This window comes from Pinus tabuliformis, chromosome 4_2 (assembly GCF_031772625.1).
Source record: "Pinus tabuliformis cultivar Carrire ecotype Pingquan chromosome 4_2, CPIR1, whole genome shotgun sequence".
Lineage (NCBI taxonomy): Eukaryota > Viridiplantae > Streptophyta > Pinopsida > Pinales > Pinaceae > Pinus > Pinus tabuliformis.
In genome coordinates, this window is record NC_142304.1 from 574,328,603 (window position 1) to 574,472,781 (window position 144,179).

Genomic DNA, 144,179 nt, shown 5'->3' on the forward strand with positions numbered 1-144,179 from the left:
TGGGCCGAATCATAGTTAGTTAAAGAGTCAATAAAACTCGTATTAATAATTGTAAGTGGTTGACCCACATTTAAGAAAGGGACCATAGTTAGTTGCAAACGGGCCATAATTAATAAATAAAGTGGTCAACCCAAGTTATGCAAAGGACCACTAGTCATTAGGTTGTTGGAGGTCATTTAGCTATAAATAGTCGTAGTTAGAAAGGAAAGATCATTGAGTCTTATTTGTAATCGAGCTCTGCTCTGTTGGAGGTTGCCCCCTCGAAGAGGCAAGTGAACATTGCATCTATTTTTGAATAATAAAATACTTGTTGTTTGTTCTCATTTTATTCTTTGTTCTGGGTTGTATTTCTTCACATATTTCGTATTCTGGAATTTCTCACAGGTCAAGAGCATAACAGATTCTGCCCTGGCCGCTGGCCTAATTTCTGGTGTCTCTTGTCTCATTGATTTATTGTAATCTGTATGGCTCTATATAGTTAATGGTTGTAATTTTTCATGTGTAACTGATTGATGATGATTGGAATAATCTAAAAGTCAAATTCAATGCTCTAAAGAAGTTTGTTGTATTATTGGAAGAAGTTACAAGATTTGAAAAAATTATACTAGTCTGAATTGCACTTGAAAGTGTCAATTGCAACACTTATATATCTTTGTGAAGTCTGAATTCATCCAAACCGTGGTTGATTAAAAGTATATAAGGAGACTGAATCATTCATTGTAGAAGTCCAATATTCCTCACCTCTGTGGATTGAACTAATTGAAGCACCTTTATGGAAAAGTATCTAGTTCGAGCTTATAAAGGAAGAAAATTTGAAGGCATATAGTCCAAATCTATGTTCATTATAAGAAGTAATTAGAGATCCTTATCTCCCTTGATCAAGCGATGTTTTGGACGCTTTGTTCTATGGTTATGAGAGCTCCTAAAGCAGCCTATTATTGTAGATCATACAGTCCTAAAACTGAAGAAAAGAGATCAAGTTCTATCTGCCTTGTCTAAGGTCTCCCTCTGATGTAAGATCTGAATTATCCCTGTGACAAATCCAAAGTAGTCAAGACCGAACCATCTTATGAAAGCTTCGAGTCTGAATCTCTAACAAGCGCAACCTGAGGCATTATGAGGAACCATGATATGCGGGTATGGGATCTATATCACCCTATGAAACTTTCCCTACAATGTGAATTCTTGTGGCTCAATCCGAGGATGCATGTCAGGTTATAAATTCAAGAAAGTCACTCTTGCGAATTCTGACAGACTGAAGCATAATATTGAGGTATGTATTATTTTCTTTTGTTTTGGATATCAAGTACAGGAATGGGTATCTTTCAAAAGTTTTCAAGACTCATCCATGCCAAAAATCCAGGTATGATGAAGACCTCTCATCACTATTGATAGCCCTCATGGAAGATATTGTTGATAAGTAACAGGAAAATTGTCTTGAGATGACGATGAATATCTGAAATTAAATTTTTATACCTCATTGGATATGAGGTATGCATATCTATTGTCTAGAATCTTTTTGAAAATTAGAGGGGCACTATCGAAAGGGATGAAATTTGAATGTGAGTTCTGCATCCTAATATTCCAACATGCTTCATCCTAAAGATTGTCTTACAAAGGGCAATTGTGATTATGAGTGGTATGAGACACTCAATGGGTTGTTTTTTAATAAGTTCGCATGTAAAATATTGAATTCACCAAGTCTGAAACTGAAGGATTGCTATCAACAATTATGAAGTCTCTTTATTGTTTATGACATAAGAAATGGTCTTGGACATCGAGCTATCTTAAGATGTTACTTAAGAGAAGGTCGAGTGCCTATCCAATGTTAAAGCTGAGTTGGAGCAATCCATACTTGATTGAGAATCTAGATTGCCGAAATAAAAGGAATAGTGTGACTTTTACTTGAAGGCAGAACATTACTTTGGAATCTTGAGCAAGAAGATGCCAAGTTGTTATGTCATTGAAAACTAAGTCTCCTTATTGAACTCTATTAAATCTGAAGATGTAACTTGTGTAAAGCCTCTTTTCAAGCCATGAAGACCAAAGTCTCTCTCTTGACAATGTTAAATGCTTAGATAATTTTTCATTTTTTATATAAGGCTTGGACCTGTGTGTTGGAGCTTATTAATGTTGTTATGAAAGAAGGGTTTCTTAATCAGAATCATCATTGAAAAACTTAGGATGTTTGGGTCGAAAACCACAAGAAGGATTGAACAAGGAAGCCCTAGGATTTGTGGACAAAACCCTAGGACTGGTCAATCATAATACTGATATTGAATGATGAAGTTGGAAACTAACGAGTGTTGCTCATTTAGGCTAATATTAGGGTTTGGAGTCAAAACCCTAGCTGAACAATTATCTAGACAAAAAGGGTTGAAGAAGAAAGCCTAGGGCTTATGGATTGATTGCTTCTATCTGAAAGAAGAAACCCTAGCTCTTGCAAGGAAGATATGGCTTCATAATGATGACGTGGACCAGGTTGATCTGCAAGAAGGCTGAAGATCAAGAGGGAGCAGACATGTTCTCAAAAGATAAGTATTTTATATCTCTCTTATTTTAAATTATTACTAGTGTTGTTATTCTTCTTGTCCTTGTATATTTTTTGCTTGGTTGTATTTGTTCTTCCTTGGCCTCCTAGTGAGGATTGCAAGTACATGATGAAGCCTGCCAAGGTTGTGGCAATAGATGAAAAGGTTGGAAGAACAAAGCTTGTGATAAGAAGACTTGTGTTGAGAGATATTATATTAGATGAGCCCTGGATTCAGAGGGAGAAGACCAATCAACCAAGATTGAAGCTTGTTTTGATCCATGATGATGAATATGGCTAGAAGTACCAAGCAAAATATTACCTCAGTAAGAGGGAGAATATTATGAAGATACATTTGCTCATGTTCCCAACCTCAAGGCTTTGAGGTCCATGATAGAGTGATTCATGTTTGTAAATTGAAGAAATCCTTGTATGGGCTTAAGTTGGCTCCTCGTGCATGGTACTCTCGTAGTGATGATTATCTGTTGAGTCTTGGTTTTACCAAGAGTGATGTTGATTTGTACTTCAAAGTTGTTGAAGGTGAGCCCTTGATTTTGTTGCTATCTCATTGACTAGTGTAAGAGGGAGTTGATTGAAGAATCTTAAAAGATTGAAAGCATGACATGAGTCTGGCATGATGGATTGTGAGTCCATTAACACTTCCATGATTTGAAGTTGTGAAATTGACTTTGATTGTTTGGCTCGACCTGATGTCCTATGATGTGAACTCATTGAGCTGATTCATGGTTGAGCATGGACATGTGCATTAGGTTATCTCCATGGCACCATTGATTATGGTTTGAGATATGTTTCCGATGGAGAATGGCAGTTGTATGGTCTTACTAATGCACCAAAGAGCACCTCTAGCTTCTATTTTTGGCTTGGACTCTGTTATGATAACATGGTGGCCTCAAAAGTTGGTTGTTAGTTTGTTTGGACATGTTGGAATCAACCATTGTATATTGTGATAATCAAAGTTGTGTGAAGCTTTCTGAGAATCCAGTTTTTCAGGACAGGTCAAAGCACATTAAGATCATATTGTTCTTGTCTTGGTGACATATGTTTGCCTTTGTAGTAGATGATGTTTCTATCATGGTGGCAGATGCCTACCTTGGTAGCAAATGATGTTCCTCCCATGGTGACAGATACCTGCCTTGGTATCAGATGATGTTCCTGTCATGGTGACAGATGCCTGCCTTCATAGCAGATGGTGTTCCTGTCCTGATGACAAATGTTTGCAGATGAAGTTTTCTTGCTTTTTGTGTAGCCTAAAATGGCTGAGAATTCCTCTTGGAGAAAGGGAGCACTGATTATATAGCATCATTGATAGTCTTCCTAAAGCATTGGTTGGGAGACCTTGGTTATGGTAGGGAAGATTGTCCTGGATACTCCCTTAAGTCATGGACTAGGAGACTTGTGTTGTCAGGGAGTTTGGTTCTGAAGCCTGAAGTGATCCCTTAGTTTTTTACCGGGAGACCAATGAGGTTGGTCGGGGACACTGATTTTGCAATCTCTCCCTTAGGTTATTACTAGGAGACCTGTGTGGTCGAGGAGATTGATCTTGAGATTCCTCCCTTACGTTGTTGAATGGGAGACATATGAGATTCATTGGGAAGGTTGAGTGTTGATTTTCCTTCCTTAGGTCATTGATTTGGAGACATAAGATTGGTCGGGAAGGTTGAGAGTTGACTCATCTCTTTTGGGTCATAAGGTTTGACCAGGAGACAAGTGGGATGGTCAGAGAGATGGACTGTGATTAATCTCTTAAGTCATGTTCACTGGGAGACCATTGAATATGGTCGGAGAGTATGGCCTCATGAACATTTTTTATTGATCCCATGATCAGTAGGGCAACGATCATTGTAGCCATAGGGTTGTGGCTTGTGGGATGAGTTTGATGTTATGTATCTTTCCTTATGATGAGACTTGTACATTTGATCACTCCCTTAGGTATTTACTGGGAGACATATGTTTTGGTCGAGGAGATTGATCCTGAGAGAGAATTAAAACTATCTCCTTAGCTAAGAGGAAGTGTTGAAAAATAGTAGCTTTGGTTGGTATTTTCACCGGCAAAGTAATAGAGAAAATATTAATTTTTCTTGTTGACCAAGTCAGCCTCATTTTGCTTAAGTCAACCCCTCCTAGAACATGTCGCCTGCCCAAAAGACACGTCTATTCACATGGACAAACAACTATAAATAGAGCCTATTTTCTCTCCTCCAACACACTCCATATCACCTATCTTTGAGGCTTATGCGAAGGTATGAAGCTAGGTAAGTGTGTGTCTAAGGCAGATGTATCTTTGTGGAACAACAAAGGTCATAGGCTAATTTGTGGTCTATGATATGTGAACCTTTGTGCCAGTGTCTTCTATAATATGTGATCTTTTGTGACATTATTATATGCAAACTTTTGTGGCACTATCTTCTATTATATGCAAGCTTTTGTGGCACTTCCTCTGTGGCTCATGCGAAAGTTTTGTAGTACTTATTTTTGTGGCTCATGTGAGGATTTGTAACACTATTATTTGTGGCATCCCCTGTGTTCTAAGGATGAGGAATAGGCAAAATTTCGGCCCTCTTAAAGACGTGCAAACCTAGTTACAAACTTGTATATGGACAAAATTGAAGGAATTCTTGTGGACAGATTTGGAGGACTTGACATTGATGGGAGGCTATCATGATGGTCAATTTTGTTTATTTGTTTTTGTTGAAGAATCTTGTGAATGGCATGCTATTATGGTTGATGTACAAATTGATGAATTGAACACTCTCTCATAAGGAAAGATTGGTTGGGTTTTCCCCTTGTGGGCTTTGCCCTAGCCATTGGCCTAATTTTTGGTGTCTCTTGTCTCATTGATTTATTGTGATCTCTACTACTCTATATTGTTAATGGTTGTAATTTTTCATGTGTAACTGCTTGATGATGATTGGAATAATATAAAATTCAAATTCAATGCTCTAAAGAAGTTTGTTGTATCATTGGAAGTAGTTACCAAATTTGAAAAAAAAAATACTAGTCTACATTGCACTAGAAAAGCAATAATTACCTAGCTCCTTGACATCTACTTCATGTGGCTTGCTTGATGATATGAGGCTATTTGATGATGGCACCTTGTGGAGGGAACCTTTTCTTGTTGATTGGACACCTTTTGATGAGGAGATGTGGCTTTGGAAAGAGCACCTTCTTCAGCCATTCATGGCCTATTTTGATGAAATATGCACATTTAGAGGATGATGTAACCTTGAAGACAATTTTGGCTCACACAGATGAGCTAGTTGAGGCTTGTTTTTATGTTTTATCACAGGGATAGCTATCTTTGGGGGTATGTTTGTGACCTAGCAAACATGTAATCACATTTTATATAAATTTTTAGGGTTTTTAGTCTAAAATAAGGATAATTCAACTTGTACGCACTCATATAAATAGAGGGAGGTCAAATAGTTCTTGGATTATTGTCACACTCACACTTGGAAGAGTGCACACTAGCTTGTCTCTTTTATCTTGGTCGTTATGGAGCATTAAATGAGCAAATTGTCTTGGGGAGGATACTGTGATTGGATGGATTTTTCTCTTGGATGATGAATGGTGATTCTATAGTGATTTTGTGCAAATTTATTGTAACTATCTTCTTCCATCCTGTATTTGTTGTAGAATTAGGGTTTCACTAAAAATTTCAACAAATTGTTGAATCTTTTATGGCTCTAACATCTCCTTAAAAAGATTATCATCAAGTCCCTATATTGAGGAATATATTTAGACCATCCTTCAATTTATCTCCACATGATTGAAAGTTACTAGGGTTTGAGGAGTTGAGAGACACCATTGTAGCTTTCTCTGCTTCCCTTAAATCACTCCCATTGGTCCTCTTCCGTGGATTTTTTCCTTGACACTCCATTAGCCCTTGATTGAGAAAGGCACTGGTCCACTATTCTGTCAATCTTTTAAAACATCAAAAAAGTAAAACATTAAATTTTATTTCTTTTATGTTTTCTAGGGGAAAGAAGTGTTAGGTTATGGAACATTTTGGTTTTTTTAAGTTCTGGGGTGTAAAGTAGGGATAGGTTATGACTGAATCTGAAATTTTCAGTGTTAATTACATTGGACCTTACAGCCCTAGGGTTAGACCATGCTCTACATCAAAAAAGTATAAATATCATTTTTTATACATCTTTAGCCATTAATTAGGGCTGATGTCTAGGGGTTTTCTTGCTATTTTATGTGTTTTCAACTATTGAAAATTGTTGTAATCTTTTTTTCTAATTTAATCATTAAATAGGCTTTAGTTTCTCACTTGTTTATTATTAATTTTGGCCTGTTTGCTATTGATTTTATAATATTTGAATGTAGTAGTTGTGATAATTAAAACCCTAGCTTATAATCACAAGTCGTAATTTAAAGATAACGTGTCTTTTGGAACCTATTTGAACCTCTCATGGACTTGCTAAGCCCTCTAGATTTAGCCATAAGGTCCTTTGAATTTGTTGTCTTTGAATTACATATTGTCTCACCTGGAAACCTAATTATTGAACATTTATCCTTGGGTGTGGTTTATAGTAGAACCCTTCCGGATTATTTAGACTAGAAGCACTTGGGCTATCTAAACCTTGGGGAAACCTCCTTTGTGGGGATAGTATCCAACCACAAAATAGCAAGGGAACAGTTGCTAAGGTGACAGTGATAGCTGATCTCATTGACGCTCTTAATCTAGAATGCTTAGTGAGACTTTGCACTAAGGTGCCCAAGTTTGCAGTAACACAAAGGCATTACAATATTTGAATCAGTGCTCTTCAATTTTTGTATCAATGGGAACAATTCCACCTTGCCATTATTGATTGCATTTGGGGAAATCCCACAATAAATAGGTATGACTCTTAGAATTTGTTGTTTTTCTTGTAACCATGTATGGAATCCTATAGAATGTATGCATGAAAAATGTTGGTGGATTGTACACATGTAATATTATGATTCTAGCACAATTAAACCTATTCCTGAAATTTATACACATGATAAACCTTCAAAAAGGCCTTTAACCATTAATTTGGTAAGCTCATAACCTAGCAATTAGTTGTTTCAAGCAAGTAGTCAAAAATACAAGCACTACTCTATTGCATTGGCCCTTAATAGTAAAATGATATAAAGCTCTGTACACAGTTTTAATCTGATTGAACATCTCTTGACAACCATGCACAGATACACATGGCAAAATTACAGTGTAGAGTTGCATGTAAGATATGCTATTGCCTATGATGTCACTCTTTCGTAGAGCAATGAAGAAATTTTCTGTTGTTAAAGGCTCCATCTCTTTTGACTAAAGACACATTTCCCTCTCTTTAATGCATAAGTTCCAATTCTATTATCTTGACAGGAAAAGAGATGCACGATTTAGAAATGTTCTCCTTACAAACATTAGATCACCATTTTTACACATCCAGGCTGGTCACTGATTTCGACATCCCATATTTCTCTCTATCATATTCCATCAAGAGAATCCCTGATGCAATCATTACAAAATGAAAATCCTTTTATACTTGGAACCACAGTCTCTTTTTAAACAAACAAGGCATTTAATCCAACACTCCAACAAGGTATGACATATACCTCACTTTTTTTGTGGGGGAAACAATGCTTAATGTAACTTTCACGTGTTCCTTTGTGTACCTTACATTTGTCAACAGCTATCCCTTACAAAGATACACAACACTAAAGATAACTCCCTCTCTACTGCAGATGATGACTAAAAATAAAGATAAGTACTGTATCTCATCTGACTACAAAGGAAGACACATTCTAAAGCAAATAAACATTCAACGTGTTGAAACTTGAATATTATAATCCTGATGAGGATATGGCTGTCCACAGCACTTCAAATATTTAGATAATGATAAACTGCAGAAAAAAGATGAACAGACTTTACCTTCTAGAAAAAATTTACAGGTTCCTCACATAATGATCAAGTGTCGTGTTGAACAGGTCACACCTTAAAATAACAAACCAAAGAAATTGCTGTTAGGCAAAGTAGGAAAATAGGATCATTGAATTAAATACCAGCAAAATCAAAATAAAACACTCATACATGCAGGCTACAAATCTCACTTGAATCTGGAAATGAAATGAGATTATATTAATGTCCACAAGTGACCAACGTGGGTCAAATGGACTCGTATAAGCATTAATAGCAAGAGTGTCTGGGGAATCTCCAAAGACAAGAAAGAAAGAAAAATCAAACCATAATACTAATAATGGATGAAGCCATACAGGTAAGCATTAAACCATGTCAAAGATAAGATAAATTTATTAATGTCCAACAAATGGCCAAAAGTAGGTCAATGAGATTCTTCAGTATGTGGACATAAAAAGTTCAGTATGTTCATCATTATATATTCTTGGTTCTGGTTGATCCCACTTGAGTGCACTAGGGTATGAGTAGATCCTTTTTGTGATCTACATTAAGAGCTGTTATAAATCTTCTAGGTTCAATTACTTTATTAGGATTTGTTGAATTGTCAGCTGTAGATCTATTATTTCCTTAACTCAATGGGTTAGCTTGAGTGGTTGAGTGTTGTGAATTACAAGCAAGAGGTCACAGGGTCAGGTCCCTAGGCTAGCTGCCTATATAAGTATTATTGGGGCGCACTCCATGTCCCCATTGTGTTAGGTTGCCAAAAATGCAACCAACTGGTGTACGCCAGGTACAATCCTCGAAATGAGGGCAAGTGCCATGAGTGTTTCCCCGGGAAGCATATACCATCAGGAGAAAAAGGATTTATTGTTTCCTTATGATATCAACATAGTATAATAACTAATGTGAACTCTTCCTACTCTATCCAACCCTGTTCTAAATCCATTTTAGGTCTGACAGATAGGGTTTTACAGTGCTATTTTCAGGACCGCAATCTGATCTTAGGACTTTCAACCCTCTTATCATCAACCGCCCTCCCATTTTTGGCATTTTTTTTCTTTTTCAGCAAGTGTAAGGGAAGTATTTGTCCAAGATGGTGCCCTTCTAGGGTGGAACACCCTTCCCTTCTTTCAGCCAGAAATTTAGCACCAGTATCACGACTCAATAACTCTGTACATAAATTTAGCAGGGCTTAATGGACCCTCACAGTGCATATTGGTCCTCCACCTCTTCAAAAGAATGGGTTGCCAATTTTGGATCCACTAGGAACTTACTCTCCAAATATCAACAAAAATAAAAAGGAGAGGAAGTTGCTATTGGTGATGACTCACCCCTACTAGGTTCAGAATTTGGCAATGCCCAGTTTGGAGAAGCCCTTCCTGTTCTAGGAATAGGAACAAATCTACTTTCTATATAATTTATCACCCACACCAACACAAAGATGGAGATTTGACCAGATCAATGGGTTATCAAACATGAATGAGGTTTCAAAGTGGTTTCTTCCAGCTAGTGTGAAGGACCCAATCATACGCATAAGTTGGGGAAATATTTATCTCCTTCAAACAAGTGGATATATTGTAAAAGTTGTCAATGCCAACAACACCAACAAAATAGTAACCACACCAACAAACTATGGTATCAATGGTTGGGTCATACTAACTTTGGGACCTTGCATCATAAGAGCCATCTAAGGATGGCGAATGACTTTCCCAATATTAAACCACCTAATGGTGTCCATGAAGAATGTTGTTAGGAGAACATCATAATCAGTCCTTTTCTAAGGATTAATGGGGCAAGCCCCCCATCCTCTTGAAGTAAGTCATAGTGATATATGTGGACAAATGACTAGTTCTTCACTTGATGGGGCTACATATCTCCTCACCTTCATTCACCATTTCTCACTTGCTTTGGATATATACTATTCCATCCAAAGATGAAGCCCTCGAGAAATTCAAAGAATTTAAATCATTGGTGGAAAATCACAGTAATCACGTGATCAGATCCACCAAAACTGATCCGAGGGAACATTTTAGTGATTTCTTTCACTCATTTCTCACAAATCATGGCAATGTTTGGAAGAAGTTGGTCCCTCACCAATATGAAGTAGCATATAGGGTCACCTCCACTACGGTCCCTGTGATGCTCCTTGTTGGTTTCCTATGATTTTAGTTTTCTCCCCCCTCATTGGATAGTCCTTAGTTCAATGTTCCTTGTCCCCAAATTCAAAAAAATCACCAATTTCATTTTTTTCAGGATGCTTCTGTTGAAGAATGTAACTAGTGTCGGTATTCATAATTGTACTTGAGTCATAATCAAATGTATTTATCAAAAGAATGAAAAAGAAATTTTATAAATTGACTTATTAAAGGATGGGTTTCATGCTTAGGTCAATTGTTTTTAGGTCAAAGCCTCCATTGAAGGCTTCTAGGGCTTATGTCAAATGTCCTTGTCCATGTCATATTGCAAAGAACCCTTCTTGGGATTTATTTTTCAAAGAAGAAATTTATTTTATTGTAAAATAGGTCAATTAGGCCTCCTCCACCAAGTCGGCCTCAAACTAGACAAGTCAACCTAAACTGGGCAGCAGAATCACTATATAAAGGCAACAACTCGACCTCATTTGTCATTGGCTCAACAAGTTCGACCTACAACTTCTGTGACCAGAAAAACTGTGAATGTCAAGGAAGAAGAAGAAGAAGGATAGCAAAGGAGTAGGTCTCTCACAAATATAAGAAGTCGAAATTCTCTCTCTTTTTCCCACACGTGTGAAGTTGTGAAGCTGTTGGAGGGGCCGAAATTTTGTAGTTGTTGGGGAGGTCGAAATTCTGAAGCTGGACCGAAATTTTGAAGCTTAGCCGAAATTCTAGTGAAGCTGGGGCCGAAATTTCTGAGTTGATGCTGGAGCGCTATTGGACAAGAAAATACTATTGAAGGTTGTTGTATCTCTTTGGAAGGTTGACTTGGTGGAGGAGGAAGGTCTGTTGGTCTAGGGTCTTGGACTATCTCATTTGAATTAGCCGCATGTGATCCTCCTTCTAAAAGGAGACCTTCATGGCTTCGTGACACTCTTCAAAATGTTGATAAACATGTTGCCCCCAGAGGAACTTTCAGAGAAAGCAAGAAACCTTGCCAGTTCCAAGGATATGTTGTAGCTATGAGCAACATTATTCAAGCTAAACCGTGCACTTTTGAACAAGTTGTAAAGGCCCAGGTGTGGAAAGATGCAAAGGCTAAAGAATATGAATCCATCATTCATAATGATGTATGGGAAATGGTTCCAAGGGCCCATGGTAAATCTGTTGTATCTTCTAAATGGTTGTATAAAATTAAACATGGTGTTGATGGCAGTATTGAAAAATATAAAGCTAGATTTGTGGCTAGAGGTTTCTCTCAGAAAGAGGGAATAGACTATGACGAAATTTTTGCACCTGTTGCCCGTTACACCACCATCTAATCTATTGTAGCTCTAGTTGCTAGCCAAGGATGGTCTCTTCACCAAATGGATGTGAAGACTACTTTTCTGCATGGCTTCCTTAAAGAAAAAGTATTTGTGGAGCAACCACAAGGCTTTGAAGTACATGATCCAAAAACTCATGTGTGTAGGTTGAAGAAATCCCTCTATGGTTTGAAGCAAGCTCCAAGAGCTTGGTATGCTCGCATAGATAGCTTCTTGATGAAGCTTGGTTTTACCAGAAGCAATGCAGATCCAAATCTTTACTTTAAGACAGTCCAAGGTATGCCTTTGATTTTGGTATTGTATGTTGATGATTTATTTCTGACCGATAGTGAACCTCTTATTCTCCAGTGTAAGAGGGAGTTAGCTTTTGAATTTGAAATGAAAGATCTTGGTTTGATGCACTACTTTTAGGGCCTGGAGGTATGGCAAAAATCTGGTGAGATTTTCCTTTCTCAAGGAAAATATGTTGTCAAACTACTAGAAAGGTTTGGCATGACTGAGTGTAAGTCCATGAATACTCCAATGGAAATGAATTTCAAGAAGCTTTGTGGTAAAGTTGTAGGACCTTATTTGTCTAATCCTTCTGAGTACCGTCAATTGATTGGGGCACTGATGTTCTTAGTGGACACTAGACCAGATATATGCTTTGCAGTCAATACATGATTAAGCTTGCTCATGCACACTGGGTTTATGCAAAACATGTATTGAGGTACCTGCATGGGACCATCAATCTTGTATTGAGATATATCGTTGAAGATGTAAGGCTACATGGATACTTTGATGTTGATTGGGTCGGTAACTCTACTTACTGAAAGAGCACATCAGGGTGCTAATTCAACTTAGGATCTCCCATGAGAAAAGTTTGTTGCCCTTATCACGGCTAAAGCAGAATACATTGTTGTTAGCATGGCTAGCTATGAGGCAGTATAGCTAAGTAAGCTCTTTGGAGAGCTATTTGAGCAAGTATTGGATACTACAATAATTTACTGCGACGATAAGAATGGGATTCGACTTGCTGAAAATCATGTGTTCCATGACAAGTCCAAACACATTGAGATCAAATATCACTATATCCGGGATATGGTGCAAAGAGGAGCAGTAAGACTTCATCATATATCGACTGATGACCAGATCATTGACATTCTTACCAAGCCTTTGCCAAAAGGAAAGTTCTTGGTTTTCAAAGAGCAACTTGGACTGATAGATGTGACCCTTCCTAGAGAGGGTGGTCATGGATGATAAGCCTTGGATGTGTGAGATCCTTGTCATGTGTTGACAAGTGGATCCCCCCAAGTAGTGATGAGCCTTGGATGAGCGAGATCCTTGTCATGTATTGACAAGTGGATACCCCCAAGCAGTGATGAACCTTGGATGAGCGAGATCCTTGTCATGTGTTGACAAGTGGATCCCCCCAAGCAATGATGACCCTTGAATGTGTGAGATCCTTGTCATGTGTTGACAAGTGGATCCCCCCAAGTTGTGATGAGCCTTGGATGAGCGAGATCCTTGTCATGTGTTGACAGGTGGACCCCCCAAGCAGTGATGAGCCATGGATGTGAGAGATCCTTGTCATGTGTTGACAAGTGGATCCCCCCAAGTGTGGATAGGGTGATGGATGTATCTCCTCTATGATGATTCTTTCTCAATAGATTGTAACATCATTGTTCCAAAGCAAAGATAGCAGAGATCCTTGTATCAAAAAGAAATTCCTCCCTAGCTAAGAGGGAATGCTGAAAATTCACAGCTATGGGATGAATTTCCTTGAATAAAATTTCATTTCCAACCTTTCTAAAGTGACTTTCAAAAAATAAAAAGTCATGTCTATCTTTGCAACCATGACTTTCCAAAAATAGTAAATCACTTTCCATCAATTCATAATCATATATATACGATGGAAAATCACTTAACTTGTCCTTAATCAATCTCGATTGTTTAATTTTTAACTTAATCATCAATATTATTATTATTATTACTATTATCCTCTTTATGATATTATTATATTATAATTAAAACAAATTCAAGTCTCTCAATCATGAAACCCAATCATGTCATATGTAACTCCCCTCAATTAATGCTCTCTTTCTTATTTAATGGATTCATTCCTCTCTCTCTTTAATGCTCTTACGCACCCCTTACACTCTCTTACACACTTTAATGACTCGTCATAAACCAAAAAAAAAAAATCCTCTTACACCTCTTTAATGCATAAGTTACACTCTTATTTTGGCATATGCAAGTCCTCAAGGAATAGGAGTTACTCCCTCATGAATTCGACCTCCTTGATCTTTCTATATATTTGTGCCTCTCATCCTCATTTGACACACTTACTTGTGCTTGTGAAAGGAGAATTCAAACTTGAGAAAGAGAGAGTTTGAGAGTCTAGAGGAAGATTGAGAGAGAGAGAGAGAGTCTTCAAGAGCAAGAGCAGATCTTGGAGAGCTAAAGTAATTTAGTGTTTGCATCAGCTACTGCTATCAGAGATCTTCAAATTTGGGTGAACTTCTTCATTCTCTCATTGTACTTTGTATCTCTGCTGAACAATTGATTTCTAATAGAAAAAGAATCTGGTTGGGTTTTCCCCTTGTGGGTTTTGCCCCAATCATTGACATAACTTCTTTGTGTCTCATTGAGTTCTTGACTGTCTTCCATTGTGCATATGATTTATATGGTTTATGTTCTATCTACAATTACTTAACATATTTTGCAGCGTAAAGAAGTTCTGGATTTAAGTGATTGTAACAACATACAACATCAGAGTTTCGACAATTTCTTGCTTATAAAGGGAATGAAACCATTGAAGTTGCATTTCACCAAAAGGAGACAAAGTCATTGACATGACAAGATAGGGTGACAATTTCAACAATTTCTTGCTTATAAAGGGAATGAAACCATTGAAGTTGCATTTCACCCAAAGGAGACATAGTCATTGACATGACAAGATAGGGTGACATATCCCATGTGTTGACAGCATGACAATGGAAGTGAAATAGTGGATGTGGCATTGTAGACGAGAGGATGAAAGGGAAATATTTGTACGTCCTCTGACGTCTAACAAAGGAATCAAGTCCTTCAGACTCATGTACAAAACAACAAACAATTGCATGTCTAAGTCCCATTTTGTCTAATCAAGGAATTGATCAATTCAACTTATGAAGAAAGAGCAATGATTGAATACGTGAAAAATTTCTAGGTCCCATTTGGTCTCGTAAAGGGACTTATTCCATACACTTGAAAGGCTGGAAGTTCAAAAAAAATTGTTTCTTGCTCTAAAGTAGAGTTTTATTTCATCTAGTGAAGGGATTGAAGAACTCAAATTAGGATAAGTTTCATTCCATCTACTCAAGAAACTTTTCATTATCTAAAGGGAAAAATGGAGTCATCAAGACCAAAATAGAAAAAACTATTCAGTGTCATTTCGTCTAATACATGAAGGCTTAATAAATTAGAGTTGAAATAAAAAATTACCTTGATCCATCTAGAGCACAAAATGACTAATTCATATAGTGAACATGGTCATCATCAAGGATCAAGGATAAAAAGAGAGTAACATTTTATCTAAAATAGAAGTGGATTTCCCTATAAGCTAGGAAGAATCAGACCTCTTGTCCAGCAAGAAGGCTAGCAAGGGATGTTTGGCTATTGCATAAATTAGCAAGTCACCCAGCTAATTGTTGCAGTTGTTACTTCCTATGTATGCTTCAAGAGGTTGTGCTTTCCCATGACTAGCATGAAGGCTAGCATATTGTTGTTGAGAGTAGTGGATTTTTGTGGAGAAATGCTGTGAGGTTATGTTTGTGACTGGATTTCCCTTGCTCTTGACACTTCATACTCTCAGCACAGAGTAGGCATTCACAGTGAACACCTATGGCTGGTGGAAAACTGTTCCTCCATGGCCACTCTATATGTTCAAGACTTTAGTATTATTTCTGTTGTGTTTGCAGCAATAAATTGTGACAGAATCTGTGTGATATGTTAGTGGCTAGAATCCTAGATCTGAATGCTTGATTTTTTAGCATTCATGCTGAAATGTGTGTAGTTTGGTTGTTGCATCAGTAGTCAAATTATTAAAGCTGTAATAGACTAATAGTCCACTAAGCATGCCAGCATAGTGTGAATCTGGCATTTTGTATTCATGTTTGAGATTCACACCAATAGCATATGTCATCCAACGTGGAGACTGGGCTCTTATTGTGCATTTGTTTTTATCATTTATGAGAAAAGATTTATGCTGTCAATTAGTTTTCAGAGTTGAGTTACAACTCTGCATCAGAACCTTTCAGAGGATGTATGGTGAAAGGTTAAGATAGTATACCCTGCTCCCACAAATGAGCAAAGAGGGAGCAAGGTACACCACCTCTAGTTGTTTTCATCATAGTGGCTATACAGTTGTATGGTAAGAAGTAAAAGATACATGAACTTTCGTATGTGTGTGTCCATAATAAAGCTATACTCGAAGCATTCATTTATCCATCTATTCTCTAATCTCGAATTAAATCCTTTTTAAATCTCATCTAAACACTCCAAGAACAAACTGGTAAGAGCTATCAATCTGAAATTTAACAATAAATATTCGTTCATATCCTTGTTTTTCCATCCATCAGTAATTTTGTCCACAAATAAGAAAATAAAATACAACCACATGATGCCATACTTATTACAAAAGAGGAAGTTGTAAGGGCTACAATCAATCCCAACGGATGAATATCTGAATTATCCTCCCTTGCAAGCATACAATTTAGAATACCATCCTTGGTAATAACAAAGATTTCCATATTTTCAAATCAAATATAATATGTATTATTGCAGAAAACTTCACTATGTGTTATCAGTCACTTCTCAGTGTTTAAAAAGATATTTGCAAAGGTGCAGAGAAAGAACAAAATATTGGCCTAAGGTTGAAAATCAGATGGAATATTGAGTACCAACCTAAATGGTTGACCTGGAGTGTAAAGGGGATTCTTGGCAACATATTCCACATATATGTTGTAAATATATTTCAAAGCCTCCCGAAGGTCCCCCATTCTTGGGTCTGTGATCAAGATCATCTGCAAAGGTTTTAGATGGAAGTTAGAACAAAGCAAAATACAAACATTAGCAAAATCATTATCCAGTGAAAAAGGAGAGCCATGTTTTGTATGTTTTTTTTATTTATTGAAAAATCATTACAAAAGAAATGCAGTACCATCATCCATACTCACATTTTTTTCTAACGAAAACCTTGTTGGGGTACTGTTAACCCTAAGTAGCGCTTCTTGCTACTGATAAATTGGTCACATGTATTGCCTGACCCAAGTACATACAACAAAATGACCGATCTGATCTTCAACAAACAACCACTCTCCTTATTCTATCTGAAATCATCTCAGTATGGACAATGTGCTCATGCATTGATGAAATATTCAGAACATTGATTCCTAATCAATGCTTTCTATATATATGTCCATATTTGCAATGAAGTTCTTGCTAGGTTGTTATCAAACTTTAGTCTGCTTCTTGCTATAAATCAATGAGTCTTGTATGGACCCTTATCACATATAAATTTCAATTCATAAGAAGATAGAGTACCATAGATTGACAAACCATACCTTTGATTGCAACACTTCTAAATGCTATTGATGATACCATTATTTGATTCTGATTTCATTGAGAGATTTGCCCTTTAATAGCTTGTTCAATAGGTTCAAAGATAAACTTTACCTCTGCTTCAAATTACACTTGCCTTGAGTGTTGAGAAATCAATGCTAGTAGAATTAGGGTTTGATTCCTCTTTCTTGATAGTTACTTGTGAATTATGTTGGCCTCCTTTACTTCTTTATTAGATTATCTTTCATCAAACAATTACCAATTATATGTGTATGATGATCACAAGAACAAGAGACACAGATATAGGCATACAGCGAGGGAAAAACCCCAATGAGGGGAAAACCCAGTCAGAACTATTCCTTCAGTAGATTCATAAGACAAGATGAGATGATCCAAAACATTTTTACCTTGACACAAACTTCCTCCAACCACCAAGGCAGCCCTTCCTTCTTCTCCAGGTGATAACTTCCCAATAGCAACTTCGACCTAGAATTTCGAACTTGCAGCAACAAAATTTCGGCCTCCCCTGCAACAGAACTTCGGCCTGCAGTGAATTTCATATTTTCGACCCCCTGCAATTGCCCAGTAACTTCGCACGTGCAACCCAATACTTCAATATTGTCTTTCCTTGCAATCCTCTTCCTTCTCTTGCAACTTCGCATTTTTTTGCCTCTCTTTCTTGTGTATCGAATTTGTTGAGTGAGTGTGGTGCAAATGAATCGAACTGCTCTTTTATATATAGCCTCTTATGTGGGTCGAATTGCCCTATTGTAGGCCGACTTCAACAGGTAAGGACCGACTTGGTGTGGAGGTGTCAAATGACCTACTTTACTCAAAAATAATTATTTTTACATGATAAAAAAGCCCAAGAAGGGTCTAATAAATTATAAAATGGACAATGACTCAAAACAAAACCTAGAAGTCCTCAATGAGGACTTTGACCTAGAAAACATTGACCCAAGCATGAAACCCATGCTTTAATAAGTCATTTTATTAATAATAAAATTTCTTTTGACAAATATATTACATTATACAATTATGAAGACCAAACCTAGCTACATTCTTCAACACTCCCTCTTAACTAGGGAGGTATTTATAATTACATATATATACAAGTAATGGACGATCTCAAAGCACATGAACTACGAAGAGTTCAGTCACACTCAGTGCCACAGACTAGATTCCTGACCAAGGTAATCTATTTGGGTGGGACTAAGATGGACTAAAGCTTTCAGCCAGTCTAGGTAGCATCTGACTTACTTACTAACCATCAACCCGGAGATCTGGGTGCGTATCCAAGGTCAGAGATCTATGACCAACGCCACCCTCCCTCTTTGGGATCTAGACATCAGATCCATGTAGATGTCCTCCCAAGCATCAAACACATGTAGATGCCTCAACACTTCCTATCAACTAAATCAGTAATGTCAACCAAACCAAGCATGCTTCTAAGATATTCAAACTTCTTATTTGGAAGAGACTTTGTCAACACATCAGCTACCTATTTGTCAAACAGAATATTCTATAGATTTACGATCCCATCTTGTACCAAAATTCTAATGTAATGGTACTTGTTGTTGACATGCTTCGTTCTTGCATGGAACACAAGATCTTCAGACATCTTGACGTTGCTTTGATTATCACAATTTATCACAATAGGATCTATAGGCTTCCCAAACAAATTTGATAGAAGTTTCCTCAACCATACAGCTTCCTTTCCTACTTCACATGCAACAACATATTCTGCTTCAACACTACTTAATGCAACAGAATCTTATTTTCTACTTATCCATGAAACCATGGCAGATCCTAAACTAAAACATCCACTTATAGTGCTCCTTCCATCAGTCTCACTGCCACCCCAATCTGAATCTGTAAAACCTGTTAACTTGATTTCCTTACTCTCGTACTTTAGGCAATGATGTATAGTGCCACATAGATATCTTAATATATGTTTGGCAGTTATCCAATGGTCATGGCGAGGCTCCAACTGAAATTGATTAAGGATGTTTACAGCAAAACATATATCAGGTCTAGTATTTACTAGATACATCAGAGAACCCACCAACTTACGATAGTTAGTAGGATCGGCAAGACTAGAGTTGAAGCTTCTTAACTTCTTGAGATTAGTGATCATGGGAGTAGTCATAGGCTTGAAATCCATCGTACCGAATTTCTGCAATAACTTCATTATGTATTTTCCTTGCCCCAGATATATCTCCTCAGGTTTTTGCCAAACTTCCAAACCTAAGTAATAACGCACAAGTCTCAGATACTTCATCTCCAATTCGGCTGCCAACATCTTCTTGCATTCTTGTATTCTTTGCTCCACACCTATAATAAATAAATCATCCACATATAGTAGAATAATGATTGGTTCATGGTCCACCACTTTGATGTAGAGGTTTGGATCTGCGGTACTTTTGACAAACCCAATTCTTAAGAGATATGCATCCATTCGTGCATATCATGCCCGAGGAGCTTGCTTCAAGCCATATAGGGCTTTCTTGAGTATGCAAACATGAGTGTTCTTGTTATTTATTTCAAAGCCTTCAGGTTTTTTAATGTATACTTCTTCATCGATGGTTTCATTTAGAAATGTTGTTTTTACGTCCATTTGATGGATATTCCATCTTATTGTTGCAGCCAACAAAACCAGAGATCTTATAGTAGTATATCTTACAGTAGGTGCAAAGGTTTCTTCATAGTCTATGCCTTCCTTTTGTGAGAAACCCCTTTCAATGAATCTAGCTTTATATTTGTCTATGCATCCATCAATAGCATGTTTGATTTTGTAAATCCATTTTGAAGTGACAACCGATTTGTCACTTGGTCTAGGAACAAATTCCCAAACCCCATTCTTCATAATGGATTGATATTCTTCCTGCATTGCCTTCTTCCATTCTTCTTGATGAGCAGCTTCTTCAAATGTAGTTGGTTCAGCTTCTATTAGTTTTGTCATATATGTTGCATATCCTAAATATCTTTTTGGTCTTTTGCTTTCTCTAAAAGTTCCTTTCGTAGCTCCATGTCCTTCGACATCCTCAAAATTTGCTTTTAACCAATTTGGCCTTTTCCTTGTTTCAGGTATTGTCACGGGTTGAATAGGCTCACTTGGTCCTTATTCTTCTTCTTCTTGGATTGTAGTAGTTTTATCATGGTGCTCTTCTTCTTCAAATAGTGGTATATCTTCGTCATCGGAATCAATAGGACTATCCTTGGATCTTTTGTAGGCATGATTTTCATCAAATATAACGTCCCTACTTACTTCGATTTGTCTTCCTTGATTCTATATGCTTTTGAAGAAAGACTGTAGCCAACGAAGATCCCTTTAATGCTTGTAGAATCTAACTTCTTTCACTTGTCCTTTGGAACGTGGATATATGCGGGAAACACGAAGATTCGAAGATGGCACACACATGGCTTCTTTCCTGTAAATGCTTCTTCGAGTATCATATTCTCAAGGATTCTATGAGGACTTCTATTTTGTATATATACTACAGTCATTGCTGCTCTACCCCAAAGAAATTTTGGTAGATCTTGATCAAAAATCAATGTTTGTATATATTCTTCAAGTGTTCTATTTTTCCTTTCTACAACTCCATTCTGCTCGAGATTGTAGGGAACTATGAGCTCCCTCTTAATTCCTGCTTCTTTGCAATATGCAATTATTTCTTTTGAAGTGTATTCCCCACCATTGTCAGATCTCAAAGTCTTTATTCTTCTTTTAGTTAAGGTCTCTTTATTCTTCTTTCGATTAAGGTCTCCACTTCAGATCTAAATTCCTTTAACTTTTCAAATACTTCATCCTTTGTCTTGAGAAGGTAGAGCCATGTCTTTCTAGAGTGATCATCAATGAAGGTCACATAATAAAGATGACCTCCAAGTGATTTGTCAGACATAGGCCCACATACATCTGAATGAATGAGGTCCAATATTTCTTTAGACCCTGTTCCACTGCTTGTAAAGGGTTTCCTTGTATTCTTCCGTAAAGCATATCCCTTACATATTCCTTCATGATCTTCTTTGATATTGGGGATGCCATTTACGATTTGATTAAGAGAGGGTATGACCTTATAATGTATATGTCCATATCTTCTATTCCATAGTTCGATGGGATTGATCTCCATGTGAACTAGGGCTTGAAGAGATGGTGTTATGACTCTATATAACCTTCCTTCATGTACTCCAACAACTCTTGCATTATCAATGCTTCAATCTTTTCCACAAACCAGAACTTTACCATCTGCAAAAGCAACCCAATCTCCTTTGTCTTCTAAAAAAGAAATTGAAAGCAAATTCTTTTTCAAACCTGGAACATAGAGTATATTGTTGAGATGTAGCTTTGCTCCATTTTCCAACTTCAATGAAGTTGATCCTAGGCCCTTGACTACATAATTGTTCTTGTCTCCTAGCTCCACAGAATGAGAAGATGGTTCCTTTGATAGAGTGTGAAGTTGTCTACTTTCTCCCGTCATATGTCTTGATGCTCCACTATCAATGATCCATGTGTTGTCATCATCAAGTGTACCTGTGAGTTCAACCAAGAACCCTTCGCTTTTGACCTTATTAGATAAGTTGTAGATGATTCTTTTAATCCAACTCCCTGTAATTCTTATAATATTGAATCCCATCTTCAATTAACTTATCATAGAGGGAGTAACATTTCCTTTCAAGCCAACAAAGTGATCTTCAATCTTTCTTGACCTTAGCTCTTATACCATGTTGAGAAATCAATGTTAGTAGAATTAGGGTTTTATTCCTATTTCTTGATAATTACTTGTGAATTATGTTGGCCTCTTTTACTTCTTTATTAGAATATCTTTCATCAAGCAATTACATAATTATATGTGTATGAAGATCACAAGAACAAGAGACAAAAGATATAAGCACACAGCTAGGGCAAAACCCCAATGAGGGGAAAATCTAGTCATAACTCTTCAGTAGATTCATAAGACAAGATGAGAAGATCGAAGACTTTTTGACCTAGGCACAGACTTCCTCCAACCACCAAGTCAACCCTTCCTTCTTCTCTAGATGATAACTTCCCAATAGCAACTTTGACCTAGAATATTGACCTTGCAGTAGCAAAATTTTGGCCTCCCTTGCAATAGAACTTTGACTTGCAGTGAATTTCAGATTTACGACCCCTGCAATTTCCCAATAACTTCGCACGTGTAAGATAGATGACCCAATACTTCGATCTTGTATTTCCCTGCAATCTTCTTCCTTCTCTTGCAACTTCGCACTTTTTTGCCTCTCTTTCTTGTGTATCGAACTTGTTGAGTGAGTGTGATGCAAATGAATTGAACTGCTCTTCTATATATAGCCTCTTATGTGGGTCGAATTGCCCTAATGTAGGTCGACTTCATCAGGTAAGGGTCAACTTGGTGTGGAGGTGTCAAATGACCTATTTGACTCAAAATTAATTCTTTTTACATGATACAAAAGCCCAAGAAGGGTCTAATAAAATGGACAATGACTCTAATGACTCGAGACAAAACCTAAAAGTCCTCAATGGGAACTTTGACCTAGAAAACATTGACCCAGGCATGAAACCCATACTTTAATAAGTCATTTTATTAATAATAAATTTTCTTTAGAGAAATATATTACATTATACAATTATGAAGACCGAACCTAGTTACATTCTTCAACATTTAGATGATCAAAACAAGCTTCAACAAGTCAGGGACACTGCTCCTTAAGTTTGGCATGTATAACTCTCTTCTGTGGATAAATGTGATTGACTTTGCTACTGATAAACATGAGTTTCCCGAATTTTGTGGATTCAACTTGACCCTTGTCATTCACAAGCCCTAATTATGGTCTCATGCTTTTCCTGAAGATATCTATGTATCCAAACAGACTTTAATGCGCCCCTTTTTAACACACCTTCAAAACCCTTCGAATATGCCACAAATAAGTTTGGAAGCGAGCTAAAGAAGTCTTTAAGATGCATAGACGAAATTCGCATTAGTACCAGGCCTTAGACAGGCTGAGACTCATCATTGAACCTCAGACAGTTAGAAGACCAAGATGTGACTCAGGTCTGGGCAAATCTGTCCATAGATGGTGCAAAATATGATCCACGAACAGTCCAAAATTATGTGAAAAAGGTGCCACTAATTGCTCCAAATTAACCCATAGATATGGAATAGAATCAGTGCAGAAACTACCTTAGAGCCAAAATCAAGCCTCAAAACCAGGTCTGAATTAGCCCACAAAATAGTATAGAATGAGCCACAAATCTGGCCTCAAGAAGGCTAAAAAAAACAAACTTGAAAGCCTCTGTTTAGACCTCAAAGAGGGGGCCAAAATTTGTCGCAGAGCACCACAAAACAGAGTCGCAATAGCTCTAGATTGCCTCATAAGTGTGCCTCAGAAGGTCCAAAATAGCCTCAGGAAACTTACCACAGAAGATCTGAAATAGCCTCAAGAGCCTTGCTTTTGACCCAACATAAACCACCAACCAAAATAAAAACATGCAAGCATTGAAATAATAAATTAAAAAAACGACCTTCTCCTTGAGATGTTCATTCTATCCTGGCCTCAATCAAATGCATGAAAATTGCTTGGTCAATTTGTATTAATTGGTGGCTAACCCAGGTCCTAACATATACTAAATGACAGAGGTCTTCTAGAGGGGTCAACTAGCCCAACAAGCCATGGAGTTGACCAGTCATATTAATTAAAAATAAATTTCATTCACTGAACTGAACTGACTTGACCTTCAAGATGAAAAAAATTCATAAATAAAATTCCCTTTTTGGGGGTCGATTAGATCCTCATTTGGAAGTTGATTTCTGAATATAAAAATCTTCTTTTGACCTTGTTGACCACTACGAGTGCCACCTAAAAAAAATTGAGGACTCCACGCTCGAGGATATGTCAGAGGCTTCATGTACCATCAGAGTTCAAATATCATCAGAGTTTTTTAACTCTAACTTCTTCTTCTCATCTTCTTCTATGTTGTACTCAGATTCCACAAGCCCTACGGGGATGATGTAAAGTGATGTTAGTGTGATGAATTGAGTCATGTAACAGGCCTAGGTAACTTAGGACATTGTCATCAAGTGAGTTTACTCTGAGAGGATTTTTTTACTTGATTAATTATTAGGTACTTTCTAGCACTTGATAATTAATTAAGTTTTTTCCTCCAAGCGTAACCCCAAAGCCGGAATGCGGCTTGATGGCAAGGCCTTGGGTGAGTCCTAGTGTCTAGATTCATTGTATATCACCATACTAGATCACTCGTAAAATTTCACGGAATTTGATTAAGTCTAGGGGTCAGTTTTTTAATTTTTTTAAATTTCTCGCAAGACGGAATTTTTAATCAAATTTGAATGTAAATTGTAATAAGTATAGTCTAGAGAAGTTGTATGGGGTGTGTGTGCTCAAAATTACACCTCTCCTCACCAACTTTCTACTAAGACATACTTTGAGGGGTAAAAAATAAGTTCTAGACCCTCAAAACCCACTTTTCCTAAGTTTAATGGAAAATGTGGCAATAAATTAGCCCAGAAATAAATTAAATGGAGAAAAATAAATAACTCCATGTGACAAAATGACATGGAAATGACTTGGAAATTATCTCAAGTCAAGAGTTAAGTCAAAGGACAAGTGGAAGATGATTTGGCACGTGACATCATAAAAGCAATGAGCACATGGAGAAATCGAATTCCCAGCTACAATTGAGGAAATCAATTTGCTGACTTGGAAAATCGAATTCTTTGGGATTAAATGCATGTGGGGGAATATTTGATGGGATATTTGATTGAGATTTTGTTGGAGGCTTGTCTCCACCTTAAATCTACTAGCTCCTACACTTGGCATCTGCACTTGGCACGAGGATTAAGGAATTCCCAAGGAGGCTCAACGCATTTCTTCAAGGAGGCTCAACGCATGGCATAGAGGAGATGTGTCACTTCATGAGTTGATGGTTGAGATTGGATGGGAGTTAAGTCCCTCTTGATTTACACTTGGCATTTCTTGGCTTCACACATGGAGAGCTCAAGTTACTTGATGAAGAATTCAATGGCCAACTCAAGAGTTCAAATTGATTGGAGCTCCACATGTCTCATGTCAACTCTCCACTTGGAATTCAACTTCTCTTCTTGGGATCTTCTCCAACTCCACTTGTCACAAGGATGTCTCATTGGGATTTGCTCTCATTTCTCTATGTAATGGAGCTTTGTGCTCTCATTTTATATTCATGTTATTAGCTATTGGGCTTGAGGAAACTCTGTCAATTTGTACACTTGTTTTTGCTAATAAAACAAAGACTTTGGGGTACCATTGGTGGTGTTACCTTGTCTATCTTGAGGTGATTTCTTTCCATGCTATATTTTTATGCTTCAATTTCTTATGCATTTGGTTTGTATTAACTTTCTATTGCCATTTTTTGTGGATCTTTATGTGCAAGCTATCTTGCATATATCTTTGATTTGGAGTAGTATTCTAGGAGTGAAATTACTAATTGATTTTAGAAGGAATCTTTAGTTTATTCCACCCAGTGTATTGCTCTATATCCTTTATGTAAGTTAATATTTGTCTCCAAATGTGTAGAAAGTCTTTTGGAATTGTGTGTAGGATCTTTTTGGGCGTGGGAGGAGTCTCAAATAGATCAACTCACTCCCGGATTCAAGATACGAAAGACCCATCAATTTCAACTTGAAAGCCTTCATCTAAAAAAAAGCAAGAGGGGAGTTCTCTTTCCCATAGTCTACTTGAATCGCTTATAATTTAAATTTCATATTTCCTTTGATCTAAATCTAGAGCCCCAAAAGATTATATTAGCTAATCAGAGCAATTTCCTAGACTAGACAAGTATGGAGTCTCACTCCCATCACTTGGTTTAGTTGCTTGTATACTAGTTCTTTATTATAATTTGTCTTTCTTGCATGCTCTCTCACTAACATTCCTCTTGTCTTGCAGCCCATTTGTTGGAAGTATTTGCTAACTCATTGTTGTGACAGATTTTGAGGAGCAATTTCTTGAAACATCTCATAAGTTTTTACAGGACCTTTGGCACACGTTGGGATCGAATTTCAAGAAGGCTGTGAACACTTAAGATCTCATATTTTCTGCAAGGCCGAGCTTTCTTGAGGGCAGCATCAAAAGTGGCTAAGCCGTGAGTTCCTTGAGGCTTTTTCTTCCCTTGTTCAAGTGCAAATTCTCACACTCTTTGAAGCTGATTTTTGCTGCAATAAAAGTCCTTGTAATTTTCAGATTTTGAAGAAGTTCCATTGCCTATTGTGATTGCCAAGTTTCACATTGTCTTAGGAGGAGACTTTAGCTCTCATAGTTCATATTTTGTAAGGCTTCTCCTCCATTTTTTTTGGCAGCCTTTGAGAGGCTTTCTCCTTATTGTAACTCAATTCTAATATATTAACAAAAAACAAAAAAATGGCTTGACGGAGCTTGGGATTTATCCCATGGTATCCCACCTCTTCATTTAGAAGAACTCATTTGGGTGGATGGATTTGCATACTCTAGTCTAGTTTACTTGCATGCACATTTGAGTCTCTAATCCAATTTACATGTAGTTTGGTTTATTTTTTAAACACAACATGATATTTCATTTCATTTGCTAGATCAAGTTTGCTATTCCATTACTTGAGCTCTTGCATTGTTTAATTTATTTGTTGCTTTGAGTTACAAGATTTGCAATTTATTTCGGAGCAACCCACTTTATATGCAAGCACTATACAATTTCTTGGCAAACTTTGATTTGCTTTACTAATCCATTTTTACTCAACTTGGCGAATTGTTTCAGCATTCAAATTGGGGCACTATGGGGCTCCAACTTTGACGAGGAATATCTCTTCACCCATGAGGAGTTACGTGACATGCCACATACCGTTAGAATCAGCACGACTAGGGGAATCAAATGAAAATGGTCTTGAGAGCAAAAATGTTGATTTTCCTATCCAAATTCTTCATCGAAGGCAGGGCATCATGACCACCCCCGCAAGATCTTCTCATCCTTCCATGGCTTTTAAACACAACATCATATTTCATTTCATTTGCTAGATCAAGTTTGTGATTCCATTACTTGAGCTCTTGCATTGTTTAATTTATTTGTTGCTTTGAGTTACAAGATTTGCAATTTATTTTGGAGCAACCCATTTTATATGCAAGCACTTTACATTTTCTTGGCAAACTTCGATTTGCTTTACTAATCCATTTTTACTCAACTTAGTGAATTGTTTCAGCATTCAAATTGGGGTACTATGGGGCTCCAACTTTGACGTGGAATATCTCTTCAACCATCAGGAGTTACGTGACATGCCACATACCGTTAGAATCGGCACGACTAGGGGAATCAAATGAAAATGGTCTTGAGAGCAAAAACGTTTATTTTCTTATCCAAATTCTTCATCAAAGGCGGCGCATCATAACCACCCCCGCAAGAGATTCTCATCCTTCCATGGCTTCTTGACCAATGGAGCTACCAATCAACGCAATCCGTAGACAAATATTAAGAGCGTTCAAAGACCAACGTTGGCATCAATGACAACAGCATTCAACAATTTCATCACATGTGTCTCCAAATGACACTTTGTATGAATCAAAATGATGTCTCCAAGTAAGTTCCCATGTATTATGTCCTTGAACTCATAAGTTATAGGGTGGTTGATTTATTCAAGCGTGTGTTTAATTTATTTGATCACATATAAACAAGGTCAAATTACTTTAATGAGAATTGGGAGCTTTTGCTAAAATTGTCATGAATAGAGCTAGCAAAATGACAAGATGCTTCCATGATCCAAAAAGAGCAGAATTAACTATTTTCACAATTTAATCAAATATTAACTAAGGTTGTTTTTTAAGTGAATTAATAAGATAAATTGATATTTATGTGCCTTTAACTTGAAAACTTGAAATCTGAAATCAACCATGAACTGCAAAAAATAAGAAGCAAAAACAAAAAATTTGATGATGGGGTTCGTCCCTCCTGGACTAGCATCTCTGGGTCTGCTTCCAATCGGCGTCCGATGTATTGAAAATGCTCATAAAGTCTCTTTACATTAAAATTCTCCATTCTGGAATCTGCTCACAAGCTACAATGCCCATAGTTCGCTGAAAGGTCTCCGCCTCAGCTTTCCAACGCAACTTTCATATTACAAAAAGGCCCAAAAATGGTTGAGTTATGCCTCAAAAGACATTTACAGGCAACATAAAACGCTTTCAAAACCCACACCTTACATCTCTTTACCCGATGGCGCTCTGGTTAAGTCTTTTATAAGGTTGTCAGGAGGTTCCGGGGTCAAACCCGCGGGCCTCCCGTGATTTGTTTGATTATATATGGCATATCATATATTCGATATAGTTAAACATATAATGTTGGCGCACACCATTTGGCATACAATATAACATATGGTAAAATATGGTATGGTTTGTTGTAAAGCGTATCACCCCGCGCACTAGACTTGGAGTCTGGTTTGGCGACGGTTGTATATAGCCTTGGTTTGGTAGGCCGCCAATCCTTTTATTACCAACCCAATATAACAAACATTCAAATATAACATTGCACCATTGTTATAATAAGTCAAGTCGTGATTTGTTGGTAGAATTTTGGGCCACCAGTTCGGAGATCGCGGGTCGACCCACGAACTTCTCGGTGTTGGTTTGGACCTTGGGGTGTGTCACCCTGCCGCCACGTGTCCTGCTCTAATGTTGCCACTTGTCCTGCTCTGGCGTTGCCACATGGCCATTACGTAACCACACTTTTTACCACGTCAGCATTTGTGGGTCCCACACTACTGACTGTGCATTTTTTTTTGCCTATTTCGATAAAACTTCAAAATGCCTTATCTTCCTCATATGGAACCCATTTTGAAAACCGAACATACCACCGAAATCAACGAGACGAACTCTTTAACTTGAGTTGTTTTCACGATCATCTGAGACTGTTAAATTTTGAGCATTTTGAGGATCCCGCTGGATCATTCTATTGGAGATATGAGCTATGAAAAGCAATTTTTCTGCTTTTGTTAAAACAATTAAGCCAAGATAACCCTTTCGACCTCGTTCTTTGAGGATTTCATTATTCTTTTGGCAATATAATTATGATGAGTAAGTGGAGAGAAGCACATAACTAAAAGACATACAAGTCATCTAGGCCATAGTTCAGCCATAGAAAAGAGGACAAAGGCATAGTACAGGGTTATGATCAATGTTCTCCACAAGGACCAGCTTAGTGGATACAAGAATGAAGGCAACACGCTAATAAGATCAATGTGAGGAGACATGGAAGATCAATCTATTCGGATTAACATATTTGTTGAAAGGCTCAAGGTGGTTCTGGACTGCTTCTTTGCCATTTGGTTTGATTGTCATAAATGTGTGGATTTTTGGGGGGACACTCATCTTCTAATAAGGCTCCAGAATTGTTCAGGTTGCACATTGCATTTCTTACATTTAACTAAATAGGTTATGCCATCCCTGTTTATGAGTGGTTGTCATTGATGTCAACCCAAACAGCGCCAGGGGCTACCCCAATCTTGCATGGGCATTTTGACTTCACAACTCCTATTATTTTGTGTCAAAGATCTTCTCGATGGATTCTACTTGTCATGATGTTTTCGTTGATATATGGTACGCCTCCCAATTCTTCACAGTTTGAGAGTTATTTGTGTTTGAAGTCAGAACCCCCATTAGTGGGCTAAAACCCCAGGGATTGAGACATCACCTTATTCCCCAACGATTGTCAATATTTGACAGGGATTCTCACCGTAATCTCACCATGTATAAGTTGAATATATTGAAAATCCAAAGGCAGTGAACCAATCATTGACTTAATACACTCATGTGTCACCTACAACCACACCAAAAAGGGTTAGTGTACAAATTCCTTAGAGCTTAAACAAGCAATTTGCCAATAACTATTAAATTAAGTTAATTTTATTATATAAAAAAAATAGAAAATTAAAAAGTGTTCCTCTCCAAAACACTATAACACATTCTAAACACAGTCAACATGTAATTTGTTTGCCTAAGGCTTAAGGTGATATATCATTTAGTTAAATAAATAAATAAAAATTAGCTCCAACATAAAAATTAAAACATCAAGTTCATTTGTCCTCCAACGGTCATTATTGAAAGCCCCCTCTATTCATAGAGATTATTTATAAAAGGAAACTTTGATATATCCTAATGTATGGAATGTAACGAATGATCTTGTGAAAAGGGCTCTCAAAATCTTCATCCAACCCTTAGGTAGTCAACGCAGAAAATTCAGAGGGTTAGGGATCAATTTTATTTGTGTTTGGTGATTCGTTGGGCAAGCGTATGACTGTTCTTTTGCAGCGTATGACTGATATGGCAACGTGAGAAATTTTGGGATATGAAGCACTGGTAGCATAACTTTTGTGGCAGCGAGAGGGTTTTATGAGGCAGTAAATTGTGGCTGCGTAAGGATTTTATCTTTGTGATGCTGGCTGTGGCAGCGTGTCATTTCTGAGGCCCTCCGAGGCTTAGTGTGTGGCAAAACGTGGTCTGGTGTTGAAATGAGCCAGCGAAGGATGATCATCTAGGGCACTTATCTCTAACACAACCTCTCTTTCATACGACCATATATCCCTGCGGTTAGGGCATCAAAATACATGTGAAGACCTAGTTGTATCTGCCTGCATTAAAACTCTTATTACAACTCAGAATTGACATGTTTTGAAATTCGTTGGAGGCACGGATTAGGACTGACAGCAGTTATCTGAACAGCGATCAAAGCAAGTAAGACAGTGCCTCTATACCAATGTTTTAAAACTCCGACTCCAACTCCGAATCCGCCGAGGGTCGACTCCGACTCGGTATCGACTTGGCCGGCTCGATTTCAATGACTCGGTCATTGTAAAAAATACATTAAATATTTATTTTTTATAAAAACACATAATTTTAAAGATTTTCATTCATGTTTCCGAACACACAGCATTAGAATATAGATAGAAGACAACATATGATCAAAGTAGGCTCATGAATATATCCATTATATCAAAATGGCACCCAATGCACTGTCTAATACATACACGATGATGATATAGAGATCAAAACAAAAACACATAACCAAGGAGGCTATAAATGGCCTCTACAACAAAAGTTTGTGACCAATATTACTGGCTACTGCTAGAGTTGCCAACATCATCTGGCTTAGTGTTACTTGGGAGCGGGAGCGAAAGTGGGGAGCGAGAGTGAAAACGGGAGCGAGAGTGACATTTTCAAAAGCTCCTGGTTTGGGAGCGAATCCCAAAGGAGTTCGACAACCAATGTCACTAACATCAAGGTACATAGAGGGATTGGTGCTCTTGATTAAATACGAGTTCCATACCCTAATACATGACAAAATTCAATGGAAACATTGCAATCCTCCAATCCTAAAATCCTGAAAAAACTGATAAGTCTGTTGGATTTTGAATGAAATCTAAAATTCTACTTTCTCCATATGAAATCCAATGAGGCCGGAACCACTCTCAAACATCCTGAATCATTTCATGGTAATGTTAAAAATTTAAGTAAAATGATGAAAATGAAAATTAAAGGAAATGTCATTTAACATTACCATGAAATTTGAATAGCATATCAATACTAGGAGAGGGGAATGGACCCCAAATAGCATTTAACTAATTTAGAAAACACCTTGGAGTCCCCAACACTCAGCTAACAGTTAAATTTTTTTTTTTTTAAATATGAAAAATCGCATTTTTTTGGGGGTTACAGGCCGCATTCATTGACTCGGCCGAGTTATTGCAGAACCGGCCGGGTTGACCGAGTCATGACTGACTCGGCCGAGTCATGCAATAACTCGGCCGAGTCAGTCATGACTCGGCCTCCCGTTCCGTTTTTTCTGCCGGGTCACAAAAAATCCCAACGACTTGGATCAACTCGGCCATTTCGGATTCGATTCGGCCGTTTTTTAAAACATTTCTCTATACCAAGGTTTTTGCGGCAATGTTAAGCCCTCATTAAGGTCTCCCTGCAATCAGTTACAAGAGGATAATTGCGAAGGGTATCCTGGTCAAGACTGTCAAAGATCTTGCAACAGCAAGGTAGTTTGGTTAGTTCACATGGTGTTGAAATCAGGTAGGCCCATAACCCATCTAAAGTCACCCAAGGATTCTAAACTATATTATTGAACAGTACTGAAGTATGTAAATATGTCAAGGTTTATAGAACTATGATGACTGTCTAGTATATGTATTGAAGGTGTATGTACAGTCTACTAGGTTTATGTAAGGTTGTGTCTAGCAATGTTTTAAAACTCCGACTCCGACTCCAACTCGGCCGAGGGTCGACTCCGACTCCAACTCCGACTTGGTATCGACTCGGCCGGCGCGATTTCAATGACTCGGTTGTTGTAGAAAATACATTAAATATTTATTTTTTATAAAAACACATAATTTTAAAGATTTTCATTCATGTTTACAAACACATAGCATTAGAATATAGATAGAAGACAACATATGATCAAAGTAGGCTCATGAATATATCCATTATATCAAAATGGCACCCAATGCACTGTCCAATACATACACGATGATGATATAGAGATCAAAACAAAAACACATAACCAAAGAGGCTATAAATGGCCTCTACAACAAAAGTCTGTGACCAGTACTACTGGCTACTGCTAGAGTTGCCAACATCATCTGGCTCAGTGTTACTTGGGAGCGGGAGCGAAAGTGGGGAGCGAGAGCAAAAACGGGAGTGAGAGTGACATTTTCAGAAGTTCCTGGTTTGGGAGCGAATCCCAGAGGAGTTCGACAACCAATGTCACTAGCATCAAGGTACATAGAGGAATTGGTGCTCTTGATTAAATACGAGTTCCATACCCTAATACATGACAAAATTCAATGGAAACATTGCAATCCTCCAATCCTGAAATCCTAAAAAACTGATAAGTCTGCTGGATTTTGAATGAAATCTAAAATTCTACTTTCTCCATATGAAATCCAATGAGGCCGGAACCACTCTCAAACATCTTGAGTCATTTCATGGTAATGTTAAAAATTTAAGTAAAAGGATGAAAATGAAAATTAAAGGAAATGTAAAGTTGCAAAAGAGTCATTTGTAAAAGTGTTATCACTAGAAGGGTCATTATTGTAAAAGAGTCAATCTGCCTAGAGTCGAAAAGGCATTGTTGAGAGGTATAGGAGTCTATGTTGGGATGATGTCATGGTCAAGTTGCAAGTCATAGTGTGATTGGGTGTACGGTCAAAATCATTGTAAATCATATTGTATCGTGGATCGTTGTCCTTTGTACGAGAATCCACACTCTTGTCTCATTTCAGTCATTATAGGGTGGCAGGGAGGTGTGAGGCAGGTGGATGAAGTTGCCTATAGATTGGAGCCTGTGAACACTTCAAGGTGGTAGATCGGTCTAGGATGTTGGGGCTCCATTCAGTTGACTACTAAAGAAACCAGAGCGTTGGGGTGTCCTTCCAGTGGGAGCTGGAGAAGAATTCTTTTCTAGAATTCTAGGAAGTTGTAAGTTTCATTTCAGTTGGCGCTGGAGATTAAAGAATTTATTAGAAAAGTGTTTGGTGGTTTTTGACCCGGAGGGGGTTTTCCACCTAAAATTCTTGTGCCTACTGTGTTCTATTGTTTACTATTTTTACTACATAAACATTAATAATAATTGAAGATTAACTAATGCTCTGAAAGATTTTAAAAGTGCTAATTGCTAAGGAATACTGATTCACCCCCCCCAGTATTTCCAACAATTGGTATCAGAGCTTGGTTCCTTCAATAGTAGTCAAACAACTGGAAGGATATCATGGAGTATACTAAGAATAGAGTTCATTTGTTCAATGGAAATAACCATGCACTTTGTGGAGTGGAAGAATGCAAGTTCATTTGCTAGCGCAAGGATACGAAGTATGGGAAATCGTTGACAAAGGCTTCACACCGACCCAGGATGAACAAGGTAAGAAAAATATGGTATATGATACAAAGGCTAAAGATCTTATTATCAATGGGCTTTTCGAATCTGTTTATCTTAAGGTATTGAGTTGCAAAACTTCTAAAGAGGTATGGGTCAAGCTTGAAAATATATATGCAGGTGACTCAAAGGTGAAAGAAGCAAACTTCAAATTTTCAGTGCAAAATTTGAGCAACTCGAAATGAGGGTAGATGAAGATATTGCTACATACTTTTAGCGTGTTGATGAAACAACAAATACATTGGAAGGTTTGAGAGAACCTATTAAAACAAAAATTGTTGTCTAAAAGATCCTCTGAACCTTGCCAGCAAAGATTTAACCCTAAGGTATCTGTCTTGGAAGATAGATCGAATCTGACCAATCTCAACATATATGAATTGCATGGAATTCTTACGGCATATGAAATGCAGATTGAAGAAGAGGATGGCACATCTCACTTAAAAACAACATTTGCCGCATCCAAGACGAATAGTAAGGACAAGTAGATTCTAAAAGCAAAAACTTGCAATTGTAAGGATGAGGAAAAGGAAGAAGATGAAGAAGAATTTTCAAATAAAGAATTTGCCTACTTCACCCAGAAAATGAGAACAGGTACGATAAAATTCAAAGGTAAACTTCCATGAATATGTTTTGATTGTGGTGAGGTTGGGCATTTTGCAACCAAATGTCCTCACAAAAATGAGGTTGTTACGAAAGGAAAGAAAAGTCCTAGGAAGTTCAACAAGCAAGGCAAGAAGAAATGGTTTAAGAAAAGTTTCTTCTCCAAAGAAGATAGCTCCTCATCCGAAGAAGACAGTGATAACAAAGAAGAATTCAACGAAAGAGTATTGTTTATGGCCAAGCACAATAAGCAAGAGGCACCTGACAAAGAAGGAGACGAAGAAGAATAAATGACTGAGGTTGAATTTCAAAACGAAGTGATCTGGGTTCTCAAAGAGCTCAAGGCTGAGAAGAAGCACGTCAACACTCTTGAAGAGTTATTAAAGACAGAAAGGGAACAGGGCCTAAATCTTAAAATCAAAGTTGAAGAATACAAACGAATTGAAGAATCGCTCATGAAAGAATTAAAGGAAAGCAACAAGAAAAGAGAAACATTGGAAGCTGAAATCGTTTCTTTACAAAAGGAAGTAAAAAATGGAAAAACTCTTCAAAACTACGCCAACGATTCAAAGACTTTGGACGAACTCATCAGTAACCAGCAATCATGCAGCGACAAGACTAGTCTTGGTTACAAAGAAAAATTTGAAAAGGAGTCAAGTCCTTCTATGACAACTAAAGAAGATGGATATGCAAAATCTACCAAGCAGGTAGATCTCCCAGCTAGATCAAGAGATCAAGACTCACAGGAAGAACCTTGGAAGACAATTCCTCGAAGAAGATTTCCTCCCAGGTATCAACCTATCTTTTATGGTCATTGTTATTCATGTGGAAGGTTTGGACATAGAGCTGCAGAATGTCGCATGTATGTTTGGAATGAATATAATTCCAGGAGATCTCTCAAAAATGGATATTCCAAAACTCAGCAGAATATCAACAGATTTGATCATTTGAGAGATGATGTTGAATGTTACAAATGTAACAATTTTGGACACCTGGCCAAAGATTGCAGACTTGGAATTTCTTCAAAGGAATTCTCGCAAAATCAGAATGAACAAGTATGGAAAAGGAAGACTGAAAGGTGTGCTCTCGCTCTCAAGGCTCAAAGCAACAGAAACGTATGGTATGTTGACAGTGGTTGCTCAACGCATATGACTGGAGATAGAAATAAGTTCATATCCTTGAAAGAAAAGAAGGATGGAACAATGTCTTTTGGAAATGATGAGTCTTCAAACGTCATAGGAGCAGGTACAGTCACTCTTGGATTAGCAAAGGATGTGTTGTTGGTTGAAATATGAATCATAATCTACTCAGCGTTGGACAAATGTGCGATCAAGGACACACGATGTTATTCAACTCGAAGAAATGTGAAATCAGGAAAGACAAGTTTGGTAAAATTGTGGCTACAGCAAGCAGAGCTCCAAATGAAATATATATTTTAGATGAGACACCTAAAGGGTGTTTCTTAGCAAAAGAAGACGAGAGTTGGTTATGGCACAAACGAATGGGACATTTAAATTTCGACAATTTGGTCAAGATCAACAAAAAGAAGCAGTTAAAAAAATGCCGAAAATCTCAAAACCTACCAATACGATATGTGAATCTTGTCGGCACAACAAAAGTCGAGTTCAAGACAAAGGAACATTTTGCATCACATCCATTGGAATTAATACATACTGATCTATGTGGTCCTATGAGTACAAAAGGTTTAGACGGTGAGTTATACTTTATGTTAATGATAAATGATTACACCAGAATGACAGCCATCAATTTCCTGAAGAAAAAGTCTGAGGCATTCGAATGTTTCAAAATCTGCAAGGAATTGATTGAAAATGAAACCGATTTGAAAATCAAATGTCTAAGATCAGATAATGGCGGAGAAGTCACGTCCAAAGCATTTCAGCAATATTGAGACGAAAATGGAAATAGCTTGACAGCCAGAACACCACAGCAGAATGGAGTAGCTGAAAGAAAAAACATAACCATATAGGAAATGGCTAGCACCATGTTAAAAGACTTAAACTTAGAGGATAAATTATGGGTTCAAGCAATTGATACTTCCGTATTCATTATAAACAGAGGCCTGCTCAGGAAAAAATTTAACATGACTCCGTATGAACCATGGAAAGGAAGACCGACATCACATACACATTTATAGACATAGATCACTCCATCCTAAAGTAGGCAATATGAGTCCTTGCATGTCTATAAATATAGATCACTCTATCCTGGAGTAGGCAATGTGAGTAACATGTGCCATTTATCCCTGGCCAAATTAGCATGGCTTCTCAAGTAAATGTATCCATCTGCCCTAATCAAATCAGCATGGGTTCTCAAGAGAAAGTCTGCCCATGGACCATTCACCCTTGACCAAATCAACATGGCTACTCAGGTGAATGTATTAATCTCTCCCGGCCAAATCAACATGACCCAACCAAATGAGCATGGCCTCTCAGGAGAGAGTGTACCCGACCCTGCAAAGACATCAAAACTCCCTCTCAACAAGGGAGACATTTTTCATCATGCCAAGCATGTCTCTTGAGTATACAAACTTCGCTTTAGACAGAGGCTTGGTGAGAATGTATGCAATCTACTCGCCTATGGATATGTATTGGAGCTTCATTGCTCCTCTCTAGACCATGTCTCAGATGAAGTGATATTTGATCTCACTATGCTTTGACCTGTCATGAAAAATTGCACTCTGAAAGCTTGACACAGTTATGATTATCACAAAATATCAAGGTCAGCTCAAACTCATGATCAAATAGCCCTACAAGTAGCTTCAAAAGCCACACTGCTTCTTGACTTGTTGCGCTAGTTGCGATATATTCTGCCTCTATTGTATTGAGTATGACAGAAGTATGCTTCCTACTAAAATAGGATATCATAGTTGATCCCAAGCTGAAGTGGCACCTTGAGATGCTCTTTCTATCCTCTGCACTTCCAACCCAATTCAAATATGTATATCCCTACAACCTCACTTCACCACCTGAGACATATCTCGAACCATATCCAATTGTACCACGCAAGTACATCAACACATGCTTTGTTGCAACCCAATGCATCTACTTCAGCTCAATCATATACCAGCTCAAGGTGTTCACTACAAAGCAAATATCAGGCGTGGTATTAACCAAGAACATCAAGGATCCAATCAACTTCCTATACATCATTGGATCTACCAAATCTGAATCTAAAGCGGAATCACTTAGCTTTTTTAGATTTCTTGTCATAGGTGTAGCAATCGACTTGTAGTCCATCATGTCGAAATTGCTCAATCAGAACAACGTACTACCCTTCTACAAGGAAGATCTCATATGATCTTTACCACACCTCCAATCCCAAGAAATAGTGCATCGAACCAAGATCCTTCATTGAATCCATCACCACAGTTGCTTTCTGGTCACCCTGACTGGATGCTCCCTTTGACACTGAAGCAAATCCTCTTGTGGCAATCCTAGTTGCTCCCATTGTCACGGGAGCAAATACTCCTATCATTGTTGCTCCCTCTGTCACTAAAGCATACCCTGTTGTCTGGCATGGTCCCCTCACAAAGGGCATATTGCTCCTAGAGGCCTCCCGTCTCTGAGTATCTTGTCTGACAATCTCAATCCATGACATCCTCTTGGAAGGTTGCTCCTTCCATTAGGCCTAACTATCTGCCTCCTCTAAACTAAAAGCTCTTCTGTTCATCTAGCATGGTCCTGGATGTCCTTACAATCTGTACAATCCTCCCTCTTGAATAACAATCACTCATCATGAGTTTATGCTCGATCCCTTAGGCCATTCAAAGAACCTGACCATCTAGCGACTAGAGCAAAAATCTCCTCATAGTCCACTCCTTTCTGGGAACACCCTCTTGCCACAAACCTCACTTGGTATTTCTCGATGTTGCCATTTGTTGCATCAATCATCACCTCGGTAGTCTCCACAATGGACTCGTTTTTCCTTTCCGCAAATGTCATTTAGGAGGCTGTGGAAAAAGGAAAAATCATAACCAAGCAATCATTTTCTGGTATCTAAAACATACAATATAAAAAGACACGAGGCTAACCAAAAAATCAAAGCATAAAAAATACGATTTGAAGCACTTATCTCTTAATCAAGGAAGAAATTGTTGAAAGTTGTAGGGAATTTTCCTCCTTGCAAAGAATCACTGAAGTCCTCAGAAGTATACTCTCTTCCATTATCTGACCTCAAGACTTGTATCTTCTTCTTATCAAGTTCTCTACCCGAGTCCTAAACTCCTGGAAACTATTGAAGACCTCATCCTAGGCATGCAAGGAAAAAATCATCCACGAATGTTAAAATAAGTAATCTTTCCGAAGTCCATTTGTAATCTCATAAGGTTTAGATTCCTTTGCCTTCTTTGGTGGTGGATGCTCATCACCGTCATCATCAACATCAGTTGTTGATGCATGCTTCTTTCCCTTCCTTTTCCTCTAAGGACACTAGGATGCATAGTGTCCAAAATCATGGCAATTGAAGCACATGATCTTTGACATATCCTTCTTATGTTGATCCAAAACTAGAGTAGGTATTCTACCTATATTCTTCTTATCAAACTTCCCAAAAAAATATTTTTCCTTTTCTTTTCCTTGCATGAGCTGCAAGAGTTTGAGTTTCTTCATCCTGTGGATTTTACAAGTTGGTCTTGGACAATAGTCTAGCCTTCTCTTTGACAAAATGAGTCCATAGCCTATCAAGCTTGGGAAGATTTTCTTGTGCACAAATTCCTTGAACAAATGGAACCCATGAGGAAGGGAATCCATTGAGAGTCACTATAACAAGTCTTGTATCATTAATGTTATCTCCAATGGCTCTAAGTTCATCTCCCAACTGAGCGAATCATAAAATAAGAGACAACAAAATCCGATCTAATCATCATAACACTACAGAGTTTATTCTTCAAGAGGAAGGGAATCCATTAAGAGCCACTATAACAAGTCTTGTATCATCAATGTTATCTCCAACGGCTCTAAGTTCATCTCCCAACTGAGAGACTCATAAAATAAGAGACAACAAAACCGATCAAATCATCATGATACTACGGAGTTTATTCTTCAAGGTTAGTTTCCTACTAGCATTGCTACTCTAAAACAAACCCACCAAAGCATCTACACTTCTTTGGCAGTCTTCAACTCTGCAACGTGTGAAATAAAGTGATCCTTTATAGAATCTATTAAGATTCTCTTAGACTTGACTTCATTCTTCTGATGATTGTCTTTGTCCGCAACTCCCTCCAGCTTTGGAATAACTTCATTCACATGATTCTAAATGCCTTTCTCTTCCAAGATAAGGAGTATCCTACTCTTCCAAGATCTGAAGTTGATGGCACCGTCTAACCTGTCTTCAACTTTGAGACTTGGTGCCATTTTTACAAGAGATCCAAAATCCAATCAAGTTGTTGAATAATGTCTCTTAGGCTGATTTCAATGGCTAATGTTTCAACCTGGCTCTGATACCATGTTGAATTTCCTACAAGATGCATAATAGAATACAATTTTCTGCCAAATAATTGCTTCCTAATGATTTTTCACACAGTATTCATACGCCACTAATATCATTGAGCAATTACACTTTAGAAAATATCAACAATAAATGCAGCGAAAACAATAAAGATCATAGAAAGGCAACCATGCACAATATCAGCAATATTTTTACCCTGGGAAACCAAAAAACCCAGCAACTTTTCTTTTTGTTCTTCAACACATTAGTTATTAAAACCCAACAACTAATTTAATGAAATTTCATAAATGAAGGTGTTGAACCTGAATATTCAAAAGCATTCATCAAATATACTAAGTTTCCTAACTGAATACTGTAGTGGAAAACAAACTTGAAGACACGAGCACACCATAAAAGCAATACACCAGAAATTTACCCAGGAAACCCCAACTGGGGGAAGCTTGCAAACTTGTGTGTTCTTATTATGCTTTAGCGAAATATTCAAACAAACAAAACAAAAAAAATACGAAGAGGGAAGACTTCCCTTCACTCAGCAAATCCCTCAACACAAACTGATCTGCACCCTTCTCTTCCTCTCGGCCTCTCTGCCTGCACACTATACGTAAATCATACAAGTCTATACGGCCTAAGTATGGCCCCTCTGCACAGCTGAAATCGGCCTAGCTGAAGATGAATGTTGGATGGAAGATTTTGAGGTTGTTTTACCTCTCTTTCTTGCCCTAGTTGCACTGATTTAAAAACCCTAGGTGCTAAATTGAACACCCTTCTTCTGCTAAGTTGAACACACAAGTTGTCTAGTGCATAATGAGCCTAGTTTGTGCCCTTTTCCTCCTTTGAAGTCAACCTTGGCCAACCTTCTGACTATAGGCTCCAACTTTTTATTGAACAACCCAACAAGTAGTTTCCTTAACCATATGGCCTCACAGGTTGCCAAATTGGCATCCATGTACTCTGCCTCAACCCACGTCACCACGTTCGTGTTCGTGTTTGAGTTTGGTGATTTTGAAGTTCAAATAAAGTTCGACAATTAAAATTTTGGTGATAAAATTCAGCATTAAATTCGACATACTACAAATTTGAAAATTTAAATATATTTATAAAATAAAATTCAATATTATCGTCCACTCCTAATATCCACTCCTATATTTATTGTCAATGCGATATCCTAGGTTGAACCCTCCTCTAATGCTACAAGGAATGCTTTCACACTTGTATTTACTGAGAATCAAAACCTGGAGGCTGAAAGTAATACTACAATTTTAAAATTTAACTTTTTGAATGTGAATCATTTTGTTATTCATCCTTTCAAAAGGATTCTTGCTAAAAACTTCGACAACAACCATAGTCCGTTATCTTTTAAATTTGCATAGTCCATTGTCTTTTAAAATTGCATCCAAGTAATTCTACAAGCTCTTCCTTTATTTATTTTGTCGTGATCACAATCTTCATGTTATGGGTTATGCGTGTTTGACTAATAAAATGAGAGATAGTTGATCTAAGTGTAAGAGTGTCGATTGTTTACTTATACATGAGTGGGAACAATTTATAAACTTGCGTGTTTGATTAATGAAAGGGAGAGAGTTGTATCTTGCCAATGTGAATCCACCATACAAGTGGATGAGGGCAGAGGCGCATGACTTATGCAGATGTGCCTGCGCCATCAAGGGCTAACTCATGGCTACTCATTGTGTTGTAGCAACGTAGCTTGTGATTGTAAGTTGTAGCAGGGACAATTGGTGGTGCGTGAGGTTTCAGGGCTAGAGAAGGCGAGTAGAGTAGGGGTTTTTTTTAATATGAAACTCTAGAATCTCTTGCACCAAAATCTAGACAAATTTTTTCGCCGAATTTAATGGAACAAATTCGGCATGGGATAAAGTTCAGCGAAGTTCGAACTTGATCAATAAAGTTCGTTGAACACAGTGACTTGCGCCTTTGCTGAGCTCAATGCCACTGATATCTGCTTCCTATTGAACCAAGAAACAATTGTTGACCCAACACTGCGGTACAACCTGAAGTTCTCTTCTTGTCTATTGAACCCCCTACCCAATCTGCATTTGTAAAGCCCTGAACGCTCACACCAACTACCTACCTATACAACAACCCATAATCGTTTGTGCCCCTAAGATACCTCAACACGTGCTTGTCAGCAACCCAATGCACTCTAGTCGGCTCAACCATGAATTGGTTCAATTGGTTAACTGTGAAGCAAATGTAAGGTCGTGCGTTCACCAGATACATCAACAACCCACTACGCTGCCTGTAACGAGTGGCATCAACTCACTTTGCATTGGTAGCATCCACCTTCCTCCAATTTGTGATTAGAGGCGTGGTCATGGGCCTACAATCCTACATGTGGAACCTCTTGAGAATCTCCTGTGTGTACTTTCCCTGTCCCAAGAAAATCTCCCCATCACCTTGCCATACATCCAGTCCAAGGAAATAGTGCATCAACCCTAAGTCTTTCATCTCAAACTCCCTTGCAAGATCGTTCTTGCAATCCTGGATCAAACTATTTGCTCCTGTCAATATCAAGTCGTCCAGGTACATCACTAGAATGAGTGGAAGACCTCCAACCACAATGTAGTACAAGTTGGGATTCGCCTCACCCTTAGTGAAGCCCAATCCTAGAAGGTAGTTGTCTATTCGGGCATATCGTGCCCTTGTTGTTTGTTTAAGCCCATAAAGAGATCTTTGAAGCCTGCAAACATGTGTGTCTCTACTTAAAGTCTCAAACCCCTCAGGTTGCTCAACAACTCCGTTAAGGGAGTCTTCACGTCCATTTGGTGGATCTTCCACCCCATCTTCGTTGTAATCGCCAATATGGTCTTAATGGACAAGTACCGAGCCACAGGTGCATACGTCTCATCATAGTCTATCCCCTCAACCTGAGAGAACCCTTTGGCCACAAATCTAGCCTTGCACTTCTCCACACTCCCCTTAGTTGTGTGCTTAATCTTATACACCCAATGTGAACAAACCATTGATTCACCAACTGGTCTTGGCACAATCCCAGGCGTCATTCATCGTGATGGAGGAGTACTCTTCCACCATGGCATCTCGCCATACTTGCTGAAACATTGCCTCTTGTAGCAAGAAGGCTCTAAGTCTATCAACTCAGTCATCAGTGCCATGTAGCCCGTATATCTCTGTGGTTGTTTACCCTATTTGAATGTGGAGTTGGGGGGTCCAACTCTCTCCTGAGCCTCCCTGATCAACTGATCTACCCACTTGGCTCATCCTTTCCCTGTGTTGGGTGTCACTGGCTAAGTGGGCTCCACTCGCTCAACTCTCTCCTCTTGTTCCTGTGATTTCTCCTCATCTATGTGGTGCTCGGCCTGCCCAATAACTGCCCAATGCCTGTGATGGAATCTGAGTTGGTTGAGCCTCATGATTGGGAGCCTATTGCTCCTCCTGTGCTACATGTGCTCACGCTCCAAGGACTCCATGAGAGCCCTTTCTTCCTCAAACTTCGCATCACACCTAATCAAGATCTTCTTGAGTGTTTGGACATACACTATGTACACCTTAGATGTCTCACTGTAGCCCACGAAAATACCCTTCTCTGCTCTAGGCTCCAGCTTCTTCCAGTTATCAGAAGGCACACAGCAGTAGACTAGACTGTCAGAAATCTAGAAGTGACACACATCAGGCTTCTTGCTTGTGAAAACCTCCTCTAGTGTGACTTTGTCTAGCACCCTGTCAGCACGGTGTGTGAGCTCCTACTTTCCAAAAAGACTATAGTGTTGCATACCTCTACCCAAAGAAACATTGGCAGCCCTTGGTCATGCAACATGGCCTTAGCCACTCCAACAATGCTCTGGTTCTTGCGCTCATCCACCCCATTCTGCTGAGCGGTTATAAGGCATGGTGAGATGTCTCCTAATGCCCTCCTTGGCACAGAAGTCCCTAAAGGCATTGGAGATGTACTACCCACTATTGTTTGACCTTAGCGCCTTGATCTTTTTACCTGTCTAGTTCTCCACCAAGGCTTTAAACTCCACGAACATCGAGAATACTTTGCCTATCTTCTTCATGAAGAAGATCCAAGTCTTTCTCGAGTGGTCATCAATGAAGGTGACATAATATTTGTCTCCCATAAGAGATGGGGAGGAAAATGGTCCACAGACATCCGAGTGCACCAGCTCCAAGATGTTATCGGCCTCGTTGTCTCTGTTGGGAAAGAATGTGTTATCATATTTGCCAAGTGTGCACCCTTTACATGTGTCATGCAGGTCAACAATGCACCGTGGTAATCCTATGGCAATCTCTCTAAGAATCTTCAGCGCTCCATGGTGTAAGTAACCCATACGCCTATGCCAAAGCTCCCCAAGGTCACGGCTCTACTCACTAACTCCTTGTTATAGATCTAACCCGGAAATACTATAGATCTGATATGAAAATGTAAGATAATGCAAATAAACCCAAAAATAAAATGAAATGCTTCTTTATTGATCAAACCCTTAAGGTAGGGCAACACCATACATTCACTCCTTAAGGAAGGAGAGCACTCCACAAGCCATATGCCTGTTCATACAATAATCCTTGACAATCTTCCTTGACATGGAGTCTCTAGCCTCTATATAGGCCTCATACATACAATACCATGGGTCATTACCATGGTTCCCTCATACCATCAACTAATACCATGGGCCCATTACATTATTACTAACTACTTGTGGTCCCTTACATGATATGGGTTAACCACCTTATTTATTACTATGGCCCATCCCATTATTACATTATTACCTTGGGTACCTCCCTTGGTACCCCATATTATCCCCCCTAGATATATAACATTCCACCCCCCTTAGCATGTTTCGTCTCCGAAACATGGGAAGAACACAAATAATAAGATCTACTCAAAAGAGTAGTCCACTGGTACCATGCACGTGCATCTAGCCATCCAAGAGTGAGGTGGACCCTCGGTCTCGCTGGTGCCTCGCTCACTTGAGATGGAAGTTGACCGTGGTAGCTCTTCTGTGTTGATGTGTAGTAGGTGGATCTTCGCTCATCTCTATCTGTCCGGCGGGGGTTGTTGTCTGCGTGGCTAATTGATTGCCATCTTGATGGTTATCTTGCGGGGTGATGTGGGTGATGATATGTTGATGTTTTAACCCACGGTGTCTTTTTCTTTAATTCACCTTGCTGTGGTGCCTGTTGTGGTGTCTTCTTTTCCAATATGACTTCAACCACTGAGCCCTCATCTAATGTACCTGTAACCTTTTCTGCTTCAGCCTCTGTTTGTGTTTGATTGTTGATCATCAAAGGCTCATCATCTGATATGTCAGTCCCTGGAACATCTTCTGCTTCAACCTCCATGTACTCTACCTGTTTATTGATGGAAATATCCTGTAATGTAATTTTCTTCTTTTTATACCAGAGCTTCAGGAATTTCTTCTGCACATTAATATTGATAGTACCCGCAGATTCCATCCAAGGATATCCCAAAACAACATCCATATTATCCATCTCTGAAGTATAAAAATCACCATGCAACACATACTTATCCATAGAAATCTTCAAATCCTTATACAATAGAACATCCTCATTATCCACTTGTATGTTTTCAACGTGTTTTGCTGGAATTTGCAATTTTTTTGCCAAATTAACATTGATGAAATTATGCTTGCAACTAGGATTTATAGAAATAATGATCTTCTCTTTCTGAATCAATCCATGAACCTGCAATAAGGAGATACCAGCAGAAAATAACCCTTTAGGTTCATTGGTTTCCTTCTTTAAAATAACATCTTTGCTAGGTTGTGTGTCTGTCTGTGTGAGCTTATCCACAAGATTAGCTTTACGGTCAAAGTGGTCCATAAGATCTTTTGTGAATGTGTCCCAAGTCAAGGGCCTTCGATAGCAACGTTGATGCCATTGCCACCATTGCCGTCTTTCATTGTCCAAGTATAGTTTTCCCACACTCAACTGAGTCTCATCATCCATGATGTAATTCAATCTAAAATATTTCTCCATTTGTGCTAGCCATTTGGCTGGATGAGAGCCATCAAATTTATACAAGTCCCTGAAATTCTGACCTAGGGCCGCCATCACAAAAAAATTGGCGAAAATTTGAAATGGTCACAATTCCGTCAATATTGCTCAGAATTCGTATTATGACCTGTTTTCGGAAATGGAACAACCATTCTGCATCTACCCATGTGATAGAAATCCTGATCCAGACACTGGAATTTCAAATCTGTGCTGCTACTCTCTCACCGTCACCACAATTTTTTGCAAAAAAAAACTGATTTTAAATCAACGATATCTCCCTCATCCGGACTCCGATTCCACTGATTTTTTTTTGAAATTGGGTATTTTTTCACAAAGAATCCAGATCTGCAATTAGATTTTTCAGATCTTGCACCAAGACATCCAGATCTGCGCCGCAAATTCGCTGCCCCGAAAAATTGTCTGCAACCCCACTAATTTTTAAATCAGCGATATCTCCTTCATTCGGACTCCGATTCGATCGATTTTTTTTTGAAATCGGGTATTTTTTCACATAGAATCTAGATCTACAATTAGATTTTGCAGATCTTGCACCAAAATGTACAGATCTGATCTGCAAACTCGCCGCCCCCGAAATCTTGCAAAAAATAAAAAAAAAATTCTCCACTTTTGCCCAAGAAAGTGCTCTGATACCACTTGTTATAGATCTAACCCGGAAATACTATAGATCTGATATGAAAATGTAAGATAATGCAAATAAACCCAGAAATAATATGAAATGTTTCTTTATTGATCAAACCCTTAAGGTAGGGCAACACCATACATTCACTCTTTAAGGAAGGAGAGCACTCCACAAGCTATATCCCTGTTCATACCATAATCCTTGACAATCTTCCTTGACATGGAGTCTCTAGCCTTTATATAGGCCTCATACATACAATACCATGGGTCATTACCATGGTTCCCTCATACCATCAACTAATACCATGGGCCCATTACATTATTACTAACTACTTGTGGTCCCTTACATGATATGGATTAACCACCTTATTTATTACTATGACCCATCCCATTATTACATTATTACCTTGGGTACCTCCCTTGGTACCCCATATTATCCCCCCTAGATATATAACACTCCTATATGGCTCAAAGATGTGGTTGTCTCAAACTAAAGCCTATATAATTTCTTCACCTTAACTCCAATCTGCTTAACTACTCCATAATTGAAAGGATTCATAAAGGCCTTTCCTCTATTGAAGACAACCTCATTACCCTTGTTCTCCAAGGTCGAGACTGAAAGAAATTTTTTCCTCAATCTTGGGACATAAAGGACATCTCTAGGGTAGAGAGGATTTTCGAACTCCCACTCAAACCTGATAGTACCCGTGTCCTTGGCTAGGTACCTCCCATCAAGTAACACACCCCCTCCTAATCCTCATCAAAACACCGATTAAAAGGTAGTGGTTACTATGCTGACCCAAGGTCCAAGGTGTCGTCACGGAAATTGGGTCTAAAAAGTTTGATCTTTTCTACCAAGCTTAAAGCCTCAAAGGGACATCACCATTGCGACCATCTCATCAAGACAATTCTGGTGACATAAAATTTTACCTCAATCCAACCTTATGATCAAGAGATATGACCATTTGAAATGATGACAAACAATAGACCACCACATGACTAATCTTGCCACGTGGCACCCACGCGGTTGCCATAGCCAACCTGTCGATGCCACCTGGTAGCGGTATATTGGTTGTCGACTCGTTCATAGCCTTGGTCTTCGCTATCCTCGATTATATTTATAATTATGCCATTTTGCGTATAACCTTCAGCCACATATTGTTATTTCAATATATATATATATAGACACACACACATAAACAATACAGAATAACGAGTCGTCAAGTACTGACACTCCTCCCATTACCCGGTTTCGTCACCCCGACCCTTAACGCTTTATCCCTCTTGCAAATCACTCCAGGAAAACTCTTCCGGGTTGACTTGTCAAAGGGTCAATTGACAGATTGCTTGTTGACGAACTTTTCCCATTGTCCGGGCTATTTTACTTTGCCCTTCACCCTTGCGCATTCCAAGTTTGCTCCTGGGAAAACCTTTCGGGCTAACCTGTCCCTTGGGTCCGCCTAGCACCAAAACAATAGCAATCGAGATAACATGGAGGTCAGCATATCTCGACCCTATGTCACCCCGCTCCCTCCAAAGAGCACTTCACCTTTGAACTTCCAAGAATCCTCCTGTCGAGTTTTAGTGTAATTAGCTATCGGCCAATGCACAGCCTCCACTCCATCACAGCCTACTCCACATTATCATCTCTGCCACGCTAGTCCAATCCCCATCAACCCGATCGTTCCTCTTTGCAACCTTTTGTGGGCTTCCGAGATGCGACCCCCCTGGGCTTATGTCATCTCGGATTCCTTTTAAGTTGTCGATCTCTCATCCTCGATCTTAGCCATTTGTTATGCGGCATCCACTCTTGGTCATTAGTTACGGTTATATGTAGAACATTGGAACTGAGATAAGATGTTGATCTCTCATGGTCGATCTTAGACCTTCATTATGCAACGTCCACTCTTGGTCATTAGTTATGGTTATTTGTAGAACATTGGCACTGAGGTAAGAGAGAGTATTAACGATAAGCTCCATATAAGATTCCATCTCACACACTTTTTCACACGGTAATGAGATGAGTCTGGGCTACAATACGGTAAGGGAACCCTACTGCGCTCATGCATAAGTATACTCAGTCGAGGCCCTGGTGGTACTATCTAAAGCCCGGTTTGAGTAAGTCACGCTAACCATTTTTTATGAGTTTAGCCATGGCTCAATCATGTGGTTCTATAAGAGTTTGGACCCGTGCCAGGGTCCGACTCTTGCCCTTGGGGTTTTGTGAGGCAAGCACAAGTGTTATCCCTCTTGAGCTTACACCCATATTACCCTTTTTGGGTTCTTGGTAAACACAATGCAAGACACCAAAACAAGGAGTTGTCCATTCAAGCCAGGAACTTGTCCATTCAGCCTTTCCGAGATCTGTGGTTCCCTGGGTCCTCAATAACTTATAAGGAACAAGTCAATCTCAGTCCATAGATTCCAAGCCCTCTCTTGAAGGACCAAAAAGCACGACAAACTCATAAAGGCAACCAGAAAGCATACGGTGCCCAAGAGGCTGCCAGGCGATCTAGATACTTCAAAGAAACAAGGAACTCTCCTACTAAGTCTGATTACAGGAACGGACCATAAGTACCGACACATAACTGAGAACAACACAAGCCTAGATGGTCGTTAGATGCCCCTTGCTACAGGCTTGAAGACTCCCGAAGAGCCTCCAATGCTCATACCACACCGCAATGCTACCCCATGCATACTACAACCACACAGGTGGTTATATATATATATATATATACAAGTGTTTCATGCATAACCGACAATGACACAACCACTATGCACATATGCATCAAAGTTTCACTATCCCAATTTTAACAAGCATGAGCCATTCATACAGTAAACACAACAATGATTTACAACCCAACATGAGTTCAATAACAAGAGGAAGCAATTACAAACACTTATCTGGAATTGAAACTAGAGTTGACAACTGAGATCAAGACAACAACTCTCCACCCAACCATAGTCAGTCGCAGCCAAGTTGTAATTGCAATTGTCACCCCCAAGCCGAATTCCAAAGCTTGAGGTGGGGTGCTTCTAAGTGTTTTCAGCCAACCAACACAGTTGAAGCAGGGTGTCACAAGGCACTTGTTGCCTTCATCCATCACCTAAGCTCACTTGTTGCCTTATGGGTTTCTCAGCTTGCCTATCATCTGAGCATACTCTATGAATATCAACCAGTAAACCTCATGCATTTCTCAGTTGTGTTATCAACAAAGCCTTTTGTCAGTAAGCCTTGTGGGTTTCTCAGCTTGGCTATCATCAAAGTTATGCTCAGTGATTATCAACCAACAAGCCTCATGGGTTTATCAGCTATGCTATCATCAAAGCTTCTCTACTCCACCAAACTCTCTTCTGGAATCTGCACAGCACTTAGTGGAGTACATACCCATTCATGCAATCAAAAGAGTTTGATTATTAGTTGATATACCATCAGCACTTCTTTGTCACTAGCATGATACGACATGAGCATATAAAAGTCATATTCTTATGACATTAAAATCATCAATCAATCAAGGCTTTCCCCTTCCCCATCAATTCCTCTTTTAACCAAGAATCTCATTGGACACTTATCATGTCATCCCATATAGCCATTTATATTTGCATTAAATAAATGTTATACAATCATTCTTCCATAAGAATGATTCCTAACAAGACGCTATCACACACAATGGCATTTATACATACATATCAACATGATCATGAACATGCATTTACATATGTAATTAGAGTCAAAGTCAAGAGAACCTAATTTTGAACCATTTTCACAGATTTTATATCACTGACCATTATACCCATGGACCAAATCGGCCTTTTTGACTGTCACACTGCCATTCAATTAGGCATGGATACTCATATGTCTGTTAAAATTAGTGTTTGGAGAACTCCCTATATTGTTGCCATATATAGGAGCAATGCTCCAATATACACCAGCAATGGTCTTTCTCGACCCATCGCATAAGTCCAACCTTTCTCATTTTGTTCATGTTCTTATCCATTCATAGGGCCTCCTTGGCTCTCTTACCAGATCCATGTGGCCTTCCTGCCACGCCCAAACAATGTTCCCAAGACCCCCAAAGCATGAAAACGAAAGGCAAAGCCCAAAGATAAAGAGGGATATAGTAAAAGAAAGAAATTCATGACAATAGTCATAAAATCGTAAAATAGAATAACATGGCCATGTGAAATTCAACAATAAAAAGACAACAAACGATGCAGCCAACGATTTAAGACCACAACAAATAAGCATAAAACAAGGCGGTTCCAAAAATCGACTAAATCCCCAGGTCCTGCAATTTTTAATGGTGCTCGAGTAAGGATCCACCTGAGCCCTCCCCACAGTCTTAATCAATCTCCTTGACTACAGCCAATCAATTATGCTCGACCACTGCTCAAATTTATTTACAATGTATTCTATTGCTTCAACGGAAAATGGATATATATAATCAACTATTTCGACCCTTGATTGCCAGATGGACAACGTGTCTGTTTTCCAGGGTTGCGCAGATCCTAGGCACGTTTCTAGCTACATCCTCCATTGTTTGTGCTTCTTGCACAGTATGCAATCCTGGTTGATTCCTTTGTATTTGGGGGCAATCTCTATGAAGAAGATTCTCCCCCCATTTCCAGCACACTAAGGGCTTCTTCTCAGGTCTATCCTCTTCTTTGGCTTAAGCATGTCGCCCTTCACGAGTTGTCTTCTGTTGGGTTTGACCTCTACTGTTGGTGGAATTTCTTGCCTTCTCCCCAAGCCATTGTCCAGAACTTCCCTGTTTTTTTCCTCTAACTTCGAGGCTTCCTTTTTCCTTCAAGTCAACCTTAAGCTTTGGCTTACGTCTAGACTACTCGTAGCAATGTTTCAGCTTTTTAATGGCATCATTCAATGTCTGAGGCTCATGGATCTCAATTCGATCTCTGAATGATAGAGGAAACCCACTAATAAACCTTTGAATTTTTGCCTTCTCGTCTTCAAGACATGACACATATCTTAGCAATTCAAAAACTTGGTGACATACTCGTCATTTGTCATTTGTCCCATTTTGAGTTCATAGAACTCTTTCGCCTTGCTATCATAGTAACTGTCGAACAAGTATTTCTCTCTGAAGAGCCTTTCAAATTCATTCCAACTCAAACCCTCTTCAGTTATGCCTCTAGCATTCTTTAGATCTTCCCACCATATGTCAATTTTTCCTTTCAGGCTATAGGTGGCTACCTTTGCTTTCATGTTCTCGGAATAGCTATGGATTCTAAAGAACTTCTTCATTCCAAGCAACAAAGCTTCTGCCTCTTCAGATTTCTTCATCTCTCCATCAAATGAGGGCAGTTTCGCTTTCCTAAATTCCTCTGGCATAAGATCCCTTTCCTTCTTTGAAGGTGAGTGGTGCATTCCCCTTCACAGCGTCTTCACTTTCCCTTTTGTGCCTCTTCTTCGACCTACTACCATTTACCCCATTTGTTCTCTCCTCTAATCCCAAAGGGCTCTACCTATCTCTATGACTAGCTCCCAACTCATATTGCCTCTGCCTTTGCAAGTCTGAGAGGCTTTACAGTATAATTGCATTTACCTCAGCTTGCTTTTCCTGAGCCCATACCAAACTCTTATTATCTGCCTTGCAACTCCTAATCTCGGCCCTTAGGCTCCGCAAGATATCCATTAAGTCAAGAGTTTGCCCCTCCCCCTTGGCCAATTGGTCTTTCTTCTTCCCCATGTTGGGTGCGATGAGAACTATATCCCACCATATTGTTGTTAATTTTTTGGCTATCAGGATTTATGGCGTACCACCCTTTGTTGTCCTGGGTCACCTTCATCTTATGTTATGTGTTGCTACAAACACACACAATTGTTAGATCTAGACAAAATTCAAGCATATACCAATTGTTATCACCTTGGCTCATTGTTGGAAATCTATTGGTACAAGGGTAGTTGACAAATACATTGCAAGTTACCACAACAATAATAATGAAATCGTATCAATCACTAGTACCATGCTACTGACCCACATCACAAGATAAGCTCAACACTCATACATGCATTCAATCAACCAAAGACTAACTTTTAACAGCTAAACATTTGTTTAGTTAATTCTTTAAAAATCAATACGAAACTCCTTTGCAGGGGTCCTACTATAACTTGCCCATGATAAAGCCCATCCAGTCCAAGTGTTGAACTTGGATACTCTGATGCCACTTTGTAACACACCCCCTCCTAATCCTAATCACTAGAGAACACCACATCATTAGCCTTGCCACGCAGTTGCCATAGCCAACCTGTCGGCACCACCTAGCAGTGAAATATTGGCTGCCAACCCATTCATAGCCTTGGTCTTCGCTATCCCCGCTTATATTTACACGTGTGCCATTCTGCATATAACCTCCAGCCACATATTATTATTTCAATATATATATATAGACAAACACACATAAACTATACAGAATGACGGGTCGTCAACTACTGGCCCTCCTCCCACTACCTGGGTCCGTCATCCCAGCACTTAACGCTTCATCCCTCTTCTGAATCACTCCGGGAAAGGTTTTCCGGGTTGACTTGTCAAAGGGACAATTGGCAGATCACCTGTTGACGGAACTTTTCTCGTTGCCTGGGCTTTGTTACTCAGCCCTTCACCATTGCGCATGCCAAGTTTGCTATGAGGAAAACCATCTGGGTTGACCTATCTCGTGGGTGCACCCCACACCAATACAATAGCAACCAGGATCACGTGGAGGCCACCATATCTCGGCCCTACTTCATCTCGCTCCATCCAAAGCACGCTTCACCTTTAAATATCCGAGAATCCTCCTGTCAAGATTACGTGTATTGAGCTCCACTGCCGACCAATGCACAGCGTCCACTACATCTCAGCCTAATCCACACTACTAGCCCTACCACGCTATCCTGCTCCCCATCATCCAGAGCATTCCTCTGCGTGGCTTTTTGTGGGCTTCCAAGATGTGACCCCCCCACCCCCGGGCTTACATCATCCCGAATTTCTTTTGAGCCATCGATATTAGCCATTCGTTATGCGACGTCCACTCTTAGTCATTAGTTAATGTAATATGTTGAACATTGGAACTGAGGTAAGGGAGTGTATTAACGATAGGCTCCATATAAGGTTCCATCTCTCGCACTATAATGGAATGAGTTTGGGCTACGATACAGTGAGAGAACCCTACTGCACTCATGCATAACTATGCCCAGTCGAGGCCCCGATGGTATTGTCCAGAGCCTGGGTTGACTAAGTCACGTTAGCCATGGCTCGATCACGTGGTTCTATAAGAGTTTGGACCCATGCCAGGGTCCAACTCTTTCCCTTGGGGTTTTGTGAGGCATGCACAGGTGTTATCCCTCCTAAGCTTACAACCAGATTACCTTTTTCAGGTTTTTCGTAGACGCAATACAAGACACAGAACAGAGAGTTGTCCATTCAAGCCAGTAACTTGTCCATTTAGCCTTTCCAAGATATGTGGTTCCTTGGGTCCTCAATAACTTATGAGGACCAGATCGTTCTCAATCCAAAGATTCCAAGGCCTCTCTTGAAGGACCAACAAGCACGACAAGCTCATAGATGAAACCAGAAAGCATATGATTCCCAAGAGGTTGCAAGAAGATCTGCATACTTCAAAGAAACAAAGAACTCTCACGTTAAGTCCGATTACAAGCATGGACCATAAGTACCGACACATAACTGAGAATAACACAAGCCTACAAGCATTTCATTTGTATAGACGAGAATTCCAGGCATGTGTTGCACAACTGGTCGCCAGATGCCCCTTGTTACAGGCATGAAGACCCCTGGAGAACCACCAATGCTCATACCACATACCACAATGCTACCTCATGCATACTACAACTAGACAGGTGGTTATATATATATAAGTGTTTCATGCATAACCGACAATGACATAGCCACTGTGCACATATGCATCAAAGTTTCAATATCCCAATTTTAGCAAGCCATGAGTCATTCATACAGTAAATATAGCAATGATTTACAACCCAACATCGGTTCAATAACAAGAGGAAGCAGTTACAAACACTTATCTGGAATTAAAACTAGAGTTGGCAAATGAGATCAAGACAAGAACTCTCCACCCAACCATAGATAGTCGTAGCCAAGCCTTACTTGCAATTGTCACCCCCGAGACGGATTCCAAAGCTTGACGTGGGGTGCTTTTGAGTGTTTTCAAACAACCAACACAGCTGAAGCAGGATGTCACAAAACCTTTGCTGCCTTCATCCACCACCTAAGCTCATTATAACCCATACGGTTCAGGCATACATACAGTCATGCCAACATTTCCTAATGCAAGGAAGTCCAACTCACTTTCAAGAGAGGAGCGTCCATTATGAGGAAGATTCTTCATCCTTACAGGCAAGCCACGCTCTCTTAATCCATTCACACAACAAGCTTTACTCATAAGGTTCCTTAGTTGGTGCTCCTTTTCTGGAGTTGATTTAATGCTAGGGACCACTTGATTTCTTTTTTAGCTCTACGTTCTCTCCCACACAGTGGTTCTGAACGTTGCATTTGTTGCAATGCTTACCGCCTGTGCACGTGCAAGAGCAAGAGGGAGCATGTATTCTCTCAAGAACATCCTCCTCCGTCACCTAACGGATTTAGTGCCTCTGTTCTCCCCACAAGTTGCACACCAATCCTCCCTTGACAACACAACCCATGTTGCTTATAATTTTCCGTCCTTTTCCTTGCTTACAATTTGCGTTGAAGGACACTTGGACCAGTGCTTCCCTTTTCAGTTGAATTCAATGCACAGTCAACACATTTAATTGTTTCTCACCAACCAGGATTGTTATTTAAAGAAAAACCATTTCCAAAAGCCTCCCTCTTCCTCAAGAAATGGTATTTGTGTCCCTTTCTTAGACATTTTTAGAGTAATTACAATTATTTACAATAACGGAAAAATCTTAACCAAGGGATATCACACATCATCTCCCTGCTCTGTATGAAACCGCATGTCCTTTTCGATCAACTAGTTGAAATACTCGTTGTTCCTAGTAATGTGATTGGAAGCTCCACTGTCAACATACTACACACTGCTAGCCACTAAGCTTGCCATGCAAGCTATGAGCGAAAACTCCTCAAAGTTTTGCCACTCGGTCCTTCTTGGACCCTTTCTACTTATTAGGACACTTGATAGAATAGTGTCTAAATTGATGGCAAAAGAAGCACTTTATCTTGTTGAGATCTTTCTTCTTCTCGCCTCTATAGCTGGACTCAACCCCTCCTACGCCTTTCTTGCCCCTAACCTTGCCCCCTTTGCCAGTTAGGGAAAAATTCTCTCCCTCCTCAGTCTTTATGTGAGACCCAACTTTGGCCTGCTTCCGGATCTCCTCTTGGACGCAGTCACTCTACAACCCCTCCAATCCTGGTAGCTTTTCTCTGCCACTGATAGCACCAGTAAATTTTTCTCATGACTTGGGAAACCCAACAACACAAAACTAACTAGGTCTCTATCTAAGATTGTCTCCCCAACTCCAGCAAGCTTGTCCCTCACTTGGGTGAACTTGGTGAGATATGACACCACGAATTCAAACTTCACCACCTGATATTTCTATGTTTGTCTCTGAGTACCAGCTTCCTAGCCTCACTCAAACCCTGGTACAGCCCTATGATGATTGTTCATATAGCCTTAGTTGTCTTCTTACTGGATAGGTGAGGTATGATGTGATCATTAACTCCTTCAAGGATAATTCTTCTAGCCTTTGCACCTTTCTTATTGTGTTGAGCTAGCTATTAAGGATCTATTAGTTGGGCTTGTGGCCTGTCCACAAACTCCTTGCTCCTCCAGCGCTACACCAATCCTCTCCTCTAAGAACATAAGTTTGAGGCCCCATCAAGGCAACCTTCAAATCTCAGGCCCAAATATTGCATATTGTAGTTCGATCTACTCAGAAACCCTTGCGCAAAGCAGCTTCAAGAAAGCCCTAGCGCATGTCAACTTCTGGAAAACCCTATGTTACGTTACCAGAAACCCTAGCGCACCCCAAAGTTAAATTATGCCCTTCTCTCCGCCTTTTAATCTATTCCTAAAGAAGTAAACACACTTTCTGGTCTTCAATAAGATGTTGAGCTCTGATACTATGTTAGTTTTCAAAACCCCACAACTAATTTCATGAAATTTCAAAAATGAAAGAGTTGAAACTGAACTTTCAAAAGCATTCATTAAATATATTGAGTTTCCTAACTGAATATTGTAGCAGAAAACAAACTTGAAGACACAAGCACACCATAAAAGCAATACACCATAAATTTACCCGAGAAACCCCAACTGGGAAAAACCTGCAAACTTGTGTGTTCTTATTATGCTTTAACAAAATATTCAGAAAAATATTACAAAGAGGACGGAAGACTCGCTTCACTCATCAAATCCCTCAACACAAAACTGATCTGCACCCTTCTCTTCCTCTAGGCCTGGTTGCTTGCGCACTGTATGGAAATCTAACAAGTCCATATGGCATGAGTACAGCTCTTCTATGTTGGTTGATGTAGCTCAGACAAGTGTTCTAGCCTCAAATGGTGTCAGTGAGGCTAGGAACACAAGAGCAGAAAATATCTCCAAGCCCAAGTTATTTGTTTTAATGATAATGTATTAATTAAATTAATTAACTAGTAAATAGATTAATTAATTAGTAATAATTGAGACATGGTCAATTTTCCTCTAGAGACTTCTAGAAAAGTTTCTAAGTGATCTTAGCCATCGATTACATCATTTCAGATCTAAATCTTGGTTGTTGATTTCTCAACAAGAGATTATAAAGGAAATCGATGGGCAACATTAGAGATCCATGATTGTTGTGATTGGGATTTGTCACCAACGAGGGTTTTAGCAATAGTGAAGCAGTGAATATTTTCCTGGGTTTTCATTCATCAGTATACTTCCAGTTTTTCTGAGATCCAAAGGAGGAATTCTTCCACAATTTTTCTACTAACGGGGAGGCCGAGTCATTGAGACCATGAGGATTCCAAGAGGGTCGTGTTTTCTCTAAGAGAGGTCGAGATTCCTTGTGGAGGCCATATTTGCTAAGAGGAGGTCATACGATATTGCCAGGAGGGTTGTACGAGTTGTCAGAAGAGCCAAGAGGCTAATTCTGTCCAAGTCGTGAGCATTAAAGGGTCCAGGAGTTGCGCGTGTGAGGTCGTGTCAATTTGTAGAGGGAGGTTGTGAGCCTTTCAAGGGTTAGATCGACTTGTGGAGGTGAAGAAATATTTTTGTCGGAGCTTGGTTGGGGTTTGGCAAGCAGTGTTGTAATATTTATCAATTGCAAAATTTGTTGAAGATTAATAAAACCCTCAGATCTGAAGAATTGGTTTTCCCTTCACGGATTTTCCAGGCACCTTTTGTCCAAAAATATTTGTCCATATTGTGATTGCTATTTCTTATCAGAGTTTCAGCACTTTATTTTGGTGAATATTGCAATCGTGTTATTATTTGTATTTGTAGTAAAATAATTTTGCTCAAAATTAAATACATTGGATAATTATCGGATGATTGCAATAAGCAATATTTTTATTTATTTTTCACACTTTTCACAACTAAAATAGGTTGATTGATGATGAACATTGGCTAGAAGATTCTGAGGTTGTTTTACCACTCTCTCTTGGCCTAGTTGCACTGATTTGAAAACCCTAAGCGTTGAACTGAACACCCTTCTTCTGCTGAGTTGAACACACAAGTTGTCTAGGGCATAATGAGCCTAGTTCGCGCCCTTTTCCTCCTTTGAAGTCGATCTGGGCCTACCATATCCACAAATGGATGAGATTAGATCTTTATGGATGGTTGAGATCACTTCAATTTTTGACAATAGGAAAATTAATTTTTTCCTAAGTCAAACAATGAGATAAAGTGTAAACTCCACCTGTGGGTCCCCTTGTTAGATTTAGTGCACCTCTAAATCTAGTTGAACCCTTCCTCCTCTAACTCCATTCAAAACAACAAGGTTTACAAAATCAGCAATTTTGTCTAGAAATTTTTGACAATAATCCAAATCAAATACCAATCAAACTTGGTCAAATCTTCAGCAAGTCAACACTGGTCAAACCAACCAAAATTCAAAATTTCAATGATGGTCAACTCAACCTAGTCAAACAGAACTGTGATCAATTTTGGTCCTATAGTCAAATCCTTGTGGTCAAACAACCTGCAGTCTAAGGTCAACCTTGTGCTTTGCGGTCGATCTTGTGATTTGCCTACAATCAAGCATCCTTGGTCAACACCCAATCAAACTCGATCAAACAAATATTAAATCAGCTTCGTCAACGTCTAGTCAAACTTCTTCAAACTACCCTCCTTCACATGTGCGGTTGTCCAAGAGAGAAAAGATAGACCTCTAGATAAGACTTGCTCTTCGTTGGTGGAAAAAAAAAGATGTCACAACATCTATTTATATTTGTCGAATGGGAAAAATAACCCCAAGAGACACACCCTTCCCTGAGTTGGACCAACTTGTCATTCCAAAAAATAAACCTTTTATTTAATTCTTCTAGGCTGACTTGAAGACAATTTTCCATATGGGAATAACCCCCATTGCTATAAAAAATCACCACCCATACCTTGTAGTGGATTCCCCTACTAAGGAGTTTGTTGCTCTACTTGATCCATATCTCACGACGTCCTCAAGGCTCTCACCTCCTCAAATTTCACATCCTGCCTCACAATGGCCTTCCTTTGCAAAGGAATATATATGTAGTAGGCCTTGGAGGTCTCGCTATACCCCACGAAAATGCCCTTCTCTATTGTGGGTTCTAACTTTGTCCTCTACTCCTCAGGGACGTGTGAATATGTTAGGCACCCAAAAATCCTTAAGTGCTCAATCTCAGGCTTCTTTCCAAAAAGAGCCTCCTCAGGAGTCTTGTTCCCCAACACCCTATGTGGACTCATGTTCTACATATACTTCAGTGTTGCATGCCTCAACCCATAGAAAGAATGGTAACCCCTGATCATGGAGCATGGCTCTCGCTGCCCCAATTATGGCCTTGTTCTTCCTCTCTGCAACCCCATTCTGTTGTGGGGTGTAAGGAACTGTCCACTCCCTCTTGATGCCCACTCTAGCATAGAAATCCTTCATCTCATTGGAGGTATACTCACCCCCATTGTCAAACCTCAAGACCTTGATCTTCTTCCTTGTCTGGTTCTCCACAAGAGCTTTAAACTCTTGGAACCTCTTGAAGACCTCATCCCTGGTCTTCATGAAGTAGATCCAGGTCTTCCTAGAGTAGTCATCAATAAAAGTGACATAGTACTCACATCTGCTCAATGATAAAGAAGACATCGAACCACACACATTAGAGTGAATCAAGTCAAGTATCTGAGCTACCTTGCTATCACTGCTTGGGAAACCTATCTTGGTGTACTTTCCCAAAGCACAACCCCAGCACAGATGATGGTGCTTTGTGCTAAACTTTGGAAATCTTGCGATGATCTCCCTCAATACTCTTAGAGCCCCATGGTGCAAGCAAGCCATCCTCCTATGCCACAACCGCACAAATCGTTGTTGTTGTTGGTCGAAACTAACGCTCTAGTAGGCTTAAACATGAACTTGTAGACTTTCCCATAGCGACCTCTAATCACTCCAGCATAAGCTAGATCCCCAGGGATACATAAGAACCTGTCCATGTCAGAACACCACTTCATATCCCTTGCCCTCAATAGTGGACACTGATATCAAGTTCTTCTTCAACCCTACAACATATAAGGCCTCCGTCACTTTCAAGGGAGGTTGTGACTCCCTCAAAAAGGACACAATCCAAACACCAACTACTTTGACCATGGAGTCATCTCCAAGCACCACCTCCAAATCTATATCCCTCTCTATAAGACCTATAAAATGCTCCTTGGCCCTTGTCATGTGATGTGAAGCTCCATTGTCAATGTACCAGACACTAGAGGATGTGACACTCGTGGCAAGACTAACAATCAAAGAAAACTCCATGTGGAATCTGTTGGAAAACACATCAACTCTTGTTGATGTCGCAACACCTTTCTTCTTCTTCCCCTTCTTGTTGGGACACTAAAAGGCATAGTGCCCCACTTTCTGGCAAACAAAGCATCTCACTTTGTTCATGTCCTTCTTTTATATCTTATGTTTCCCTTTATGCACAGTCCTACTCATGGACCCCTTCTTCGACTTCTTGCCCTTAGCTACAAGGGCAACATTTTCCTCCTCATACATCCCACCATGTTGATTGCCACTCTTGACATTCTTCTTGATATCCTCCCAAATGGAATCATCCCACACCCTCCCCCAATCTAGAACATTCTCTCGGGCCACAATACCATCCACGAATCCATCCCACTCAATATCATCCTAATCATCGAGAATAATCTCTCCCACTACAGCCAACTCATCTCTCCCCTGTATGATCTTAGTAAGGTATGAGGTCACTGCGTCAATTTTGGTCATCTTGGGGTTTCTGAAGTTTTCACATAACACCATCTTCCTATTTTCATTAGTGCTTTGGGAAAAGTTTTATCAAGAAATCCCACATCTCAGGGAAATTTCTTCCCTGACACATGAGGTATAAGGTGGTATTTAATCACATCAAGAAGGATTCTCTTAGCCTTCACATTGCGCTTGTTGAAGTCTAACAACTAAATTGGATCAGCATGTGGTTGTACTACCTCCTTGAGAATATCCCCATAGTTTTAAAAATCGGAACCGGTGACCGGACCAGTCCACCTAATAAATCGGGTTTCAAACCAAAACTAGTCAGATCTCAATGAACCGGTTTTTAAAAAAATACATTAAATAATTAATTTTTAATGGCAAAAAAACTATTTTTAAGATTTAAAACCATGATTCCAATAGAGACAAAATATGCAAAGTTTGCTCATCTATATACCATGTAAAGGTGAATATATCAAAATGGCACCAAGTGCTATACATATCATCGACAAAATACATAAGCAATGAGGCTCTAAATGGCCTATAAAGTCCAAAAACAATGCTACAACCTATGAGGCCATTGGCCTACTACAAATCTACACATGATCAATCATCAAATTCATCACCACTACTAAACACAGGATCATCAATAGGAACTACATAGACATCATCTAGTTTAGAGTTTGATGCCTCAACCTCATCTACAACCTCAGTAGTAACACTGCCATCAATAACAATAGAAGTGGACCTAATGGAAGCAAGACTTTGTCGAGCTGCACAACTAGTGCCTTCCATTGGTTGTTTGCCTTTGCTTGATGCGGCTACTAATCATGGTTTTGATGGTGCTACCAAATCTGCTTCATCCCCCCTAATGCCATGTCAATATCAAAATCATTATCAAACAAAGGATCTTTAGTATCCTCCACCCATTCCGATGTTGGATCAATATTGTCCAACACAATGGGATCTAGATCATGTGTTTTGTTTATCATTTGGTTCTGCCTTAGTCGAAGGTTGTATTGCACGAAGACAAGATCATTTAACCGTTTTTGTTCCAAACGGTTTCTCTTCTTCGTGTGTATGCACTCAAAAACAGACCAATTGCGCTCACAACCTAAAGCACTGCAAGTTTGGTTGAGGACTCTAATTGCAAACTTTTGCAATTGAGTACATTGGTCGCTAAATGACTCCCACCAATGTTCTGCAAAGAAAAACACATTAATTAGTAACTTAGTTCATTTCATTACTTATGTACAAATTACAAATATTTATAGATAATTTGAATTGTAAATATGTAAACAATTTAACTTGAAAAGAAAAACAAATTGGAATTGCTTACTTGGTTGATCCACATCTTTGCCAAGGTTTTTCTAAAGGTCCCAGCTGCCATACTGAAAAGAGTAAGTTGTTTATGTATTTCCAACCGGTCTACATGGATAGGGACCATGCGCTCCAAGCAATCAATCAATCCATCTCTGACCTCCCCATCCTGCAAATCTCCTAGCTGAGCTTTATAATGGTACTTTGGGTTCAAAAAATACCCAGTTTCATGTATAGGACGATGGAGTTCATTGTTCCATCTGTTATCAATGATCTCCCATATATGGCCAAATTTAGCTAACATGTCCTTGTAAGTTGCCCATATCTGCTCCTTTGCCTGATCCATAGCCTCATAAATGTAGCCCATGGCCAATTTTTCCCCATCCACCATCCTTAGCACCTTAACAAGAGACTCGGTAATTTTCACAAGCTCTATAAACCTTTTCCAAAAATAATTGTCAAAACTTTCTTTTTGGTGTCTTTGCCATCTTGTCTACGAGCCCGCCGAGATTCAGTCCAATCATCAGAAGAAAACATTTCTGCCAGTTTTTTTTTGTTGAGAATTGAGACATTGCAACGTGAGAAAGTGAGTTGCAAATCTCGTAATTGCAAGCCTAACAAGCTCTTTTTCCCCAGCATTTTTCCTCATTAGGCTTAATACCCATGAGTGGTTGTAGATGTATTTTGTAATGCACTTGGCATGCTATACAATGTTTTTTACCCACTCCACTTTGCCTATGTCCTCAAGAATGAGGTCTATGCAATGTGCAGCACATGGAGTCCAAAATATGGTCTTATATTTGGACTCAAGCATCTTTCCAGCAAGAACATAGTTTGAAGCATTATCTGTGATGACCTGCACAACATTTTGCTCCCCCACTTCGTGAATAATCTAATCCAAAAGTTCAAATAGAAGGGTTACATCCTTCACCTTATCAAATTGCATCAACTGATCTCAAAAACATGGTTCCTTGAGGGCAAGAAACAAGGAAATTAATGATAGTGTGGTTCTTTCCATCGGTCCATCCATCTGTGTCAAAATTGGCAACTAAAGCCAAACTCCACATTGGTCATCTTATTTATGACAGCTGATATTTTTCTTGGATTCCTCTCTCCGAGAGGCGTAGGATTGATCTAAAGATCATCCGATTCTGACATGTACAAATTAAGCTATGAATTTATTTTGATTATGGTCAAATTGTCAAGGTTGGCCAGCAAACTTATGTAGGCTCAAAAGCCCAACAGTCACATCTATTCATCCTCAACGTTGCATATAAATAGAAGGTGACTTAGCCTCATTTACACACACTCATCTTCGCACTTCTCTCTCTCTCTCCTCATTGATTTGGTACGGACTTTTGGGCCTCTCTCTCTCCACACATCCGAAATTTCAGGAGAGCAAAATTTCAGGAGGCCGAAATTTCAGGAAAGCGAAATTTCAGGGGAGCAAAATTTCAGGAGGCCGAAATTTCAGTAAAGCGAAATTTCAAGAGACCAAATTTCTGGGTTGTTTGACCAGACTTTGACTCCGCTGAATTTCACTGTTTAGAGGTTGTTTTATCTCGCCCGTTTGGAAACCGAAGTTGATAGAAGTTGACCGATTCGCTGAGGGTCAAATCTGCCCTGTTGATCAGCGTTGACTTTTCGGTTAGGGCTCCTTTACTACTGTTACAAAATATCAGATTTGTAAATTGCACTATCTCTCTCTCTGTTGAACTATTGAAGACTAAAAGAAGATTTGATCAAGGGTTTCCCCACATTGGGGTTTGTCCCTGGCTGGTGCCATATCTTGTGTCCTCTTGTCTTGGCTTGTCTTCTATTGTTTATGTTTATGTTCTATCTACGTTCTACTATCATGTTGATGTGATTGCTAATCTGAATGTTGATACTGGGCTAATAAAGAAATTGAAGTAAAATTGCTCTAAATAATAGAACATACCATTGTTGCCTAAAATTAGCATGGTATCAGAGCTGAGGTGAAGAAAAAGCCCAAGCAAGAGTGAAAGAGCAATCACCAAAGACTGTTGGACAAGGACAAAAGGTTCAATGGGTTCCTCATCTTATTTCCCAGCTGAAGACAAGGTCCATGATAAATTTGACTATCATGGATGGAAGATGTATCTTGATTTGACCTTGGAAGAAAAAGAAGTGATGAACTATGTGCATGGTAAAATCCCTGAACCTCCTTCAAATGCATTGGCTATTGCGAAGAACAAGTACAATAGGGTTGAAGTCAAAGCGAAGAAGATTATCAGGGATTCCATTGACAAGCATCTCCACTGCCTCTCCTCCAGACACTTTGGGAAATTGGTTGATTGATAGTGGTGCCTCAAGGCACTTCACCAGATACAAGGAAGCTCTCTCTAATCTGATAGAAAAGGAGACAAACTTGGAGATAATCCTTGGAGACAATGCCACCTATCCCGTGAAGGGAGTAGGGAATGTTACCCTTCAATTTAATCAAGGTAACACTATTCATTTGCAAGAAGTACTATATGTACCTGATCTCAAGAAGAACCTGGTGCCCATTTCAGCGATGGAGGACAAAGGATTCAAGGTGGCATTCATTGATGGTAAGGTACGTGTTTGGAAAAGAAATTTTAAAGATTCTTTTACTCTTGGGTTCAAGGTTGACACTTTGTATCAAGTTGGAGGAACTCCATTGGGAGCCATGTCTTGCGATACATCTCTACAATCTGAACTATGGCACCAGAGGTTTGCCCGTCTTCATTATAAAGCCCTACCCGATGTGAGACAGATGATTATAGGTATGCCCAAGTTCAAAGTAGAGCATGAAGGTGTATGTCCGGGATGTGCCGAAGGAAAACTTACAAGGGGACCATTCCCCTCAAGTAATAGCAAGACCACAGATATATTGCAATTGATCCACTCCGACATATCTGGTATGATGCCCGTAAACTAGAAGAAGGATGAAGTGTTCACCTGGTTCTGACACTTCAAAGCCTTTATCGAAAACCAATCCAAGAAGAAAATCAAGATATTGACGGATAATGAGACTGAGTACGAATCCAATGAATTCCAAGATTATTGCAGAGAAGATGGCATTAAGAGGGAGACTACAACGCCATACACTCCTGAGCAGAATGGTGTGGCTGAAAGGAAGAATCACTCTATTGTAGAAGCAGTTCATGCCATGCTTCATGATCAAGGCCTTCTGAAGTTCCTATGGGCTGAAGCTGCAAGTATCACCGTGTATGTTCAAAACTGATGCCCTCATCAAGCATTGGACTCCAAGATTCCCGAAGAAATGTTCACTGGTAAGAAACCCGATGTCTCTCATTTTAGAATTTTTGGAAGCCCCATATATTTTCATGTGCCGAAAGAGAAAAGAAGCAAATTGGTGCATCTGAGAAGAAAGGAATCTTTGTGGGCTCTAGTGAAAATTCAAAGGGATATAGAATTTATGTGGCTAGTCAAAAGAAGAAAAATGCAAGTTCAAAGAAGCAATGTCAAGGAAGACCAGGATTCAAAGATGGAAGAAAGGGTAGATGCTTCATTTGTAACAGGTTTGGCCACTATGCTAGGGAGTGTCCTAATAGAAGGGATACACCTCAGGATGATGACAACAACAACCGCAACAATTTCAGGGGCAACAACAATCAAAGGAATGGCAGTTCAACAACAAAGGAAAAAGGAATGCTCCCGCTACTCAACATGGAAATGGTCGACCTCCCAAAAGATCAAGAAACTCCAGGTATGATGAATCTAATGTTGTAGATAACAAGCAAAAAGAATTTTATCTTATATCTTCCCTCTCTACTGCCTCTCCTTCGGATACCTTGGGAAATTGGTTGATTGATAGTGGTGCCTCAAGGCACTTCACTAGGTATAAGGAAGCTCTTTCAAATCTGATAAAAAAGGATACAAATTTGGAAATCATTCTTGAAGACAATGCCACCTATCCAGTGAAAGGAGCTAGGAATGTTAGTCTTCAATTGAATCAAGGTAACACCATTCATCTACAAGAAGTACTATATGTACCCGATCTAAAGAAGAACCTGGTATCTATCTCGGTGATGGAAGACAAAGGATTCAAAGTGGCATTCATTGATGGAAGGTAAGTGTTTAGAAAAGAAATTTCAAAGAAGCATTTACTTTTGGATTCAAGGCTGACAGCCTATATCGAGTTGGAGGAAGTCCATTAGGAGCTATGTCTTGCGACACATCTCTTCAATCTGCATTATGGCACCAGAGGTTTGCTCATCTACATTATAAAGCCCTACCCAATGCAAGGAAGATGGTGACAAGTATGCCCAAATTAAAGTAGAACATGAAGGTGCTTTTCAAGGATGTGTCAAAGGAAAACATACAAGGGGACCATTCCCCTCAAGTGATAGCAAGACTACCGATATTTTGCAATTGGTTCATTCTGATTTATCTGGTATGTTGCCTATGACATCTTTGGGAGGATATTTATACTATGTTATCTTTGTGGATGACATCTCTCACAAAACTTGAATTTATTTTTTGAAGAAGAAGGACAAAGTGTTCACATGGTTCTGCTCTTCCAAAGCCTTGGTTGAAAATCAAACAAGGAAGAAGAACAAAATATTGAGAACCGATAATGGAACTAAATATGAATCAAATGAGTTCAACCACTATTGTAGAGAAGCTGGCATTAAGAGGGAAACTACTACCACATATACTCTTGAGCAAAATGGTGTTGCTGAAAGGAAGAATCGTTCTATTATAGAAGCCACTCGTACCATGCTTCATGATCAATGCCTTCTGAAGTTCCTATGGGGAGACGCTGCCAACGTTGTCGTGTATGTTCAAAATAGATGCCCACATCAAGCATTGGACTCCAAAACTCCCAATGAAGTTTTCACCGGTAAGAAACCTGATGTTTCTCACTTTAAGATTTTTGGTAGCCCCGTGTATTTTCATGTGCTGAAAGAAAAGAGAACCAAATTAGATGCATCTGGGAAGAAAGGAACATTTGTGGGCTACAGTGAAACTTCAAAGGCATATAGAATCTATGTGTCTGGTCAAAAAAAAGTGGAAATAAGTCATGATGTCACCTTTGATGAAGATGGTACCCTTGGCAAGATTAGGAACCTTCTTATTCCAAGGAAAGACAAAGACGCAAATACAGGAAAGCAAGGAGAACCGCAGGATGAGTTGATACCCGATGTTGAAGAACCGATGGATCCCATTGATCCACCTCCTCATGAAACCACCTCAAAAAGGAGACCCTCATGGCTTAGGGACACTCTCGAAGATGCCGAGAGACATATTGCACCTCGGGGGACATTTCGTGAAAGTAAGAAGCTGAATAGGTACCAAGGGTACTTAGCTACCATGTGCACCATTGTTCAAACTAAGCCTTGCACATTCGAAGAAGATGTGAAGCGCTAAGTTTGGAAGGATGCTATGAACGAAGAGTGTGAGTCGATTATGAAGAATAATGGTTGGGATGTGGGGGTCCCTAGACCCAAGGACAAATTTGTTGTCACCTCGAAATGGCTCTACAAGATCAAGCATTGAGCTGATGAAAGTGTTGAAAAGTTCAAGGCCAATTTTGTTGCTCGAGGCTTCTCTCAAAAGGAAGGTGTGGACTATGATATCACCTTTGACGAAGATGGTACCCCTGGCAAGATTAGGAACCTTCCTATTCCAAGGAAGGGCAAAGAAGCAGATACAGGAAAGCAGGGAGAACCGCAAGATGAGCCGATGCCCAATGTTGAAGAACCGATGGGTCCCACTGATCCACCTCCTCATGGGACCTCCTTAAAAAGGAGACCCTCATGGCTTAGGGACACTCTCGAAGATGCCAAGAGACATATTGCACCTTGGGGGACATTTCGTGAAAGTAAGAAGCTGAATAGGTACCAAGGGTACTTAGCTGCCATGAGCACCATTGTTCAAACTGAGCCTTGCACATTCGAAGAAGATGAAGCGCTAAGTTTGGAAGGATGCTATGAACGAAGAGTATGAGTCGATTATGAAGAATGATGTTTGGGATGTGGGGGTCCCAAGACCCAAGGACAAATCTATTGTCAACACAAAATGGCTCTACAAGATCAAGCATGGAGCTGATGGAAGTGTTGAAAAGTTCAAGGCCAAGTTTGTTGCTCGAGGCTTCTTTCAAAAGGAAGGTGTGGACTATGATGAGATATTTGCACCAGTTGCCCAATATACCACCATCCGTTCGATCATTGCCCTTACTGCCTCACAAGGATGGAATTTACATCAAATGGATGTCAAGACCACCTTCTTCCATGGCTCACTTAAGGAGGAAGTCTATGTTGAACAACCCGAGGGGTTCGAAGTTCAAGATCGGGAGACACATGTATGCAGGTTGAAGAAAGCCCTCTATGGGTTGAAGCAAGCTCCCCGAGCTTGGTATGAGAGGATCGACAGTGATCTGATGAAGTTGGGTTTTACAAGAAGTGAAGTTGATCTAAACCTTTACTTTAAGGTTGAAAATGATAGACCTCTCATCTTGGTACTTTATGTGGACGATCTCTTTCTGACAGGTGTAAACCCTCTTATTTATCAAAGCAAGAGGGAATTGGCTTCCGAATTCGAGATGAAGGACCTAGGATTGATGCACTACTTCCTAGGCTTGGAGGTCTGGTAAAAGCCAGGTGAGATTTTTCTTTCCCAAGGAAAATATATCGTGAAGCTACTTGAATGATTTGGGATGGTGGATTGTAAGTCTGTGCCTACTCCGATGGAACTTAACTTCAAGAATCTATGTGGAAGTGTTGTTGGGCCCAAGTTGGAAAATCCTTCTGAGTATCGTCAACTCGTGGGGGCCCTAATGTTCTTGGTGAACTCCCGTACGGACATATGCTTTGTTGTGAATACATTGAGTCAATTTATGGTTGAGCCTCATCACATACATTGGATTGTTGCCAAGAATCTCTTGAGATATCTTCGGGGCACAATCACCTATGGACTGAGATACACTACCAGGAATTTGAGGCTCCATGGTTATTCTAATGTTGATTGGGCTGGCAGTGTGGTGGATCGTAAGAGCACATCGGGATGTTGCTTCTCACTAGGTTCTGCTTCGATATCTTGGATGAGCAGGAAACAGAAATCGATTGCTTTGAGCAATCGTCGAGGCCGAGTATATTGCTGCTAGTAGGGCCTCATGTGAAGCTGTTTGGTTGAGGAAGCACTTTAGTGAGCTGTTTGGGCATGTGTCGGATACCACCATGATCTACTACGACAACCAAAGTGGGATTCGTCTTTCTGAGAATCCCATGTTTCATGACCGCTCCAAGCATATTGATATCAAGTACCACTTTATCCGGGATACGGTACAACGAGAGGCTCCATCACATTGGGACTGATGATTAGGTCACAGATATTCTTACGAAGCCCCTGGGGAAGGTCAAATTCTTAACCTTCTGTGAACAACTAGGAGTCGTGGAGAGACCCTCTTATGAGGGTTCCGTTTGAGTTGGATATTGAGCTCTAGGAGCTCCGAGGGGCTTCGGGGTACTTCTTGGAGCTATGAGCGACCATAGGGTGAGTGGTTCACCTTCCCCTAGTGGTGCGTTGTGTATAGGGTGAGTGGTTCACCTTCCCCTGTGATACCCCATGATGGTTGATATATGCATAGGATGAGTGGTTCACCTTCTCCTATGACATATGAGCAAGATGAGTGGTTCACCTTCTCCTGCCGATACATCTTACCCATGCAGTCCGGGACTCATGGGAAGTACCTATCATCTAGCCAATGAGTTGGGAAATGAGGATAGGGACCATAGTACTACCGATGGACACATCGTGTACTACTGTACTCCCTATGCTAGGATGTTTGATATTGATCTGGGATCAATGGAGACTAACTTTGGGTCAGTGGAGAGTGGTATGATACACTCTCGATCATTTCTTCTTCATTATTTCTTCATGGTTCAGCAAAGCAAAGCAAAGTAGGGATGTCAGAGATGGTACAGATTGACAGATGGTTTGGCAAGTGGATTTCTCCCTGGTTGAGAGGGAGTGTTAAAATTGGCAACTAGGGCCAAACTCCACCTTGGATAGCTCATATGATGGAGATGATACTTTTATTGGATTCCTCTTTCCGAGAGGTGCAGGATTGCTCTAAATATCATCTCATTCTGACAAGTACAAATGGAATTATGAATTTATTTCTTCTATGGACAAATTGTCAAGGTCGGCCAAAAGTCTAATTTAGGCTCATGAAGCCCAACAGACGTGTCTCTTCACCCTCAACATTGTGTATATATAAAGGAGTCATTTTCCTCATTTGGTCACTGATCATCACTCATATTTCTCTCTCCTCTCCTCTCCTCCTTGGTTCGTACAGCAAACAGGAGCAGCTCTTCTTCTCTATACATTGACTTGGATTGACTGAAATTGCAGGCCAAAAGTTTCAGATCTGTTTTTGGGCTATTACAGGGACATTGACCAGCAATGATCGATGGTCAAACTTCATCTTTTCACTGTGTTTTTCAGTTAGGAAATTCGTTTTTCTTAGGCCACAATTCCTGGCACAAAAATCGAGGTGTTTGCAACTGTTTGACCAGCGTAGACTGTAGAGTCATTGACCGCAGAAGTTGATTGTGCGTTGACCAAGTTTGACCAAATTTTTCAAGATTGTTTTGGGCTGATTTGGACTATCTTTGGAGGCCGAGTTGACTAGGTTTGACCAAGCTGAATTGAAGGAGAATTTCTGTTGGTTTGACCAACATTGACTTTTGGTTAGGGCATCCTGTTGACTGCAATTTGACTGGACTGTTTTGATAGTGTTTGGGCAAGTGAATTTTGTATATTGTACTCTCTCTCTCTCTCTGTGCTAAACTTTTGAAGAATAATAAGAAGATTTGATCAAAGGGTTTTCCCCACATTGGGGTTTTTCCCTAGCATCCGCCAAATATTGTGTCCTCTTGTCTTGGCTTGTCTTCTGCTTATTGTTTATGTTCTATCTACATTTACTATCAATGTTAATGTGATTTCTAATCTGGAAATGGATATTGGGCTAATAAGAAAACTGAAATAAATTGCTCTAAAGCATAGAACATACCATTGTTATCTAAAATTAACAGGATTTCTAAGGCAGATTTATGTATAAAAGTGAATTTTGTGTGGATTGTTGTGGCTCATAAATTAGGATTTGCATCTATAAATTGTGTAAAGGAAAAATCTAGCATAGTGCATGGTTGATACCTCCTAATTAGGGCTGACGTCACCTTCTTTTTGTTGTTTATGCATACCTAACAGCCATAGAAATAAATTCCCTAACCTAATCCTAGTCTCTATTGGAAGATCTTTGATCCTTTGTTGTTGAACATCATTTGAAGATCTTTTCTTGGGCTGCTATATGATATTAAACACCTTAAAATTATATATTATCCAAACTCTAACTTATAGCAGCCTTGTCTTGGTCTAATCATAGAGTATTTTAACCCTAGTATAGAACATCTAGGCCATTATGGGCTCTGTCGATACTCTATTCAATATTTAGACCTCTCATTCATCACCTTGAACCATAGCATTAGAATTATCCTTTAGGTGATCTAGGGAAGCCTCCATTGTGGTTAATCGTTAATTACCACTAAAGAGCAGGAGAAAGGTTGATGAGGTAACAGTAGCAACCCTTTCTCCTATTGCCACAAGGTTTGTAGTAAACAAACAATGGTCAATTTGTAGTTAAAATGTCTTATACACAAATGTATTGTAAAATATATATTTATATTGATAGAATGATAGAATATGATTGACTGTTACAATGAGGGTCTTGCTCATATACTCGGCAAGGTGACCCTTCACAAATAGTCATGTCCTTTGGGACATGTGTCTTCAATAACTAATTATTATTTAATATATATTTATGTTTGTTGCATTGCCACCCTCCTAAGGGATTCTTCGTCCACAAAGCATAATGAAAATGACTCAACATGTATAATTTGTCATTGGTACTATCTTGGAATCGGGTTTTATACATTTCCCTTTCGAATTTTTCTTTTTTTTTCAATTTTTATTTATTTGTTTGTTTGTTTTTTATTATTATTATTATATATAATCTTTTTTAAGAAAGTAACTGTATAATAATTTATTTATTATAAAGTGACTTTATAATTTAAGGAAGTGACTTTATAATTTAAGAAAGTAACTTTATAATGACTTTATAAAGTGACCTCAATAATTTGTTAAAGTTGTTTTATTTTATTTATTATGCTCAATAGTTACCGTATGGATTCGTATGGTCACGACCAACTGAGGGCTTTTTTGACAGAGACTAGCTTGCAGAATTATTATTTTGGCTAGTTGGTTTGCGGGTTCATCTCCCCAATCATTAAATGGTGGTTTTTGTATATATAATTGCACTAAAGATTCAAGTTCATCTCCCCAAGCATTAAATGGCAGTGGCTTGTCTTCACTCTCAATGTAAACAATGCGCAAGATTCTGCTCAAGGTTTCAAAAGGAACGACATGTTTGTACTCAAACCCAAAATCTCCAAGAGCTTAATTATCTCTTGGCACAAATTTAGGGTTTCCTCCATTTCAACTCTGTGATACAAGTGATCTGACCCATTTCTGAGCCCCCTCATGTGAAAATGTGCCCTCAAAGCTTCAATTAGCGTGTTAAATCTATTCACGGAATGCAACAAGTTCGCGTTTGCATGGCTATAATGGCAATTGAGGCAAAGAAAATTTACACTCTTCCAAAAGGCTTTCAAATCCTGAGGAATATGAATATCAGATATGATCCAACGAACAAGTAAATTCACATAGTCTCGTATATTGTCCATGTTTATGATCTAGAATCAATCTTCACCTCTTCTTGGACAGGCTAAATATTGTTTATGTCGAACGGTACTTTACTATTGTCTAGGTTTTGAAAATTGTTGTGCTCATTGTCGGATTGGTTTTCAACACCAGTTTGACTGAATAAAATTCCTCTTGGACTCAACCAACTTGGATCATACATGTCTACATGCGATGATCTATCGACTGCCATTTTGATGAAACGGAATCTGAGAAAATATGTATAGGAGCTCTTAAACGTGTTGTTGTAATCTATAGAATAATCGCCATGCTCACACATCTCATAAAAATACTTCAAAGGATTTGTGGAATCATTTGGTAGGGTAAACTCAAGGTATAACGGTGGCTCTTCGTCTAAATCAATGTCAATTAATTAATTGATTAGTTTAGGACTGGCACCCAGTTTATATTGCCATTGAGACTACCATTATGTTATGTTGTTACTTTAAGTGTGACTCCATCTTGGGCTCTGGATGACTATTGGAAAAGACACATTATAATAAGTAGTACAACCCCCACCATTGTCAAAAGAACAACTTAACAAAGAATGTCCCTCCAAGATAAGCAGCGACAAGAAGTTTCTTCCACTAAATGTTTCCTTCTCTTAAATCATTGACGCTTACGTTGTATGTTCTTTGGTCGCATCCATCAGTTAGGCTAAAGCAATATACATATTCATCATTGTCATCACGTACAAATTTTACATCATTTATTAATTCTTCAAGGATATCTGGTATCAAGAGATTAAGTAAAGCGCCTTTTTTGTCACCATAACTACTATTGTTGTTGAGTATTGGGTAGCTCGGAAGGTATTTCCGAGAAGGATGCCCACCAAAAGTGGTTGGTTGGGCAATTTACCCAAAAGTGGGGTTTTGGACCCAAAGCTGTGAATTTAGGACCAAAAGGAAATAATTATTTATTCTAATGCGTTGAGAGGCTAAAACCCTAAATCTAGAGGTTTTGTAAGTGACCCAAGAGAAAGGATAAATAGAGGAGGAGAACCAAGGAGAGGCTCATTGTGTGCAAGAGAGATGTGACTTCTCTTGTGCTAAGGATGCCCTAGGAGAGTCGAGTTCTTCACATGGAGGTTGAGTACCCTTAAGAGAAGATGCAGCGTCTATTTTGAGAAGGCCGAGTCAAAGCTCAGTTGAGGAACGAGGCTTTGGAGGGCTGAAGATCAAGCTGAGTTTCATTTGGGGCCTGATCAAGGCCAAAGACTTAGATCTGTCCATGTTGTTTTAGTCTTGAAGAGTTGAGTATGTATAGATATCTAAAGAAGAGAGTCGATGGCAAGGGTTTCCGTGAACTACATCGCCAAGAGGACCTCGGGTTAGGTGTAGGTGGAGGCCCAAAAAGGCCTCGAGAGACTGCAGGCAGAAACTAGGAATTTGTGGAAGGGTCGAAGCCCAATAGGGTTGCTATTCATTGAAGGAGGTTGTTGAAGTGGATCATTGAAGTCTATCCATTAAGGAGTAGTGGACAGTGCATGTTTAAGCGTTGATTGTGCAGGACCATGAAGGATCTACGGGGCTGTGAGTAGCTCGCTGATGTTTAAAGGAATTGTTACACAGTGAATCGAAGGCATGATCCACTGTTTGTGTAGTTGTTTGTTGAAGGCTGATATATAATGATTTTGAAAGGACAAATCTATTGTGAGAAGCCATTGACCTTGGAGCTGATATATGCAAGCTATTTGAAGGAGCAAGTACATTATGAGAAGTTGGTATATAGAGAAATTGAAGGAGTAATCTCTCGGCGAGTAAAGGAGACAAAAGACCTGCCAGGTGTCAAGACAAAGTGGATTAAAAGGACTGTTCTGTAAGGGCATCTTCAACAAGTAAGTCAAGTTTTGTTCTTGGTATTTTTGGGCAGATTGCAGATCGCAAGCCCTAGTTTTGTATATTTTGTGTATACTAGTTGTACTAGTGATCGAGGGCCATGATCCCTGGTACGGGAGCCCCATGATTCTTTTATTGATGAACTAATAAAATAATCGAGTGTTGGGCTCAAATCTCTATGTACTTAATTGATTTTACTGCAGAAGATTTCCGTTATTCAAAGTGTTTGTAAGATGAGGGTTTCTAGTGTGTTTGTGTGTGTGATTGGCCTTAAGACCAAATCTAGGGCCTAAGGAAAATTCAACAAGTATTTCAATTATATGGCTTCCATGCTAATTGATTTCAAATTCCTCGCTAAGAGTCAAATTAATTATAAATTCCTCCTCAATAGTCAATGGATCAAGTTTGCTAAATTCATTTAAGGGAACATTCTACATAAGCTTCAAATGTTTCAAGTTTATCTTCATCATTTTCATCATCATCATCATCCTCTTCATAGTCATCTTCACCATTATCACAATCTAGGGCATCTTCATCTTTAAAATCATCTTCATTCTCATCATAATCTATAATTGACATAACCTCTTCCTGATCATCTGTAGAATATAGTGATTCTTCATCAATATTTTTTGTAGATTCATTTTTTTCTTCCTCCCTGATTTCATCCTCAGCTACCATATACCCACTTTGATTATCAGTCGCATTTTCCTTTGCAGAATGATTTTTCTCTTCCTTAGCATCCTCCTTAACTTGTTATTATGGTCTTCTGCCAAATGCAGTGACTCTTCATCGATATTTTGCATAAATTCATTTTTTTCCTCCTCATCTTGGCCTTCTGAATCCTTCGACCATCCTAAAAGTATTTCTCTCATTTCTCTAATTATTTCTCTCATTTCTTGTAACAGTTCCCATTACGATTTATCATAATCCCTTAATTCTTTGAAATGTGTGTCCATGATTCAAGACCGAGAGCATATAAAGGTAGCCTAACGTGGCTTTGGTGCAGCAGTTCAATGGCTAGAGAGTCAAACAGCTCTCATACCACTGTAGTAAACAAACAATGGTCTGTTTCTGGTTAAAATGTGTTGTACACAAATGTATTGTAAAATATATATTTATATATTGATAGAACGATAGAATATGATTGATTGTTACAATGAGGGTCCTACTTATATACTAAGGAAGGTGCCCTTTCACAAATAGGCATGTCCTTTGGGGCATGTCCCTTCAATAACTAATTATTATTTAACATATATTTACGTTTGTTACAGGGTCTAGCCCTGCTCAATGAGGCATTGCACCAGGCTTACTAGATTTTGTGGCAACAGACCTCTCCTCTCTCCTCAGTGTATCTTCTATTGCTCCATTTGCAGATGAGGCTACTAAATTACTAACACCCCAAATATGTCGCCTAATGATGCTCCTCCATCTCCAGACAAGGTTACTAAGTTACTAACACCCCAAATGTGTTGCCTAATGATGCTCCTTCATCTTCAGACAAGGTTACTAATTACTAACACCCTAAATGAGTCACCTATTAATGCTCCTGCATCTGCAAATGAGGCTACTAATAATCCAGATGTGTTGACTATTGACGCTCCTCCATCCACAAATGAGGCTACTGGCACCCCAGATGTGCAACTTATTAATGGTCCTCCACCTAGTGATATTCAAATCAGTGATGACACTTTCCACTGTGATGCATAGTTGTTGGATGACAATGAACTTTCACACCCAATGTTACCATCTCTGCCTAAGTTCTTGATGTTCTCATCTCTACCTAAGTGGGTTGTTCTAGTCTCATTGATGTTGATTTCTTTGTAGGTCCTTACACATAGAGGTCAAAGTCGCCCCCATTTCAAACCCTTATTTTCAGCTAGACCTCATCTTCTTGACAAATATCAATTTGCTTCACTGAAGACTCTATTTAGCAATCAATCCCAACGTAAATCATGAAGGTTTTTCCATGAGCAATATAGCTTTTGATGACCCCAAAATCAGCATTACAGTGGGTATTGGATGATCTACTGAAATGATTTCTGGATGTGATGCCTTCTGTTGACACCTAATCTTCATGATTGGGTGAATTTATGTAAATAATTAAATTAGGAATGTGAACAGTCATCGGGAGATGAACTAAACAGTCACTCCCTATTGTATATAACAAAGACCTACCTAATGGAATAATACACGAATCAGTTTTTGTTTTGTGGAGTTACTGCCTGGCCTGACATGGTATCAGAGCCAGCTCCTTTTTTAGCTCCTGTGCCTTGTAACTCCCTTATCTGACTGAGTACCTGTACTGTCTGCGTTCTGTGTGCCATTACCTGCGCTCTGCTCCATACAAAGCCTACTCCATGCAATACGTTGCCCATATATTCGTTGGTGCCAGATTCTGACATTTTCTGTCAAGCCTGCTACTGTTACGCTGCTCGCCTTGAATGTCGCTACCATTTTCCTAAACAAACCCTACGCTGCAACATTCCTCTGCGTCTGGAATCCCTTTCACAGCAAAACCTATAGTTTTCATTGTTTAACGCTCTACGCATATCTATGTTACGTGCAGTGAGAGGAACCTCGGCTCATTCATTCTAAATATCCATTAGCCGTAAATAATCGAAATTCATAACCGTCCGAGCTCATTCCGCCCAGTTCTAGCTGTCCATACTATGATTGTGATTGAAATCATCTCTGAACCCTGCCTGCGTGCCCTCCATTGTGAACAAAAACTGCGCATGAGATCTTGCGTTCAAACCGTCGGCCTCCTGAGATACACGCTCAGCACACCAGCGTTCTAACCATACAAGGAAACATTGTTTCTTGGCTTCTATAATCAAGGAGTTCGGCTTCGATCACCAGGGAGGCCTCACCATACCCTGCGAGGTAAATGTTTTCAAGCAAGTCTTGAGGGATCTGGGAAGAAATGACCCCGCCGGCCAGTCTCTGAGCCTCGAGGACTTTTACCCCAAGGAGCGCGAGTGTGGATCGGAGTCTTTGGATCCAAGCGTCGGCAGGTAAGAATAGCAAATACTTGAAAAAAAAAATTGTTATATGATGGGACTGTCCACCAACTAGTTCTGCTTGCATTGCTGGAGAGGCGGGGATAGCTTTAGCTCTCCTCTCCAAATCTCAGGATGGCAGATTAAATATGTTATGCAAATACTTTTGTTTCCCAATATAATATATATATATATTTTGAAATGAGGTCGTCTCCGATGGGTGACTGGTAGTGGTGGAAAAACATCTATTTCCCTACTAAAAATATAGCTTCGTGCGTTTATTCATATTGATGTGAAGTCTGCATATATATATTTTTCATGGCTTATAAGATTCAATAATCAGTAATTTGTATCAAGGAAGCTACTGTTATGTTTTATGTTTAATACACAGTCTTGGTGTATTACATTAATTGCTGCCACACCAACACTGGTTTGCTGAGTCTCAGTAATGCCCTTTTGAGTACAATTTTACTGTATATTGGCAGAAGTATTTTTCTATCAGCAAAAGTAAATTTTTTTTACAGAATGCATTCAATCATATCCATGGTGGGAATAGTTCTCACTGGCAAGGAGAACTATCCTGAATGGTCCCGGATGATAAAACACACCCTCATCTTCAATAAGTTGTGGAAAGGAGTGTGTGTCGAATAAGGAGACAATGACCCAGTATAGCCTACCTCAGACAAAGAGCTCGTCATTTGGGAAAACAAGAACAGCAAAGCTTATGCATTAATCGCAGCATCTGTAAATGAAGAGGTGAGTCGCCATATTTCGTCATATTCAACTGCCTTTGAAGCCTTACAAAAGATGAAAGAACTCTATGACTCACATTCTGCACTTGAAGTTGTTCAACTCATGATTAAACTCTTCACTCTTGAACTGCAAAATAATGATCCTCTTGCTCTTGCATCGGAAGTAAAGTCTATAATGCATGATATCAAATCTACTAAGGTTGAATTGGATATTCCTCTTATCGCTTTTCTCAAAGCGCTTTATCCTACTTACTCCAATTATCTTGAGTCATTGCAAGAAAATGGAAATCTCAAAGATATAACCTTTGACTCTCTTGTGAAAAAGTTTGCTGAAAGAGAGAAAGTTTTTGGAAAGAAGACAGTCCCTGAATCTTCTGAAGAGACTGTGTGCCTTGCTCATAAAGAAAAGCATCCTGCTCAAGATTCTACAAGAGGAAGAGGTGGACAAAGAGGAAGAGGAAGATATTTCCGAGGCGGGGGGGGCAGACATTCTCAAGGAGGAAAGGCATATTTGCACTGCATTCGCTGCAAAAGAAATGGATCACATGATGCCTCCACATGCAAGCTACCATGGGACAAAACTGAGCAGAAAAGAAACCAACAGAAAGGTAAAACTGATGATACAGACAAAGGTAAAGCACCTGAATCCGCTCACTATGTTGAAGCACAATGTAACATTGGAGTAAATGAAGATTTGTTTAATGCTTCACTTGCTTCATGGAAAAATGATTGGTTGCTTGATTCAGGAGCAACCTGCCACATGACTCATAGAAAATATTATTTTGAAGATTTCACTGACAATGTTGATGGAGCAGTATACTTTGCAGATCAATCAAAAATCAAGCCATCAGGGCTTGGCACAATCAGGCTTCAACTGCCTGGTCTTCCAGACTTTCTTTTGCATCATGTTCTATATCTCCCACCACTGAAGAAAAACTTGTTGTCCCTAGTCCACATTCGCCAGCAAGGTCACTCCATTCATATGTTTGGTGGCAAGCTTGAGGTAAGAAAAGCATCTGACCACTCACTTGTCATGAGGGGAATAGAAGAAGAAAGGCTTATCAAGCTGCAAGGAACCTCTACTCATGCACAACATTTCTCATACAATTCTCATCATGAAGAAGGTACACTTCCATCAAGTTTATTATGGCATGCTAGATTTGGACAGTTGAACTATGACAATCTCCGCTTATTGAAGAAAAATGGTGTTGCTGGTTTGCCTACAATTCCTAGAAAACTTAAGCAATGTGATGCTTGCATTCTAGGAAAGCATAGCAAACAGTCTTTTCATGATTCACATTCAAGAGCACATAGGAAGCTTGAACTCATCCATTCAGATTTATGTGGTCCAATGCTTGTTCCTTATGCAAATGGAAATAAATATATCATGACATTTATTGATGACTACACCAGAATGTGTTGGGTTTATTTATTGAAGAACAAACCTGATGCTTTTCAAACATTCAAGAATTTTCATAAATGGATTGAAAATGATGCACAGTCTCATATTGGGTCTATTCGCACTGATAATGGAAAAGAATACACATCAAATGAATTTGAAAACTATCTTCGCCAACATGGGATCAAACATCAAACAAACTGTGCCTTATAATCCCCAACAGAATGGTGTAGCTGAAAGAATGAATACGACAATCTTAAATATGGTACGATCCATGCTCTTCTTCAAGAATGTAAAGATAATGTTTTGGGTTGATGTTGTTCTATGTGCTGCATATATAAAGAATAGATGTCCATCTAATGCTATTAAAAACAAGACTCCTTATGAAATGTGGTATGGACATGTTCCTTTGGTAAAGCATCTCAGGGTCTTTGGTTCCACCTGTTATGCCTTGATACCAAAGGTACATAGAAACAAACTTGGTGCTAGGAGTCGTAACTGTATCTTTCTGGGGTATTCAAACACCTCCAAGCATATCGCCTCTATGATGAAGTAAATAAGAAATTTGTTGTATCTAGAGATGTAATTTTCCTTGAATCATCCAAAAGTGACAATGTTGTTGAGCGACAACTTGATCGCTTGGATAGATTCGCAAAAGCAAAATCATTTCAAGAATTTGATAATCAGATTCCACATCTTGAAGGGGGGATTCCTATACTAGATCAACACGTGGAATCTTCTTCTGAAGAACACTCTCCCCCGCATGAAACTCCAACAATGGATGATGCTTTAAATGATGTAATTGATAGAATTGGGAGATTCAATCTTGATTCAGTCCCAACTCAATCAACGGAGCAGCCTGGACCATCTCAGAAAAGTCCCCCAAAGTGGCTGACAAAGACACTTGAAAGTGTTCATCCTGATGAAGTTGGAAAGACAGGAACCAGAAATTCAAACCAGCAAAATGGAGGTGATGTAGATGACTCTAATTCACCTATTGATATGGATGTGTCTTATGATTGTGAATTGAACTTGTCTACAGATTTTGAACCAGCTTCCTTCAAAGAAGCTGCTTCTCATGATGAATGGAAAGCAGCGATGCGAAAGGAGTATGATGCCCTCATAAAGAACGGCACTTGGAAGTTGGTTGATCCTCCATTAGGAACCAAACCAATTGGCTGCAAGTGGGTCTACAAGAACAAGTATAAAGCTGATGACTCACTTGACAAGCACAAAGCTAGGCTTGTGGCAAAAGGTTTTGCACGGAAGGAAGGAGTCGATTATGAAGAGACTTTTGCCCCCACAGCAAAATGGGCTACCATCCGGACACTCTTTGCACTAGCAGCTCAGAACGGTTGGAAAGTCCATCAAATGGATGTAAAAACTGCTTTCTTGAATGGAGATCTAAAAGAGAATGTTTTTATGTCCCAGCCTGAAGGATTTGCTGTGAAAGGACATGAACATAAAGTATGCAAACTTGTGAAGTCCTTGTATGTCCTCAAACAAGCACCGCGAGCCTGGTATGAAAATCTAACTGAGCATCTTCTGAAACTCAATTTCAAACATTATGATCTTGATGATGCAACTTTATTTGTCAAGAAAGTTGGCAAAACAGTTGTATATCTTGTGGTGTATGTACATGATCTTTTGATGACAGGGAACAATGAAAGCTACATTGCATCCATAAAGAAGGAATTGGGGAAAAGTTTTGAAATGACTGATTTGGGCTATGTTCATTACTATCTTGGCATTGAAGTAACCCAACATCCAAAGTCCATATTTCTTTCTCAAAAGAAATACATTGGAGATCTGTTGAACAGGTTTGGCATGACAGAGTGCAATCCTCTCACTACTCCAATGGAACAAAACTTAAAGCTCACATCTATTGAAAGAAAAGAATTTGAGGATGCAACAAAGTATAAATAGCTTGTAGGAAATCTCAACTACCTAACTACTACCAGACCAAACATTTCATTTGCTGTTGGAATTCTCTCCAGGTTTATGCAAAAGCCTTGTGAGGGACATTGGTCTGCTACAAAAAGAGTTCTAAGGTACTTGAAGGGAACTCAAGACTTTGGAATCAAGTATACACAGGTGGACGACTTCAGTTTGATTGGATACTCTGATTCAGACTTCGATGGAGACAAAGAAACTGCGGTATCTACTTCAGGATATGCTATGAGTCTTGGATCAGGAGCTGTCTCCTGGAGATCACGCAAACAATTAGTTCCAGCAGATTCCACAACAGAAGCAGAATACGTGGCAGCAGCTGAAGCAAGAAAAGAAATTGTGTGGCTCAGGAAAATTCTTGAAGATTTGCAGGTAAAACAAGTACAATCAACTCCACTCATGATTGACAATACCTCTGCAATAAAGTTGGCCAAGAACCCAAAGTTCCATGATCGAACGAAGCACATCAATACTAAATATCATCTGATTCGACATCATGTTGAGGCCAAAACAATCCATCTCCGTCATTATTCCACAAATGAGCAAATTGCAGACATCTTCACCAAAGCGCTTGGAAGAAAAAAGCTTGAACGATTCAGAACAATGCTTGGACTCACCAACATCCCTTCAGATTAAGGGGGGAATGTTGACACCTAATCTTCATGATTGGGTGAATTTATGTAAATAATTAAATTAGGAATGTGAACAGTCATTGGGAGATGAACTGAACAGTCACTCCTTATTGTATATAACAAAGACCTACCTAATGGAATAATACACGAATCAGTTTTTGTTTTGTGGAGTTACTGCCTGGCCTGACACCTTCTTTGTGGTCCCTCGTTCAACTTAAGAAGACAGGGTGTTAGGATTATGGCTAATCTTCACTTCAGCCCATATGTGGACCTTCTATTTGAGGTATTGTTGGCTTTACTGAGAATACATATGGGTAATTAACCCATTATATTGCACATATTTATGTCTGACTAGGTCAGCATAGCCACACTCTTGGGGCTAGAGCCCTAAATCATTATGGAGTTTTAAGGTGTATAAATACACGATCTTCATTTGTAAATCAATCACTCAAGTTGTTATTTGATAAAAGACCTAAGAACAATCTCACCTATAATGCTCCTCTCTTGAGTGCTTTGTATTTGGAGTCTGGACAGAGGTCCTCCTTCATTGGTGTTGGATTTCTCTTTCAAGCACATGGTATGGGTTCATCTATGTTATACTGGATTAGCATTTATTGAATATTTCACCATAGAAACACTATGTTATGATCTCAACAACATACTCTCAGACGCAGAAATATTAAAAATAACCTTCATTGTTTTGAGGCCAGAAATGGCCAGTTCAGTTATGGTGTAAAATTGGGCATATTTGTTGAAATACACTTTAGAATCTAGTTTTGTACCTTGATAATTTTCTATATTTATGCATTTTAGCTTCTGTAGGTACAAAAATACTTGCAACTTATAAGGTATGACTATCCAAAATTTTACCCAAATATGGTAATATATATGCACCTTTGTCTATGCAATCTAGTGAATCTAAATCACTGTGTTAACCAAGCCAGCCCAAAGTAAAAGGTTAAAACATAATTTAATTTCCAGCAGTTACTGCTGCAAACATGGGGCTTCATTATGGAAATGTAGAAGCAACAAGCAAGAAGCAACAAGCAACATTCAAACTTGATTAGAAGATAGACTGTAAAATCAGCAACAACAAATTGAACATGCCTAAAAATTAAGATTTTGGGAGCTCTTGAGGTTGGCCTAGAGAACTTCATCACATCAACAACCCATATTTGATACTATCTACTTGCTAGATTCCTTTAGTTGCTCTTTCTCTTTACCGGGAAGATACAGAAAGGCTTCTAGATGCCTACTCCAAACTTCAAAGTACTACTACTTAGTGAACTCTATCACATAGAAGGTTGTATTGTCCAATTCCACTGAACAGAAGGAAAAAGGCATGAGTTTCAGAATGGCTAGGGCAAGATTCATAATTTTATGTCATCAACATTTGACCTTTTTTATGTATTAGTTCCATATGCCAACGTTGAGATTTGGCTGATTTGTGGAGATGCCAAGGACCTCATTTGAAGAGGAAGCACAGAACATGTAAAAGATACAAAATTCAATGTCTTATAAGGTATGAAGAACAGCAATGCTGACTTTGTACAGTAAACAAATAGTGCTTTAGCCTTTATGGAAGGAAGACACAAATCCAAAATCCATACCCGTACAAGGAAAATTAGAGTTTGCTATGTGTAATTAACACATAACAGGAATATTGAATAGGAACAAGAACTACCACATTATTGATATCACAAAATAGATTGCAAATATATCAAGAATCCTCTAATTTTCTTATTGAATTATATCCAAATTCGTCAAATACACTTCAAAATTGTTGTTTATTATCCAAAAAAAGGGTGAACTATTTATGAAGAACTCTTACAGTCAATCACAGAGAAACTTATTTTCCTTTTCTTTAGAAAACAGGAAGGTCTGCAGCAGGCACAATTGGAATGGAAATATGCCAGATGAACATTATTGAAAACTGTTCATGAAACATAATACATGCGCATAATTTGTGCTCTTAGTGCACACCTTAATTCCTGATGGACTTTCCATTAAATTTAGTTTGTATGTGTTGGTACGGAAGCTATGAAAAGAGCAGCCTTGGCCAGGTAGTTGAGGTACTCCCAGGTTTCCTTTATTGGCACTACAAAACATCCAAATCACATATCGTGTATGGTAAGTAGCTGTACAATTTGTAACCTTTTCAAGAAATCATTACTAAGTTTTGCCTCTAGGCAAACAAAACATAAAGTAAATTACAAATAATGAACAAGGAATATACAACAGGCTGCAAGTTGAAGACCTAAAGGACTATCATGCAATGAAAGAACTATACTCTTATGTTTCCTGGCAGGTTGCACCATCCAATCCCGGATTTATTTTAGACTTTTGCCAGCAAATTGAGAATTTCTGTTACGTTAATTCTTTTAGATTTCACATTCTAACCAGTGTCCAGACCAAACATGGAAGAATAGCTGTTTTTTAAAAAGGTCAATATCAAATTACAATTGAAATAAATCTCGAATCTCAAATGTGCAAAAACAAGCTAGTTTCAAAAGGACCTTGTGTCTTTCTGATCAAATATTCTCAAGCTACCCTAACAAACTAGATGAACCAATCATATGAAGTTTGAACTAAATCAAGGAATCAACCCTCTGTTAAAAGACCACCAGAGCTGCCATTTGATTTTTGAAATTTGCAATGAGAAAAGGTAAATATAGTAAACCTACTTAGCAACTAATGTAGAGTAAATACTGATAAATAAATAGCAGTGTTCCATGGGGACATGTACCACAGGGTGGGAGGTGCACCCCCCACGTTTCCCACACTCCAGGGCCAGGGGACACCTGGGGAAACAAATGGGGAAACATGTCCCCAATATGGGGACGTGTTTTGCCTCTAATCTTTTGTCCAACAATGCTTAAAGATAAAAGAAAGATACAGGATAGAGCTTTGAGGAGTTCGTGACCTTGATAATTAAAGGAAATATTAAATCCTTAAATTAAAAGGAGGGGGACTGTTGAAGTTCTTGGTAGCTTTGGAAGGTCTTCTACATGAGCTTGGTGTCTTAGCATGTAGGAGATGGTTGATTGCCTCTTTAGGTGCTTGCTTGGTGGAGTAAGTGATTTATGACTTCTTTCCTAACTTAGGAAAAGTACAATAATTAAAGTCAATTAATTATTGTGGACTATTAAGCCAAAGTACTAAGGATAAATAATAAAATTATTTAAGTGACTTAGATATGATCTCAACCATTGATCTCAAGTGAGGTGAGATCTAATCTCGATCATAAATCACTTACGAGATTAGGGTTAGGGATTTCGCTTTATGAAGTTATAAAATAAGCCTAAGGGAGAGGTGAAGATACACAAGTGGAGAAGTGATTTTCTCTAGAATGAGAGGCTTAGCTAGACTAAAGAGAAGGAAGGAAGAGTGCAAGGAAATTTCGGGAGTATTTCTAGGAGGTCGAGTTTAGGAAATTGAGAGGCCAAGTAGTTGAAGTGCAGAGGAGGCCGAGATTTGGAGAGGCCAATTTATCCAATGGGTTGATTTTCTTGAGTGTGCAGGGGTCATAGGAGGAAAGGAGAGGGCCAATTTGTTGGCGGCAGAGGTCGAGTTTCTCCAAGGCCGAATTCTTCAGGAGGCTGATTTTCTGGGGGGGGCAAATTCCTTGGGTTAAGTTTTCCAGTGGGAGTCGAGTTACTGGTTCTAGTAGTGCATTTTTTCTGTGTATTTTTCTTTTTGGGTCTAAGCCCAAATTTTCCTAAAGATTTTAAAGAAGGAAAATTGTTATGGGTGTATACTCACTGTTGTGATGTAATTGATCTCTTTGATTTTATTTTTCCATTGTAGATATTTTATTTCAAAAGTTAAATACCAATGGGAGGATTCCCTTATGGTGGAAATCACTAGGATGATGAGGTCAATAACAACGTACAATGTGATTTCCAAAGCGCATTCAAACGAGAGGCTCAGATAATAGGTTGCTTGCTTTAGAAGCAAAAGAAAGGCTCTCCAAGCATTTCGATGTCTCAAATTAACCTAGGAATTGTTTAAGTAATAACGACTCTTAACAGGTTGGAAGAGCGCGCGGGAATGGCTGCCCGCAATCTCTGATCGCCCCTCTGCGTCTCTGCCTCCACCCCCAGGCTGAGCCTGGCTGGGCCGCTGCCTGCCCCCTCCGCCCTGCGTGGATCCCTCCTGCGGGGTTCTGTCCACCCGTTGGCCTTGGCCTTCTGCTGCGCTCTGCGGGCCTGCAATGGCAGGTTCCGCCTCCCCCCTCCCTGCCTCTGACCCCGAGTCTGTCTTCGCCTCCCTCCTGTCAGAGATCTCAGACGCCAGACCTCGCCCCTCCTTCTCAAAGTTCATTAGAAAGTTGGATGAAATCCCTGAGGTGATTCTACCTCCTTCTCTCCCTCGGAAATCGGCAATAGCTCTATCGGAAAGAGGTCTTGTTGGTCAGTTCACGGGCCTCTGGCCTTCTCCTCGAACTGTCCAAAAATGGGTGGAGCGCAACTGGAGCTCTATGATCCAGGGAAAGATCGCCATCAGATTCTGCGGGCGAGGGTACTTTACCTTTCTGTTCGAGACCAAAGAAGACAAGCATCTCATCTTCCGTAATGGACCCTACTTCATGGACACAAGAGGCCTTTACCTGAACAAATGGACACCGGATTTTGATCCGGAAATGGACATCCCCAACGCGGTCTCGGTTTGGGTGCGCCTCCCTCACCTGCCTCTGCATTGTTGGGGGGATGAATCAGTAAAAGCAATCGGCAATGCAGTTGGAAAATACATAGACAGATCAGAACCGAGGGAGAACATGCATGCATGCGCAAGGATCTGCGTCGAAGTTGATCTTGGGAAAGGACTGCCAGAAGCCATCAAGATAAAGGTGGACCAATGGATGCACATCCAGCAGCTGGACTACGAACAGCTGCCCTTCAAATGCAAGGTATGTCATGAGTATGGTCATTTTGCCAATAGATGTAGCAAGTTAAAAGTTAATGAAGCAGAACAAAACGAGGAAAATGCAGAAGCACCATGGGAAGCAGTAAAAAGGAAAAAGTCATCCTCTAATCCGGGTACTAGCTCCGCAGCCCCTCCGGTATCAAATCTCCCAACCCCTCCTCCCCCTCTCTCTTCAGCGTTTCCCTCCTCCTCCAACCCCTTCGAATCTCTAGCTGAAGAAGTCCCACCTTCCCCTCCTCAATCCCCCCGCCCAACCCCTCTGTGCTCTAACCCTCCTCCCTCCCCCCCTTCTACCATCGAAAGAATTCTCACTAGAAACAAAGCCAAAGAAGCCAACCAGCCCTCAGAACCTCTGAGAAAACCTGGACGAAAATCGAATAAAGAGCTAAGGGATGAAACAGCAGCCAAAGAGATGGCAACTGGCACCCAACAACCCTTGGATTCATTCCTAGGCAAGCCAAAAGGAAGTGGCGAAAAGGCCAAGGAGAAATCAGGATCCCACCCCACAACCGGTAAATAATGAAATTGGTCTCTTGGAACTGTAGGGGGATCGGCTCTTCTTTAAAGATGAAAGCAATCAAAGATCTAATAACTCAGGAACAGCCAGACATTCTCCTAATCCAGGAGACCAAAACTACCGAGCAGGAATTTCTACTTCAAACCCAAAGATTCAAAAATTTCTCAGGTATCTCAAAAGGTTCAGACGGGGCTTCAGGAGGAATAGGAACACTATGGAACAAAAATAAGTGGGAAATCACCAACTCCTTGCTATGCAACTGGTGGATCAGAACAGATCTAAGGAACAAAAGTAATCAAGAAGCTTACCACATCTACAATATATACGCCCCTAACCATTACAGAGATAAAGTCAGCTGTTGGAACTCGATAGAAGCAGATCTCTCCTCCATCCACAGCAGCAATTTAATTTTGGGGGGAGATCTGAATCTTATTAGGCAGGTGGAGGAAAAATATGGCGGGAACTTCCATGCAGACCCATCGAGAGACAAGCTAGAAGCCATCATTCAGCTCTTCAACTTGATCGACACCCCACTGTCAAACGGCAAATATACATGGACTAATAAGAGAACAGGATCGCATAACATAAAAGAAAGGCTAGACAGGATCCTAATCCAGGAAGGGGTAGCTGAACATTTCCAAGCAATCAGGAGCTACATTATTCACGGCACAGCATCGGACCACAAGGCAGTGGTTCTCACCTTGGATAAAGGAATCAACTTCGGCCCTCTCCCGTTCAAATACAACAAAGCTTGGGACTCCAATGAGGAATTCCGCTCCCTGGTAAGAACACAGTGGGCAATCGAAGTTATAGGCTCACCCCATTTTGTATGGGAAACAAAGGTAAAACATCTCAGGACTGCAATAAAGCAATGGGCACGGGAGAAAGCAATCCAGGACAGAAAAAAGAAAACAGAACTGATAGCAGAAATGGATAGATGGCATAAAGAAAAAGAGCAGATGCAACATACAGCAGAAGATCTAGAGAAGGAGAAGAACATGTATCAAGAGCTTTACAGGCAAAATCGTATAGAAGAGGAGGAACAAAGGATGAAGTCTCGCTGCTTATGGCTGAAAGCAGGGGACAAAAACACCTCATTCTTCCACAATAATGTTAAAATTAGAAGGGCAAGCAATCAGATAGATAAAATAGAAGTCGAAGGGAGGGCACTGAAGGAGCAAGAAGACATAAAAAACGCAGCACATCATCACTTCAAGGCTCTTCTCTCGGCAGATCCCCAACAACATAGCAGCGATGCATTCTTAAGTGTAATAGAGAGTAAAATCACAGAGGAGCACAACCGCAAGTTGGAGCAAGAGCCTACAGTAGAAGAAATCAAAGAAGCCACCTTCAACATGCAGCAAGATAAGGCCCCAGGGCCGGATGGCTTTACAGTGGCATTTTATAGGCAGCATTGGGAAACCATAAGGAAAGATTTTGTGAGAATGGTAAAAAATGTATTCAAAAAACATAAGTTGGGGGACAACACAAAATCTTCGCATATAGCACTGATTCCCAAGGAGGCAAATCCCAAATCATTCGATAGGTTCCGGCCTATCTCGCTTTGCAATGTTTCATACAAAATTATTACAAAAATAATTGCTAATAGGCTGAAGAACTTCCTTCCTCTTTTGATTTCAGAGAACCAGGGGGGCTTTGTTCCTAAGAGGCAGATTATAGATAATGTCATTTTAATCCAGGAAGCCATTCACAGCAGCTACAATAGAGGAGAACGTGGAATGATCATCAAACTGGACATGGCTAACGCATTCGACCGAGTGGACCACTCTTTCTTACATGCAGTCCTAAAAAAATTTGGCTTCTCCCCCAACTTTATTAGCACCATCAGCGGATGCATCTCCAACCCATGGACTGCCCCGCTGATCAATGGCCGCCCTAGCAATTTCTTCAGAAGCTCCAGGGGCTTGAGGCAAGGCTGCCCCCTCTCTCCCTTCCTTTACATCATCATGGCGGAAGCTCTGAGTATTCATCTAGAGAACCTTCGCAATAAAAAAGAAATCACAGGAATCCGCATTGAAAGAGGAATCAAGGAGATCAACCATTCGCTATTTGCGGATGACACTCTACTAATCGGGGGAGGATCCAGTCTGATGGCTAGGAGGTTTAAAAGAGTTCTGGATGCTTTCCTTCAAGCTTCCGGAGGCAAACTGAACAACAGAAAATGTAAATTGTACACTTGGAATGTGCCCGACCAGATACAGCAGAGGATAGCCCAAATTCTAGACATACCTCTCCAAAAAAACTGGAGCTCTTTTCCCTACTTGGGCCTGCCCCTGGCCAAGGAACACATTAAAGCAGAGGTTTGGACAAACCACATGGAAAAGATGAAAGGCCTCCTCTTGAGCTGGGGCGCCTCTTGGCTAAACTTAGCTGGCAGAACCATCCTCATAAAGTCTGTTCTTTCAGGTCTCCCAATTTACCAATATGCGATCATTATGGCTCCAGCTAGCATCCACAAACATATAGAACTCATCATGAGAAGTTTCCTCTGGCAGGGAGGTAAACAGGACACGAAGAAATTCAGCCTCGTCAAATGGGAACAAGTCACTCTTCCTTATGAAAAAGGAGGTCTATCCATAAAAATCCCAAGTCTATCCAATCAGGGTTTAGGGCTCAAATTGATCTGGAGGATCCTCACAGGAAACGGCTTGTGGTGGGTGGAGACAATCAAAAGGAAATATCTCAGAGGTCCAAACTCCAACATCCTTATTGATACAATAGCTAACAGGCCTTGCACTCCGGTGTGGCGCCTCATCAAGAAAGTCTTGGCACATTTCAGAGAAAACGTCTCCAAACTCCCAGGCAATGGAAAGAACACTAGAATCTGGTCTGATAGAATAATGAACTCCAAGCCAAGGTACCTCCTTCAAGATCTTAGGCCCTTGCAAGAGTGGATGGAGGAAAGACGGATACTCACACTCTTTGACATATCTCTGTGGAACCAAAACAGGTGGCTTACATGGAAAAACCTTCAACTTCCGCAGGACCTCAAAAACCTCTGGCTTACCCTGAAGCTCTCTCTCTCTGGATCAGCACCAATCAACAAGGAGAATGAAGACAGGTACATCTGGGACACTGGTGGAGGGCCCTTCTCAGTAAAAGAAGGATACAAATCTCTGCAAAACTCAATCCCCATACCAAAATGGAATCTTCACACAGCTGCATGGAAGAACGAATGCCTCCCAAAAGTAAAACACTTCAACTGGACCCTCCTAAAAGGGAAAATTCTCACAGCCGAGAATCTGAGGAAGAGAGGTATACAAGGTCCGTCGATCTGTTGTTTCTGCCGTTCAGAGGAAGAGTCTATCCAGCACTCATTCCTTCTCTGCCCCTTCGCCAAAAGATGTTGGAATCAGATAACAAGGCCTTTGGATATCAGGGGACTCCCCGATCAGATACAAAACTTGCAGAAGAACTGGAAGAAAGATTTCCCCTACTCAAGAAAGGGTAAGAATAACTTAATTAGGGTCTGGAAGTGCATCCCTCCCACATTATGCTGGAACCTCTGGCTGGCTAGGAACAAGTATGTTTTCAAAAACAAAATGCCCAAATTAGACAATGTCATAGCAAAGACATTTGCAAACATTGTTGAAGCAGTCAGCGCCAATTTCATAGCTTCCCCAGACCAGACGGATTGGACACAAGAGGAAAGAGATTGGTACAGTAATTTCAACATTAATCATTCGCAGAGCCCTCCTCCTCAGAACAAAACTCAACAGAAGACCTCCACCTGGAAACTCAGGGGAACTAAAGAAGAGGTAAGACAGTGGATTTCTAACCAAAACAGGCCCCTTCTCTTCTTTGATGGCGCATCAAAAAATAATCCCGGTGAAGCAGGCGCAGGAGGCACAATTAAAGACCAAAAGGGGATTCCCATCTGCAGTTATGAATGGGGACTTGGTAAGGCCTCGAACAACACAGCGGAAGCCTACAGTCTATTTCTAGGCTCCGAAATTCTCTCCAGATTGGGCCTAAAGAACGCCATCATTATCGGGGATTCGGCCATTCTCATCTCAGCCATGGTCACAGGTAAGGAATTCAGCAAGGCAGGCCTCAACAACATAAGAAGGAGAATCATGGAAAATATCAGAAATCTGGGTGCTGTAACCTTCCGGCACGTCTTGAGAGAGAACAATTCGGAGGCCGACTCCTTAGCCAGCAAGGCGGTTACTAGGCAACAAGGCCAGGTCCGCGAGAATGAAGAAACTTATGACAGGGCGATTCCATAAGATCCCTAGCTGTCATACAGCTTGCAAGATCAGTGTCTCTGGAATCTATCGCATCAACAATCATCCCATAGGCTTCGTCCTTCCCTCTGCTCCCAGATCATTGCTTCCTCACCCCTCTCGTGATTTTCCCTCTGACTCATCAGTCAATCCCCGCCGCGGCCATCCTGGAGTTCGCATCTCGATCCTGAAACAAGATTTGATCTTTGCTCTCAGATCCCGCCTTGCCCGAGATCGATTTCCTCCTGTCCCCTCTCCCCTCATGTCTTATCCCCTCGAAAGTCCAAATCGGTTCTTCTCCTCTAAGAGCAGGCCCTTAACTCCGCTCCTCGCATCATCAGTCTTCTCCCCTCACGAGCCTCAGATCCTCTCAGCAGATATCCTCTGCATCGTTTTTCTGTCCCTCTGCCTCGACTTGCATCCTGTGTGCAGCAAGATCACTCCTGAAGATCCCAATCATTTCATGAGCAGGCCTTCTCAGACTCAGCACACGAAAGGAGGGACTCCTCTTCAAATTATAAATAGCAGCTCGGCTCAAAGCTTCCATTCCCACTTCATCGTTACTGGGCTGCGCGAAATCCTTAGGTGGCGACTCTCTTTTGCAGCGGATCGCCCCCTCCAGAAAGGCAACAAGTGCTCCTCGACAGCGGTAACTGTTATTTGCTTATTTCGTGTGCTTAGTTTCGCTAACAGCTGGTTCAACAGGTGCAGCAGAGATCACCAGGCCCTTTTGGCACTCCTCGGCCCACTCTGCGCAATTCCGTTCTCAGCTTCCTTATCTCATCTTCTCCCCACGTCTGCTCCTCCCTCTCTTGGCCCGCCTTATCATCGTCAACCAGCAAGGATGGCCGATCAACAGGGTCAGACTTCCGCCAAGGCTCAGGCCAGCAATCCCCTCGATCAGATTTTCAACAATAAGGACTGCACTATGTGTAAAACTCACACTTTCACGATCAACCGCCTGACCAAGAGTCTCAATGAGCTGAAGGAGGATTACCAGGCAGATAGGAACTCAAAGCGAAAACAGCTGGAGAAAAGAAAGGCCGAGATCGAAACGCTGAGAGAAAGATGCAGTCACTTGGAGGAGGCAATAGAATACATTCGTTCCCTTACTCAGAGTCCCCACGCCGAGGCTTCAACAAAAGCCAGCATCAGGAGAGGCCCGCTTCCTGAAGATTCCGCCACTCAAAATCTCCCTTAATTATCATGTATTGCAAATTTTGCTGGTTAGGTGGATCCTTTGTAAGGCAATTCAGCCGTTTTTATTTTTCTTTCTGTTTAACTAAGAGAAGCAACGAGGAAACAGGGTCTGCGCACCCGCCTTTGGACCTCAGCTCTCACACCTATTATCCTTATGTACTAGAACAGTGTTCTGTTGGCTTTTATAATATATAAGTACCCGATTCTGTAAAAAAAAAAAAAAAAAAGGCTCTCCAAGAAAGGATTGAGGGAAGGAGGCCTTGACCTAGGTGAAAGGATATTCAATAAAAGATGTATGCCTAGATCAAGACTTCCTAGGAAAGGAGGAGGACCTCTCTTAAGGTTTTGTGAAATATAGGTCATACAAAGGTTGAGACCACAAGAGAGACATAGGGGATCTGAGCGAGGCCTAGGGTTAGGGGTGATCATCAACAATATGACTAAGTCAAGCAAGGATTAGAAGGAAGGGTCGAAGAAAGGTGAACTTCCAATGAGTTTTCAAGAGCAAATGACCCTAGAAATGCCTCTAACCAAGGAAGGTGAAGAATAGAAACGGTTTTGGAGCTAGGGCTTGAGATTTCTCTCAAACTAGCCACGGGAATTGCTTGAAACTTTGAGGGCACCTAGAGAAAAGGACAACGCAATAGTGTACCAATTTGCACCCCAAGGAGATGTCTCTAATGCAATTCGTGCTAGGCCCTAGTTGGCCTTCTAGGGTTAGGGCCGAAAATAGAAAAAGAGGAAGAAAAAGGTTTAAGGAAGGGTGACCACCAAGGAATTCGACTAGTGCCTGTACCATTGGGAGAATGGAGTCATGGGTGCTAATAGTAGGTTAAATTGACCTTCAAGGAGGCTAAAAGAGGAAGCCCTAACTACCCCTTTCAACAATTACCTTCATTACATTAATTAATGGAGTTTCATGGACAAATTATAACAATTTTCCACTAGGAACATTCATTTCATATCATCAATGAGTAACACATGCAAAACTTCTCAAGATCACAATTTTGCACCATATCAAGTAAATTAGGGCATAAATTTTCACTATGAGAAAGAATTCCATGCATTAGACATTTGCATAAAGATATTCAACAAGAAAAGGCACTTACTAGACAATATGAAGTATATCCATCCATCAATAATGCATTTAGAAGCTCCAAAAAGATAGCAATATATCCATACATCAAAGTGCATCCCAAAAACATCCAAATTCTCTCCAAAAATTGTAGGTCGAAATCCTCTAATGAGGCTAGCGAAAATCCCAAGTGTGATGAATTACAAATGAGGCCTCACTTGTATTTATATGATCCTATAACAATTTGAATTGGTCAAGTTAGCCTAATGAGCCCTTATAAATGAAGCTAAAGTGCAAAATAACAATCTAATTGGTGACAAGCCCACCAAATAGCTCAAGAGTACTCAACGAGGCTTCCCAATGAGGCCGAAATGACAGACAAGTGGTGCAACAGCGCCGTTGGAAGGCCTAGATAAGTCCTCCATGTGCCAAATCAAAGAGGAGGGCTCTCATGATGACCAAGGGGTTGGCCCCTTGGTTTCCAAGCAAAACATTTGTGGTGTCCCAAGTGGTTGTGGGGGCACAGTGAATGATCTCATGGGTCTCCAACTAGATCAAAGGTGTCGATATTCCATCCATGAGGGCAGGAATGATGATACAAGCCCTCCCATGTCTCCCTAGGTGAGACAAAACCCCATCTGGGCCCTAGATCAAATGCCAAGTTTCTGGTGCAAGTATGTAGCCAACTAGGCAATGTGGTCCAAGTGCATCATCATCTTTGCATGAGTGGGACACTAGCAAGTCAAATGTGGTGTTGAAGGATCCCATGGCATGGCAATCAATGCTATGTTGTGAAGGAGGCCCATGGCCCTCAATGTTCACCCTACAAGTGCCATTATGACTTTCTGGAAGGCTTGGATCCCGTATAGGGAGGTCAAACCTAAGGGGACAACCCACTTGCAATCCTGTATAAGATCCAACACGTCTCCTCACCTTCTAGTGCAACAATTTCATTGGTGCAATTGAGTAAATGAGCTTGCAAATCAGGGGCCCAAGTGGGCACTTCATAGTGGCATGCCCTTCCATGGGCTTTAGAATGTACAAGTGTCCCCAGGCTCAAGATGGAGGTTAATCAAGGACCCCATCCGTCAACTGGCAAGTGTCATGTGAAATAATGATGGAACAGAGTGGGGTAGAAGGGGGGGATCCAAGCCACATGCCATAGTACAAGGGTAGCTATTATGAGGGAAACCCACACATGGGTGTGTAGATGTAGGAGGGAGCTATCGTGGTTCCACCCTTCTTCATATGTCTTTTGCCTTTTTATTGATTTTTCTTTCTTTTAACTGCTCGGGGCTCCAAGAATGAGAGCATGATGTGTATGATATAGCAGTGAATACCCCTTAAGTTTGGGCAGTTCATCGCCCACTAGGGGTTGGGACAATCATGGGTTCCTTAATGATGCAAGGGGCTCACATTAGGGGCCCGAGGAAATAGGGTGATCACCATAATGATAAGGGGTAGAGCTCATGTTTGACTTTTTCCCACGTGCTAAATTTTTATGTCCTAGCCATCTTTTGCATTTTATAGTACATTTCCTGTTGTAAGTGGCCAAATTGTGCTTCTAACTTTCTTTTTAGTTGCATCAACCTCTGGGGCATCGTTCCAGGCCCAACCCAAAGTGTGGACAAGGGGAGGGGGAAGCTAACTCCTTGTGGACCCAATGGACAAATGTGGACCCAGATGGGAAATATGTGAAAAGGAGTTATAATGAGCGGAGGGGAGTGATACACGTGATGTTCGGAAGTGGGACGGTGGACCACACAGCCAAAATCAGGGTTTCCCATGTAGTGACACTCATAAAGCTAGTAGCTAATAAAGGAGATCTCGTGGGACTATGATACAAGACTAACTAACAAATTGGACAAGGGGACAAGAGTATAGACCAAGCCCATTCTTTCCGTCGAATCCCCCCACTAATCCATGTCCAAATGTGTCCATGATAAGTAAGCAAAAATACCCAATTACATAATGAAAAGCCATACCTTCAAGGTTGGAAGGCCCACCTTCAAACATACGATCATAATAGATGGGCGAGGGCACATAATGGTTGGTTCAAGTGGCAGAGAATGGTGACACATTGAGCTATCTGGTGGTTGCAAGGGGTTGTTCGCTGTCGACTGAAGACAAATCTAGGAGAAAAAATTCCCCTATGGGTGTCACCCATTGGTGGTGGGTAACAATATTGAATCAACTTATACAATTTTGTTTCTATCCAACTTGAGAGCCATCAAACTTCCACAATGGTGCATGTATCCTCTTTACTCATAATATACTTATTACAACAAAATCTCGCACCTCTTGAGATAATGTCCTAAAGTTCAAATATGAGGCCCACTGTAATTAAGAGCAGGCCAATTGTCACCTCACCAACCCTCTTCTTTGGTCAACACTCCTCTAGCTCAAAGGGGGTTCTCACTTCTCCCTAGTTGATCTTAAGGATCTAATGGCCAGGTCAAACCAAGTTAAGATCCCCCTAAGGCTTTTACGTCTGTTACCACTAGTCAAAAGATATAACAATAAAGGTTTAAAGCGGATCTTGAAGATAGAATTGCTAGGGTTTTTAGGGTAATCTCTAGATTTGAGTTCAACAAGAATGTCCCCAAAGACCCACAATCTAGGAACTACAATGTGAGTTTGGAGAGTAAACCCCAACAAAACGATCAAAGGATTTTAAAAGAAAAGAGTGCTGGAAGATAGAAGATCATGTTCGAGTAAACACGGTATTCCAGACACGATGAACATCTTCAATAACCACTCACATAGCTAGATCAATGATCACAACATCGGTATTTAAAAATGGTTAAAACCATTTGGGACGGAAATAGTCCATGGCCACAACCAACTCAGCCACTTGAGGCAATTTTATTAACGCAAAAGAAAATATTTTGCATAAGTGAGTTCTCACAATCAATCATCAGCCATGACTCACCATGCTCTTTAAATAAAGATCATGGACCAATAGGGTGTTAAGGCACGAATCAATAGCCATTAGTATTGAGGAGAATATGAGTCGTTGGATCACTCTATGTTTAAAACATAACGTGACTGTTTAATTACAACGCAACTAATGCATACTAAAGAAACACACTTTTACCTAATAGATACATTTGACCATGTTGAACAGGAAGTAGTGAGGGGAGCTTCTTGTTAAAGGGGAATGCATGGAAAAATTCGAATAGAAGGGAGGAGGTTGGGAAAAAGGGAAGGGAAGAGAAGTTTTAGAGACGAGAAAAGTAGAAAACAAACTGCCATGCACATATTGATTAGAACAGCCATGTAAACAAACCATATTCTTGCTGAAAGAGCTGTGAAACCAGGAAATCTGGAAGGAAATTTTGTGACATCAATTGGACCTTTCTACATCCTCACTAAAAATCACTAGAAGAAGAGACTTTTGAGGGACTGAGAAGCATAGAAGTCTTCTTGTGTTGTGAGAAACAGGTAATGTGAATACTTGAAATTGCTTTGTCTTTTGCAAAACTTTGAAGTGGGAATTATTTGGTTAAATTCCTTATAGTCTAAATCCATAATCATTGTTCCTACTTTGCCCAAGTGGTATCATAACCTAGCTAGGGGGTGGAGTTCTACAATGAACTACCTATGGTTGGGTGAAAATCACTCAATTTGTTGGGTTTTGCTAATCATATTCTCCGCATTCAGATAAGCTTCTAGTTCAACCTCTACTATATTATTTTGAATATGCTATGGTTAAACAAATAGAAAATTGCTAAGTTGTTTGAATTATTAAATCTGTAAAACTTCTTATATGTTATTAGATAGAATCAATACTATATATCTCTGTATTTTCTTCTCTATAGCCTCTATGAAATTAAGAAAAAAAAAATAAAGATTTGATTATATTGTTACGAGATTCTTCTCTTTCCTGGTATGATACGTCTTTTGAAAATTGGAAAATCTCATTCTTGGTAGTTTCCAAAGTTATAGAGCTCTGTCTTTCTTTCCTATGATTTGATGATACTATTTGAAAGTATATTGTGTCCCTGCTCTATTAAATTGCTTCATTTCATATCTTGCTCCTGTCACTGTTGTGATATTTTGTAGCTCTTGTGTAATTGGCTGCATATGTTTCTTTGGGCAGGGAGTCTTCCCTTACATAATTCAACCAATATCCATTAAAGTGCAAATTGACGTGTTAGTGGAAAGAATCAGAAGCCTAAAACTCTATTAATTTGGGTTTGAAGTCTTGGCCCTAGATCCTGGCCACATGGGTTGGCGATGGCCATTATCAAAGGCTAGTAAAGGAAGCAGCTAAAAAGCAAATGTTCTTGTTATTCGAATATCCAGATAACCAGACATCTGAAAGTTTCTTAAGTGTAAAGCGTAGTGAAAGTTTAAGGATGCTCCAGATATCCAAGCATTCAAACAACCAATTAAAAGGAAGCCTTTGAAGTTCTGCAAAGTGGAGAATCTCGAGTGTTGGAACCTTAAACCTTGGAACCCCATAAAAAGTATCTCTAAGAGCAGAATCTGACAACTTGCCCTTTCCAATGGTTATCAAAAAAAATCCCCATCATTTGACAAATCCAAATATTTGAAAGTTTTGGAATCCAGCAACTTGGCCTTTCCATCAATCACCCAGATTATTTTCCATCATTTGACGGAATCCGAATATCCAAAGGATCTAGAAGTTTTCTATTTATCTGGATCTAAAAGTCTGAAAATTTGGAACTTCCTTAAATTGCACCCTTTTGGAAAAACTCAGATCGAGATGCCAGTGCGACAGACTGCATGGGGATCGCGTGGAGTCCATGTGCAATAACCTCAAACTATGTTGGCGATGCGGCATGTTGATGTGGAGTGATGTGGCATGCTAACAAATTTGGATGACATGGCATGCCAACATAGTGTGCTGATGTGGCATTATAGTGCGAAGGTGTCAGTTGATGTGGTACTTGCATGGCATAAATAATGTGGAATCTGCATGTTCAGAAATTCATAGTTTTGGAAATATGGCTTTTTTGGGGTTTTTTCTGATCTGAATGAAATTATGAATCTGAAAGATTGGATTTCCGGATGAATCCAAAAAAGTTGAAAATTTGAATATCTAGATGAGTGGAAGTATGACTGATCTAGTGTTGCAAGAATTACTCCTCCCCCCCCACCCCCACAAACCAAACCCCGAAACTGCGCACCTTGCGAAATCACAAGTGAAGCGTGCTCGAAACCACGCTTCCAAGAAACAGAACCATGCTTGGAGGTGGATTTGCATGGTTCATGGAATTTGGAACCGCTATGTGAAGAACCATGCTTCCCGAACACTCCCAAGGTGCTCCCTTGATGCTCCCTAGACACTTCCTAGATGCTGCCTAATGGTAACGTTAAATTCTTAAAGTAAAAGTGACATTTCACTTTTACTTAAACTTTTAACATTACCATGAAATGACTCGGGAAGTTTGAGAGTGGTTCCAACCTCATCAAACTTCATTTGGAGAAAATAGAATTTCATATCCCATTCAAAATTCAGCAGACTTAACAATTTTCAAAATTTCAAGATCAATGGGATTGTGGCATTTCATTATATTATATCATGTATGAGGGTATGTGATCAGCATTTAATCAAGAGCACCAAGCCCTATACTTATCCCAGTGTTAGTGGTATTGATTGTTGAACTCCTTTGTCATGGCCTTAGCAAAAATGTACCCTTCGCTCAAGTCAAAACCATTGATCATGCATGTTGAGCTTTTTCTACCACATTTTAAGGCTTGGATTAGGCTGTTTGATCAAAATTGGGCAATATTGACTAATGTCCCTAACGAATTGAGGTAGAGGCAAAGGCTAGACAAGAGGAGAAGAATCTCGATTCTAGATGGTTGATGCTCGAATAATTAATCAGTAATGTACTATGGAAGTCATTTCTATCTTGATTTATGTACAAGTATGCATGCTTTTATATATTCTACACATAATTTGGCATTCTAGATGTTTGTTTGAATATAATTGCAATGATATATATATATATATATATATATATATATATATATAAAAGAGACGCATCCACGAATTTTTTGAAAATTACGCATTCAATGCTTCGCTTCCAAAAAAACACACTCGTTTCGTCCCCGCTTTGTGCAATATTAGACTGATCTAATGTGGCATGAGGTTGACATGGAAATCGAAGTAGGGCAATGCTAAGTTGGAGGCTAGGTGGTAGATGTCATGGTTGTGACCAATGTTTTAAAACTCTGACTCGGCCAAGGGTCGACTCCGACTTGGTATTGACTCGGCCGGCTCGATTTCAATGACTCGGTCGTTGTAGAAAATACATTAAATATTTTTTTTATATAAAAAACATAATTTTAAAGATTTTCATTCATGTTTCCAAACACACAGCATTAGAATATAGATAGAAGACAACATATGTTCAAAGTAGGCTCATGAATATATCCATTATATCAAAAATTAAAATGGCACCCAGTGCACTGTCCAATACATACATGATGATGATATAGAGATCAAAACAAAAACACATAACCAAGGAGGCTAGAAATGGCCTCTACAACAAAAGTAAACTATGACCAGTACTACTGGCTAGTGGTTACTACTAGAGGAGCCAAGATCATCTGGATCAACCACTGGTAGCATATCCACATGCTTCATAATTTGTAACTCATTTTTAATCTTGTACCCTCATCAATCATCTTAGACCATCTCATCAAGATGGATGTTAATAGATGTATCCATGAGAAGAACTACAAAAGCTATTTGTATGTGACACAGTCCAGATCAAGATATAGGATCCCTAACGCCAAAACTTTTGCATCCACATCTACATGCAGTCATGTCAGACCCATCTACAACCCATAAAATATTTTGTGGCTATTCTCTAGTTTTAGGATCCCTTGGGGCAACTTCAAGTTTGTTCCCATCAACTTTGTAATATGTATAAAGATAAACTGCCATCTTCCAAGAGAGAATTGCACCTATAAACATTCTAACTAGGATCACATGTCTAATCAGCATTTCAATTTCATGTGCCCTCTTTATTACATGGTTCTCAGATCGTATCATTGTTTACTTAGAAATTCACATTGTTCCTTGAGGAATTTTATACAATGAAGGCAACAAATGTCTTGCTCCATTCTTACAGGAGATTTCAAGTTCTTGGCAAAAAGTTCACAACATTAGATCCTATCAAATTGCCAGCACCAGACTCATCACTTTCTATTTTCAAGCACTAAACGATTCATGCCATAGGAAGCCAAGTGAACAAGTAAACAACCTATGAAAACAGTCAACTAATGTGGAATTCATGTGTCCACCAGCTTTTAACACAAAACTCTTCACCAAAGAGCAAGTAAAAGAAAAATTCGCTATTTTTTTGAGTTTTCAGGCCACTGTTATCGAGTCGGCCGAGTAGACTCGGACTCGGCCGAGCCGACCGGGTTATTACCAAGTCGACCGAGTTGTTAGACAACTCGGCCAAATCGGTTCCAAGCCGGCCAGTTCTTAAAACAGTGGTTGTGATATGGATTTATCCAAAAATCCAGCTTTTTAGTTAATTGAGACTTAAGATTTTCCTAAATTTGGGTGTTGACCCCAACATTTTCCCTGGATCCAAATGTACCTGAAAGCTTTCAATTTTTTGGATAAATCCACGTAAGTGGAAATTCAGAAGACCAAAGATCAAGAAATTTTAATAAAGGGAATTAATGGAAATTCCTAGATCCAAATGTGAGCTAGGTATGTTGACATGTCTGTCTACAAACATGGCCCTATGCAGTGGTGACACGTGCGCTGGGGTTGCCATATGTTACCTAATATGGCGTTATAGATGGTGACCCAAAGGATTGCCACATGTCAATGGTACAGAGAATAACATGGCTCTAAGAGAGGTAATGTTAGGCATTCTAGTCTCTATGATGTCTAAGAGGCTAAGGAACGCGAGATCTCCAAAACCCAAAAAAGGTTTCGCAAGAAAAGACTTGGAGACACCTTAATTAAATTAATTAACCAAAAATTAAATATTTCCTAAGTCTAACTTAGGAAAATTTATTAATCAAAGTGAATTAATTTGGCGAGTTTGCTTTTTCTCTAGAGACTTCCAGAAAAGTTAATTAGCGGAGTCAAGATGATCTTAGCCATCGGTTGAGATGTGATTGTGGTTGTTGAGACTCCAACGAGAGATTATAAGAGCAGGTCAAAGGCTTTGGAGAAGGCATCCAAGCAGTGGTGAGTCAAGCAGTTCGACTACCCAGTTGCAAGTATTCAGCAAGGGCGCAGTTGAAGCTAGGGAAGCATCAGTAGCAGCGGTTCAACATAGATTTGGGAGCAGGATTCCGGAGGAGATTTCCTCTGTATTTTCCAATGTCTAGGAGACAGCAAGAGAAGGTCAAATTATCTGCAGAGGAGAAAGTATTCAGTGAGTGCGAGTAGCCAATTGACAATGCGAGTGGCAGAGAAGCTCGTTAAGTGAGCCAAGGGTCGGATCTATCATCCGAAGGTAGAGCGAGTTGGCCTAAAGCAGTCCAGGAGGCAGGACGACTTGCAAGAGGGAGATTATGACGTTGAACAAATTTCTGAAGAGCAACAATGCGTATTTCCCAGAGGCAATGCACATAGCTGAGAGAGTGTGAGTTGCCTAGAGAGAGCTAGATCGAGTAGCAAAGGGAAACAGTTAGTCTCCAGATTATTTTGCCAGTGTAGATCAGTATATTGCCAGAGGTTTACCAGTGAAAGGAAATGAGTTATAATTTCTCCTAAATTGTTGAAAATTAATAAAACCCTCATTTGTTGCATTGGTTTTCCCTTCGGCGTCTTCCAGGGACTATTGTCCAAAAATAATAGTGTCAAATTATTTTGTGTGCATTATTTTCTCAGTTCTGTATTTTATCTTCTACAACGTATCTTATTTGTGAATATTGCAATAGTGATTTAATTGTTATTTGTTGAAATAATAATTCAAAAGACAAATAATCTCCAATAGATAGAAGATTAAATTCCATTTTTTGCAATCGTGGAAATTTCACATGGTGTCAAAGCAAATCAGATCAAAGAGGCTCTAGAGCGAAGGTTGTGCAATTCAGGGGAGATCTGAAGCATAGTAAACCAGATGTGCAAATTAGCCAAGCAGTATAAATTGCAGAGACAGAGGTTTGATTTCCAGTCCAGGGAGGTGATCAAGAGGAAAAGAAAATTGTCTCAGTGGCAGCAGCAATGAGTTGCCGAAAAGGATTTCCAGAGGCGGATCAGAATTTCGCAGAGCAAATCTAGCCCAGAGATTTGCAACATAAAGGTTTTGCAGTAACAGATCAGCGCAGGGCAAGGAAGAGAAAGCACACAGGGGTTTCATTTCTTCAGTATTCTCAGAGTCAAAGATGGTCAAATTCATTCTACAAGGGAGGGCCAAAGCAAGCAGAACAAATAGCCAGTGCTCCCACTTCACATATCTAAAGCAGTAATTCCATTTCCGGTACAGGGAGGAGGTGCAAGTAGCTTCCGAAGACAGAGGGAGGCAGTGTCTTTGCCGAAAATAATTTCCAAAAGCATTTCACAGTTACCAGTGCGAGTTGCAAGATCCAGTGCAGGTTGCAGGATCTAGTGCAAGTTGCAGGCAGAGGGTGCAAGTCTGTAGAAGGAGGCCGAGTAGGTTTTTGCGGAGGAAAATTAGTGTTTCTAGATCGACTTAACAGTTGGAGGAGCAAGATTTCTCTAGTTTATTGAGTTCCACAATATTTTCAAGAGATGGTCACAGCGGGATTGAGAGATCAGGACACGTTGGATGGAGCCTCCAATTTTGGCAACTGGAAGGCCAAGATGCTGTTTCTATTGGATGAGCACGGTCTGAAGGATTTCGCTACAGCAGTGATAGTTGTGCCAAGGAGATGTGGAACGCCATAGTCAAGTTGTACCAGGATCCTTCCGAGAACCGGAAGATGATACTCAAGGAGAAGTTGAGGACAGTCAAGATGCAGAAGGGTGAGAACATAACATCCTATCTTGTCAGGATTCAGTCAGTCAAAGATGAACTTGCAACAGTTGGAGAGAAGTCAGCAAATGACAAGCTTGTGCAAATAGCTCTCAACGGATTACCAAGGAATGGTGTATGTTCGTCCAGGCGATCTCTAGGCGTGACAAGCTTCCAGATTGGGAATGCCTATGGAGTGACTTCACTCAAGAGGAGTTGAGGATCAGCCTCGTCGATGGCACTACCAGTAGTAGTGGCAAGGGACTAAAGGTAGAGAAGGAGAAGGAGAACGTTGCTCTTGCATGGAAGAGAAAAGCGAAGAAGGTTCCCAACCAAGGACAAGACTCAAAGGGAGAAAAGAAGAAGAAAGATCTATCGAAGGTCAAGTGCTTCAGATGTGGTGAGCTTGGTCACTATGTCAGCCAGTATCTAAAGAGGAAGAAGGACAAGAAGGGGAAGTAGACAACAGCTTCAGCAGAGATCGAGGAACTGTCTTCCAGAATGGAAGATGAATTCACATTGATAGTAGCAGTAACTCCAGCAGGAGGAGTATGACACTCCAGTATGTAAGAGTGGGCAGGGTCGTAGGTAGGAGTAGCGAGGAGATCTAGACCTAACCAAGGTGGGATTGATCAGTAGATCAGATCTAGTTGTTGTGTGTTCCTTAGTTGGATCAGTACCTTTGCTACCAGAGCCCAAGAGTTAAAGTAGCAGGAAGATCGAAAGGTCTGCAAGGAGCAGTCAGATGCTTGAGGGACAATGCAGAGTCGACAAGGCACAGTCAGATTCTCAAGAGACAGTTGCAGAGCCAGTTGCAGTTTCTCAGTAAATCAATGAGAGTTCAGTACACACAGTTGCAATGATAGCAAAAGCGCAGAGGTAGGGCATGGGCATCAACAATGTGAGATCAAAGTAGAGTAGTGGAAGCACATGATGGTTCAGTTACAACATGTAGCAAGTGAATCAGGGATTGTGGGTTGCGTGGATCAGTTCGGCTACAGCATGTTCCCACAAATCAACAAGTAGCTGATATACTCACAAAAGCCTTGGGTAGGGCAAAGTTTGTCTACTTTAGTGAGCAGTTGGGAGCAAGGTTTTAAAACTCCGACTCGGGTTCAGAACCGGCCGAGGGTCGACTCCGACTTCGACTCCATATCAACTCAGCCGTTTTGATTTCAATGACTCGGTCGTTGTAAAAAAATACATTAAACATTTATTTTTTTATGAAAAAACATGGTTTTAAAGATATCATTCATGTTTCCAAATACAATGCATTAGAATATAGAGAGAAAACAACATATGATCAAAGTAGGCTCATGAATATATCCATTATATCAAAATGGCACCCAATGCACTGTCCAATATATATATGATATAGAGATCAAAACAAAAACACATAACCAAGGAGGCTCTAAATGGCCTCTACAACAAAAGCAAATTGTAAAACATCACTAGGCACCAATACTACTAGCTACTACCAACCTCCCCAATGAAGCTTTTGCCTCCAAAGCTTTATAATGATATCTTGGTTCAGTAAAAACCCAACTGCATGTATAGGGCGATGGAGTTGATTGTTCCATCTTTGATCAATGATTTCCCAAATGGGCCCATACTTAGCCACTCTATCCTTGTATGATGCCTTTATTTGCTCCTTTGCTTGATCCATAGCCTCATAAATGAAGCCCATAGCCAATCTTTCCCTATCCACCAACCGCAACACCTTAACAAACCGGTCAAGTGTCCAGCTCGGTCAGCTCGCTTCGACCGGTTCGATAACAAACCAGCCACCGAACTGATTTTTCTACTGAGTCAGCGCGACCAGGTGTCCGGCTAGGTCGGCTCGGCCGAATTTTAAAACACTCGTTGGGAGTAGTGGAGAACACCTTCCACGCTAAGAGGGAGTGTTAGTTTTTTTATTATGGTAGCAGCAGACAAGTGTTCTAGTCTCTATGATGTCTAAGAGGCTAAGGAACACGAGATCTCCAAAACCCAAAAAAGGTTTCGCAAGAAAAGACTTGGAGACACCTTAATTAAATTAATTAGCCAATAATTAAATATTTCCTAAGTCTAACTTAGGAAAATTGGTTAATTAAAGTGAATTAATTAGGGAAGTTCAATTTTGCTTTAAAGACTTTCGAAAAAGTTAATTGACTAAGTCAATATGATCTCAGCCATCGGTTTGGATGTGACTGTGGCCATTGAGACTCCAACAAGAGATTATAAAAGCAGGTCGAAGGGTTTGGAGAAGGCATCAAATCAGTTGTGAGTCAAGCAGTTCGACTACCCAATTACAGGTATTCGACAAGGGCACAATTGAAGCTAGGGAAGCATCAGTAGTAGGGGTTCAGCAAAGATTTGGGAGTAAGATTTTGGAGGAGATTTCCTCGATATTTTCCACTGTCTGGGAGACAAGAAGAGGAGGATGAATTATCTGCAAAGGAGATTGTATTCAGCTAACGCGAGTAGCCAGTTGCCAATGCGAGTGGAAAAGGAGCTCGTTCAGTGAGCTAGAGGGTGAATCTATCATCCGAACTCAAAGCAAGTGGGCCTAGAGCAGTCCAGGAGGTAGGACGACTTACAGGAGGGAGATTCCGAGTCTAAACGAATTTCCAAAGAGAAGCAGTGCGAATAGCCTGGGAGAGTGTGAATTGCCTGGAGAGTGTCAAACCGAGTAGCAAAGGAAGACAGTTAGTCTCCAAATTATTTTGCTAGTGGAGATCAATATATTGTCGAAGGTTTGCTAGTGAAAGGCAACCCGTTATAATTTCTCCTAAATTGTTGAATAACAATAAAACACTCATTTTCTACACTGGTTTCCCTTCGAGGTTTTTCCAAGGACTATTGTCCAAAAATAACGATGTCAAATTATTGTGTGTGTGCATTATTTTCTCAGCTCTGTATTTTATCTTCTGCAATGTATTTTGTTTATGAAGATTGCAATAGCGATTTAATCATTATTTGTCGAATTAATAATTCAGAAGATAAATAATCAAGTAGATAGAAGATTAAATTCCAATTATTGCAATCGTGGAAATTTCACAGGTAAATCTTCAAAGGACCGTAACTTTGTGTCCAGAGCTTAGAATTTGATGAAGTTTATATTGTTGGAAAGTTGTCGACGAGTAGAAAATGATGGTGCCCTCAAAAAAGAGACTTGACATCACTAGAGGAAGAGGATGTTTAGATTTCCATTTATGAAGATAACCTAAAGGGTTGGGACTAAAATGGAAAAATGAGATCCAAAAAAAGAATTTAAAAATCAACTTTTGTTTACTGTCTTCCATTATCTTAATTTTGGTGGTATTTAAAATTTAATTTTTTTAGCATTTAATAAATGGGGTGTGTTACAATGTGGGTTATTCATGCCACATGTACAAAATAGATCTGAAGCACTGAAGAGCTCTTCATGGCACCTCAAAAATGACCCATTTCCAGGAATGAAGGCAAAAAGGGGGTTTTGGTGCAGCATCCAGCCTCCCAATGCCCTTCAAAGTGACAGCGCCCAGCCTCCAAAGCCCCTTCAATCACTTACAATCTTCCAAGCAATCTCCAAAGTGGGCACACAAGCCCCATACTTCTACAAGTAATGTCTCAAGCATGGGAACATGGGGCTTCAAGGTGACAACTCAGCCCAAAAACCCCCTTAATGTAGCTCAGAAATAATAACTCCAAATCTTCAACATGTGGACATGGGTTTCCAAGGGGGATTTCCGACCTTCAAAGGCTCAGGAAGTGTTGAATTCTGTCCAAATGGAAAGTGAGCAAACCACCAAACTAAACCAAGCATGCACAAGTAGGCTCACATCAGGCCTAGAGTTCATGTCAGGTCTCCTTACATGCATATCAAGGGGTATAGGTCAGCCTAGGCCTAAATTATATGTCTACTTTCAACTCAACTTCTTTGTGACATTCAATTTAACTTCAAGCCAAATATAGATGGAACTTGTTCTTTAGGACTCTGTCTAAAGTCGGCTTGAATTAAATTTGAGGGCCGGCTGAGCAATATTGTGTTCCAAATCGGATTATATGTATATATATATGTAGATTGCATTCTAAGACAATACAGATGCTCTGAATTGCTGGGTCGAAACTTGAAAGGCTATTACAGGTCCGAAGTGCCTCAGTGCTGCATTCTGATTTGTATGACTATTATTTACTTATAATCCATGATAGTTCATAGCAACCAAAGCCCTGCCATTGTGATTCTATCATTTAGGTTAACTGCTTTGTGCGGGTTAACTGCTTGCTACAGCTCTCACTTGATTTTAGTAAGGGTGTGCCATTGCTTCTCATGCAGTAAGCCTGTCTTGATGATCATAGTGAAGAAGCTTATCCAGAGAATCAACAGCTTCTGGAGATACTAGATGCTGAGCACCAGCATTAATAAATTTTGACTAAGGTTTCCTACTATGCCTTCCAACAAGGGCTTCAAGCTGAGGATCAAGCTCTGGCTCCTTCGGAAAGATAATTCCAGCAAACACACAATCAAGGCTCCACATATCAGAAAATAATCATAATCTACTCAAAATATCTGGCCTGAAATGTCTTCCAGCTTCTGGCATATCGTTATAATCATTAAAAAAAAGACAATCCTGGATAGTTGCTTCTGTAGCTTTAATGTCAAATCTAGATTTCAGAGGAAGGATCACAATGGTGTGCCAAAATTTCAGTGAAAACCCTGTATAGACAGCCCCTTGGGTATGCAGTTCCAACTTCTAATCCCATAGAACCTCCATAACAGGGCTAGACGAAGTTATAAACATTTTCCATGGTAAAGTCCCTGTAATGAAAGTCTACACGGGCATCTCGGGCCTTCAAGGTGCTTTCAGAACATCCTAGACATTACCCAACAATACTGTGGGTAACAATACCAAACAGGAAAGTTTACTTAAAGCTGAAGGGTTGTACAATACCATATAACCAGAATAATTTCAATGTTAACGAAGTAAACTAAAATGAAAATCTACTGTTTAGGATTAGACATAGATGACCGTGTGGTAGATGCTTTATCAATCTAATGTTGAGGGTTAGATGCAATTGATCATGTGGTAGATGCTTAATCAATATACCATCTCTTGGTATAACATTTATTTGAACCTCAAAGGCCTGAAATGATATGAAGAAGACCTAGCAAAGTATCCCTAGAATTCCTTACTAGGGAACACTCCATATTATTTAGTAGGTTAGTAATTTATAGCATGTTGGTTTTTGGACTCTAGAGGCCATTTAGAGCCTTGTTGTTTACGTATTTTGTTTCGAATGAGTATTGCACTCAGTGCCAGTTTGCTATATTCACCCTTATAAAAGTATATACATATTACATCAGCATATTTGGCATAATTTGTCTCTAATGGTTTGGAATCATAGTTTGGAATTTTAAAAATATATTTTTTAATTAAAAGTTTAGTATTTTATCTATTTTTTAGTAAACCAGTCATCAGCCAATGTACAGTCTGATCTTGGGCCGTTTCCAAGTTCAATTCTGGCTTTCAAACTTTGGTCTGGTCCCTTTAGTGTTCCCTCGACCAATAATGGGCTACATACCATAACAACATTTTTCTCTAACAAACAACAACCTTACCTGTGCATCTGCATGGAATCCTTTAAGCTAGCAGCCTAATGGGTGATTATTAGTGTTGGATTCTAACGGTGACTTGTGGCAAGTCGCGACTGCTACAAATTTTTCACATTTTGGAATTCCTTCCACGGCTTCCTATGCTTGTCACATAACAGGGTGAAAAACACAATATTGATTGATTGACAATCAAGGTACATCATTAAGGCCACTTCTCACTACTTCAGTGCATTAATTAGTTTCCAAAGCCTTCGATCTCATTCTGTTTACCTTTTAATAGCAGTTGCCATCACCACTTAAACTGTATATTGAAGACTGCTTATGGTTCCTTGGCCAAGCATTTTCCAGCAGCTTCCGGTACTAATTAATACCTCATTTACCATACTAATGACACTGTACATAAGCAGGGGAGGTGAGATACAGTGGAGTTGGCATGTGTGCATAGTAATGATCTGTACGGAAAAACATTGGAAGCGGGATTAAAAGGAAACTTGAGAAAGCTTCCTATGACTAAGTGTGGACATTAACCACCTTTTCAAATGGCAGCACTTCCATATACTTCATGTTGAGACATGTACCACCCAGCTTGACATAACAACCATGACAGCTCTGCTAATCAACAGCCCCCTGACTAAGTGTGGACATTAACCACCTTTTCAAATGGCAGCACTTCCATATACTTCATGTTGAGACATGTACCACCCAGCTTGACTTAACAACCATGACAGCTCTGCTAATCAACAGCCCCCTTGCAGGAGCGTGCAAAACATGTACTTAGGCTATACAAGTTTTTTTTTAATTGCTGAGACATTGCATTACTAAAAACTATAACAGCACGTCACATGTATACATCATGAAGCCAAAGAGAGGGCACATAGATAATATATGCCCCTCTCTAGATAGGCAAGTAGAGCAGGCATTCGCCTCTGATCTCAAGAGAACCTCCATTGTTTCCTTCAGAAATGCGGCATATATTGTTTCATAGAACACGCAAGTACATCATGAAACAGAAAAAAACTACAACACGAGAACAACAAGGGCTATGGGAAAATCCCACCCTACAAAAATCAAAAGAACAACAAATCTCGACAGAAAACACGAGTTTCACAAGCATTGATGAGCTACAACTCGTACCAACATGTTCCATCCATGACTTGAAACTCTCTGTTCTTCATGGGGATAAAAACTGTCTGATCTTAACAATACAGATCAAAATTTTTGTACCCCAGTGGTTACAAGATCGAGTCCCTTGGTCTCCCAGTTATACATAATGAGATTGTGAATATGGGTAGCCTTGTTGTAAATGAAACAAGAGAAGACCTTGAAGGTTTCATATGTTCAGTTTAACATAAATCTACATAATTCGGTTTGTTGCAAGAAAAATTGAAGTGCAAAATTCAAATTCAAGCCCTACATTAGTAAACACTTGATACAAAAAGAGAATTTGGCATCTCGTGGTGTGAACAGACCTGGTAGGATCCATTTTGGCCGTAAATGATTTGAGGGAGAAGAGAAGTCCGAACATGAGCTTCTGGTCCTGTTGAGGGCTGAGAGTGGTGAGAGGACGATGCCATTCCCTGTAATAAAGGCAGATCCCGTTCCTGTTGAATATGTACATGCACCTCATTCTATTGGGTAAGTTTGTTGCAGATGCCACGTCTGATCCTCCAAAAAACTGCATTTTCGCTGCCTAGAGAATGGACTCGACTCCTGCCCTTTCCTCCGTTGCAGGTAAATTCTAATTTAATGGACTTTGATAGACTCAATTATACCGAGTGAGCATCGCTCTCGTGCAAAACTTCGCGGCTTTCCCTTTTTCTTCCTAACATCCTGTGGATTGCACGGTGTTCTGCAACAAATTTATTTAACCGGTCCAGTTCACCCCTTAAAATTATATATACGTATATTTTTTATTTGTGTTATATATGGTTATGTTCTTAATTAATCTAATGTGTAAGGTTAGTAAATGTATTTTGAGTGTTAATAATTCTTAGAGTGATAAATTGAAGTATTTAAATTTATAATCCTTAGAGTGATAAACCATATGTTATTAAGTATTCATTAATATGCATTTGAAGTGGATTTTATATGTTTAATAATGGTATGAGGTGTTTTACAATCAATTTACTATTTTATAATTAAGCAAGGAGGAGAAGTTACCATAATATAACATAATGTTATATGCATATATATTAATTGGGTTTATTTTGGTGGTTAGAAAGAATGATTGTTATCCTCTTCACTTGAGTTTAGTTTTCGAAAGCGATATGTTGAGCTCATATTAAGTATCTTAATGGCTTTGAGCTTGTTATTGAATGGCCTTGAACCATGAAGAATATCATCATCTTTCTTAGTTGGACACCTAGATTCATCTTAAATCTGGATCTATCAAGCATCGGGAGTGATCAAACTTATTATTAGCATGGTTTACATAAACTTGATTCGGTCAAGTTACTGGTAGTTTTTGAGTTCCAGGTTTATGAGAATTGTTAAAATTGGCAACTAGGGCCAAACTCAATGTGGGTCATCTTATTCATGGTTGATAATATTTTTATTAGATTCTTCTCGTCGAGAGGTGTAGGATTGATCTAAAGATCATCCGATTCTGATAAGTATTTATGGAGATATGAATTTATTTTGATTATGGAATAACTATCAAGCCGACCTACAACTCATGTAGGCTCAAAAGCCCAACAGTCGCATCTATTCAAACATCAACAGTTGTGTATAAATAAAGGAGGGCTTTTCCTCATTTTCTCTCACTCATCTCATCACATCTCTCTCTCTCTCCTACGCAGAAAAGAGGCTCTTCTCTACTGCGCAGAAAAGAGACTCTCTCTCACACATGTGGAAGGAAGGTGCAGAATTTAGGGCTGCAATTGTAGAACCAAAGTTTGACCAGCATTGACCATAAGACACCCTCGATGTAGGTCCATCTGGATCTCGTTTGAAGACCGCATTTTTTGGTGGTGGAATCAAGTCGATCCAACGGTCGATTTGCAAGATATTGTTTGCCCTAGTTTGGCTGATCTAGGGTTTGTTGTTGCTAATGTAAATCAGATTTATGTAGTATTTCTCTCTGCTGGATTATTGAAGATAAAGGAAGATTTGATCAAAGGGTTTCCCCACATTGGGGTTTGTCCTTGGCTAGCTGCCACATCTTGTGTCTCTTGTCTTGGCTTGTTTTCTGTCAATCGTTTAATGTTCTACATGTGATTGCTAATCTGTGGATAATAATAAGAAAGATAAGTAAATTGTTATAAGCATAGAACATACCATAACTTAACATGGTATCGGAGCTTAGGTGAAAACAAAGCTCGAGCAAGAGCAAGAGCAATCACCGAAGAGAAGATTGGCAAGGATATCCTAAAAGAATTATGGGGTCCTCATCACTCTTTCCTGCCGAGGACAAGCTCTGTGAGAAAGCTGACTATCACGGATGGAAGATGTCTATCGATATAACCTTAGAAGATCAAGGAGTATTGGACCATGTGAGAGGCAATATTGTTGAGCCTCCATCAAATGCATCTGCTACTGCCAGGAACAAATGGAAAACCGGAGAAGTCAAAACAAAGAAGATCATTCGGGACTCTATCAACAAGTGCTTGGTGGCCTACATCTCCGACCTGAACACCTCCAAGGAAATCTACGATAGACTGGTGAGTTTATTTAAAGTTAATGATGCAAATCAAGTTTTGTTTCTTAGAAATAAGCTGAAGGAAATTAAGAAGGGTAAAGATGAGAGTATGCAAGCATACTTCTTAAGGATCACCGAAATCAGGAACGATCTCCTATCTATTGGGGAGACTATTACTGATAGGGAAATGGCACTCACGACTCTTGGAGGATTACCATCCGAATGGTACGTGTTCAAGACTACTCTTCTGAACAATAATGTAATTCCTGGTTTCGAGGAATTAATGGCTAGATGCATTCAAGAAGAAACAAGGGTAGAAGAGCAAGAAATGCCCATGCCTAAAGGTCCTCCTGCTACCTTTTCTTCTCATGCTAAGAAAAGAAATAATTCTGAGACTAAATCAAAAAGAAAGGCTGGACCTAAGGGTGGAAGAAAAGGACGATGTTACATTTGTGATAAAGCAGGTCACTATGCGAGGGAGTGCCCTGATAGAAAGGACTCACACCAGGACGATGATCAAAATCCCTCTCATGACTATCAAAGGAATGACAAATCTAATAGTAGAGGTAAAAGGAGTGCTGGAAGTCAAGGAAGAGGACAATCATTCAAGAAAGCTAGAAATTCCAGGTATGAATCCAACATTGTTGAAAATAAGCAGGATGAATATTATCTACCAGCTGCTCTATCTACCTCCTTCGGACTCAATGGGAATTTGGCTCATTGATAGTGGTGTCTCAAGGCACTTCACTGGTTACAAGGAAGTTCTCCATAATCTGATAGAGAAAGAAACTAACCTGGAAATTGTCCTTGGAGATAATATGAAATATCCCGTGAAAGGTGTAGGCAATGTCTCTCTCAAATTGAATCAAGGTAATACGATCCACTTACAGGATGTATTATATGTACCTGACCTCAAAAAGAACCTAGTGTCCATCTCAGCAATGGAAGACAAAGGCTACAAGGTAACTTTCAGCGATGGCAAGGAACGTATATGGAAAAATAATGTTAAAGATGCCTTCACTCTTGGGTTTTGAGTTGATTCATTATATCAGGTCGGTGGAAGTCCGTTGGGTGTCATGTCTTGTGACACATCTCTTCAGTCCGAACTTTGGCATCGGAGGTTTGCCCACCTTCATTACAAAGCTCTACCTGATGTAAGACAAATGGTAACAGGGATGCCCGAATTCTGAGTAGAGAAAGAAGGTGTATGTCTGGGATGTGTCGAAGGAAAGCTCAAAAGGGGACCATTCCCCTCAAGCCAAAGCAAGACCTCCGATATATTACAGTTGGTTCACTCAGGAATATCTGAGGTTGGCACTAAGAAGGAGACTACTACACCATATACTCCTAAGCAGATTGGTGTGGTGGAAAGGAAGAACCATACGATTGTGGAAGTTGTCTGTGCCATGCTCCATGATCAAAGACTTCCGAAGTTTCTATGGGCAGATGATGTAACAATGCCTGATGTGGAGGAACCCATGGATCCTATTTATCCACCTGAGCCCATGGAAAATTTTAGGGGCAAATTTTCGCCCTTGGGCGAAATTAAGGGGTTTTATAATTTTATTGGACGAATATTTTGTATCACAATACATTGTTACAAATCGCCTCAAATTTATTTTATAAAAAAATTAGGTATGGAGGTTAGCCCACCTTACCATTCGCCCTAATTTTCAAGGATAGGTATTTATGATAGTTATTTCACCCTCCACATTCATTCGGTGTAAAAAAGGTTTTTTCCTTTCATTTTCCTGTATTTCATGGTATTGGGGTTAATTTCGAGAAAATGACCTTATTTTTTGGAACAAATGGTTACAAAAGAATAATTCATTTTATTTAAAAATTCAAGTCTCCTATTTTCATGTATATTTAAAGATTGAATAATGTTCTTGCCATATTCCAAGTTTGCATCTGTTTAGTCATAATCATATTTATATTTACTCCATAAGTCACCTTATATTTAAGTGTAAATAAATAAAAATATAAATAAAGTGGAGTATGGTAAATAAATAAAACCTCTTTTTATACTTAAATAAATAAATATAAATAAACTAGAGGTATGGCAAATAAATAAAACCACATTTTTATATCTAGTCCATAACCCTCTTTCTATTTAGGAAGGCTCAAAAAAGAGGTTTTATTTAAGTGAATCCTATGGACCAAATATCTTATTTATTAAAGAGGTATGGTAAATTAATAAAAATATAAATAAACTAGAGGTATGGTCAATAAATAAAACATTTTTTTTACATTTACTCCAAAAGTCACATTATATTTAAGAACACTAAAAAAATGTGTTATATTTAGGTGAAGCCTATGGGCCAAATACGATGGGACAAATTATTATTAATACCATGCAAAAAAACATTATTAACCCTAATATTAGTATTAATGAAAAAAAGATGGCACATGGTATTGACCCATGGTATTCACGTGAAATGTAGGCTATTTAAAGCGGATCCATCTTTACTCTGGATCTACTAAGTCCCAAGAGGGATCAAATAGCGTGATAGGCAAACTAGCATAGAGTGAAAAAATATTTGATCCTCGGGCTGGGTAGATCAAGGGTAAAAATGGATCTTGTAATTTAATGTCACTTAAACATTTTAATTTGGTTAAAATAAAAAAATAAAAATCAATTATTAATTTTATTAATTTTTATAAATTACTATTAGTAGTTTTTAAGCTCCAAGTTTATGATAACCCATGGTAATATCATGGTATTCATGTGAGCATAGACTATTTAAAGGGGAAATTCTATCAGCTTAGATCATCTTAATTATGCGTCTACCAAGTGCTGAGAGGGATAAATAGATTTCATCTCTCCAAGAGTGGTAGAAGTGGAGTTAAGATGGATATAGGTTGGTTTTTATGATAATGAAGATATTAAATAAACTTAGGAAATTATATTATAAAAAACATCATAAGGTGAATGGTTAAAGCTACATTTAGTCACTTCACAAAATTTAGTAAAAAATACCAATATCTCCATTAATATTGGTTTTTCTGATTTAACAAAAAAAAAATCAAAACAATGAAATCTTATCACTCTTTCCGCATCACCCTCCCAAAAAGAGAGATAGTGAGTGCCCAGATTCCCACCATTTTTCAAACGTTCTCAATATGATATATTCATGAAAAAGTTAAGGTACTTACGTTGGATTAGTTGTTTGAAAAATATGTTGGTTTGTACAACCTTTCATCTTCTTTGTTATTCTTAATTTGTCGTAATGATCTGTAGGGGTTAGGCCAGTGCTTGAAAAATATGGTGGTTTGTACAACCTTTCATATTCTTTGTTTTTCTTAATTTGTCGTAATGATCTGTAGGGGTTGGGCCAGTGCACTATATTGTCCTAAAAGGCGGAGATTGTGCACCAAAAAGGAAATTAATCCACATGTTACAACGTTGTTAAAAAATGCAAGACTTATGAAGGTAGCGAATTATGCTAATAAGCAATTTAGATTGGGAGAGACGTAATTAATTTTTTTTTATTTAATTGAAGATTTCCAATTAAAATAATAATAAATCTATATGTATATATTAATATATTGATTGGAAGGCTTCTGACAACGGTCACTTCTTTCCATTAGATCCCATTCAGGCCTTTGGGATACCGACTACTTTCTAATATTATATAGTTGGGGCTTACTACTTGTTGGCGTGTTGGGGTACACAAAATGTGTTTCTTTTTTTAATCTCGTAGTTGGAGTCTATGGAATAAGAAAGAAATTTGATATCTTGACAAAAGCGGTACAAAATATGTTTTTTTTATCTCGTAGTTGGACTTTATGGAATAAGAAAGAAATTTGATAGCTTGACAAAAGCAGTACAAAATATGTTTTTTTATCTCGTAGTTGGACTCTATGGAATAAGAAAGAAATTTGATAGCTTGACAAAAGTGGTAGAGAAAAGATTAATCTCTCATACCTTGACAGAACTGGTGGTCAAGATCAACACCTACAAAAACTTTGTTGTGGAATATTATCAAAACTAATAGAAGGATATGAAAGAGTGTACAGTGAGAACCTTGACAAACATGACCGTTGAAACTTGCAACATTGTTTGTAGGAAGAGAAAATTATGTTTCTTTTTTCCAAACATGTATGTTAGTATATTACAATTTAATGAATATGTTTTCCTATTATCATATATGGTTTCATACTTTAACAAAACAATCGCCAAGACTTCACTTTTTATTATTCAATGAAAGATTTGCCAAGATCTTACAAGATTTGATAATTCAGTGATAGATTCGCCATGACTTTACAAGATAATATAATCCGGTGAGAGATTCGCAAAAAAAATTATATATACATATTATATTATTGATAAAATTGCCTCCCATTTTTCCTATGTATCATGGGGATTCACCCATTTATTATACATATAAATTTAGGGTGGTTCTTAAAATTTTCGTTGCCCTCTTGGCTTAGGGGGCTACTTGATGTTGCTGAAGGACATGCTGCACCCCGAGGAACCTTCTGTGAAAGTAAGAAACCTAACAGGTATCAGGGATACCTAACCATCATGAGCACGATCATACAAAATGAGCCTTCATCATTCTCAGATGCCGTCAAGCATCAAGTATGGAAGGATGCTATGACCTAAGAATATGAGTCTATTATGAAGAATGATGTCTGGAAAGTAGTTCCCAGACCCCAGGACAAGACAATTGTCACTTCTAAATGGCTTTACAAGATAAAGCATGTAGCAGATGGAAGTACGGAAAAGTATAAGGCTCGTTTTGTTGCTCGTGGTTTCTCCCAAAAGGAAGGTATAAACTATGATGAGATATTTGCACCTGTTACCAGATATACGACCATCCGCTTGATCATAGCCCTTATGGCTTCACAAGGATGGAACCTATATCAGATGGATGTTAAGACCGCGTTCTTACATGGTTCGATCAAAGAAGAGGTCTACGGGAGCAACCCGAAGGATTTGAGATTTATGATGAAAAATCTCATGTATGCAGGCTGAAGAAAGTTCTCTATAGGCTGAAGCAAGCACCTCGAGCATGGTATGAGAGGATTGATAGCTACTTAATGAAGCTGGGATTCACTAAGAGTGAAGCCGATCCTAACCTTTACGTTAAGGTTGAAAACGACAAACCTCTCATACTCGTGTGGTATGTGGATGACCTCTTCCTAACAAGCATAGACCCTCTTATTCACAAATGTAGGAGGGAGTTGGCTTCTGAATTTGAAATGAAGGACCTAGGACTAATGCGCTATTTCCTAGGACTTGAAGTGTGGCAGAAGCCAAGGGAAATTTTCCTATCTCAAGGAAAATATGTGGTGAAGATATTGGAAAGATTCGGTATGGTTGACTGCAAGCTTGTTACTACCTCGATGGAGCTTGACTTTAAGAAGTTAAGTGGTAGCGCTGCTAGACCTGTTTTACGAAATGCCACCGAGTATCGTCTACTCGTCGGAGCATTAATGTTCTTAGTGAACTCTTGTCCAGATATATGCTTCGCAGTCAACGCGTTGAGTCAACATATGGTTGAACCTCACCACATACATTGGATTGGTGCCAAGAATCTGTTAAGATATCTTCGTGGCACAATTACTTATGGGTTAAGATACATTGTCGGAGATGTGAGATTATTTGGATACACTAATGTTGATTGGGCAGGCAATGTGGAGGACCGTAAGAGAACTTCCAGGTGTTGTTTCTCCTTGGGATCTGCTTCAATATCCTGGATGAGAAAGAAGCAGAAGTCGGTGACTTTGAGCACCGCCGAAGCAGAGTATATTGTTGCTAGTATGGCCTCTTGTGAGGCAGTCTGGTTGCGAAAGCTCTTCAGTGAGCTATTTGGATTTACATTGGATACCACCGTGATCTTATGTGACAACCAGAGTAGGATTCGTTTGTCAGAGAATCCCATATTTCATGATCGCTCCCAGCATATCGATATCAGATACCACTATATTCGAGATATGGTGTAGCAGGTAGCTATAAGGCTCCAACATATCGGTACAGATGAACAGGTCATCGACATTCTAACAAAGCCCCTAGGGAAAGTCAAATTCCTGACTTTTCGAGAAGAACTTGGTGTTCTTCAAAGACTCTCTGATGAGAGACATGTATGATTCATTGAGCTTTGGGAGCTCTGGGGGGTGCAGGGTACTTCTTGGAGCGACATATGACCACAGGGTGATTCACCATCCACTGGTGGTATACATGTACACCCCGTGGCGATTATGTAGCAGGATGATTGGTTCTCCTGTGAGGTCTGGATGATGTGTTCTCCATGACAACTATGTAGCAGGATGATTGGTTCTCCTGTGAGGTCTAGATGATGTGTTCTCCATGACAACTATGTAGCAGGATGATTAGTTCTCCTGTGAGGCCTAGATGATGTGTTCTCCATGGCGTTATGTAGCAAGATGATTAGTTCTCCTATGAGGACATGATTGATTAATTTCTCCTGTCAAGGCATCCTACCCATGCAGTATGGGACTCATGGGAAGTACCTCTCATCTGATTAATGAGCATGGAAATGAGGATAGGGACCATAGTAGTTGTTTGGTCAATTTAGTGTGTCCTAAATTGCTATTTAAAATGTCAATCTAGGAGTCGTAAACTACTGAAGTGAAGTGCATTGTATATGCAAGATAACCGATTTCTTAGTTCTTTGTCATTTTTGAGTTTTTGGTTTGTTTTTGGGTTTATCTTCCGTGGATTCCCTAGTATGAGATGGCAAGATTGAAGGTCAAGTATGGATGGGAATGGTGGTTTCTACAATGATTTTTCCAAACTTTAAAGTTCTCAAAAAGAAGGTTTCAAATTGACTGTGATGAAATCAATTCTCAAAAGAAAATAAAAATGTACCAAAACAGTGAACTAGTGACAATTGCCCAGTATCCTTACTGCTATATGAAAAGAAAATAAAAACTGAACTCAAAACAACTCAAAGACTGAAAGCAAAGCAAACTAAATCACACTACTTCAACCCACATTCTGACCCTTGACCTTTCGACTCGCTCCGGCTATAGGAAGTAATCATAAACAAGCTGAGTAATATGATATCTAAATTGCAGGAAATCAAATTGCATAAAAGGAAACTAAGATTTAACTACTCATTCATATTTCAATTCTTGAAAATGACATAAGTAATTTAATCACTAACTTGCAGGAAAGCAAACTAAATCATACTACATCAATTAATATTTTGATTCCTCACTAATTGAGTCGCTTGGCTATAGGAAGGAAATCATAAACAGGTGAGTAATATGATATCTAAGTGGCAGAAAAGTAAATAAGCAAGGGAAAACTGAAAGAAATGACAATGCTAAAATTAAAACTCAGTAAATGAATCAGCAGAAAGGACAAGATGATCTCATGTTAGTAGTCATTAAAACTATGTAATTTGCCCAGGCTGCCTACAAGAACCTGAAAGAGAAAATACTGATCAGCTAGCAACCATGAGAAAGCATAAAAGGAAAGATGAATCAGCAGTTAGTATAAATATCAGGAAATATATACAGGCAACTAATTATAAAAGCAGTAACATAATGAAAGAAGGCGAGAAATTATACAGTAGATATAGAGCTTTGGTGTACAGGGGCCCTCTGCAACCTCAGCCAATCAATACTCAGTCACAAATGGAACTCAAGAATGTTGTCTTCTCATATATTAAAGTGCAGTAAAAACATAGAAATAGAGCACGGTACAGTGGCTCGTAAACACAGTCAAGATTACATATGAAAAGCTAACTATCCAGCATATGATAACGCGTTATTTATAAGTGAAAATGCTATAACTGATTCCTAGATTCTACGCTGCCAAACAGACACGTAAATCTCCACGGCCTGAGATCTAGCGGTATGGTAATCATGACAGATAAATCCATGGAGTGGTGGCTGCTCGATTCGGTTCAAGGATTGATCCACAGGTGTTAGCACACCTCCGTAGATTGAGGATCTTGCCACGCAAAACTTCACGTGGGAAAAACAGAGCCGTGCCACCGCAAAACTCTTGGTTTGACCCCTCCTTTGACCGTCTTTGACCATGGTTGTTTGTGAGTGATTCGGCTGAACCAAGGGGACACGCTCCATGTACATGTCATTTGCAGCTTGCCCATGTGGCCAGATTCTCCATTGGACACGTGTAACATAGTCTTTAACAAAATGGCTGCAGAAACTTGAGCTGGCTGCAGAAACTTGAGCTGGCTGCGGAAAGTGACAAGTTTCCCCAGCTGATTGAACAAAAATCTAAATCAAACAGCAGTCACAAACATAGTTAGGAAACCATTTTATAAGCTCTTTTTAGACTAATATGCAATGATTTGACAGCTTGGTGGATCAAGTAAATGGAAAAGAAGGCTGAAAAGGTATATAGGGAAGATGCAGGTTTGGGACTCAACAGTAGTACCGATGGACGCATCGTTGTATCTACCATACTCCCTATGCTAGAATGACCTTCATTGATCTAGGATCAATGATATTGGTCTAGGACCAGTCGTAGGAGTTGTACCCACTATGACGCTGACTTCGGGTCTGTTGATACTCGTCTGGGACTAGTGGTACATACTCTGAGACTGACTTCGGATCAGTGAAGGACTGGTCTAGGACCAGTGGTAGGAGTGGTACATACTATGACGCTAACTTCGGACGGTTAAGACTGGTCTGGGACTAGTGGTACGCACTCTGAGACTAACTTTGAGTCAGTAGAGGATGATAATGGTCTGGGACCAGTGGTAGGAGTTGTACCCACTATGATGCTGACTTCGGGTCGGTTGAGACTGGTTTGGGACCAATGGTACATACTCTGAGACTGACTTTGAGTTAGTATGATACATCCTCGATCATTTCTTCCTCTTCATAATTCGGACAAAGCAGAGCAGAGCAGAACAGAGCAGAGCAGATCAGAACAGGGCAAAACAGAACAGAGCAGAGCAAGTAGGATAGAGCAGAGCAGAGCAGGGGTCAAGTTGTACAGGGCAGTGCATTTTATGGATGAATAGTAGCGACCGACAGACAGATTGCAGATGGAGTTCTCCCTAGTTGAGAGGGAGTGTTAAAATTGGCAACTAGGGCCAAACTCCATGTGGGTCATCTTATTCATGGCTGATAATATTTTTATTAGATTCCTCTCATCGAGAGGTGTAGGATTGATCTAAAGATCATCCGATTCCGATAAGTATTTATGGAGATATGAATTTATTTTGACTATGGAATAATTATCAAGCCGACCTACAACTCATGTAGGCTCAGAAGCCCAACAGTCGCATCTATTCAAACATCAACAATTGTGTATAAATACAGGAGGACTTTTCCTCATTTTCTCTCACTCATCTCATCACATCTCTCTCTCTCTCTCCTACGCAGAAAAGAGACTCTCTCTCACACATGTGGAAGGAAGGTGCAGAATTTAGGGCTGCAACTACAGAACTAAAGTTTGACCAATGTTGACCAGAAGACTCCCTCCTCATAACTGCATTGTAGGTCCATCTGGATCTCCTCTGAAGGCCGCATTTTTTGGTGGTGGAATCAAGCTGATCCAACAGTCGGTTTGCAAGATATTGATTGCCCCAGTTTGGCTGATCTAAGGTTTGTTGCTGCTGATGTAAATCAGATTTATGTACTATTTCTCTCTGTTGGATTATTGAAGATAAAGGAAGATTTGATCAAAGGGTTTCCCCACATTAGGGTTTGTCCCTGGCTAGCCGCCACATCTTGTGTCTCTTGTCTTGGCTTGTTTTCTGTAGATCGTTTAATGTTCTATCTGCACTTTACTTTATGTACATGTGATTACTAATCTATGGATAATAATAAGAAAGATAAGTAAACTCTTAGAACATACCATAACTTAACAAGAACCCATTGTTTTGCCATAGCATTCATCGCTAATGTAGCTTATTTAAAGGCAAAAAGACTTTAGATGAATTGGTCTTGGTGGCTAGTGGGATCCCAACAACAATGTCTTTAGAAACCATCACTTCTCTCTGTGTTTCATGATCCTAACAATTGTTATCAAAGCACGGTTCCAAGGATTCGATGAGATTAATTGTGCATTTGAACTCATACTATAAATTGTACATGAAATTTCACTCTGTCAAGGAGAGGGACCATTATTTAGTAAGCATGCTAGCATATTTGTTTCATGATTGCCTCGAAAAAGAATCTAAAGGGGTTATTAATAGAAAAATGTAATAAGTGCTTAGAGGATGGAAATGAACAAGTGCAGCCTATTTGAGACACTCGAGGATGACTCATTCGACAGTGTGTTAGTGGATGAACGCATGATGAAAGTGAACGCTAGTTATGTAAGGAGGCAAGTGTGCAGCAATTTCGAGAGTAGCAAGAAAAGCCAGGAAGAGGATGCACAATGATAACGAGGATGCAAATGAACATCATAGGTTGGAGATATAAGAAAAGAGAAGTATAGTAGCAAGAAAGGTCAGGTCAAGCTATGGATCGACAAAGGTAGAGATGTAGTGAGAGAGTGGTTGTATGGATGGGAAACATAGATGGAGTAAATGGTTTAAGGATAGTGAAGGAGCTAGCATGTGATGAGAGTCGCAGTGGTGTATGAACACCCTAAGGGTTTTGGTCCAATCAGGTGTATTTCCCTACGAAGTTTTAAGACCTGTTGTTCAGGCGTACATGTTTCATAGGATCACATATTGTTGTAAGGCCTTAAGAATTTGATTATGCATAAGTGTAGTGTAGTGGCGCATGGAGTCATCAAGTTATGGAATGGAACACTTAGATAGGTGCCAGGGTGGGAGGTGTATTTGTATCTTAGCTTGAGGGTGGGACAGAGAGATCTCAGGTGAGATGGTTGATGAATCATTGGGACTAGGTTAATCTCCCCAAGTCAAGTTTAAGGTGGGATTGTTAGGGTGGTTTCCGTAAACTTGACTCAATTAAGTTATTAGCAAGTTTTGAGCTCCAAGTTTATGAGAACCCATGATTTTTCCCATGGTATTTGTCTTTAGTGTAGCTTATTTAAAGGTGGAAAAACTCTAGGTAAATTGATCATAGTGATCAATGGGATCCCAACAACAATGTCCTTGGACACCACCACTCCTCTCGATGTTTTGTAATCCTAACATTTATTATTGTGTAATTTTTTTTAATATGAAGGAATTATACATGACATGAAATTAAATGATAACAAAAAAAAACATTAAAAAAATCGATCCCTTCTTGTACTTAATATATATCGGTTTAAGATGGATATAAGTTAGTTGACAATGCAACTCCTTATGTTATATGTATTCACATGTGTGGTTGAGATAATAAGTATTGAATGGCCTTCAACATTTAAGAATATCATGCACTTGCATATAGGTTGGACCCTTATATCCAACATCGAGAGCCATCAAATTTATTAATGTCTATTTTTTTTACTATGAAGGAATTAATACATGACATAAAATTAAATGATAGCCTCGAGGGTTAGCTCGATTGGTTGAGGTCCCGTTGCTAACGCACCTCGCCATTAGGAGGTCACACAATCAATTCTCCTCAACGCCCTTGGTGTTAGGCTCTGATTAGTTTGGTCAGTGGGATGTCATCCCTTTGGGTGGATATGCTCAGATTTTCCTTAGAAAAAAAGTAAATAAATTAAAATAAAATAAAATACATAATTAAATGAAAAAAAATTACTCATTAAAAAATGTAATCCATTTCAGTAGTTGATAGATCCAGGTTTAAGATGGATATAGGTTGGTTGACATTGCAACTCCTTAAATTATTGGTATCCAAATTTGTGGTTGAGGTAACATGTGATTTAACCTTATATAGGTATGTTTGTTGGTGTAAAGTCAATGAATGATTAGATAGCCTCGATTATTGACTTATGGAGTCTATTCATATTATTGGGGATAATCTATTATTAATTTTAATTAATCACTTTAATGATTAAGTTGTTTCCATTAAGTCTTGTGGCCATTTAAATAGATGTCAACTTCAATTCAACTTGCAATACTTGTTAAAATATGGGAATATGAAGAATCTTGAGTATCCAATTTATATGGATACACATTTTTATCGATCTGGCACAAAAAAATGAGAAGTAATGCAATAGATAGATTTGTTATTACACCAAAGAGAGCTCGACTCAAAGATTAAAGTGTGTGAGAGTGATCGATATAACTAATATATCTCACTTAATATCATTTGTTAGTACAATGATGTAATTTTCCTTTATAACTACTATTGTGTTCCTTTCAACTCTACCTTACGCAAGAACCATAACATTGCATATTACAACAAAAGCTAACACCTAATGCAAAGCCTCACTAGGTTACCACTATCACTTCAACAATTATTCCTCTCTTTTTAGTGAAGGACGCAATCCAACATAAGGGAGGCTTCCCTTATAAGGCTTAGGGATCAAGTAACCCAATGATCTTAAGGTAAATTTCACCATAAAGATCCTGAAACAAAAAATCGTTATATAAAGGTACGACAAACTAGGGTTTGCAATGGATGAGGGAGTAAGTTCAATATTTGCATTCAATTGATCCATGGATCAATCTAAAGACTACAGTTAGCCTAAAGAGCCTCACAAACCAAATCTATCCAACCATAAAAGCTTCATCAAATAGGACAATTGTTTATCTCATTGGGGTAACCGATGTTTTTAATGTAGACATCATGAAGAGTAACACACATCAAGATGAGAACTTGAATTCTTTCAGGCATGATAATTATTTGACTAAGAAGAGTTAAGTTGAAGTGATCTATACCAACATTTAATCCACTTGAATTGCAATGAACTATTATGGCAATTGTAAAGTACATGGATGTTGTAGTCCAAACCAACAATTTGATTTTGTACGTGGATGTTGTGGACCAATGCTACTACAAATTGATGTTGAACGGTGAACTCACGGAGTTTGGAATTTTGTTAGATGCATCCTTGAATCCCTACATTAGAGATGACTTGAGATGTGGAAGGTCTATCGTGGACATTTTACCTTGATGTTTAGCTGAATACACTTACTATGGGTTTTGTAACTTGTTTGTACATCCCTTTAATTATTTTTTGATGTTTTAGGCATATTTGTTGTCTCTATGGTCATGCCATTTGTATTTCACTTTAGAGACGTTGAGAAAGAGGCACTAGTTATTAGCTACATGCTGCATTTGATGATGGTTAACAATGGTAGGTTTTTAGTGTCAAATTAAAATTCACGACTAATCTTATGATATCGTCATAGATTATTTGTTGAAGCAAGAACTTTCACAATTTAATTATTTTGAAGTAAATATATGAAAACCATTTGAATTGTTCCATTCCTATAGAGAAAAAATAATAATAAGATAAGTTGTGTAATAAGAGATGGAACCTACACCTAAAGGAACCAGAGGAGTGGGAATTGGTTGAGGAAGACCAACTGCTAACCAAATGTTACTTGAAGAAGTAAGAAGAATACGAATGAGATTAGATGCAATGTGGATGACACAAAAGAGACGTGTCAACACCTACGACATCAGTGACCAAGAAGAGTCCTAAGAAGAAGAAGAAGTTGATATTGAAGAAGAAACTCAAGCAAAAATCATGATTAAAGTAATTACAAGAATGAGCACCAAACCACGATTGAAAGTGCCTATGTATGAAGGCAACTTAAATCAGAAGAATTTATTGATTAGATCAATGTCATCAATAAATATTTTCACTAAGAGAATGTAGTTGAGGAGAAGAGAAGAAGGTAAAATTTGTAGTGACTAGATTGAAGGGACATGCCTCAGTATGGTGGGACACCATGCAAGCAGAGAAAAGGAACAAAGGCAAGAAGACGATAACCAATTGGATCGAATGATAGCAAAATTAAAACACAAATTTTAACCCCATGATTATCAGCTAAATCTCTTTAGACAAGTGTGAAACCTCAAGATAAAAGCAATGCTTGTGAAAGAGTATACAAAAGAATTTTATAAGATAAGGGTTGGTCATGTAGAAGAAGGCATTGAAAAGGTAGCTAGATATATTAATGGTTTAAGATATGAAATCCAATATAAGCTAAGTATTTTGCATTTAGGAATTGTTGAAGAAGCATATTGGGTAGCTCTTAAGGTTGAAGAGAAACTAGCAAGGAAACAAAGAGAAACTGGCAAGGAAACAAAGAGAAACTGGCAAGGAAACAAAGGCATAGAGAAAATGGATGAAGTATAATGAGAAGCAAAGAATAAACAAACATTTGAGGAAGATTTCCAAAGCACACAAAAGAAGGAAGCAATTCCCATCAACCAAAAACATCATGAGGACGAAGAGATTTAAGAGGAAGAAGACAATATCAAAGAGGTGAGGTAAGATATTTTGTTGTTAGATGTTACACATCCACAAATCAAATGAATGTCTAGAGAACAATTCCACACATGCAAAAAGCGTCCACATTAACATACAAATATAGAAAGTGTGAAGTCCTCCATATATGAGAACACACCAAAAGTTGGTGAATTCCTAATAATGAAGAGAGTTTTACTAAACCTGCCAAGGAGATTAAGGAGCCTCCACAAAGAAAAGTGTTACTTAGAACCACACGTAATTCAAAATGTAAATGTTGTAAACTTGTTATTGACAGTGGAAGTACTAAAAATTTGGTGTCTACAGAGATGGTGGAGAAGTTAAATCTAAATAGGAAAATGCATCTTGTTCCATACAAAGTGTCATGGCTATAAAAAGGAGATCGGATATTGGTAAACAAACAATGTGAAGTAGAGTTCCAGATTGGATGCTACAAAGATAAAGTACTTTGTGATGTCATGCCCATGGATGTATGTCACGTTTTGTTAGGGAAATCTTGGCAATATGATAGAAAAGCAATGCATGATGTGTAACAACCCAGAATTAAAACATACAAATTATTTACATCAATCAATTAATAGCCATATATATATATATATATATATATATATATATATATATATATTCAATTTTTCATTATATACTTTTCGAAACCATGAAAAGGGAAGACTTACTTGTAGAGTGAAGATATATCTTACTAGAGATTTCAAAGTCATTGCACTATTCGGATCCCACTTATTGCAACAATGTTTTGGGGACGACTCTAAGCTCAACTGTAATAAGTATTTCTACAGTTGGCCACCTTTGATCCCTTAATCAACTACTATAATCAGTGAATCCTCCTCTAGAAAGAATGAATGTCTCTTATTCTCCTTTTCATATGATAAATAGAACAATTTGTTCCAAAATTGGAAAGGGAATCTTCATGCACACAATCCATGTGTCATCACGTCAACTTCTATTTTGCCTTAAGTTTTCCTTAACTCAACCTTTTTCTTAATTTGAATCTTGCTTATTTTATTCCCTTCTAAATTTTGTTATCTTTACTCATTCTTTTTTTTTCCCATAGAAAAAAGTTGTAATTTTATTCATATGAAAAAAATTACATTTTGTAGATGCTTAAAGCATATGCAGAAGAGTTGTTCCTGAAATCAAGAAACAAAAGAATACAAAAAACAAGAAAAGAAAAAGAAAAAGATCCAACTGGCCTATGCTTTCCTGCCCTTCTTCTTCTCCACTCTTTGCCAACCTCCAGTGTTGGGAGTGGGAGCAATAATGGCAAGCTGGTTTTCCATTGCATTCATTGGTTGTTCTTTGTCAAATTCTGATCCTTCGGAACCATGTGTTCGTTTGATGCCACTTACTTCCAGTTGTGTTTCTTGTTGCTGTTTCATATTATTTTGCCCCAAGTTAGGCTCTCGGGTATTCTCTTCCTGTATGTTTTCCTGTCTCATTTGCACGCCTGTAGGTTCTGTCTTCAAATCCTCCTCTTCCAGCGGTTCAGTATGCTGCCAACCTTTGGGTTTTTTCTGTTGTTCCCTATTCCCTTTGGGCTCCTTTTTGGCCAGTGGACAGGCGTATTGGAGGTGCCCTGTTTGCAAGCATCCACGACATCTGAATGTTGTGTTCTCATAGTCAAGCGGTTGTGTCCACAGTGAATTATTAAAATTCAATGTGATGTGATCTGGTAGTCCTTGACTCAGGTCCACTTCTACACATATTCTGGCATATGTGAAAATTCCTCGAATAGCTCTATCTTCATCTGATTTAAGGAACTTCCCCAAGGAGTTCCCAATGGCTATTAAGACTTTTTGATGCCAAAAATGTAGTGGGAGGTTATGCAGCCTTACCCAAACTGGCATTGTTGAAACTACCATGGTATTGGCATCGAAGTCCGGGAACCAGGGGGTGATGAAGAGGCCAGCATTACCCCAAAACCAAGGCCCCTGGTTGATGATGTTATCTCGTTCTTATTCTGTGTTGAATCTAACTATGAAAAACCCCTTAGGGCATAGATAAATTTCACAGTTAGGTGACCATGTTGAGAAGATCCATTGATGCAGTGCATCCGATTTTGGCCAAAAACCATTAAATCTACATATAACAACATTGTGGGCTAAATCTGTGTATAGATCAGTTACCTCCGGCAGAGATATTGTAAGCGTTGGAGATTCTGGCTTCTGTTCCACGATGTAGGGGCCTGGTAGCTCTGATATGGGTGCTGGTTTGTTTTGCAATGGTTCCTTTCCTTTGACTGCATCGCGAAAGGAGCTTGAAGTTTTTGAGCTGGATCTTTACTCATTCTTACTATTTTTTTTTCTAAGTTATGCTAATTCTATTACTGAAAAAAAAAAAAAAAAAAAAAAAAAAAAAAAAAAAAGATATCATACACTGAGGCCTTAGCCTGTACTTAACCATGCCTGAGGAATGGCAAAAACCAGCAAAGTCTAGATTTGGACTGCCCAAGAAGGGAAACCAGTCCGTAACAGAAAAGAGTTCAAAAAATTAGCTTGCTGCCCATGCAGGGGAAACCAGCAAAGCACCCAGTTTGTTATCAGTTTCATAATGAGACAAAAACCAACTGAATATCCGAAAACCCAAAGTTTTTTCCCTCGAAACCCCATTGAAACAAAAACTAGAAATCAGAGTCCCAAAAAACCTGAGACACGTAGCATGCTGAGTGGCGGACATGTGGCAAGTTGAGTGGCAGACAGGTGGCATACTGTGTGGCGGTCACACGGCAAGCAAGGTGGCAGACTAGGAACAAGGCGGAGACAACGGGTGTTCCTCCACGATGAAACACCTGTACTCCTCCATGTCGCCACCTGCCTGTAGCGAGGTCTCCGTGTTGCTAGCCTGCAATGCCGGGTGTTCTTCCTCGACGAAAACAACAGTAAGGGTCCATTACCTCGTCTGCATGCTGGTCCTTGTACACCTCCTTCCTTGCACGTCTCATCTTCTGCTCATTGTTCTGCTCCCCTGCCTCTTGGATGCTCGTCTGAGCCATATCTGGTTCGGCTTTGGTGTGGCTGCATCCTTCTGTGGTGCGCCCACCACCTGCAATGTCCTGTACCCCAATTATTTTGGTGCTACCACCACCCATAGTTCCCTACTCTGTAATTGCACTGGTGCGTCCACCAACCTCCGTGGCCTGTTCCTCAGTGATCTGCTCCGCCTCATGAAAGAGAATGGATATAGTGGCCGTGATGATGGGCCTGGTTAGGGTGGAGCGGAAGGTGAATTGGGCAGTTTGGGAATGCAACTGAGGAAGGGGTGGAGTGCCTCTGGGGGACGAAGCAGAAATGGATGGAAAGCTGCTGGGAGGTGAGGCAGGGGGCACCGAGTGGAGGCGTCCTCTTCCACTACGAGTATTTGGGTAATGCCCGGGGGCCTGCTCTGCCAGGGAGGAAGTGGTGTCCGAAGCAGGAGAATGTTGGGGGCGACTCAGGCTCCCTCGGCTCCCGCCCCTGCGGCTGCGCATACGGTGTCGCATTCTTGGCATGTTGTCTGCAAGAGTATGAGAATTCCTCCCGGAATTGGGCACAATGTGGTGCAGAGACACAATTGAACTTGCGGACTGCTCAGCGGAGGGAGCAATGGCCAGGGCCAAAGGGAAGATAAAATGGCAATCCAGGCTCTGGGTGAAGTGAATGCCGGGAATGCAGCAAAGGAGGTGGCAGCGTCTCCCGGTGGTTGTGCAGGAGCTGGGTGCTGCCGCGGCTTGAGGGCAGAGGCATTGCATTGGCAGAGGTTGTAGAGGTTGATGGACAGATGCAGAGGTGAAATTCTCCCAAGGATTCATGTTTGCACAGAGCCGAGGTTGGTGACGGTTAACAGGTTGGAGATGGCGCCTGCGTAAAGTGCATTTATGGCTGTAGTGAATGCCAATTTTGGACCACTGTGCCAATCTATGGAAGGCCATGTGGTCTCGCCACATGCCAACCCAGTCGATTGCCACCTCACTGTCCTTGTTTATCACCCGCATCCGGGATACTCATTCTTACTATTATTATAGTTTTATTTATTTATTTATTTGAAAATTCACTTTTTTTTTTTCTAAGTAAGCTTAAATCTATTAATGTAACATATGGTATAGAGAGTTCTAGGCATCAGAGTTCCGCCTTACAGTCAGCAGGATATAAAAAATTGAGCCGCTCACAAGGGGAAACTGGCTCGAGAAGTGTTTGAAAGTTGCCTCGCAAGAGGAAACCAACCTTGAGTTAACAACAGTAAGCCAAAAAACTGAGCCGCCCACCAGGGGAAACCGACTCGTACATAGATTAAGAACTAATTTAACTACAGAGATCAGCTTAGACACGCTTAGATACACAGGCGACAAAACCAGCAAAATGCTCAAAAGACTAGACATGATGGCGAGAAAAAGCAGAGGCGCTAGAGTCCATAGTCACCCGAGGGCGATTCCTCTTCAATTCTGCACCACCATCCTTCCTTGTCATCAGGATCTGGATCGGGAACCCTTTGAGGAGCGTCATCCACCACTTCACGCTCGCCTGCAGTCGTCCCGGTGTTCTGGAGCTGGCCAGAGCTGCTTTCATCAGGATCTGGATCGGGAACCCTTTGAGGAGCGTCATCCACCACTTCACGCTCGCCTGCAGTCGTCCCGGTGTTCTGGAGCAGGCCAGAGCTGCTTTCATCAGCCAGGCGAGAGGGACTATAATCTACGGGCAGAGGAACAGGCGGAACAGAAGGGGAGGCCTGCGGGCTGATAGGGGGCACAAAAGACGGGGGAGAGGCGACGAAAGCAGGCCGAGGTTCAATGTAATGGTGAGAGGCGAAGGTAACATTCCGCGGGGAGGGAGGGAGGCGACGAGCTTGACCCCTTCCACGAATACGACAGGAAGCACTTTCGCTGGCATTGCGAGAGGGGGACGAGCCAGAGGAAGGGGAAGGGGAGGGATTAGGCCTGGAGCCTCCCCTGTGGCATCTCATACGGTGCCTCAGCTTTGGCATTGCAACACAGAAGTCGTGAGAGTCGGCGGAAATGAGAGGGGGTCCCAACAGAGGGAGGTGGGGGCAAAAGCCGAACAGAGCAGGGAGGAGCTGAGCACAGAACGAGTTGTGCGAGTGATGATATCCAGGGATGAAACTAATGCAGGAGGCCAGCGGGCAGCGCCTTCCAACCGTGGTGCGAAGGCTGTGCACTTCAGCTTCCGACGAACAGCGAGAACCTACAAGCAAGAGTTGTCTCAACATGGAGACCGACAGAGCACCACAATTCCAAATCCAAGCATCTGAATTCTCAACTGAGGACGGGTCACAGGGGCCGGAGGTTTCATGTTGAAACTCTTGGTGTCTCGGCCTCCCCACCGATATAAATGTCGCATAGGGTGATGGCCCATCAACTTAATTGTTCCAGAGATGAGTACCTGCCTTCCGCCGACGAACCAGCGGGCTTGCCATGCGCCCGTCTGCCGAATCGTAACCTCCATCACGTCAATGCCCACCCGCATCCGGGGATTTGAAACTTCACTTTATTATTCATTATTTTATTTATTTACTCTTATTATATTCTCTCTTTTATTTATTATTATATTATATTTGTTATTTATTGTTTTATTTATTTATTAATATTCTCATTTTTTATAATTTATTTTTTCATCATCATCATTATCATTTAACGATTTATTAATACGGGGCATTACATACTCCCCCTCTTCAAGGAACTTCATCCCGAAGTTAAGTTTAATCATTTAACTTATATGTTATTTATTTATTTCTTCTCATATACCCAACACCCTCTACTAAACTAGTATAAAGCCACCCAAGTGACCACATCAAGAATCGAAAGTTACATCACATCACTGGGGAAATCACTAGTACCCTTAAACTCTCTTTCCCAAATTTCAAAACTAGGCATAAAGCCCCATCGGTCTATACCAGAGCCCCAAGGCTCAAACCTCATCAACCCAAGGTAGACCTCTAATCTAGTACTCATGTACCACAGGCATCTCGAAAGGTTGATTCAAACTCCCTCCACAGCTCCTACCAGGCACATCCCGAGGCATCAAAGTCCCACACCCACTTTTGGACTTTGACATCACAACTCCAATATCATGCACTTGACCTCCTCAAGATGGTCTCATAACCCATTGAGAGCTATACAAGGCAAAACAAACATTGGCATAAGTATTTGATTGAGTCAGTCCCCAACCCATGCATGTCATACAATTCACTTGCTTTACATCATGACATATCGTCATGAATTATAACATCAACATATTTGTATCAAAGATATATCATTAATTCACATAATAAATGGAGTCACAGGTTAATATATTTGCATAACTTAACACCATAAATATGATAATCATCTCAACACATCCCCCATGGAGAGAAACAAAATCATAAGTGTTCTTATCACGATTCATTAATATGCATAAACAATGAATAACATCTATTTTATTTAATGCAACGATATAACTAAACCTCCATCCAGGATCTTTTTTTTTTACTTAAGTTTTTTTGGATCCTCAATTCTACGAGTACTATGTTTTCATCAAGATACCAATTACATTCAATAATCATTTCCACTTCTTTCAACTAGGGAGTTCACAATTTACAAGTAGGTAGAGTTATTTAAGTACATTTTTAAACTTCAAACTGTTGGCATTGTTGTCATTGATGGCAAAGAAGGAACAAAGGAGTAGCAAGATAGGTCTTTGATGTCATTGACGTATGCACAATTGATGAGGTGTTATGATGCTTGTGAGAAGCAAGGTAGAACAAAGAAAGTTGTAGAGATTATTATGTAACAAAGATTAATTGAAGAGGTGCAAGGCAAGACAATGTGATTCATTGAATTATGCTTGTGTTGACATTATGTTGTGAAACAGTTGTGATGCTTGTTATTGGATTGCTTGCATATATTATTATGTTGTTATGTTGATATATTGTTGAACATTGTTATGTTTGATTGCAAGGAATGTTGCGAGCTATGTTAATCGGAGATGAAGGAGTTGAGCGAGGTATGCTTGTGATGCTTGACAAAATTGTGTCCTAGTTGAATGGAGATGTTGATCAGTTGGTGACAAATGTTAGCTTGCTTATGTTTCTATATGCATATGATGGTTGAGTTGAGATGCTGTGATGCAAGGCAAGGGAAAAGGAAAATGTATGATGCAAGGCTAAGGAAATGACATTCCTGAGGTATGTTGATCTTGACAGTCATATGCCATCCCATAGAATAGAATGTGGTCTTTGAAGACAAAAGCGATGACAACAAAAACAAAGGTGTTATGACAATAACACACCCTTCATCTCTAAGGACGTGTGTTATAAGGTAGGTCATTTAGTATACAAACAATGTTACCCTAGACTATAACACACCATTTCTTCAGCCAACCCGCATTACAATGTGTTTTCTTAACTATCCAAGCAATAACCCATATGACAAGATGTTGGATGTTGTAAATATTAAAGTTGGCTTGTGTTAATGTATATTTCAAATTTATTTCATGTGTTTTAATATTCAAATATTGAAAAAACTTTGGAAATGAAGAGAACCATTGGAATGCAAAGAGACAAGACTTGTCAATTCAGATTCGTGCGTGGAATATTAACAACAACCAAAGTTTGCTTATAAAATGTCTGAGGTTGGAAGGCTAATTGGTTTTTAGTGTATTAGAAAGTTTTAGAATGTAAGAGTCGATTGAGTTGTTAGTTACCTAGCACATATACAATAGATGTGAAGCAAATTTGAAGAGAAGAAGAAGCAGAAACGAAGATGGAGCTATGCAAAGTTATAGACTAGGTAAACCAACAAATTGTTTTCTTTATGAATCATGTGATTGTGGTCTCCTTTCAAGTTGTAGCTTGATAAAGAGCATGTTGGAGCCTATTGAGGTAGGATCCTTTTGTGGGTTATAAGTTGCAGAAAATTTGTGGGAGTTAGAGCTTCCTTGCAAGTTGAAGCTTGCAAAAGAATTGAGGTAGCAACCTCCTATAGGTTAGAGCCTATAGAAAATCAGATGTAATAAGGATGTTGGATATTGTAAACATTAAAGTTGCCTTGTAAATATCCATGTGTGGAATATTAACATCCATCAAAGTTTGTTTATAAAATGTGTGAGGTTGGAAGGCTAATTGTTTTTCATAGTGTTAAAGAGTTTGAGAATGGAAGAGCTAATTGGGTTGTTAGTTAAATGGAACATGTAGGGTAGATGTGAAGCCAATTTGAAGAGAAGAAGAAACAAAAATAGAGATGAAGGTATGTCGAGTGAGAGACCAGGTAAACCAACACATTGTTTTATTTATGTATTAGGGGATTGTGGTATCCTTTCAAGTTGTAGCTTGATAAAGAACATGTTGGAGTGTGTTGAGGTAGGAGCCTCCTGTGGGTTGTAGCCTACAAAAAAATTATGGGAGTTGGAGCTTCCTTGCAAATTGAAGCTTGCAGAAGAATTGAGGTAGCAACCTCTTGTAGGTTGGAGCCTATAGAAAATAATATGTAATAAGGAAATGGAAGCTTGTCTTTGCATCACAACAATAACAAATTTGTGGTTTTCTCCCTTTATGGCTTTCCACTCATATCTGGTGTCCATGTGATGCTTCTGTGCGTTGATTTCTCAATGTCATGAAAGTTGTTATGATGTGGTTTATATATTTAAAGTCGTTTACGTATTAAATCTGTTGTTCATAGGGTGTATGTTGCTCATTAATAATTCAGTTAAGCATTAAAAAGTAAACAAAATTTAATGTCCATGAATGTATTAAACTTATTCAACCCCCTCTCAATTTAGTCAAGTTTCTAACACAAATGAGCCTCATCATCTTGAGCCTTAATTTATAGTCATGTGCTCTTCCTTCCTTAAGGAAATTTAGTGAAAATCATTACTAATATAAATTGGTTGTATAATCATTCCTTAAATTATGAATATCAAATTTAAATTCCATGACCACTATACATATTTTTTTTATCCATTCTAGTACCGTTCTACTCAATGACACACAAACACTAGGTTATCATTGTTTAACTATGTCGTCACGCTTAAGTCACGTGCATGAAGGGATAGTTAATCCCCAATGGTCCATCACCTAGTAATTATCATTATTTACTTTAAAAAATATTGGCTTGTCTCATCATGTTCCCAACTCAATACCACTTGATCTCTTTTATCTTGGATGCACCCTTCTTTAAGTTGGACTAGGGATTCTCTCCCTTAACTTTTGACTTATCGAATACTATCTTTAATTTAGAATTTTAAGTGCTTGCAACCACTAGTACCATTATCATGAACAAAAAGGTTTCTTATGCCTAATGTGCTTGGCAATAACTTCTTTTAATACTAATGGCACAAACTTGATAAGTTGTTCTATATGAAGTCTCATTGTATTGTCAACTCACTCATGAAACAATGAGTGAAAATCAGTGAAGTACAACCTCCATTAGTTGATTCTCATTTCTTTTTTTAATTTTGGCATAATCCTTCTCAGGGTGTCGTTATATAGTTTTCAACAACATTTCTTCTTACACTTTAGTTGTTATCCTTGATCATTTAAACCTTTTCCCCGATCTATCCTAGCTACTTGCAAGTGTTTTTAGTGCATAATTTAATACCTTGACACCTTAGAATTATATGAGTCATCATTGTGACCCTCACTAGTCATCCCTATTCATCATTCATGTTGTTCAATTCCCTTAGTCTATATCCTTAAGGGTGCAACTCATGAATGGGAGTGTCATCTAAAAGAGTGAATATTTAGTGATTTTGTCATTTGATAAAGTAACCCCTTAAACATTTTTACATAAATATTTGTAGGATTTACTACATTTTGTAGTTCGTGTAGCATTTCCATGCTATCCATTATGTATACATAAGAGACTTCTATGAGATTTAATATAGCCTCAATTATAGCAATTCCATAGTGTTCTTACTTAGTTTTTCCACCTTATTTAACTATCATGAAACATTCTTGGGATATAATACTACCATTATGCTAAGGTACTTTCCCTTTTTCGCTTGCAAAATCATCCCAATTATATTTGTTATCTTCTTTATTCTAATCATACAGGAATTCATGGCTTTATTACCACGATAGTCTAATGTTATCATTCTTCCTACATTTCTTTAAAATAACCTTCATCATTATCCCATCTTCATTGGTTGATTGACAATATTTTCTTTATGATAGATATTGTCTTTGATCCATATCATGTTCTTATATTGAAAGAATTTTACACATAGGGTGATTCATTAACAATATATCATGATCATTCCATTTTATTTCATCATGACTATTTCCTAAATCCAAAAACCTTCCGTCATGTTCTAGGATGGGCTATTGCTTATTGTTGTTTTCTTATATTGGCTTGTGAAATCTCTACTCACTCACTTATATTGTCTTTATATAACTGTTCTCTATTTATCTCCTTCTTCCAATTTGGTTATGGTTAGAAGGCTACAATTCATTATCATCATTAGAAAATGTGTAAGTTCCTCCTTTTCCCTTCCTCCATGCATAACTTTATTAATGAATACTGCTAATGTTGGAGATCAAACATATAAACTTTTATTTCTTAAAACTATTTTCAATTTATACATATTTTTCCATCATCTCACTCTAATAATAGCTTTATTATCCTTCCAGGCATAGTTTCGTACTATCTTAATGCATATTGCTTATAGTTTTGACTTCATTTGAGTTGTACTATTGTTCTCTCAATTTGATCATTATAGTTTATCCACATCTTGCTTTAGTAGTCAATGTTTTATTTACTTCCTCAAGTTACCTCGACCAATTCTACATATTATGTGAATGTACATTACTCAAATCTATTGGCCTCTTCTAAGTGTCCATGACAGAGTTCGTATTATTAGGCATAAGGGAAAAAACTTAAGACACTTCTTGATTCTTTTCATACACTCATTAGTGCATGTCGAAAACATAAATAGACTATCTTAATCGTAATTTACCATTATTTTATTTATTTATTTATTTGAAACTTCACTTTATTAATCATAATTTTATTTATTTATTTATTAATATTCTCATTTTTTTATTATTTATTTTTTCATCATCATCATTATTATTTAACGATTTATTAATACGGGGCATTACATACTCCCCCTCTTCAAGGAACTTCATCCTAAAGTTAAGTTTAATCATTTAACTTATACGTTATTTATTTATTTCTTCTCGTATACCCAACACCCTCTACTAAACTAGTATAAAGCCACCCAAGTGACCACATCAAGCATCGAAAGTTACATCACATCACTGGGGAAATCACCAGTACCCTTAAACTCTCTTTCCCAAATTTCAAAACTAGGCATAAGGCCCCATCGGTCTATACCAGAGCCCCAAGGCTCAAACCTCATCAACCCAAGGTAGAAATCTAATCTAGTACTCATGTACCACAGGCATCTCGAAAAGTTGATTCAAACTCCATCCGCAACTCCTACTAGGCACATCCCCAGGCATCAAAGTCCCACACCCACTTTTGGACTTCGCCATCACAACTCCAATATCATGCACTTGACCTCCTCAAGATGGTCTCATAATCCATCGAGAGCTATACAATGAAAAATAAGCATTGGCATAAGTAGTTGATTGAGTCAGTCCCCAACCCATGCATGTCATACACTTCACTTGCTTTACATCATGAAATATCGTCATGAATTATAACATCAACATATTTGTATCAAAGATATATCGTTAAATCACATAATAAATGGAGTCATAGGTTAATATATCTGTATAACTTAACACCATAAATATGATAATTATTGCAACACATCTCCCGTGGAGAGAAACAAAATCATAAGTGTTCATATCATGATTCATTAATATGCATAAACAATGAATAACATCTATTTTATTTAATGCAACAATATCACTAAACCTCCATCGAGGATCTTTTTTTTTTTTAGTTAAGTTTTTTTGGATCCTCAATACTACGAGTACCATGTTTTCATCAAGATACCAATTACATTCAATAATCATTTCCACTTCTTTCAACTAGGAGTTCACAATTTACAAGTAGGTAGAGTTATTTAAGAACATTTTTAAACTTCAAACTGTTGGCATTGTTGTCATTGATGGCAAAGAAGGAACAAAGGATTAGCAAGATAGGTCTTTGATGTCATTGATGTATGCACAATTGATGAGGTGTTATGATGCTTGTGAGAAGCAAGGCAGGACAAAGAAAATTGTAGAGGTTATTATGTAACAAAGATTAATTGAAGAGGTGCAAGGCAAGACAATGTGATTCATTGAATTATGCTTGTGTTGACGTTATGTTGTGAAGCAGTTGTGATGCTTGTTACTGGACTGCTTGCATATATTATTATGTTGTTATGTTGCTATATCTTTGATCATTGTTATGTTTGATTGCAAGGTATGTTGCAGGCTATGTTAATCGGAGATGGAGTTGAGTAAGATATGCTTGTGATGCTTGACAAAATTATGTCCTAGTTGAATGGAGATGTTGATCAGTTGGTGACAAATGTTAGCTTGCTTATGTTGCTATATGCATATGATGGTTGATTTGAGATGTTGTGATGCAAGGCAAGGGAAAAGGAAAATGTATGATGCAAGTCTAAGGAAATGACATTCCTGAGGTATGTTGATCTTGACAGTCATATGCCATCCCACAGAATAGAATGTGGTCTTTGAAGACAAAAGCGATGACAACAAAAACAAAGGTGTTATGACAATAACACACCCTTAAACTCTAAGGACGTGTGTTATAAGGTAGGTCATTTAGTATACAAACAATGTTACCCTAGACTATAACACACCATTTCTTCAGCCAACCCGCATTACAATGTGTTTTCTTAACTATCCGAGCAATAACCCATATGACAAGATGTTGGATGTTGTAAATATTAAAGTTGGCTTGTGTTAATGGATATTTCAAATTTATTTCATGTGTTTTAATATCCAAATATTGAAAAAACTTTGGAAATGAATAGACAACCATTGGAATGCAAAGAGACAAGACTTGTCAATTCAGATTCGTGCGTGGAATATTAACAACAGTCAAAGTTTGCTTATAAAATGTCTAAGGTTGGAAGGCTAATTGGTTTTTAGTGTATTGAAAATTTTGAGAATGTAAGAGTCGATTGAGTTGTTAGTTACCTAGCACATATACAACAGATGTGAAGCGAATTTGAAGAGAAGAAGAAGCAGAAACGAAGATGGAGCTATGCAAAGTTATAGACTAGGTAAACAAACAAATTGTTTTATTTATGAATCATGTGATTGTGGTCTCCTTTCAAGTTGTAGCTTGATAAAGAGCATGTTGGAGCCTACTGGGGTAGGATCCTTTTGTGGGTTATAAGTTGCAGAAAATTTGTGGGAGTTAGAGCTTCCTTGCAAGTTGAAGCTCGCAAAAGAATTGGGGTAGCAACCTCTTATAGGTTAGAGCCTATAGAAAATCAGATGTAATAAGGATGTTGGATGTTGTAAACATTAAAGTTGCCTTGTAAATATCCATGTGTGGAATATTAACATCCATCAAAGTTTGTTTATAAAATGTGTGAGGTTGGAAGGCTAATTGTTTTTCATAGTGTTAGAGAGTTTGATAATGGAAGAGCTAATTGGGTTGTTAGTTAACTAGAACATGTAGGATAGATGTGAAGCCAATTTGAAGAGAAGAAGAAGCAAAAATAGAGATGAAGGTATGCCGAGTGAGAGACCAGGTAAACCAACACATTGTTTTATTTATGTATTAGGGGATTGTGGTATCCTTTCAAGTTGTAGCTTGATAAAGAACATGTTGGAGTGTGTTGAGGTAGGAGCCTCCTGTGGGTTGTAGCCTACAAAAAATTATGGGAGTTGGAGCTTGCTTGCAAATTGAAGCTTGCAGAAGAATTGAGGTAGCAACCTCTTGTAGGTTGGAGCCTATAGAAAATCATATGTAATAAGGAAATGGAAGCTTGTATTTGCATCACAACAATAACAAATTCGTGGTTTTCTCCCTTTATGGCTTTCCACTTATATCTGGTGTCCATGTGATGATTCTGTGTGTTGATTTTACAATGTCATGAAAATTGTTATGATGTGGTTTATACATTTAATGTCGTTTATATATTTAATGTCCTTTACATATTAAATCTGTTGTTCATAATGTGTATGTCGCTCATTAATAATTCAGTTAAGCATTAAAAAGTAAACAAAATTTAATGTCCATGAATGCATTAAACTTATTCAACCCCCCTCTCAGTTTAGTCAAGTTTCTAACACAAATGAGCCTCATCATCTTGAGCCTTAATTTATAGTCATGTGCTCTTCCTTCCTTAAGGAAATTTAGTGAAAATCATTACTAAGATAAATTGGTTGTATAATCATTCCTTAAATTATGAATATCAAATTTAAATTCCATGACCACTATACATATTTTGTTTATCCATTCTAGTACCATTCTACTCAATGACACACAAACACTAGGTTATCATTGTTTAACTATTTTGTCACACTTAATTCACGTGCATGAAGGGATAATTAATCCCCAATGGTCCATCACCTAGTAATTATCATTATTTAATTTAAAAAATATTGGCTTGTCTCATCATGTTCCCAACTCAATACCACTTGATCTCTTTTTATCTTTGATGCACCCTTCTTCAAGTTGGACTAGGGATTCTCTCCCTTAACTTTTGACTTATCGAATACTATCTTTACTTTAGAATTTTAAGTGCTTGCAACCACTAGTACCATTATCATGAACAAAAAGGTTTCGTATAACTAATGTGCTTGGCAATAACTTCTTTTAATATCAATGACACAAACTTGATAAGTTGTTCTATATGAAGTCTCATTGTATTGTCAACTCACTCGTGAAACAATGAGTGCAAATTAGTGAAGTACAACCTCCATTAGTTGATTCTCACTTCTTTTGTTAATTTTGGCATAATCCTTCTCAAGGTGTCATTATATGGTTTTCAACAACATTTCTTCTTACACTTTAGTTGCTATCCTTGATCATTTAAACCTTTTCCCTGATCTATCCTAGCTACTTGCAAGTGTTTTTAGTGCATAATTTATTACCTTGACACCTTAGAATTATATGAGTCATCATTGTGACCCTCACTAGTCATCCCTATTCATCATTCATGTTGTTCAATTCCCTTAGTCTATATCCTTAAGAGTGCAACTCATGAATGCGAGTGTCATCTAAAAGAGTGAATATTTAGTGAGTTTTTCATTGTCTTTAATACTTATCATGTTCTTATATTGCGAGAATTTTACACATAGGGTGATTCATTAACAAGATATCATGATCATTCCACTCTATTTCATCATGACTATTTCCTAAATCCAAAAACCTTCCGTCATGTTCTAAGATGGGCTATTGCTTATTGTTGTTTTCTTACATTGGCTTATGAAACTTCTACTCACTCACTTATAGTGTCTTTATGTAACTCTTCTCTATTTATCTGCTTCTTCTAATTTGGTTATGGTTAGAAGGCTACAATTCATTATCATCATTAGAAGATGTGTAAGTTCCTCCTTTTTACTTCCTCCATGCATAACTTTATCAATGAATACCGCTAATGTTGGAGATCAAACATATAAACTTTTATTTCTTAAAAATATTTTCAATTTATACATATTTTTCCATCATCTCACTCTAATAATAGGTTTATTATACTTCTAGGCTTAGTTTCGTAC

The 144,179-nt window shown here is 39.2% G+C and overlaps 1 protein-coding gene across 2 annotated transcripts; it reads right to left on the bottom strand.

The window, feature by feature from the left end:
- Window positions 1-7,860: 7,860 nt before the first annotated feature.
- On the bottom strand, window positions 7,861-112,516 carry LOC149170607 (uncharacterized). Of its 2 annotated transcripts, XM_089423932.1 has the most exons (5): window positions 112,107-112,516; window positions 85,152-85,266; window positions 16,816-16,934; window positions 8,448-8,510; window positions 7,861-8,024 (listed from the first exon to the last, which is right to left on the bottom strand). In XM_089423932.1, exons 1-4 carry the CDS (start codon window positions 112,316-112,318, stop codon window positions 8,462-8,464), a joined length of 495 nt encoding a protein of 164 aa, XP_089280058.1. In that variant the 5' UTR covers window positions 112,319-112,516; the 3' UTR covers window positions 7,861-8,024; window positions 8,448-8,461. The 2 variants fall into 2 exon arrangements, with proteins under 2 accessions (XP_089280058.1, XP_089280057.1); XM_089423931.1 differs by having other exon boundaries at window positions 7,861-8,510.
- Between the last annotated feature and the right edge of the window lie 31,663 nt (window positions 112,517-144,179).

What these genes read in the sequence shown, in the direction of transcription:
- LOC149170607 (XM_089423932.1), bottom strand. Translation starts at nt 112,318, where the DNA reads ATGCAGTTTTTTGGAGGATCAGACGTGGCATCTGCAACAAACTTACCC. An exon ending in GCCAAAATGGATCCTACCAG is followed by an intron (nt 85,267 to 112,106) that starts GTCTGTTCACAC and finishes GATGTTTTGTAG; the next exon opens with TGCCAATAAAGGAAACCTGG. An exon ending in ACTCCAGGTCAACCATTTAG is followed by an intron (nt 8,511 to 16,815) that starts GTTGGTACTCAA and finishes TGTTATTTTAAG; the next exon opens with GTGTGACCTGTTCAACACGA.